Source organism: Solanum lycopersicum, chromosome 4 (genome assembly GCF_036512215.1).
Source record: "Solanum lycopersicum chromosome 4, SLM_r2.1".
Lineage (NCBI taxonomy): Eukaryota > Viridiplantae > Streptophyta > Magnoliopsida > Solanales > Solanaceae > Solanum > Solanum lycopersicum.
The window spans coordinates 60,081,170-60,214,755 of record NC_090803.1 but is presented as its reverse complement, the minus strand read 5'-3'; the positions used below and the strand labels follow the sequence as shown (position 1 = coordinate 60,214,755).

General features: G+C 31.7%; 15 protein-coding genes and 1 non-coding gene across 29 annotated transcripts; 3 read left to right on the top strand and 13 right to left on the bottom strand.

Moving 5' to 3' along the window:
* Positions 1-10,807: 10,807 nt before the first annotated feature.
* On the bottom strand, positions 10,808-11,812 carry Asr4 (Abscicic acid stress ripening protein 4). Its single transcript, NM_001282319.1, has 2 exons — positions 11,102-11,812; positions 10,808-10,990 (listed from the first exon to the last, which is right to left on the bottom strand). Exons 1-2 carry the CDS (start codon positions 11,810-11,812, stop codon positions 10,808-10,810), a joined length of 894 nt encoding a protein of 297 aa, NP_001269248.1.
* Positions 11,813-17,400: 5,588 nt separating this feature from the next.
* ASR1 (abscisic stress-ripening protein 1) lies at positions 17,401-18,779 on the bottom strand. Its single transcript, NM_001247208.2, has 2 exons — positions 18,598-18,779; positions 17,401-17,909 (listed from the first exon to the last, which is right to left on the bottom strand). The coding sequence occupies exons 1-2, from the start codon at positions 18,748-18,750 to the stop codon at positions 17,730-17,732; spliced, it is 333 nt and encodes a 110-aa protein (NP_001234137.1). The 5' UTR covers positions 18,751-18,779; the 3' UTR covers positions 17,401-17,729.
* A 7,156-nt stretch (positions 18,780-25,935) lies between these two features.
* On the bottom strand, positions 25,936-27,310 carry LOC101247814 (abscisic stress-ripening protein 3-like). Its single transcript, XM_004237759.5, has 2 exons — positions 26,873-27,310; positions 25,936-26,285 (listed from the first exon to the last, which is right to left on the bottom strand). The coding sequence occupies exons 1-2, from the start codon at positions 27,023-27,025 to the stop codon at positions 26,112-26,114; spliced, it is 327 nt and encodes a 108-aa protein (XP_004237807.1). The 5' UTR covers positions 27,026-27,310; the 3' UTR covers positions 25,936-26,111.
* A 16,920-nt stretch (positions 27,311-44,230) lies between these two features.
* Positions 44,231-45,410, bottom strand: ASR3 (abscisic stress-ripening protein 3). Its single transcript, NM_001309371.1, has 2 exons — positions 45,204-45,410; positions 44,231-44,727 (listed from the first exon to the last, which is right to left on the bottom strand). Exons 1-2 carry the CDS (start codon positions 45,354-45,356, stop codon positions 44,554-44,556), a joined length of 327 nt encoding a protein of 108 aa, NP_001296300.1. The 5' UTR covers positions 45,357-45,410; the 3' UTR covers positions 44,231-44,553.
* Positions 45,411-48,333: 2,923 nt separating this feature from the next.
* Asr2 (abscicic acid stress ripening 2) lies at positions 48,334-49,139 on the bottom strand. The gene is made up of 2 exons (NM_001320991.1): positions 48,832-49,139; positions 48,334-48,719 (listed from the first exon to the last, which is right to left on the bottom strand). Exons 1-2 carry the CDS (start codon positions 48,988-48,990, stop codon positions 48,534-48,536), a joined length of 345 nt encoding a protein of 114 aa, NP_001307920.1. The 5' UTR covers positions 48,991-49,139; the 3' UTR covers positions 48,334-48,533.
* A 223-nt stretch (positions 49,140-49,362) lies between these two features.
* Positions 49,363-53,506, bottom strand: LOC101252684 (protein SET DOMAIN GROUP 41). The gene is made up of 4 exons (XM_004238441.5): positions 52,545-53,506; positions 52,335-52,438; positions 51,463-51,561; positions 49,363-50,385 (listed from the first exon to the last, which is right to left on the bottom strand). The coding sequence occupies exons 1-4, from the start codon at positions 53,374-53,376 to the stop codon at positions 49,387-49,389; spliced, it is 2,034 nt and encodes a 677-aa protein (XP_004238489.1). The 5' UTR covers positions 53,377-53,506; the 3' UTR covers positions 49,363-49,386.
* Positions 53,507-53,692: 186 nt separating this feature from the next.
* On the bottom strand, positions 53,693-57,392 carry LOC101246132 (thioredoxin Y1, chloroplastic). The gene is made up of 4 exons (XM_004237754.5): positions 56,741-57,392; positions 54,980-55,068; positions 54,624-54,801; positions 53,693-53,930 (listed from the first exon to the last, which is right to left on the bottom strand). Exons 1-4 carry the CDS (start codon positions 56,930-56,932, stop codon positions 53,865-53,867), a joined length of 525 nt encoding a protein of 174 aa, XP_004237802.1. The 5' UTR covers positions 56,933-57,392; the 3' UTR covers positions 53,693-53,864.
* On the bottom strand, positions 57,387-61,809 carry LOC101245839 (protein PHLOEM UNLOADING MODULATOR). 3 transcript variants are annotated; one of them, XM_010321793.4, is made up of 5 exons: positions 61,303-61,809; positions 58,866-59,260; positions 58,434-58,630; positions 57,910-58,345; positions 57,387-57,609 (listed from the first exon to the last, which is right to left on the bottom strand). In XM_010321793.4, the coding sequence occupies exons 1-4, from the start codon at positions 61,608-61,610 to the stop codon at positions 57,950-57,952; spliced, it is 1,296 nt and encodes a 431-aa protein (XP_010320095.1). In that variant the 5' UTR covers positions 61,611-61,809; the 3' UTR covers positions 57,387-57,609; positions 57,910-57,949. The 3 variants fall into 3 exon arrangements, with proteins under 3 accessions (XP_010320095.1, XP_019069147.1, XP_004237801.1); XM_019213602.3 differs by lacking the exon at positions 57,387-57,609 and adding an exon at positions 60,603-60,786 and having other exon boundaries at positions 57,727-58,345; positions 61,303-61,688; XM_004237753.5 differs by lacking the exon at positions 57,387-57,609 and having other exon boundaries at positions 57,727-58,345.
* A 2,362-nt stretch (positions 61,810-64,171) lies between these two features.
* On the bottom strand, positions 64,172-76,098 carry LOC101245355 (sterol 3-beta-glucosyltransferase UGT80B1). 8 transcript variants are annotated; one of them, XM_010321791.4, is made up of 15 exons: positions 75,666-76,098; positions 74,595-75,018; positions 72,632-72,780; positions 71,451-71,693; positions 70,502-70,613; positions 69,303-69,473; positions 68,058-68,121; positions 67,170-67,227; positions 66,902-67,079; positions 66,462-66,592; positions 65,944-66,046; positions 65,240-65,316; positions 64,953-65,000; positions 64,672-64,821; positions 64,172-64,552 (listed from the first exon to the last, which is right to left on the bottom strand). In XM_010321791.4, exons 2-15 carry the CDS (start codon positions 74,827-74,829, stop codon positions 64,340-64,342), a joined length of 1,932 nt encoding a protein of 643 aa, XP_010320093.1. In that variant the 5' UTR covers positions 74,830-75,018; positions 75,666-76,098; the 3' UTR covers positions 64,172-64,339. The 8 variants fall into 8 exon arrangements, with proteins under 8 accessions (XP_010320093.1, XP_004237799.1, XP_004237800.1 ...); XM_004237751.5 differs by having other exon boundaries at positions 74,595-75,015; positions 75,666-76,072; XM_004237752.5 differs by having other exon boundaries at positions 74,595-75,015; positions 75,448-75,680.
* Positions 67,582-67,773, bottom strand: LOC112941396 (U2 spliceosomal RNA). The gene has a single exon (XR_003246678.1). It is a non-coding gene; the product is annotated as a U2 spliceosomal RNA (small nuclear RNA).
* A 9,713-nt stretch (positions 76,099-85,811) lies between the features above and the next one.
* LOC101245054 (uncharacterized) lies at positions 85,812-87,340 on the bottom strand. The gene is made up of 2 exons (XM_004237750.5): positions 87,178-87,340; positions 85,812-87,084 (listed from the first exon to the last, which is right to left on the bottom strand). Exons 1-2 carry the CDS (start codon positions 87,203-87,205, stop codon positions 86,015-86,017), a joined length of 1,098 nt encoding a protein of 365 aa, XP_004237798.1. The 5' UTR covers positions 87,206-87,340; the 3' UTR covers positions 85,812-86,014.
* Positions 87,341-95,540: 8,200 nt separating this feature from the next.
* Positions 95,541-98,856, top strand: LOC101244768 (probable mediator of RNA polymerase II transcription subunit 26c). Of its 4 annotated transcripts, none has more exons than XR_003246592.2 (8): positions 95,541-96,038; positions 96,190-96,258; positions 96,490-96,572; positions 96,692-96,750; positions 96,862-96,908; positions 97,006-97,076; positions 97,503-97,623; positions 98,531-98,856. XR_003246592.2 is itself a non-coding variant. In XM_004237749.5 (8 exons), the coding sequence occupies exons 1-7, from the start codon at positions 95,724-95,726 to the stop codon at positions 97,586-97,588; spliced, it is 735 nt and encodes a 244-aa protein (XP_004237797.1). In that variant the 5' UTR covers positions 95,541-95,723; the 3' UTR covers positions 97,589-97,623; positions 98,531-98,856. The 4 variants fall into 4 exon arrangements, 3 of the variants coding, with proteins under 3 accessions (XP_004237797.1, XP_010320090.1, XP_010320092.1); XM_004237749.5 differs by having other exon boundaries at positions 97,001-97,076; XM_010321788.4 differs by lacking the exon at positions 97,503-97,623 and having other exon boundaries at positions 97,001-97,076.
* Positions 98,857-101,759: 2,903 nt separating this feature from the next.
* On the top strand, positions 101,760-109,284 carry LOC101244482 (G-box-binding factor 4). Of its 2 annotated transcripts, XM_010321787.4 has the most exons (5): positions 101,831-102,911; positions 103,017-103,088; positions 105,681-105,710; positions 106,006-106,068; positions 108,845-109,284. In XM_010321787.4, exons 1-4 carry the CDS (start codon positions 102,168-102,170, stop codon positions 106,018-106,020), a joined length of 861 nt encoding a protein of 286 aa, XP_010320089.1. In that variant the 5' UTR covers positions 101,831-102,167; the 3' UTR covers positions 106,021-106,068; positions 108,845-109,284. The 2 variants fall into 2 exon arrangements, with proteins under 2 accessions (XP_004237796.1, XP_010320089.1); XM_004237748.5 differs by lacking the exon at positions 106,006-106,068 and having other exon boundaries at positions 101,760-102,911.
* A 5,631-nt stretch (positions 109,285-114,915) lies between these two features.
* Positions 114,916-117,740, top strand: LOC101252389 (uncharacterized). Its single transcript, XM_004238440.5, has 4 exons — positions 114,916-115,239; positions 115,326-115,441; positions 115,836-116,231; positions 117,450-117,740. The coding sequence occupies exons 1-4, from the start codon at positions 114,996-114,998 to the stop codon at positions 117,510-117,512; spliced, it is 819 nt and encodes a 272-aa protein (XP_004238488.1). The 5' UTR covers positions 114,916-114,995; the 3' UTR covers positions 117,513-117,740.
* An 876-nt stretch (positions 117,741-118,616) lies between these two features.
* LOC101244182 (uncharacterized) lies at positions 118,617-120,074 on the bottom strand. The gene is made up of 2 exons (XM_004237747.5): positions 119,794-120,074; positions 118,617-119,697 (listed from the first exon to the last, which is right to left on the bottom strand). Exons 1-2 carry the CDS (start codon positions 119,936-119,938, stop codon positions 118,865-118,867), a joined length of 978 nt encoding a protein of 325 aa, XP_004237795.1. The 5' UTR covers positions 119,939-120,074; the 3' UTR covers positions 118,617-118,864.
* A 7,128-nt stretch (positions 120,075-127,202) lies between these two features.
* Positions 127,203-129,201, bottom strand: LOC101243886 (protein BYPASS1-LIKE). The gene has a single exon (XM_004237746.5). The coding sequence runs from the start codon at positions 128,631-128,633 to the stop codon at positions 127,467-127,469; it is 1,167 nt and encodes a 388-aa protein (XP_004237794.1). The 5' UTR covers positions 128,634-129,201; the 3' UTR covers positions 127,203-127,466.
* Positions 129,202-133,586: the final 4,385 nt, after the last annotated feature.

Sequence of the window (133,586 nt, the reverse complement as noted above, 5' to 3'; positions counted from 1 at the left end):
ACTACAATTAAACCCATGTTGGTCCTTTCTCCATGTCAGATCGTCTGATCACAAACTTTACCATCAACGATCTATATAAATATCTGTAACGCTAAATATTTTTGCGACAATACTAAAAGAAAGAATTATTTCCACTAAATGTCTCTTTTATTGTAGCGCGGATAAATGGTAATCAATTTTCTTGACAAGGGCCCGGCCCCCCTCTTTTACCACAGAGATTAGGTGTTAGAAAAATTGAAACAAATTAGGTGGGTGAAGTGGTTCATCTTCTTAATAGCTATTGATGTTGAAAGGACCCTAAGCTAGCTAGTTCCATTTAATGCCGTATTGCCAATTGGAAGAAGGCACTTTGCAATATTGCCTTTGATTGCATATATTTTAAGCTCAAGCATATGTTAGTAGGAAGAACAATTAAACTTCACTGAAAAAGAACTTTGATTTTGACAGCTTTAATTTGGACGTGCATGGTGAGCTAATATTTTGTTCTTCATAGTTCATCATATATAATGCTTTCTCCCTTTCGTTTACTTGTCCGGTATACTAAAAATAATTACTTTGTATTTTTTTGAAAATCTTATTACCCTTTGTTCTCGACCTTATTGGAAATATAGATATGTCTACTTTAAAATAAACACTTGATTAAAGTTTTTTAAGGTGAGTGCCATTGAACAAGTAAAAAAAATCAAAAGAGTATATTATGTAACGTCATAAAGATTTTGCACGCACTTTAAGAGCGATATAAATAGCTTTTACTTATAAGAGACGTATTCGTTGTTGATAAATAAAAGAGAATACTTATTTAAGAAATCATTTTTTAATCTCTTTCATTAAATGTCTTACTACACTATTCATGGAAAAAAAAAAGACTTTCATATATATATTTTTAAAAGATAATAAATTATTTTGTCAAAACAATCAATATTTAGAACAAAAAATATATACTACTCCTAATTAATATTGCTTATTTACTCTTTTATGTTGATATACTTAGGTGTACAACAAACAAAACTGTCACTCATATACAACAAGATATCTAGGTCACAATCATCAAGATTACGATTTTGATATAATGATGTAGAAGACTATAGAACTGAAGTTGGATTTACTTCAAGATATCTGCACACGCTTCAAGAGGTAATCCTGAGTTAATTTTCAACATATTTTGTATGTGATAACTATTTGTGATTGTTATTTATATTCATGCAAGATGTATGATTCTGGAATGCTTCCGCTGTATATGCTATTTTCCAACAATTGGTATCAGAGCCATACTTGCATCTTTATACATAACCTAAAATATGCATATGTGAAATTATATGTATGATTCATGATTGTGAATTTTGTTTTATCACGAAAAGGACAGAACGAATAAAAACTTGATTTGATTTGTTTTTGTTAAATGCATACGGTAATAGTTACTTATGAAAATTGATTTGTAAGATTTGATAATATTTTCATATTGTCATGCACGGTGTTCTTCGATGGATAATTTCAAGAGAAATTTTGATAGCTGCACCGATCAATTTTTTTTGTTGTCTTGTGGCAGCACTTATGTGCAATTGTATATAAGAGATTTGTGTTATGGCAAGGCCAAAGAGAAGCATACCACGCCATGGCAGCAATACATGATTGCATGTGTGATTTATGTCTCGATTATGTGGCTGTTTTTGATATAATAATAATAATAAAAAAAAAAGTTAATTTTTTTTGGCTCACATGTTTTAATATAGAGAGAAACTTTTGATTTTGTACGACTAAAACAAAATAGTATGGCTATAGTTTTCTTGTTCACATTATAGGCAGCCATAATTTTTTTTAATCAAAAGGTGTATTATTGAATATATATGAGATGGTACATGGAATGTACGAAGATTTGGTGTGCGTATATTTTCTTTCTGGAAATTTTTTTTTGTATGAAATTTGGAAGAAAATAAATGGTGATGAGTAAATTTTTTACCAAGATTAAATATTAATGAAGTATTAAGTTTATGTGTTGGCTTAGACCTTCCTCCCCATCGGATGAATTTAATACAAGTCATTACGTATTTAATCGCTAGTTTGACAATTTGTATAACTCTCCTAAACGGAGTAATATATGATTGGATCAATGCAACTAGAGGATTTTCACTTGACTTAAAGTAACAGTAGACTCTCCAACTGAGTTAGGTCTGTATAAGTTTATAAAGTGAATAATCGGTCATTATATATGTATATTGTATGAATAGTTCTCCAATCCCAACGATTGGCTATTTAAGATGCATGAATGTATATGTATATCGTGAGTTTGAATGTAAATATTCAATGTTATATGACTATGTTATTGATCTATTGTAACTATTTCTTTAATCTCAGATTCAACATGTCTCCTTTTAATCCCATTAGTACTATTTTGGGTCAAAACAAACTAGAGGGTTCTAACTATGTTGACTGGAGGAGAAATCTTGACATTGTGTTAACTGCTGAAGAATATAAGTTTGTGCTTCATGAGGAATGTCCACTGAAACCAAATGATCAGTCTAGTGATGAGGATAAGTTAGCTTATCAAAAATGGCGCAAAGCTGATGAGATGGCGCGATGTTACATTATGGCTTCAATGTCAAATGTTTTGCAACATCAACATCAAGCTATGTTGTCTGCTTTTGAAATTCTAGAGAATCTCAAACAAATGTTTGGAGACCAGGGTCGATCAGCTAAGCAGACTGCCATGAGAACTCTCATGAACACTAAGATGGTTGAAGACACTCTTGTAAGAGACCATGTTCTGAAGATGATATGTCTTCTGAATGAACTAGAGGTTTTGGGGGCTGAAATTGACAATGACTCCCAAGTTGAGATGATATTACAGTCTCTGCCTGATAGTTTTCAACAATTTTGCCTAAATTATAATATGAATAAAATGAGTTTATCTCTGGCACAATTGTTGAATGAGCTACAGGCGGCAGAGACCCTTGTCAAAAAACATGCACCATCAATGACACTTAATGTTGAGAAAGGTTCTACTTCTAAACCGCAAGGTGGACAGAAGAAAAAAAAGTCTCACAAAGCTAAGGCAACTGCACCTCCAACTGGGGGAGTGAAAAAGTCTAAGGATAAGTGTTTTCATTGCAAGATGTCAGGTCATTGGAAGACACATTGTCCAGTTTTCGTTGAAACATTTTTAGCGGCCGTTTCTACCACTTCATGGTGTGTAGATTCAGGAGCCACTGATCATATCTGCACTACTATGCAGGGGTTTCAAGAAACGCGCAAGCTGATTAGAGGTGAAGTTAGCGTTTTTCAAGCAGATGACTCTGCAGCTCCAATTTTAGCATTAGGAAATATTATTTTTTCGTTTGATAGTGGTAGAGTTTTAATTTTAAAAGACGTTCTATATGCACCTGCTGTTAGAAGAAATTTGATTTCAGTTTCTAAAGTTTTGAGAGATGGTTATGATGTTAGTTTTTCTGATAACGGTTGTGTTATTAGTTATAATAAACATTTTGTCTCTGTTGGTACATTGATTGATGGTCTTTTTATTATTAATGTCTCACCAGAACTGCAACAATTCGTAGAATTGAATAATGTTAACCTTTCAAGTAAAAGAAAACGTTCTGCTGATTTTAATGAGACTTGTCTATGGCACTTGCGTCTATGTCATATAAATCTAGATAGGATTTCAACGTTGGTTCGAGATGGACCTTTAGGTTCATTAAAAGTGGAGGCACTACCAACATGTGAATCTTATTTAGAAGGAAAAATGACTAAGAGACCTTTTCCCTCAAAAGGAAATAGAGTCAATGATAAACTAGAGTTAATTCATTCTGATTTGTGTGGCCCAATGAACATTTAAGCAAAAGGTGGGTATGAGTACTTCGTGACCTTCATTGATGACTACTCAAAATATGGATATATATATTTGTTGCGCCGTAAGTCTGAATGCTTTGATAAATTCAAAGAGTTTAAGGCTGAAACAGAGAAACGACATGGAATATATATCAAGTCATTGCGATCTGATCGTGGTGGTGAATACCTCTCTAATGATTTTATTAGTTACTTATCAGAATAAGGAATTACATCTCAAATGTCTGCACCTAGAACGCCACAACAAAATGGTGTAGCAGAAAGAAGAAATAGAACTCTTTTAGAAATGGTTAGATCAATGATGAGTTACTCTGATTTGCCGCATTCGTTTTGGGGATATGCCATAGAAACTACAAATTACATTCTGAACTCAGTTCCTTCCAAATCTGTTTCTTTGACACCCATTGAACTGTGGACTGGGCACAAACCTAGTTTGAGACATATTCGGGTTTGGGGATGTCCAGCATATGTATTAAAAGGGAAGGCAGAAAAATTGGAACGTAAAACAGAAGTATGTGTTTTTATTGGATACCCTAAAGGAACGAAAGGTGGTATGTTTTATAATCCTAAAGAAAAGAAGGTCATTGTGTCTACCAATGCCAAGTTTCTGGAAACGGATTTTTTAACAAACCATATTCCTAGAAGTAAACTAGTTTTACAGGAATTGAGCAAAGAGAAAACAAATCAATCTACTGAAAATAATGAAAACCAAATTCAAACCCCACATGTTAGAGTTAACATACCATTGCATTATAATAGTGGGAGAGATGTTAACAAACATAAAATTTTGCAAGTACAAGATCTTGAAAATTCATTGCATCAAGGTAGTGGGAGTGATAGTGAGCAAATTGCATTAGAGGAAGAAGTTGTTGATATCTCTGCACCGCAAGATACTGAAGATAACATGTAAACTCAAGATCCTAAAAATGATGTGGTTCCACCACAAGATCATAATAACGCAAATCTTTCTGAACCTACCCCTGCAACTGTAGTGTCTCGTTGTAGTGGGAGAGTGATAAGAAAACCACTTCGGTATGCACTCTTGGGAGAGTCTTTTGACAGAATCCCTGAAGAGTCAAATACCGAACCTGTGAATTACGACGAAGCACTATAAGATAAAGATGCAGAAAAATGGATTGTTGCTATGAAATCAGAAATGGATTCTATGTACTCTAACAAAGTCTGGGATCTTGTAGAACCACCTGTAGATGGAGTCAAACCCATTGGGTGCAAGTGGATATATAAGAAAAAGAGAGGAGTAGATGGACAAGTGCAAACTTACAAAGCTAGACTTGTTGCAAAAGGGTTTACTTAGAAAGAAGGGATCGACTATGAGGAAACTTTTTCGCCAGTAGTCATGCTTATGTCTATTAGAATTCTCTTATCCATTGCTGCTCATTATGATTATGAGATTTGGCAAATGGATGTCCAGACAACTTTCCTTAATGGAAGTCTTGATGAAAGCATATTTATGCGACAACCAGATGGTTTCATAGAAAAAGGAAAAGAACACATGTTGTGCAAGCTTAAAAGATCTATTTATGGATTAAAGCAAACTTCTAGGGCATGGAACACTTGCTTCGACACTACAGTCAAGTCTTTTGGTTTTGGGCAATGTCTTGATGAGTCTTGTGTGTACAAAAAGAGGAATGAGTGTTAGAGTTGTAGGTGTATGGTTATGAGTCTAAGTGGGAGATTGTTAGGATATACTATTAACCATGCGTTTTGATATAGTATTAATATTGAACAATTGTTTATTTATTTATTCAATTCAATAAAGTGTTACATTAAATAGATCAATTGTCATATATGTGTCCTTAACTTATATAGTAGATGATTTGGTGTATAGAGTTTAAGCTTATACACAGAAGATTAAATCATCAGTTCTTATAAGTTAAAATTTATAGTTCACAATCATAGATGGAAATTTGGACAAAATCATCAGAAAAATTGTAGCACGAGATTTAATGTAATTTATCTTGATTATGAGAATGATATAGTTCTAACTTCTCGTGCTAGTGCATTTGGTATGTATTGAACGGGACCAAGCAGAGATAGTTATTTTAGACTGACTGATAAAAACATATTCTCTAAACTATTAAATGTACTTATATTCTTAATCTTGATATAACGATTATGAACTGTATATATTATTTATCATTTTGATTTATTAAAAGGTGAGATTGTGAGATGGGTCAATATGCCTGGTAAATTGGATGATAATAATATATATTGGTGAAATAATTAGTTAGTTGATGGAATCCATGTCTCAGTATAGAGATTGATGATACACCTTTTATGAGAAGCTTGTAAGTTTTCATGTGTAAACCCGGCCGGTAGATTTATGAATCTGGCACATGAAATAAGTTAAGTATTGCTCTAAAAGAATTTAATCATTGAATTAAATTCGTCAGTAATTTAATTTATTGATTAGTATCGGTAATCTTAACATGGGGAATCAAATAAGTGTTTAGTGGTGAATTTCGAAATAAATAGAGGAGTTCAATTACGAATTTTTAGTGGAATGATTTGTCATTTATTATGGTAAGAATAATTTAAATTAATTATTTAGAATTATTTCCATAATAGGAAGCCTCAGTAATAAATTCTGTGGTCCCTCCAGTGCCCAATTTAACTAGAACTCAGAATCCTATTTTCTAGTAGAAGATGGAAAAGTCGCGTTCTTTTTCTTTGGAGGAAAACGTGTGTTTTCAAGTTCTTCTAAAAGAAAAAAAATTGGTTTTTCCTCTCCTCTTTGGACTAGGAAGACATCTCTTAAAAGGAAAAGAATTGGTTTTTCCTCTCATCTTTGGACTAGGAAGACATCTCCTAAAAGAAAAAGAATTGGTTTTTCCTCTCCTCTTTGGAGTAGGAAGACATCTCTATAAATAGAGATTTTTCTAACCTAGATTTAATGAGAGAATTCTATACAATACTTGCCCACCCAAGTATTGAGAGAGTTCAGTTGTTGATTGGGATCACTGTAGAAGATTACTGTAGAAGAGAACTGGAGTTGGATTTACTTCAAGATATCTGCACACGCTTCAAGAGGTAATCCTGAGTTAATTTTCAGCATACTTTGTATGTGATAACTATTTGTGATTGTTATTTATATTCATGCAAGATGTATGATTCTGGAATGCTTCCGCTGTATATGCTATTTTCCAACAGTTTAAAGTGCCAATAATTCACTTTTAAAAATCTTTATCTCTTATTTGCCGTCTAAAATGAGAAGAACAAACTATAGGTGTTGAATAATTAATGGTGACAAATGTATAAAATTAATCTTAATCAAACACATGACTTGATGTTGACTTTGATTTATCAATTTGCCTCATCGACTAATTAGCCTGTCGGCAAGACTCAAATTTTTGCACCTACGGAACTAACAGAAGAACTACTAAAAAGAAAAAAGGATAAAGTTACGGATCGAATCGATCGTTAAAAATAATTATAATAATTAATTAATGATCAGAGTATATAAGTTGTATAATATGTGTACGAATAAATATATATTCATCGATTATTATTTTAACGAAGCGTGATAAGAATTAATCCCAAAAAAAAATATAGAAGATAAAAACACATTCCTCACACGTAACGTTTAGTGTGATTGTTATATATCAACTTAAGTAACTTCAACATCACTGTATAAATACACGTGTACTCACTAAGAGAAACATCTCAACCAACTAACTCTTAACTAACTAAGCTAATTGATCAATTTACATGAAAAGAACAAAGCTACAAAATAAAACATTGGTAGGACCGAAAATCAGCAGGTGTAAACGCGGAAGCTAGCAAAGCAAACCTTAAAAGACCACGAGTAAGAAGACAATGAAAAATATACCAAAAGACACAAAGATTTAACGTGGTTCGGTCAAGAGGAGATGAGCAATCCACTATAAATATAAGAGTACAAAATACAGAGAGAAACAACCTCAACCAATTCACTCGGAATACATGGGAGGTTCACACAAGTGATAACGTATCAAACTTGTGACCCACAAATTCTCCCCCTACCCAAAATTTTCAAAGCCCTTAAGACTACATTGTGAATGCTGATTAAGTTAGAAGGAACATGCCTCTATTTATAGAGTCCTAAACCTTTTCTTACAAGAAAAGTATTAGTCAATACAAGGAAAACCTATTTATAATAAGAAATTTAGGGCAAATAAAACCCAACAAATATTGCATATTTTTTTTCTCAAAGGAGTAATCTGTTCAAAGAGGGGCTCACGTCTGATTAGCTAGTTAGTGAAACAATAGTTGGATTGTGCTCGTGGGACTTAATTCAACACCTTATTACACGAGCTGACGACAACCATGAATAGATCACCTTTGGCCATGTTTTGGATTTTTGTCTTACCATGCTTGTTTCTTGGTGAATTTTGTGAAATTATTAGTAGCTAATTATAATATTGATACTAAAAAGGCAGGAAATTTAAAAATTAAAGGCTTTTTAAAGGTTTGAAATTAACAATCGACATCAAATGTATATTTGGTTCTTCCATTGAATTGAATTTCTTGCTACATATACTGTTGCTTAGCTGTCGTAGTGTCACAGTGTCAAGGCACTATCAATAACATGTTGCTAAATAGATGGATCTTATGAAAATTTATTATTATAAAAACATATCGAATTAAAAGTTGGACGCTATTATAAAATTATACATCGAGGCTAGACGAAAATCGATACTTCGAGTTTCATGGATTAAGGGAGCTTAATTAATTGTAAGATTCATCTATCGAGCTTCAAACTCAAACAGTACTATAATACTAAAATAAACTCCTTAATTAAGAGAACAAAGAAGAGGTTTAAGTTGTAAGTAATAATATAAACTCGTAATTGTAAATTGCTGATTTCTAAGATTATTTATAAAATATAATTGTACTAGAGCCATCGAATTAATTGTACTAAAACCACATATTGCGATGAATAGACTACTCATGACAATTATCAAGATTTCTTTAAAGTAATTAATTAAGATAAGGTATGCGGTGGTCAGTAGTGCAATAATGTTAAAAGTAGATTTTTAATATGGGGGCACTTGGGATCATTGGTGGCACACACAATTTTCCACTTTACATTAATTGATATGACTTAGTTTTCATGTACATTTAAATTCACTATTTGGAAAGTCATGATAATTTCACAACCACAAAGATTTGGATATTAGAGCATTCATTTATGGTCCAAATCAAGAGATTATTTGATACGATTAGGTTCAGTCGATTTTTTATTTTCTTTTGACATCTCTAAATAAAAAAATGATTCATGAATTTATTCAAACAGTACTAGGGAAGTTGGTGCTTTTCGCAGAGACGGATCCACCCTTTGAGGTAGTGGGACACGTGCACCTATTAGTTTTGGAAACTTATGTATATAAATATAACATGTATATTCATAAATAAGGATCAAATAATTATATGCGTACATTGTAACTCATGAATCAAGTTGGTGTAGTGGTTAAACACTATCTGTTGCGCTTCTTTGCGACTTGTGTGCCCTGAGTGAACACAAAGTATACACTAAGGGTCAAAGTATACACTAAGGGTCAAGACCATCCAACTATAGAGTGAACTATGTTACGTTTCATTTAATTTGTATTTATATATACACTCAATTTTGTATTTATTTGATAATAATTTTCGATCAGTTATCGATACTTTAACTAACCCGTATCTACTTTTAGTAGTTCTCCGTTATCTTTAAATCTTGAGTTTGCTTCTGATTTTGCCCCCACCCCCTCATCCGTCTCCCTCTTATTCCGCGCATGCGTTAATGTGCTTGCTATGTGAACAATATAATAGATAAGAAAACAGAACTAATTCAAGTTCATACTGATATACCCTACCCTTGTGTAGTTCCTAGGCTAGCTCTCCATGGGTACTTATTTTATGTGTGTTTAAGATTCGAATTCAAAATATTTAATTAACAATGAATGGATTCCTTAAATTGCTTATATTTTGATTGTGTAGCAAAATCTTTTATCATTTGATAATTCTGTCCATTTTGTAGTTAAACTCGCAAACATCATCATTTCAAACAATAAGGTTTTCATAATTATGTTAAGCTATTCAAATATCGGTAACAATTGATTAATTTTTTGAAATCTACATTTATTAATCTACTAACTATATTTTAGTAATTATAGATATATACTCCCTCCTTCCGGAAATGTTTGTCATATTGCGCTTATCGAAAGTTGATTTGACTAATTTTCATTAATTAGATCACATTAATTTGATATTTTAAATAAAAAAATTAGATATTCTAAAACTATATGAAAAGTATTATAAATTACAATTTTTTGCATATTAATATGATGAAAAAATGCATCTTAAAATGTTAGTCAAAGTTTTTATAGTTTGACTCTAAAAATAGAAACCATAATAAACAATAACTAACGGATGGAGTATTTCATATTTTCCAGTTGTCGCTTTCATGGTCTTATATTCTGCTGACTGAGACACTGAGTGTTTAGTTAGGGAGGAAAACATTTTCTTCAAATTTTTTCATATTTATTTGATTGGTTAAGATTTTTGAAAAAGAGGAAAATGATTTCGCAATGGAATAGGAAAAATAAGTTTTACTAATGATATTCCATATTAACCGTGTCCTCTCTATCCTTCAACACATCTCATTTTCACCAATGTAGGTTGTATAGCGCCCATTCCTATCCTCTCATAATATTTATCTAGATAATATTTTCGCTTAAATATAGAACACAAAGAAAAAATGTGCTTACGTACGGAAACCATTCATACACGAGAGTCAACTTTAAGAAAAACAATATACGTAATATTATTCACACTCATGCAAATTAAAGTAGGTGCACAACATCAAAGACAAGAGTAGTGTAACACACATACAAATTATTTAGGTGCATGCTGAGTACGTATTAATTAAAGGATAGATTGATCAGCACACAACAAATACTATATGTTATGACAAGAGAATTCATTAGAAGAAATGATGCTTCTTCTTTCCCTCAGCTTCCTCCTCTTCTTCTTTTGCTTCTTTCTTCTGATGATGTTCATGGAATGCAAATCCACCAGCACCAACTGCAGCTACTGCGGCTATCTCTTCCTCTATCTTGTGCTTGTGTGCATGCTCTGGATCTTTCTCTGCCTTGTGCTTCTCATGCTGAAATTTTCATATACCATATCGAAGATTAACGTAGGAAAATGTCATTTAATCTTGTAATCTCATACATATGCATTGTCACGTGGAAAGTTAGAATTAAAGAATATTTACCAAAGCAAAGGCACCAGCAGCAACAGCTCCAAGTCCCCCAAGTTCTTCAAGATGCTTGTGATGTTTCTTCTCTTCCTTGTAATCCTCAGAAGTTTTGGTTCCACTATCATCATTCTCTTCATAATTAGTAGTAGTCTCAGATGAGTAGGCACCAACTCCTCCACCATAGCCACCTTCCTCATTACCATAACTTGTTTTCTCACCATATTTGTTGTCATCTCCTCCACCATAACTAGCTTTCTCTCCATAACTAGTTTTCTCACCATACTTGTTTTCATCTCCCCCACCATAACTTGTTTTCTCACCATATGTATTATCTCCTCCGTAGGAGGTAGGTTTTTCGCCATATGTATCACCACCATAACTAGTTTTCTCACCATATTTGTTGTCATCTCCCTCACTGTAACTAGTTTTCTCACCATATTTGTTTTCATCTCCATATGTGTTAGTTTTTTCGTCATATGTATCATCACCATAACTAGTTTTCTCACTATATTTGTTGTCATCTCCATATGTGGTAGTTTTTTTGCCATATGTATCATCACCATAACTAGTTTTTTCACCATATGTGTTGTCTCCATAAGTGCTAGTTTTTTCACTGTCTTCATAGGTTGTTTCTTCATATGTAGTTTTCTCAATGGGGGTGTCTTCCTCTTTGTTCTTGTGGTGGTTAAAGAGACCACCAAAGTGATGTTTCTTTTCTTCAGCCATGATGTTTTTTGGTGACAATTGTGTATGAAAAAAATGTAGTAGTAGAACAAAATACTTTGGGATGTTTTTTTCTTGTGAATATTGAATGGTATTTATAAGTATTTGGCCTATAGGAGGTGAAGTGGGGACTAACTAATTAGTTTGTCCAATGAACGTGTACAAGTTCTTATCCAATATTCATGATTTATATTTTCCATGATGGAAGATTTTCAATCCAAGTGGCAAAAATAATGGACCTAAGCTTAATTCAATTGTTAAAATCAGCACAGCTGATATGATGTATGACTTGCTTTATTCATTTTGTTTGTTTAATGTGAACTAACTTTACTTTTGTTTCCCCCCCTAATTAACGTTTCTAACTATATATATATATATATATATATATATATATATATATATATATATATATATATATGATATACTTTGATTTTAATTTGTTTGTTTTGTTAATCTTTTTAATTCATTTTTTAAAAAAGAAATTATGTGTTCAAATGTTGCTTGGTGAATAAAAATTATTGACATAACATATTTTTCTTTTTTCATTTCGTCTTAAACTATGTGCCAATGGATCAAATGGTGTCACGTAAGTTAGAATGGAGGGAGTATTTAATTTCAATTTTCATACGACCAAATGTGCTTTTCGATGTTCAACTGAAAAGCCAAAATCCCCTAATTTTAAGTCGAAGAGATATTTTTGGGGATGAAAGATGTGTTAGGATTACTATGGTTTGAAATACAAGTCATTTAAATGAAAATATAGGATAATGTCCCCCACAGTACTCCTACTCTCATGTTGGCCGTAAATTATCACATCAATACGCGTTTACTATATGCTTTGATCAAGTGTGAGTTTTATCAATTATTTTTATTCAAATTTCAGATAGTCTTTGTCATAACGTTAATTAATTGAACATTACTGTTACTAAAAGAAAAAAAGAAAAGAAAGAGAAACATAAGAATTTGTTAATCTTTCAAACAATGTCACGTTATATGAATATTTAAGATCCTATTAAAAGCACCAAGAAAAAGTTGGAAATCACACCTGGACATGTTGAATATTTTGAACCCTAATTAATCCCCAACCACTCCCCACATGAAATGCTTGTTAGATAGTAGTTATTTCTCTTAACCATACAAAGAAATTTGGGATCGTTTGATTGGAAAAATGTTATTTCGAATTGATTATTCTGAGATAAGTTATTTCACCAGGTATATGAGATAATTTATTCCATCACTAAAGTATAAATGGTGAGATAAACAAATCAGAACTCTGTAATATCTCCAATCAAACACAAAATTTACTAATACTCACATTCTATCCCCAAAATTATTTTACCTTATATCTCACCTGACACGATTCGTTAAAATAGTGATAGCGTCGGCATTATGATTATTTTGAGGAGTGTCGGCAAAAGCTTTTTAATGGAATAGTTTATTTGTATGCTAGTCTTTAATTTGTTGGTTTATTGTCTTTGTCCGTCTAACTGCCATTCTAAAGCGAAAAGCCCAATCCTCTTCTCCACCCACAACTTTTTTTTTCCGTCTAATATTTCATATTTATATTAAAATTTAATTAATTTAATTTTATGTATTTTCAAATTTTATTTGAAGGCAACAGTTTCAATTCATAGCTAAAGATTAATTTGAAACCCTTAACTGGAAATAAGAAAATTCCAACAATCTTACCACAATTCATGTCGGTAAACCAAAGCTAAGTCCCTACTCCAAAAAAATATAAATATAAATAAAATAATTTAGTACTTTAATGGTAGGCATATTTTGATGGTTTAATTTGAAGTTTTGAACAATAAATTACTAATTAAAAATAAAACTATTTTAAAAATTTCAGAAATTAAGGGAAAAATGTCAAAGTTTTGATGAAGAAATGTTTGATAAAAATTGTATGAATTATTATATCACACCAAATTGCCCCTTCTGTATATCGCTACCTTTACAATATTTTCCAAATTCAGATACAGGAGAAACCTACCTAATAATCCTTTTACCGTATCAAAAGAGACATTTGATGGCAATAATTTTTTGAGATAATTTTATTTAAAATATTTAATAATAATTGAGTTACTATTATTGTATTCCGAGTCATTATAATTTCTAGTAGTATTTATATAGATTATTGATTATAAATACTCATGTTATATTATCGGCACTAAATATAATATAATATTGATATTTGGTATTTCTGATTTCTATTTTATTTTTATTTTCTGTCATTGGATAAATGTCATTAAAAATGATATATTATATTTAATAAATAATTTATAATTATTTAAATATTTATATTTTATTTAAGATTACGAATTTTTAAAATATTAATTAGGATAAAGAAGTGAAAGAATATCCCGTGTGGAATCCGCATAAAGATTAGTTTAATTGGATGGAGCTAGATATTTATTAATGAGTGTCGACAATTAGTGAGGTGGGGATTTTGATGTGAAATGAATCACAAGAATCTCATATTATATATATTACTCCGTTCATAATTGTTTATTAGAATAAGATCTTGTATTTCCTTCAAGAAAAAATTAATATAAAGTATAATTTAATTAATATAATTTTATATTTTCGTTATAGGAAAGAATATCAAAAGTCTGTATAATTTTTTTAATTGAATAAAATGAAGTAATTATTAAGATTAGGATTATAAAAATTGTTGAGTTGTTGAGGTTATATAGTAATATTCACATTTTATTGCCAAAAAGAAAATTAGAATTGAAAAAATAAATTAATTACTTTTAATGATTTAAATTAAATATTAATCTTCGACATTTATTTTTAACATACGTGTCAAATAATTCGAAGAAGGAAAGAATATAAAAATTTACCTCACTTTAGCAGATGAGTCAAATGATCCTTTGAATTATTAAATTGAGCCTTTTGTCATCATGGCCCTATTAATATTAGGACGTGTCGGCAAGTTTTTTTTTTAATTATTTTTTATAAATATAAAAAAGTTATGATAAAAATTATGGAACAAGGTAACCATTCATTTTATGATAAATCACTATAAGCTTAATATATCTACAAATTATAGTGATATGGGATGGTTAACGGGCTTGGGATCAGGGGATTTATGAGTGGGTGGAAAAGAGATAATGAACTTATAATGTCATTCATGTAGCTTTTTTTTTATTTCTATTAAAGAAATTATTTTCTTTATTTTTACGAAGTTTGTTTTTCTAAAAAAAGTACCAAACATAAAAAAATTAAAAAATATTTTTTTCGATAGCAAACAGATCTGAGGAGGCTAAAATTCATTTCAATTTATAAGTCTTTACTTTTCCTTAAGTTTTTAGTTCATTTAGAAAAACATAAAAATACTTTTATTTTAATAATATTTTAATTTCAATTTCTATGTGACTTGTTTATATCAAGATAATAATAATTAAAAAATATTTTGTTATATGTAACATTTTTTAATTTAAAATTAATCAATCTTCTTTATTTCTTTTAAAACTCTATATCAAATTAACATCATAAAAACAATTGAAAGGAAGGGGGTAATACTTTTTCATTAAGTCGTGTGATTAAGCCACATAATTTACTTCCTCTCATAACACAAGCTAAATAACTCGATGAATTGCAAAATTGACATAATTTATAAAGTTTCTTTGTGTGATCTGCTGAATTTAATTTCCTCCGGCTTTAATTAATTATATGATATAAAATCCATCGAAGAGAGAACTATTTCATATCTTGATTTTTTATATACATTCAATATTCGAATTTAAAATCTTGATATTTGGCACCCCATGCGGTAAGTTGGAACAATAAATGACATACAATAAGTAGTTATTAGTTTTGAGTAGATGCATTATATACATGGCAGTTGGCACCATGCTTCTTAACGTCGAAAAATAACTTGAATTATATGGTATTATCTTAACTCTTAACTAATCTCAACCTTAGTAATCTAGAATAATTAAGACAATTATAATTCACTAGTCATTTTGTTTAATGCCTCACATGACCCTTTGGTCATTATCTAGTCCTGATTTGTTTTCATTTAGTAGATATTTGAATCCGAATGATTTAGATATAATTTAAAAAATAATTAGCTTAATTCATTTGTATCAATTACTTTGAATTCCTCTCTTCTTATCCAAAAATACTAAAGGTGTTGTTTTTAAGAAAAAAGAAGTTAATTAGTTGTTGGATGATTATTTTGAACAAGTCATTATTGGTGATGAATTAAAAATATACTAGCATTTCCGAATTTCAACTATCCCAAATATCTCAATTAGAAGTTCAAAGTTAATTAGCTGTGAATTTTTTCGTTAATTATATATTGTTCAGGGGAAGGGATAAATATACCTCCAATTTAAAGTGGATCACAATCCTCATATAATGAATTGGTGCATATATTAATTCATAATCTAACAAATAATGTATATTTATTCTTTTCGTTGATAAATATTTATGTATTGAAATTATTAAGTGACTTTAAAATAGGAAACTCACATATAGCTACTCAAAAATAGCGTAATTACTCTATTTAGATATAGTTTGATAATTACAATTCGTATCTATATGTTATAGAGAGGAGAGAGGCTAGCGAGACTGGGAGAGAGAGGAGAGAGAGAGAGCAAAAAGTGGGATAGAGGTGAATTGTATATGTATATCGGTTAGATAATTGTATATTATACATATGCATTTGTATATATGGCAAGAGAGATTGGGAGAGAGAGGAGAGAGGAGAAGCGAGATTGGGAGAGGGAGGAGAGGGGCAAGCGAGAGAGGCATAAAGTGGGAGAGAGGTGAATTGTATGTGTATATCGGTTAGATAATTGTATATTATACATATGCATTTGTATATATGACAAGCGAGATTGGGAGAGAGAGGAGAGAGGCGAGCGAGAGAGGGCAGAGAGTGGGAGATAGGTGAATTGTATATGTATATCGATAAGATAATTGTATATTATACATATGTATTTGTATATTCTGGTGAATTATACATATACAAATGTGACTAATTATATAAACTCGAAGTCAGCTCACATAATTAATGTATAATGTTAGTCGTGAGTGGTAATTATAGCAAACTATAGCTATGATGAATAATTAAATAGTATAAATTTGCTTAACCTCATAATTTTTCCTTATCACACCCCTTTTTTACACCTGCAAAATTCGATCCACAAAAATAAGCTCAATTCCTCTTCTACTCAATCATAAAATGAGTTTGGATCGAATCTAAATAGAAAGGGATAATTTTTTAGTTAGATGGATCTAAGTTTGATTCGTAGGGAAAAAATAGGTGAAATAATTTTTTCAAAATCATATGATAACATTGAAATTATAAAAATTATAGTTCTAGAATTATTTTTTAATCAAAGCGAATGATCAAATCGTCATATTTTCGGGATATTTTTTTGGAACCAACTGACACTGGCTCAATCTAACTTTTTTACTATGAGTCAAATAATTTATAAAATAAAATTATAAGTATCTAATTAAATTAATTATCTAAAAAATAAAGTAATCGACTCATTATAGTAAATTAAGTATATAAAAGTTAATAATTTTTCAATATAAAATTGCGAGGAAATTAAAAAAAAAAAACATCATTATTTAGGAAATCAAACAAATCCATTCACTAGAAAACTCATTATTTATTACACCACTTAAAAAAGCAACATTTTACAAGGTAATTCAACAGAAGATTGCGAGGAAAGTCCAAAACACACATGATCATTTTGGAAATCACAATACATCCTTCTTTACATCACACGAGATTGGTAAAATATATTTTGACTTTTGCTCTTTTTTTTTAACTCGATCCATTTATAATATCACACTAAATTTATTGTTATTATGCACGATATATGATAAGATGACACAACACTTATACCAAATATGGAAATTCCACGAATATTAAAAATGTAACTAAAATAACAATTTAGAAGAGATGGTGGTGTCCCCCCTCAGCTTTTTTTTCTTCTTTCTTGGCATCTTTTTTCTCATGATGCTCATGGAATGCAAATCCACCTGCCCCAACTGCAGCAGCTGCTGCTATCTCTTCCTCTATCTTGTGTTTGTGTGCATGTTCTGGATCTTTCTTTGCCTCATGTTTCTCATGCTAATTTTGTTTTATGTTTATTATCACCAACAAAAGAGGGAAAAAGTAATTAATAACAGAGACTCTGTTCTAATTCGTGTGACATATTTTCATCAGTTGTGATCATGTCGTACAAACAACAACACTTATTTTGAAACGAATGAAGTACTGAGTAATTTCAACATCGATATTCTATATGTTGTTTTTTTTTTAATTGAAGAGTTAGAAGTTGTAGAACAATTTTTATTATTACGCTATTTTTGTATAGATGATAGAGAGTTACTATAATTAGGTGAACTTAATGTGAAATTAGTGTAAACGTGTTTAGATAGAAAATAAACTCTTTTACTCGCAAATAAAACCATCCCTTCTCTGTTTATCTTCTTTAAATTTTTCACACCCCTTCCTTACATATATTATGAAATTAAACTAAAAATTTAAAAGGAAAAAAGGAATTAAATTATATTAAATAAATAATTGGCTACTCTTCCGTCCTTAATTATAGATTTTTGGCATGAATCGAGGAAATAAAATCATTTTATTAGGAATCAATATATTCAAACTCTCCGATGAAAATCTTGACTAATCGGATGTTCCCGGTAGAAAAACTCTTAAATGATTTTGATCGTAATTTGAATAAAAGAAAATGATTTGTATAAATAATCGATAATAACGTTTATATATATAAGGTAAGATTATATCAACGTACCAAGGCGTAGGCACCGGCAGCAACAGTGCCAAGTTTACCGATTTGCTCGAGATGTTTATGGTGTTTGATTTCTTTTTCGTAGTCGACGGGGCCCTCCTCCGCCTTGTCCTTGTGGTGGAACAGGTGGTGGTGGTGGTGTTTCTCCTCCTCCATCTGAAACAATAAATCTATCGATAATTTAGAAAGTGTATGGTGTTTGATACAAATATGATCTTGTCAAGTCCTCTATTTATAATTAAAATTCATTCATTCACTAATAGTGAACTTAGTCCAAATTAAATTATTGTGTGATGAGGTGGCACTTTGGTATACAATTTATCAACGAATCGTATAAATTATGTAGTATAATCGTGTAAGATAATTTTTACACTATTATTACCTAAAGATAATGACAAGACAACAATATAAAAAATTGTGTGAAATTAGTAAATTGTTAAGCTAATTTTTACTATTAAATTAGGTTTATTTAGTATGATATTAGAGTCAAATTGAACGCTTGAATAATTTGTTCACGTCATGGATCGGAGTATAGAGTGTTGGGGTTCGGGGATGGGAAGCGTGATGAATGTAGAAAAACTCACATCAAAGGCGGATGAAGTTAATTGAGCTCTTGCATGATTTTAAATAATTTTTTTTATAGACTAATTTTTTCGGATTGCGTCAAATCTAAAATCATTTTAAATGTAAATAATTTTTTTAAACATCTCTTTCACTATTGTTCCATCGACTGAATGCCATTGCGGATGAAAGAGTACTCAACAGATTTTAATTATCTTCCCAATTGCCAATCGCCATCACATTTTTCTTCTTTAAGTAGAAGGAGGTGCATAATTAGATAGATTATATTGTGAATCATCAACCAAAATATGGGATTACTTGGAGATTAAGGATAACAGAACACATGTGGCAAAGGAAAAAAACAAATCATATGTCCCTACTACAAGATGAAAATGTCATGTAGCTGTCATTCAAGTCAATTTTATGTTTTGCTTTTTCTCATTTCAGTTTTCAAAAAGAAAAACTACCTAATTAGACATACTTTATTATTATATATATTATTATTATTTATATTTTTAATATATTATATATTTTATCACTAATTAAAATTTTTTTTATGTATTCTACACTGAGATATATATATTTTTGTTACGTGATACACAAAAAATAGAAAAAAAAACAAGTGAAATTTGTATGTATCCTATACATATATTATGTGAATCAAACTATGTACATATATCAGGAGTGATTCACATGTATCTAGAATATTAGATATACGAGAGAGTGGCAAGCAAGATGGGAAAGAGGTGAAGGAGATTTACTATGTATCCTAAATATATGCTAATACACTTGGTTACAACGATCTTTTTTTTTTCAAATTACACTTAAATTTGACCTCAAGTAACATGTATTTGGACGTCTTTGGGGCACCAAAATTTAATAAAATATTTAATATTACAAACTAAAGTGTAACTAAGTTATTAACTCCTAAAATAATAAAATTCATGTAACTCCCTTTTCAAAAACTTCTTAAATATTTTTTAAATCTGAAAATTAACTTGTATTTTGTTATAAAAAGATATCTTGCAACAAATGGCGCTTACTCGTTCTATATAATAGGCAGAAAGCTTGTACCACTAAGTTAAATGATATAAAAAAAAGATATAGACGCATACAATTCTTAGTACTCCCACTGTTTTAACTTTTCTTTCTATTCATTTTAATTTATTTTGTTTTATCGAAAAAAATGATTTTCGAAAAGAGTTTGTTTTATCTCAGAGGATTTTCGACTTTTTAGGAGTCGCCACTTAATTTTGAGAAAATTAAGAAAACTTATTTTCTAAACAACTTTAAAACAGGAAAATTGTTTGGAAAATGTTAAAGAGTTCGGGATTCCTATTAGTGTCTTAGGAAGGTGACACTCCGTTAAATACGATTTTCCGGCGATTAACTTATTTGACTATTTTTTGTAACTTTTGCAATTTGAAGTTGAACTTTTATTTCATTTAAACAAGTCGACAAGTTTTGCAATCTTTATTGTTTATTTCACAATTTTGCGAATCTATTTCAAAGTTAAACTTTCCTAAGGTTTTATCTAACAAGCTTTGCAAATTTGAAACAAATTATCGTTAAAAAGTTAATTTTAAGTTTGACAAAATTTAAAAGGCGTTCGACGGGGTTTGGAGTTTCTAATCCTAAGCTAACGACATTTAAGCAAAAATACGTAAACAAATAGTAAAGTGAGAGAGAGAGATTTGGGTCCAAACTCAGGTTCTGTTCGCCTTGACCAAGTTTTGGATCCGCCTGTTTTTTGGATTTTCGACCCATTTCTTTCTTTTGTACCTGTCCTAGTCTAGACATACAAGAATAGGTACAAGAAAATAAAACCATAAGGGCTTAGGCCCATTACAAAAGAAACACAAAATATAAAAAAAAAACTAAAGAAGTCTTCTAGTTAGTCTTCTTCAAATTTCTTCAATCTCCTAAACTTTGAAATTTGACTTCATACGCCGATTTTGACGAATTGACTCGATGAATGACATTTAGAGCCTTTATGGCTCCCTCTTGAAATGCAAAGAGAAATGGGAGCCCCACAATGGACTCGAGCGAGGATTTCCCATGCAATTAAAGACAGAAGAGTTAAGAAAAGAACACAAAGTCTTTATATGTTAAGTGTAATAACCAACTTGCAACATAAAATACATACAATGATATACTATTTTTAAATTTAAGTCATATGAAGAAAAGACAGGGGATGTTGGACAGGGTACTTGCACATATACAAAGGCAAGATTTTAACTCATCGTGATTCAAACGAAGTAACGCAACAACCCAAACCAATTGTCGTAACTCTTCAAACCAACAAATTCATTGTCCAAAAATGTTCAAACAAAGACAACTTCACGAATAAACATTCTCGGATTACAAGTATATGAATGAGTAATCCAATAATCCTATTTTAGATAAAATTATACATAACACAATGGTTTCAACCTAGAGATGAGAATTAAGCAACAGTAGAAAGATGACAATAATTTTTTTTCTTTCAAAAATGATACCTCTTTGGATCGACAAACCTTATCGTTATATGAGAACTAGGGAAAACAATAAAATTTGAGGAGAAACAGAAAAGTAAGCAGACAACTCTTCATATTCTCAGCTTAGAATTCTAAAGGAAAATAAATTTTGGAAGCATTCGTTTGAGGCTTTTATCAAACTAATCTCAACAAGAAACAAATAAATAGGAGAAACATCCATGAATAAAACAGGAGCAAACAACAACAACAAAAAAATCATCTCTAAAGACCTAAATGGCAGTCCGCGAAGTTCATTAGATGGAGTAAATTGATCAAGTACAAAATGAGCATACTAAATGAAAGAAACACAAAACTTGAGCAAGATATGGAATCATGACTAACCATGAGCTTCAGAACAAGAGAGGGAGCATGTACAGAACCAAAACCATAACAAACTTATGCAAAACACACACATATATATATAAAGTCCAACTAACATAAATCTAATTTATTTAATGGATAATTAGTCACACAATTGGGCAACTTAGCATTTATGCATTTTGTGGATTTTATAAAATGGACAAAATGCAAACATGCATAAATGCTAAGTTACCCAATTGTGTGACTAATTATCCATTAAATAAATTAGATTTATGTTAGTTGGACTTTCTTAACAACAAATTCACAAAGAGAAAAAGGTAATAATAAGCAAACTTACCAAACTCAAACATTATAATTCACTTAATAATATTCAAACTCAATATATCCACCTCCTAAAAGAAATAAAAGCAAAGAAATTGATCAACAAATAATATTTAAATTGTGGCATCTTTCGAGATCACGATCATCTGCAATATGTGCCAATTATTCTGCTTCTGCTAACACATCATCATCAACTGGAATAGACTGGATAATATGTGATAAGAAACAAAGTCATAGGATAGGCCAACACTAGAAAAACATAATCCATAAGAGGAACCGGTCAGCTGTAGCAACCAATTCCTGCAAACAACTTTGTATCTACAATAATTGATCATATGTATGCCAAGCAAGTAGTAAATAAACAAACAGACAGCTTGTTAGAAGATATCTAAACAATGTTTAGTATCTTCACAGTCTCACTTTTGCTCAACATTTAAAAGATAATTTGTAAAAGTGCCAACAGATATGGGAACATTAATTCTGCTACTTTTTAAAATAATTATGGTGTCCCGACAGTTTGTAGACACCTAGGCTAATAAAACGAGGTACCTGTTACCTCCCACCAACACATATAATGTGTATTCCATCCATCAAGACTTGGACAAATAAAAAAAAACTACCTACTGTTTATTGTTGGATTAGAAATGCGACTTCAGCCACCACTAGGACATTCCCTTATCAAACCATTGTTTCTTCCAACAATGTTAAATGATAGAAAATAGATGGTACCAAAAACACTAATATAGTACTCCCTTTGTTTCAAAAGACCTAGTTTGACTTGAAACGGAGTATAAGAAAAGGAAAAAGACTTTTTAATGTTGTGGTTTCAAATTAAAGTTATGCCAAATGTACCAAAATGCGCTTTAATCTTGTGGTCTTAAACATGGTACGTGAAAAATTAAGGTCAAACTGTTGCCAAAAGGAAAATAGGTCATTCTTATTAAACAAACTAAAACAGAAATAGGGTCATTCTTTCTGAACTCCTTGACACAATCTCTTGCTTCTTTGACTTCCAAGAGACAAGACCTTCTCCAAACTTTATTGCATATCCTGTACCTGATCTTCTCGTTTCCACACATGCTCCCCAGTCAAAATCACACTGTCAGTTTATTGGTGTCATTTGCTGGCATTAACAAGCCTAAACCAGGTGCCTCTTTAATATATCTCACCACTCTTAAAGCTGCCTCCATGTGTGATTTTTTTGGACAATGCATGAATTGATTCAATATTTGTACAGAGAATGCAAGATTAGGTCTAGTCATGGTAATGTACAAAAGTTTCCTTTCCAATCTTTGGTATTTTGTAATGTCGGTAAGAATTGTTCCACCTTCAGGAATTCCATTATTGATGTGTTCATCATACTGTACAAAAATGAGTTTCTGATTCATCTCATGCGGTGTGCAGGCTGGCTTTGCTCCCCCCAGCCTAGATTAAGAAATTAGCTCTAATGCATATTTTCTTTGAGACATGAGTATGCCTTTGTCAGGCCTAGAAAACTCAATTCCCAGAAAAAACTTTAGTTCACCTTGGTCCTTCATCTTGAACTTCTTTTGAATCTCCTGTCTGGTGTCACACAAGAGTTTCTGATTGCTTCCAGTAACTATAAGATCATCCACATACACTAGTACTATCACTGTGTCATAGCCAACCAACTTTGTGAATAAAGAGTAATCATAGTGACTCTGTTTGAACCCTATCTACTAATGCTTCTGTTAGCTTCATGTTCCATTACCTTGGTGCCTGCTTGAGTCCATATAATGACTTGTGGTGTTTGCAGGCCTTCTGAGTCTCCCCCTGTCTAGCAAAACCACTGGGAATACTCATGTATACCTTTTCTAGTATATTACCATTGAGGAAAGCATTATGGACATCCATCTGATAGATGTACCACCCTCTAGAAGATGCAAGAGCAACCACTGACCTGACTGTAACCATCTTAGCCACAGGACTAAAGGTTTCACTAAAATCAATTCCTTCTTTCTGACTGAACCCCTTTGCCACCAACCGTGCTTTATATCTTTCTATTTCCCCCGAGGAGAGATACTTAATTTTATAAATCCATCGACAACCAATGGGTTTTTTACCAGGTGGAAGATCAACTATGCTCCATATCTTATTACTTTCTAAAACTGCTATTTCCAGTTTTATAGCTTTTACCCATGCAGGATCAGAAATAGCTTCATGAAAGGATGCAGGTTCACATACAGCTGAGTAAGCCTTCAACACCTGGTTGTAAGTTTGTGACAAATGAGAGTAAGAGAGCTTATTAGTAATAGGTAGGCACATGCATTGCCTTTAGATGTAGTGACAAAGTCCTGCAACCATATGGGGGGTTTACTCTGCCTAGTTGATCTCCTGGCTGGATCAACTGCAGTAGACACATCTGGAGTCGGCTCTGATTTGGTACAACTGAGTTTGTAGTGGAGGGTAAAGTGACAGACGACTAACCTAGACTTTCAATATCAGGACTGTTTCTAAGACTGGAAATATGGGATTAGAAAATGCTTTGAGATCTTTAAATGGATATAGATGTTCATGAAAAACTACTGTTTCTAAGACGGGAAATATGGGATTAAAAGATGCTTTGAGATATTTAAATGGATATAGATGTTCATGAAAAAAAACCACATGTCTGCTCACAAAAAATGAGTGAACATGAACATCATATAAAATATACCATTTTTGAGTTGAAGAATAGCTCATGAAGACAGCAGGAATTGCTTTAGAGGCAAACCTATCTAAGACTTTGGGACACGCAACATAACACAAATCATGTTAAATTAGGTCTTAGGCCTAACTCATACCCCAAAAGTTAGCTCAAAGGGAGGAGGATTGTCTAAGCCTTATAAGGAGTCCACCCATCTCATTAACCACCAATGTGGGACTTTTGTCATTCTTTAACACCTCACCTCACGCCGAGTGCTTAGCATCTGGTGCGTGGCAATTTTTAATTTTGGAGAGCCCCAACATCGGATGAGACGGGCCCTGCTCTGATACCATGTAAACTCCATTAATGGAGATTCATAAGTTGCTAACTTGTAGAGAAAGAAAAGGATAGAAGAGAGAAGAAAAGAAGAGATTACTTTTACATTGAATTGACTTAGCTAACTATTACATTCATGAAGCTGACTATTTATAATTCAGCTTATACACATTTAGTTATCAACCTAACTATGTACAACTGTACATTCTCTAACAAACTAACCGATTCACACCATATGACTTGTACATTGAACTTCATTGATCAACATCTTGCATTTCTAACTGACCGGTGCATTAGCTAAATACTATCTATATAAAAAGAATATCCTGATCTTTGATCCTAACAATGTGCCCAAGGATGCAACTGGCTCTTACACCCTTGACAAGATTCAGATTCCCTATATAAGACACAAAAAAAGAAATAATGTATTTTGAGTCACTGTGAACTATTATTCTTTAATTTTCATTGACCATAATCATTTTTCATGATTGTATATTAATCCTAAAAAAAATTTCCAGAGATTTAGGCTATAGTCTCCCTCTATTGTTCTCTCTATATATCTTAGATTAAATAAAAGGTTTACACCATCAAAAGCATAACATTTACATTAAAAAAAAGAACACAAGGAAGAAAAAAAGATTAACATTCAAAAACCAAATTAATGAATAGAATTATAGAAAAAGTGTTACAAGGTGAGATTAACATAGAAACATCCACACTACAAAAACACATAATCGTAGTAACTTTTATTTATTTTATAGGCAGTCCATAGATATATATATAGCTGCTAAAATGATAGTAGTAGTTAAATTTAATTAGTGGTGGTGTCCTTTCTCAGCAGCCTTTTTTTCTTTCTTGGCATCTTTTTTCTGATGATGTTCATGGAATGCAAATCCACCAGCACCAACTGCAGCTACTGCTGCTATCTCTTGTTTTATCTTGTGTTTGTGTGCATTCTCTGGATCCTTCTTTGCCTTATGCTTCTCATGCTATATATATTTATGTAACAACAAAACACTAAGATATTGAAGAGATATGTAAGAGAAAAAATACACTTATTATTTTCATTTATCAACCATAAGTATATGGTGCAATGTCATCTAAGGTATTTCTCAAATCATTCGCTTCAAATTATCTGTCATTTCTATTAGTACTTCTCGATATGATATGTGAAAGTCGATTTTCATTTAATAATGCCTTTTTCATTATATCGACACATGAGAATAATCGTAACTTGTAGTAAATTTTGTAATAGTTGTTGAATATCTAAATTTAAATTTTAAAACTAATTTTGTGTTGATCTATTCCAATTAATTTTTTAAAAAATAGTGATCAAATTAGATCTAAAAAAAATAAAACACTTATTTTGAAACGAATGAAGTATGACGTAAAGAAAGTCATAGGATCACTTTAGATTTGGGGCGAACTCATGCGTCATTAGTCCAACTATTTATCTCCACATACAATAGTACCCCGTACATATCCTATTTTAAATAATTGGACGCATGATTTAAGAAATTAAAGAAAACTTATGACATAAATGAAATATAGTATATCGATGAACTTATTTACGTACCAAGGCATAAGCACCGGCAGCAACAGCACCAAGTTCACCAATTTTCTGGAGATGGCTATGGTGCTTTACATTTTTTTCATGATCAACTGGACCACCTTCTTCCTCTTTGTTCTTGTGGTGGAACAAACGGTGATGTTGTTTCTCTTCAGCCATATATGTTATATTATGTTTGCTTCTCTAAATTAATTGTTGATTAAACGTCGATAGACAATTTGTGCTTTGATATTTTGTTTTTCTAGCTAGCTACTCCATTATTTATAGCCCCTATGAATTGTAATATCCAAAAATATTACGTAGTTGACATGAAGGATGAGAAAATTCGTCCATGAATTAGGTGGCACACCTTCAATTTAATTTTTTATATATCACCTTGCTAGAGAAAATTAAACCTGACTTCTTCTGGAAGTATATAATATTATTAATTTGTAATTACTTGTGTGAACGTCAGAAATTTCAATAATTATTTCGAACTAAGTGGATGCTATTATTAGGATAGAAGCTTCTGTGATTTTAGGACCTAATCAAACAATTCAAGTGGATATTATTATCAAAGGAAAATGTTAGTTTGAAAATTTCCTTTTGTTTATTGAACTCACAAAGTAGATAACGCGTACATGGTTTGGTATTTCACTTCTTCTTTTTTAAAGTCTGCGTGTAAGGGCATTGCTCGACGTTTCTTATAAAGAAAGAAATAGTATTTTTATTACTATCTTCGTTTTAATTAATCATGTGATACTGGTCAATTTGGTGTTATATTAAAAAAGGAAATGGATTTTTTAAAATTTGTAATCTAAATCTTAGACGAAGTGTCAGACATTTGTGTGTCTATAGATTATCAAAATAAGAATTTTTATCTAAGTGGAAACATAAGTACCATTGAAAAATAAATGAAGAGAAAGTAAAAGTTCTTCTAAGACTTGTATATTTTAATATATTGTAGTAAAATCTTCACAGACTTGGTAACAATAATTATATTTTTATAAGTGGTTCAATCAAAAAATTACTTTCTTTAATTTTGATTTATTGTGATATCACCAATGGAATTGGTACAATTTAAAATTATTATTATAACAGTAAATTAAGATTTACGAGGGAAAAACAATATTGTGAAATCATATTTGACAAGTGATTTCATTAACTTTAGTTATGTCAAATTTTGTGATAATCTTACAGATTCACTATTCTTAAGAAGATAAAGAGTTTAAACCACATCTAGGGGGATGAATTTAAAACTCAAAAAAATCTGAGTCATACGAAGAAATCCAATCTGAAGGCTAAAGATCCTATAATTGTGTTCAGTGAAAAAAATGACTTATATGATAACTAGTTATGAATGCACTATTATACTTTTCTTCATTATATTTATCATGTAATGATTGTGAAGGTTGAGTTTAAAATTTTTGATGAAATGTATATGTTGTGTAAGTGGAGTGTCGAAATTATAACAGCATCAATCCATCATTGTCAAATTTTAGTTATATGCCTGTAAAAGTTGTTTGCTTTCTACGAGAATGAGCTTGTTTGAATTGAGCTATTATATTTTAAAGGAGATAAGTCAAAAATTATATTATTGGACCGATAAAAATTATTCTATAATGAATAAAATTACTTTACAGTTTAAAGATTGTGAGATATCTGAGACTTAGGAAAAATATTTATGTATTCATTATTTTTAACTATAATTGTAATATATTCACCAACAATTATTATCTCACTTAAAAAGATGATTACAAACATGATATTAACCCGAATTTTGCACAGAAAAATTCTATTTTGGAGGAGTAAAACTAGTATTTTTTAATTAAAGATTAATCTATTGTTAAAATTTAAATTTAAAATCTCTAACTAAAAGAAAATACTTTCACATATAACAAACATAAGATACATATTATAGCTATAGTTTGCATAACTGCACCTTTTGATTTGTATATCTCGCTACAAACAATCAATTTTATACAAATTGATAAGTTTTGTATAAATTCATTTATACATTGTAATTTGTATAATAGAATATGTATTTGTATAATTATAAGTGTGTAGGACGAAAATGTATGTATTTGTATTTGTATATATATATTTTTGTTGCTTTATACAAACACAAATATATTTTATACTCAAATGTATAAAATGACTAATTATATACCAAAAAAGGCTAATTATATACCGAATCAGATGACAAAAAATGAGATATTTGCTACAAATTATAATTAAAATAAACTATGACTATTTAATTTGAATTGATAATTTACTACTTAATACAATTTTTTCTAAAATTTCTCAAAAACAATCACTTACTATCCTACCATAATGGTCTTATTAGTTGAAGTTTTTATCATTACAAAAACCCATTGACAATTAGTTGTGACTTTGGCCTTTGGTTTATGGTTGCTCACCAAATGAATGTTTTTGCTATTTGTTTTCTTCGAATATCACTTTTGAAATTAGATTTATTTAACTAAAAATATGTCATTATTTCGTTATAAATTCGAGCATCATAAAATTTTATAACGAGAATATAAAATCGTCTTTATCACCATCGTAAAGTCTTAATAAATTTGTAATAGATTTGTTATACAACGCGTATATCATCAAATATTAGATGGCAAAGATTGTTAATCATCTACCAAAAATATGGAATTACTTAGCTATTAAGGCTAATAGCACGTGGCAAAAGAGAAAAACAAACATTATGACCCTACTACAACATGAAAATGTCATGTACGTAACTGCCATTCATGTCAAATCTTATGTTTTGTTTTCCACTGCCACCTTCTACCGAGCCCATCTTACGCGGTATGAATTTAAATTAGTCAAAAAGTCAATATAAATATTAAAATTAATTAATAAAAATAATAATAATAATATATTAAATATATTTTATTTGTATCACTTATATTTATAGATAACTACAATTCACTAATTAAACGTATAATCATAGATTTTTTAATATTCTTGGCAAATATTATTTGAGTGAAAATTTAGGTGAAATTTCATCATGGGTTTGACTATGGTATTTGGGAAATATGTTTCACCTTTTTAGAAAAATATGATTTATACCCATTAGTTTTAAAAACTATCAAAATCAACTATAAGTTTATATTACAAGTCAATTGGATGTTCGTTGCAACAATAACAAGTAGTGTCCATGACACTAGAGCAATGTGGTAGTTTGGAGTGAGTGCAACAAGCATCATTCCATAAATCGTGAACCGATTTTTCATCAACAACCATATCATCATTTAATATTCAACTGAATATTTCATCACTACTTTGGTGTTCACGTAAAAAATTATGTAATACAACACAAACAACTACTATAAAGGGTGTTTTTGTAAAAGATAAAAGTTTGGGGTAAGATTTTAATTTTTAAAAAATTTCAAATAATGAGATTTGACCCGAATACTAGAAAAAACTAGTATTTTGAAATTTGGAATATTTGCCAAAAATATTTTCAAATAATGGCAAACTGTATGGACAAACATCATTTGCCAAATTTCCCCCCAAATATTAATTGGGAAATCTATGGCCAAATGGGCCCTTAGAGTATCTCACTTGTACCACTCATTTCTATTACAACTAATCACCTCAATTTCTCACCTACTCTATGTCAAGTCTTCTAGATCAAATCTCCAGACTAACATCATCAACTTTTGTTTTCATTCTTTTGTCAAGATACTCATCTCAATTTCAAGCTTAATGTTTATTACAAAATCTAAATATCAATATGATTGCTCGCTTACTATACTAACTTACAACTATTGGATACAATTTAGAAACACTCGTCCACTAAGACCTTATTGTTAGGATAAAAGATAAGCAGGTGTAACGCGGAAGCTAGCAAAGCAAACCTCAAAAGACTACGAGTAAGAAGACAACGAGAAATATACCAAAAGACACAAAGATTTAACGTGGTTCGGTCAATCGACCTACGTCTACAAAGGAGATGAGCAATCCACTATAAATATGAGAGTACAAAATACAGAGAGAAACAACCTCAACCAATTCACTCGGAATACATGGGAGGTTCACACAAGTGATAACGTATCAAGCTTGTGACCCATAAATTTCCTACAAGAAAAAGATTAGTCAATTCAAAACCTTTTCCTAAAAGGAAAACCTATTTATGGTAAGAAATTTAGGGCAAATAAAACCTAATACTTATGACAAGTAGTCAATCCTTACTGCTTAGTCTCCATACTCACAAATTACCATCATATTCGACCTCGCAACTTAAGTACTACTTACTCATTTACTACACATTATCTCTCAAAATAGTTCTATCATTCTCTAAATACCATGGGGTTTCCCCCTTCAAAATTCATAAGCGTAGTTTGGGTCTACCACCTCATGAATACTCTACTCGATTATGCAACATAAAAGTTAGTCTTCTCTAACACGATGACACATTGACATAATCCGCTCCAACACTATCTCCTTTCCTTAGAGTATTGAAACTTCACATACTTTCCTCTAACCCATGACACTTTCACTACTTATAATCTCGTAATTCATACTATCTTTAAAGCGAAAATACTACCCAAGCTCTAAACATACCATCTTCTTAAAGGTCTCAACTGATTTTAGGAAATAGTGTACTACTCGTTAACTCAAACGCACACTTCATATGAACATAAGTGCATATCTACTTAAGCCGCTAAGGGGCTTCTATCAAGCCCCTCTGGAGTCGCATGATTTCCTCAAGCCTTTTCTAAGAACAACTCATCGATAAAGGACTGAATGTTCAACCACCTCTAGTATGACGAGTAGTCGAATGAATCTGAGAAACACACGATAAAGAATAAATTGGATGAATCTGAGAAACACACGATAATGAATAAATTGGATGAATCTAAGAAACACAGGATTATGAATTAATCTCTATAACATAACTCTATTGCATGATTAAGAGTATGAAAAAATTTATATAGTTCCTAAATGTTGAAGCCTCCTAATTGTAAATATGGTGCACTTCACACTAATAACTAGGTTTCTACATACACAACTTCATAGACTCCCTAGGACTTTTAAACTCTGTGCTCTGATATCAAGTTTGTCATAATCCGAACCTACACCTTGGGCATGACTAACACTCGAGAACCATTGTTGGTCCCCAAGAGAACAATCATCATGACTTACTACAATTGGAAGAATAACTCAAGCATACAACCGCTTAAAACTGAATTCATTAAAATCAATAACAAAACTTTGATTCAAATGATAAACTCTAAATAAAACATTATATTCAACTCGTTAGAAATAGGCAACTCAAGTCTTTAAAGCATTTAACAAAATAAATAAAAAACAGACTTCTTAAACTCTATTGTCTATCTACAAAACCCCTACTATTACAAAAGGATATCGGGACAAGACCCACGACATCTCAAAACTACTAATGGTAAGATAAAGGTGAAGTCCTCCGAAATAAAAAAAAAGGTTCACCAAGAGTTGACTGAAATATCACATGACCTCAACGAAAAGCCTGTTGATGATCCTGAATATCTATATTTGCATCGTGCAATCATACATGCCAAATGGTTCGCTACGTGGAATGTATGAGCATGTAAGGGGAATTCTTAAGCATAAATATAGGCATGAACTTGATAAAAAAGGAAAACTTACCTCTTCACAACTCACTCAATTCAACTTAAAAATAAGATACTCAATTCAGAGATATGATATTCAACTCAAAGATACTCAACTCATGATACTCAACGATTAAAAAAATAGTAAAAGATGCAATATATATGAAAAACTTTTAACACAGTAGATAACAACTAAATGTATTGAAGAATACAATAATAACTCAGTTAGTATATATAAAGAATATAATATAACTCTATGTGAGTTTCTCATCACTATGAGTAAGTGATGATACATCGTCTCGCCCACGCTGTCAGAACTTTACTATACTTTGTCGGGGTATATAACCTCTCAACTAATTGGATCCACTAGTCTATGCTAAAAAACATTAAGGAATAATTTTAAAAGTATGACCCTTTCTTCCTACATTGGATACATAATTTATGGAGACTTGAGTTATGTGAAACTCGTCCCCACGGTGTTCAATACTACTCCTAAAATTATATTCAGTTCATATGTATAAAAACATAACTTTTTTGTAGTTTGAGATTATAATTCAAAATCTTTCCCTTAAAAGAGATGGTACTCAAACTGGTTAAAACTCTATTGGAAATCTCAGTTTCCTCATCTTAAATGTAAAATCATTTACTCTTGGAAATACTTAGTTCGCATATATCATTTTAAAGAAAATGAACTCAACTATACTTTTCCTCAACTCAGTACTCAAGTCTTTTAAAACAAGTTTTTGACATATTTCATTTAACCTGTATACGAGATAATTCATATACATTAAATTAATAAGTATGACACATGCATTACGTTGTTGTTAATATTAGATCAGATACATGTTATACATGTAAGTAATTCTGATACTCTATAGAACATGTGTAATATACATGAATTAATGTTGGATACATCTTTTGTATCTTATGTAACACAAGATTCATAAAGCATATAATCTTAGTTTAATACCAATACTTTCTTATATATACATGTATTTAATACACAACATTGTAATAGATTAATAATAACTACGTCAGACATATCTCATGGTGTCTAATACAACGCAAAATCGAGATTGTAAGATAGATACATACAGTATGTTGTGAATTAAGAACTTTACTTGTGAAACCTGGATTTATAGTTCCTTTGTGCCATACAATCGATGTTTCTGTGTTTGTTGGTTGCAAATATACAAATTAAGTTGTGCGCATTATCAAGAAGTCCTTTTTTATTATATAGATTGAACAATTTATCCTGCTTTAGCTTATGACTATCTTGACTTCTTCGCTTCTATGTGCTTGTTTGTATCGGTTGTTCGACCATCACAAGATGGTTTAGTGAAGAAGATTTATGAGGGAGAAAGAAGAAAGAAATAGAATAGGGAGATGAACTTGGAATACGTCTAAACTATAGGTAAAATATGTATCTATACGATAGTTAAAAATATGTTTAATTATGTTGTTTTTATTTCTATATTTTACGGGCGAGAATAATGAAGATGGGTAAAATAAAAATGAGTTTTATTGAATCTCTTTTTTTTTATTGGATGTCCTTGGAGGGACTATATTAATTGAATAACTCTTGTTGTAACGACCTGTTTAGTCGTTTTGAGCAGCAGATTTTATTTCTGAAAAAACAGGCTGAGACGACGGAACCCACGACGGAACGTCATGGGCACGACGGACCGTCGAGGGTGTCTCGTCCCAAAACACTTAGAAATTCTGAAATTTGGGTGCTGAAATCGACTCTCTGAACTCTGTGACGGACCTGCAGGACGGACCGTCACAGGCACGACGAACCGTCGTGATCCACCGTTTCAAAACACTTCAACTCTTGAGAATTTGGTACAGGGAACGATTCTCTGAACGTCGTGACGGAAGTGCAGAACGGACCGTCGTAGGTACGACGGGCCGTCACAGACTCCTTAAGGAAATCGAGTCTCTGACGAACCTGCATGACGAACCGTCGCGGGCGCGACGGGACGTCACAGGTTGCGTAATCCCAGTCGGAGTCAAATTTCTGGTTAAGTTTTAAAGGGGCATTTTGGACTATTCCTACTATAATTATATATTTCGTGGGTTTATATTAATAATTAAATTTCTTGAGGGTTAAAAGAGGTAACCTTAAATCAATTAGTGGGTTATTATTACCACCTTTTATTCTTAATTATATGCTAATTAGGGTAAAAGAAAGAGAATTTGAAAGCACAAGAGAGGGAGAAAACGAACGAACAGGGAGAGAAGAAGAACAAAGCTTTGGGAATTTGCTTGCTTGATCACTAGTCTTCGGTGGAGGTAGGTTATGGTTTCTCTTACGATATTCATAGTAAACTCTTAATAGCGAATGATATGTATTGATAATATTGTAAATCCTGCTATGTGCTTACTTGTATGCTTGCATGAATGTAATTATATAATTGTGATTATATAAGCATGATGAAGTTATTGAATCCCAAATCTTGAAAAATCCTAATCTCTTTATTAATGATGAGGCCTTAGTATAAAAGAAGGCGTGATGAACTAAAATAATGAGATTGATGATGCCTTGTTAAGAAAGAAGGCTTGATGAATTGATAGAAGGAGATTAGGGGATCGGGTGCCACGTTCCGGTACCAGGATAGTATATGAGAATCGGGTGCCACGTTCCGGTACCAGGATAGTATATGAGGATCGGAGTGTCACGTTCCGACACCAGAATAGAATATGGATTGGGTGCCACGTTCCGGTACCAGGATAGAATGAGGATCGGAGTGTCATGTTCCGACACCAGGATAGAATGAGGATCGGAGTGTCACGTTCCGACACCAGGATAGAATGAGGATCGGAGTGTCACGTTCCGACACCAGGATAGAATATGGATCGAGTGCCACGTTCCGCTACCAGGATAGAATGAGGATCGGAGTGTCACGTTCCGACACCAGGATAGAATGAGGATCGGAGTATCACGTTCCGACACCAGGATAGAATATGGATCGGGTGTCACGTTCCGGTACCAGGATAGAATGAGGATCGGAGTGTCACATTCCGACACCAGGATAGTATATTGAGGAGCGGAGTGTCACGTACCGACACGAGAGGAATAAAGATAATGAATCTTGAAAGATGTTAATATACTCAATCTAATGAACCTAAATCCCAAATGAGTATGATGAGGAGGCGTGAGTCCTCATTGATGAGCTTGGTGTTGTAACCAAGGGTTATGGTAATTGTAAATGCTATATGTTGAGTATCATAGTTGATTTTATGATATTACTTGATATATACTGTTTTCTATTTTGAGTTGGCCGATGATACCTACTCAGTACTTGTGTTTGTACTGACCCCCTACTTTTATGTTTTCTTCTTTGTTATTTGTGGAGTGTAGCAAACGTGCCATCGTCTTCAACTCAACCGCAACTCTAGCCAGTCTTCATTATTCCGGATATTAGGGTGAGCTAATGCTTCTAGCTTGGACTGGATCTTCCTCTTCATGTCTTGATGCCTTGAAGTTTCAGCATGGACTAGATTTTATGTATTTTTAGCTTCTTAGAAACTCTTAGATTTAGTAATTTGAAGTAGATGTTCTTGTGATGATGACTTCCAGATTTTGGGGATAATAATAGTTATTGATTTTATTAATGAGTTTAAGTCTTCCGCATTATTTTCTGTTGATATTATATTGAAATGTTAAGGTTTAGATTGGTTGGTTCGCTCACACAGGAGGGTAAGTGTGGGTGCCAGTCGCGGCCCGATTTGGGTCGTGACAAACTTGGTATCAGAGCATTAGGTTCGTTGGTCTCATCACACAAGAACGAGTCTAGTAGAGTCTTAAGGAACGGTAGAGGGACGCCTTTACTTTTCTTTGAGAGGCTATAAGACTTTAGGAAAATTCCATTCTTTCTTTCTTTCTTTCGTGCTATTACTTGGGTCCAATTGGTATCTAGGTGATACAAATTGGTATCTGACCATCTTCACTCTATTTCGCAGATGGTTAGAACTAGAGCAACAACCGCGCCAACACCAGCACCGATGGAACAGGGTGCGTCTGAGCCAGCCACTGGGGCTGTAGCTAGAGGAAGAGTAGCGGCAAGAGGCCGTGGAAGAGGTCGTGGGAGGACGTCCTCTAGGGGAAGAGGATGAGCACCTAGCCCATCTGATACTAGGGCAGTGACTCCTCTACCGACTGAGGAAGTAATAAGAGAAGGGAAGGATGGGGAGAATGAACAAGTGCAAAATGAGAAATTGCCACCCCAACCTACCCCAGAGATGATCAATCAGGTTCTCGCTTATCTTAGAGGGTTATCTGATCAAGGCCAGACACCTCCAGTGTTTTCTGCACCAGCACCTCAGGCTCTGGAGGTACAACATGCGGCTACTGCGGCTCCCCGCATGGATGTCCCATTGGAAATAGGCACGTTTCCACGTCTGACTACTGGGCCTATAATGACAAATGATCAGCCTGAACTTGTCAGCAAGTTCTTGAAATTGAAACCTCCAGTCTTCAAGGGTGCTGAATCGGAGGATGCTTATGATTTTCTGGTTGACTGTCACGAGCTACTACACAAGATGGGTATAGTAGAACGGTTTGGTGTGGAGTTTGTGACTTATCAGTTTCAAGGGAACGCCAAAATGTGGTGGTGGTCACATGTTGAGTGTCAAACAACAGAGGCACCACCTATGACTTGAGCCTCATTCTCTAGTTTTGGAGAAGTATATCCCCCGGACTTTAAGGGATAGTAAAAGGGATGAGTTCTTGAGCCTAGAGCAAGGTAGGATGTCGGTCAATGCATATGAGGCTAATTTTCATGCACTATCCAGATATGCCACCCAACTTTGTTTCAGTCCACAAGAGCGGATTCGTCATTTTGTGAAGGGGTTGAGGTCAGAGTTGCGGATTTCAGCCTTACAAGTAGCGGCTACGGCAAAATCCTTCCAAGAAGTGGTAGATTTCGTGGTAGAGGTGGAAGGAGTGAAGCCAGATGAATTCACCTTGGCATCGACATCAAAGAGGTTTCGAAAGGGAGGTGAGTTTAATGGTTCTTACTCTAGAGGACAGGGTTCCGGAGGTTACTCAGTTCGACCCATTCAGTCTTCACTACAGACTGTAGTTGGGGGTCCACCTCAGACCGGTCAACACTTCTCTGAGAGACCTATACTTGAACCCAGAGAGTGTTATGGATGTGGGGAGACTGGATACATTAAGAGGTATTGTCTAAAACAGAGTTACAGACCTCCAAATGTTAGAGGTAGGGGTGGTTATGAAAGAGGTCGTCATTCTGGAGGACACGGTGGTCGAGGTAATGGTGGTCACCAAAACGGCCGGGGTGATGGGCAAACTGGAGCCACTACATCACAACATGGTAGGGGCAACGGACAAACAAACGAAAGGGCCCATTGTTATGCTTTCCCTGGGAGATCGGAGGCGGAGACATCTGATGCTGTCATCACAGGTAATCTTCTGGTTTGTGATTGCATGGTTTTTGTATTGTTTGACCCTGGCTCTACATTTTCATATGTATCTTCCGCATTTTCTAATGGTCTTTGATTTACATTGTGAATTGCTTGATATGCCTATTCGTGTTTCTACTCCGGTGGGTGAGTCTGTGGTAGTTGAAAAGGTATATAGGTCTTGTTTGGTGAACTTTATGGGGAGCAACACTTATGTAGATTTGGTTATCTTAGAAATGGGTGATTTTGATGTAATTTTGGGTATGACTTGGCTTTCTCCACAATTTGCGATCTTGGATTGTAATGCTAAAACGGTGATGTTAGCCAAGCCTGGGACAGATCCGTTAGTGTGGGAGGGTGACTACACTTCCAATCCGGTACGTATCATCTCTTTTCTTCGTGCTAAGAAAATGGTTAGTAAAGGGTGTTTAGCTTTCTTGGCACATCTCAAGGATGACACTATCCAAGTACCTTCGATTGAGTCGGTTTCGGTGGTTCGTGAGTTTTTGGATGTGTTCCCTGCAGATCTTCCTGGTATGCAGCCAGATAGGGATATTGACTTCTGTATTGATCTTGGACCGGGTACTCGCCCCATTTCTATACCCCCTTATAGAATGGCTCCCGCGGAGTTAAGAGAGTTAAAAGCCCAACTTCAAGAGTTGTTGAACAAAGGCTTCATTAGACCAAGTGCATCTCCTTGGGGTGCTCCAATTTTGTTTGTGAAGAAGAAGGATGGGAGTTTTCGAATGTGCATAGACTACAGACAACTAAAAAAGGTAACCATAAAGAACAAGTATCCTCTTCCTTGCATTGATGACTTGTTCGATCAGTTACAAGGTGCTTGTGTCTTCTCTAAGATTGACTTAAGATCCGGTTATCATCAATTGAAAATATGGGCAATGAATGTGCCAAAGACTGCTTTTAGAACCAGGTATAGGCATTACGAATTTGTAGTGATGTCTTTTGGCCTTACGAATGCCCCTGCTGCGTTCATGAGCTTGATGAACGGGATTTTTAAGTCATATCTGGATCTCTTTGTGATCGTATTCATTGATGACATATTGGTATACTCAAAGAGCAAGAAGGAACATGAAGAGCATTTGAGAATGGTATTGGAAATGTTGAGGGAGAAAAAGCTTTATGCCAAATTCTCCAAGTGTGAGTTTTTGGCTAGATGCGGTGTCCTTCTTGGGGCACGTGGTTTTTAAGGATGGAGTGATGGTGGATCCTTCTAAGATTGAGACAGTGAAAAATTGGGTAAGACCTACTAATGTGTTAGAAATAAGGAGTTTTGTTGGGTTAGCTAGCTATTACCGTCGATTTGTCAAGGGATTCTCTTCCATTGCTTCCCAATTGACGAACTTGACTAAGCAGAATGTTCCATTTGTATGGTCGGAAGAATGTGAAGAAAGCTTCCAGAAGCTCAAGACTTTGTTGACTACCGCACCAATCCTTACCTTGCCAGTGAAAGGTAAGAATTTCGTTGTCTATTGTGATGCATCCTATTCGGGTTTGGGTGCAGTGCTAATGCAAGAGAAGAATGTGATTGTTTATGCTTCAAGACAATTAAAAGTGCATGAACGTAACTATCCAACTCATGATTTGGAATTGGCCGCGGTAGTGTTTGCATTAAAGCAATGGAGACACCATTTATATGGGGTTAAGTGTGAGGTCTATACGGATCATCGTAGCCTACAGTATGTCTTTACTCAGAAAGATTTGAACTTGAGACAGATGAGATGGATGGAACTACTGAAGGACTACGACATCACTATTTTGTATCATCCGGGGAAGGCGAATGTTGTAGCGGATGCTTTAAGTAGAAAGGCGGGAAGAATGGGAAGTCTAGCTCACTTGCAAGCTTCTAGACGCCCATTGGCTAGAGAAGTTCAGATTCTGGCTAACGACCTTATGAGATTAGAAGTAAATGAGAAGGGAGGATTTTTAGCTTGTGTGGAGGCAAGATCTTCCTTCCTTGACAAGATTAAGGGAAGACAGTTTGATGATGAGAAACTGCGCAGAATCCAAGATAAGGTATTGCGAGGAGAGGCTAAGGAAGCACAAATCGATGAGGAAGGTGTTTTAAGGATTAAGGGAAGGGTATGTGTACCCCGCGTCGATGATTTGATCAACACTATTTTGACAGAGGCTCATAGTTCAAGGTATTTGATACATCCGGGTGCAACCAAGATGTACCGTGACCTAAAGCAACACTTTTGGTGGAGTAGAATGAAGCGTGATATTGTGGATTTTATTGCCAAATGTCCAAACTGTCAACAAGTAAAGTATGAACACCAAAGGCCCGGAGGAACACTTTAGAGAATGCCCATTCCGGAATGGAAATGGGAGAGAATCGCAATGAACTTCGTGGTTGGTCTTCCAAAGACGATGGGTAAGTACGACTCTATTTGGGTGATTGTTGATAGGTTAACTAAGTCTGCTCATTTCATTCCGGTAAAGGTGACTTACAATGCAGAGAAGTTAGCCAAAATCTATATCTCAGAAATCGTTCGGTTGCATGGGGTTCCACTCTCCATCATATCAGATAGAGGTATGCAGTTTACTTCTAAGTTTTGGAGAACATTGCATGCTGAATTAGGTACTAGGTTGGACCTTAGTACCGCGTTCCATCCTCAGACCGATGGCCAGTCTGAGCGAACGATTCAAGTGTTGGAGGATATGCTTCGTGCGTGTGTAATAGAATTTGGTGGCCATTGGGATAACTTCTTACCCTTAGCGGAGTTTTCATACAATAATAGCTATCACTCAAGCATTGATATGGCTCCATTTGAAGCATTGTATGGTAGGAGATGTAGGTCCCCCATTGGTTGGTTTGATGCATTCGAGGTTAGACCTTGGGGTACTGATCTTTTGAGGGATTCGATAGAGAAAGTGAAATCTATTCAAGAAAAGCTTCTAGCGGTGCAAAGTAGGCAAAAGAATATGCAGATCGGAAGGTTAGAGACTTAGAGTTCATGGAGGGTGAACAAGTCTTGTTGAAAGTTTCGCCAATGAAAGGGGTGATGCGGTTTGGTAAAAGAGGCAAGCTAAGCCCAAGGTACATTGGTCCCTTTGAAGTACTTAAGCGAGTAGGGGAGGTGGCTTATGAGTTAGCCTTGCCTCCAGGGCTGTCCGGAGTACATCCGGTATTCCATGTGTCGATGTTGAAAAGATACCATGGGGATGAAAACTACATTATCCGTTGGGATTCAGTTTTGCTTGATGAGAATTTGTCCTATGAGGAGGAGCCTGTTGCTATTCTAGATAGAGAAATTCGCAAGTTGAGATCAAGGGAGATTGCATCCATCAAAGTTCAATGGAAGAATCGACCCGTTGAAGAAGCCACTTGGGAGAAGGAGGTTGATATGCGAGAAAGATATCCACACCTGTTCACAGATTCAGGTACTCCTTTTCGCCCTTATTTTCCTTCTTGTGATCGTTCGGGGACGAACGATGGGTAAATTGGTATCTAATGTAATGACCTGTTTTGTCGTTTTGAGCAGCATATTTTATTTCTGAAAAAACAGGCTGAGACGACGGAACGTCATGGGCACGACGGACCGTCGAGGGTGTCTCATCCCAAAACACTTAGAAATTCTGAAATTTGGGTGCTGAAATCGACTCTCTGAACTCTGTGACGGACCTGCAGGACGGACCATCACAGGCACGATGAACCGTCGTGATCCACCGTTTAAAAACACTTCAACTCTTGAGAATTTGGTACAGGGAACGATTCTCAGAACGTCGTGACAGAAGTGCAGGACGGACCGTCGTAGGTTCGACGGGCCATCACAGACTCCTTAAGGAAATCGAGTCTCTGACGAACCTGCATGACGAACTGTCGCGGGCGCGACGGGCCGTCACAGGTTGTGTAATCCCAGTCGGAGTCGGATTTCTGGTTAAGTTTTAAAGGGGCGTTTTGGACTATTCCTGCTATAATTATATATTTCGTGGGTTTATATTAATAACTAAACTTCTTGGGGGTTAAAAGAGGTAACCTTAAATTAATTAGTGGGTTATTATTACCACCTTTTATTCTTAATTATATGCTAATTAGGGTAAAAGAAAGAGGGTTTGAATAAGAAAATTTGAAAGCACAAGAGAGGGAGAAAACGAACGAACAGGGAGAGAAGAAGAACAAAGCTTTGGGAATTTGCTTGCTTGATCACTAGTCTTCGGTGGAGGTAGGTTATGGTTTCTCTTACGATATTCGTAGTAAACTCTTAATAGCGAATGATATGTATTGATAATATTGTAAATCCTGCTATGTGCTTACTTGTATGCTTGCATGAATGTAATTATATAATTGTGATTATATAAGCATGATGAAGTTATTGAATCCCAAATCTTGAAAAACCCTAATCTCTTTGTTAATGATGAGGTCTTGGTATAAAAGAAGGCGTGATGAACTAAAATAATGAGATTGATGATGCCTTGGTAAGAAAGGAGGCTTGATGAATTGATAGAAGGAGATTAGGGGATCGGGTGCTACGTTCCGGTACCAGGATAGTATATGAGGATCGGGTGCCACGTTCCGGTACCAGGATAGTATATGAGGATCGGAGTGTCACGTTCCGACACCAGAATAGAATATGGATCGGGTGCCACGTTCCGGTACCAGGATAGAATGAGGATCGGAGTGTCACGTTCTGACACCAGGATAGAATGAGGATTGGAGTGTCACGTTTCGACACCAGGATAGAATGAGGATCGGAGTGTCACGTTCCGACACCAGGATAGAATATGGATCGGGTGCCACGTTCTGGTACCAGGATAGAATGAGGATCGGAGTGTCACGTTCCGACACCAGGATAGAATGAGGATCGGAGTGTCACGTTCCGACACCAGGATAGAATATGGATCGGGTGCCACGTTCCGGTACCAGGATAGAATGAGGATCGGAGTGTCACGTTCCGACACCAGGATAGTATATTGAGGAGCGGAGTGTCACGTACCGACACGAGAGGAATAAAGATAATGAATCTTGAAAGATGTTAATATACTCAATCTAATGAACCTAAATCCCAAATGAGTATGATGAGGAGGCGTGAGTCCTCATTGATGAGCTTGGTGTTGTAACCAAGGGTTATGGTAATTGTAAATGCTACATGTTGAGTATCATAGTTGATTTTATGATATTACTTGATATATACTGTTTTCTATTTTGAGTTGGCCGATGATACCTACTCAGTACTTGTGTTTGTACTGACCCCCTACTTTTATGTTTTCTTCTTTGTTATTTGTGGAGTGCAGCAAACGTGCCATCGTCTTCAACTCAACCGCAACTCTAGCCAGTCTTCATTATTCCGGATATCAGGGTGAGCTAATGCTTCTAGCTTGGACTGGATCTTCCTCTTCATGTCTTGATGCCTTGAAGTTCCGGCATGGACTAGCTTTTATGTATTTTTAGCTTCTTAGAAACTCTTAGATTTAGTAATTTGAAGTAGATGTTCTTGTGATGATGACTTCCAGATTTTGGGGATAATAATAGTTATTGATTTTATTAATGAGTTTAAGTCTTTCGCATTATTTTCTGTTGATATTATATTGAAATGTTAAGGTTTAGATTGGTTGGTTCGCTCACACAGGAGGACACGATTTGGGTCGTGACACTTGTATAGTTATATTAGTAAAAAAATTAAAATAACGCTAGGTTATTTAATATTTAATATCATTTTTTGAGTTTCAACCCCCCTCTCTCTTCCCCTGCCTGCTGAAATACTAATTTAAATATTATTTTATTTTTTTAAAAGAATAAATAATATTATCCACTCCATTTAATTTTTTTTTATTTTGTGTTAGATATATACACATATCAAAAATACTTTTTACTTGTCACTGCAAGACATGTTTTAATTTTTTACTTATTAATGTTTTATTCGATACACTAATAGCATATTTTTCTTAAAATATATGTGCGTGCATATCTAACATAAAATAAAATAAAATAAAAATTAGGATTGAAGGGTTAAATGGATGGGGGAAAAAATTATTTTGAAAAAATAAAATAATACGGGGAAGGGGAGGTGAAGTATGAATTTTTTAATTAAAAATTAATTTTTTTATGGATAGTAATATTTTAATCTTTAAGTTTTAATTAATAATGATAGTTTACTATTTATGTCAAGTTGAAATATTTTATTTATGTAAAATGTCATGTATCAATGTTTTTTTCGAATAAAAAAAATATATTACATAGATTATGAACTAATATGGGCTAAGTAATATAGGCTATTAGCAAACTCACCACTTTATATACTATATATAATTACTTACAATTTTGGTAGATTTTAAAAATACTTGCTATACCACTTTTTTTCCAGTCGGATTCATGAATCAAACATGTGTTTACGGTAGTTTAGGCTATCATTTGTTTTCTATGTATAGCTTATTAGATTAAATAAATAAAAGGGTTACACCACCAAAAAGCATGAAAGTTACATTTTAAAAAAAATAAAAAAAAATTACACAAGGAAGAAAAATAAGATTAACATTGAAAAAACAAATTAATGAATAGAATTATAGAAAAAGTGTTACAAGGTGAGAAACACCATTCTAATACACACTGGACATAAATTAAATTTAAACTGAACATAAAACACATAATATATATACATATATAGTAACTTTTATTTATTTTATGCAGTCCATAGATGGGTGACTTAAATTTAATTAGTGGTGTCGTCCTTTCTCAGCTGCCTTTTTCTCTTTCTTGGCTTCTTTCTTCTGATGATGTTCATGGAATGCAAATCCACCAGCACCAACTGCAGCTACTGCTGCTATCTCTTGTTTTATCTTGTGTTTGTGTGCATTCTCTGGGTCTTTCTTTGCCTTGTGCTTCTCATGCTGTATATTTACATGCATTTTTAGTACATACATGTTCGCTTCAAATTATCTATCGTTTTTTTACTACTTTTCGACATAAGCTTGGAAATAAAAAGTAACGATTATATAAGACGAAGGGAGTATTATGACATTAGAAAAGCTATATGATCACTTTAAACTTGGAGCGAAATCACTAGTCCAACTATATATATTCCACATAGAACATAGAGTATAATAGTACCATACATATCCTATTTGAAATAACTAGACACAAAAATTTAGGACATGTATATGAAATATTTTATATCAATGGACATAACATATGTTATTAAATATTCTTCCTATTCCAATTCCAATTTATGTGACTTACTTTACTTTTTAGTCAGTCTAAAAAAGAATGATACACGATTGATGAAATGATTTAAATTTCGATTATTCATTGTTAAACTTCGTGCCTAGTCAAATAAAATGAGATGGAGGAAGTAATGTTTACGTACCAAGGCGTAAGCACCGGCAGCAACAGCACCAAGTTCACCAATTTTCTGGAGATGGCTATGGTGCTTCACTTTTTTTTTATGATCAACTGGACCACCTTCTTCCTCTCTGTTCTTGTGGTGGAACAAACGGTGATGTTGTTTCTCTTCAGCCATATTAATATTATAATATTTTCTTCACTAAATTAATTGTTGATTAAACGTCGATAGACAATTTATGCTTTGATATTTTGTTTTTTCTAGCTACTCCATTATTTATAGGCCGGTGAATTGTAATGTCCAAAAATATTACGTAGTTGTCATGAAGGACGAGAAAATTCGACCAAACATGTTCAATTTAATTTGTATTTTAGATATCATCTTGTCATAGAAAATTAAATTTGACTTCTTCTGGAAGTAAATAATATATATTATTAATTAATTACTAGTGTGAAGGTTAGAAATTTCAAATAATTATTTCGAACTAAGTTGGGATTTAATTTTGACTGGTGGATGATATTACTAAGATGTTTCTTAGCACCTAATAAAACAAGTTGAATTTAAATAATTATCAAATGAAAATGCTTTAGTTTGAAAATTTCCTTTTGCTTACTGAAATCAGAAAACAAATAACGCGTACAATATGGTTCGCATTTCCCTTTTCAAACTTCTTTTTTTTTCGTCTGCGTGTAGGGGCGGAATTATTCATCGATCGATATTTCTTTTAAAGAATATTTATATTATTTTCTTAGTTTTAATTTATTATGTTCAAGTGTTGCTTAACTAGGTGTTTAATTGAAGAAATAATTTTTTTTTTTGGAATTTGTGGTAACATTTGTATGACTATAATTTAAATACAAATACAACTGAAAAATAAAAGTTCTTCTGAAACGTGTTTATTTCGATTTACTATGGTAGTATCTTTATTGAGCTAATAACGATAATCATTTTTCACAAGTGGTGCAATTGAAAATTACTTTCTTTAATTTTGATTTATTGTGATAACATCAACGCTATGGGTATAGTTTAAACCGTTATTATAACAGCAAATTCATATCCACAAGCAAAATAAATGTTTTGAGATCATATTTGACAAGTAATATAGTTAAAATTTGATTATGTCAAATTTTGTGATAATCTTGCAAATTCACTTATAAATAAGATAAAAAGTTTGAAGATGTCGAGGTGATGAAATTAAAGCTCCTGAAATTTTGAGTAACATATGAAAAATTCAATCTGGAACTAGAGATCATATAATTAGGTTCAACAGAAAGAAAGAATTATTTGATAACTAGTTATATATGCACTATTATATTTTTTTTCTATTCTCTTCCTTTGATGTGAATGTATTTATTCTATAATGATTTATGGAGGGTGAGCTTAAAAACTCTTGATAAGATTTGTATACTGTATGAGTGGGATGTCGAAATTATAGGAGCATCATTATTAGATTTCACTTATGACAAAAGTTGATCGCTTTTCATAAGAATGAGCTTGTGCGAATTGAGTTAAACTATTTTAGAGGGGACAAGTCAAAAGTTATATTATTGAATTGATGAAAATTATACTGCAATGAATTTGAATCACCTTAAAAATTGTGAGATAGTTACGACTTAATAAAAATATTTATTTATTTATTTCTGTTCACTTTGTTTTCAACGGTAATTATGATATATTCACCAACAAACTATTATCACTTAAAAAGATAATTACAAACCTGAGATAATTATATCCATTCATAGTAATTAGTAAGTGACATTAGTAAATTAAAGAATATTATTCTCTTTATTACTAATTTATCTTCATGTTTTTCAAAGGTATATAAAATATGTAATTTATCTTCATAATTAGAGGGTGAAGATTGTGAATCATCCACCAAAATATGGAATTACTTAGCTATTAAGACTACTAACAGCACATGAGGCAAAGGAGAAAAACAAATACTTGTCACTATCATTCAAGTAAATCTTATGTTTTGTTTTTCACTGCCACCTCCTACCAAGTTCATACACGGTATAAATTTAAATTAGTCAAAATGTTAAAGATTGAAAAAATTAATAATAATAATATATTTAATATAATCCAACAAAGTAAGATTTGAAGAAAGTAAAATGTTTGCCGATTGTATTTGTATCTACATCTCAAAGGTAAAGATATTGATATAATAGACCTAGATTCAATAAAAAAAACAATAAATAGTAATGGAAGTACATGTAAGAATCAACAAATAATAACAAAATAATGGGAAAAATAATATCGTAATAAAATTATACATCGATCAAAATATAAAAAATAACACTCAAAAAGCAAATTAATCCATAGACAAAGAGCCTGTTTGGCTCAGCTTAAAAGCTGGTCAAACTGACTTAAAAGCTGGTTTTTGACTTATTTAGTTGTTTGACAATACTCAAAATAACTTATTTTAAGTTTAAAAAAACTTATTTTAAGTCAAAAGTTAAAAGCTGGGGTAAAGGTGTTTTTTTTTTTAGCTTATAAGCTGTTTTAAGTTGACCACATTTTTACCTTTTTGCCCTTAATATTTTTATACAATCTCCAAATAACTCACATAACCCTAACTTCTCTTTCTTCCATTTTCCCCTTCACATTTGGCATAGCTGCTGAACTTCTTCCTGTTCTTCCAATTTGAAGTAAAGATAAACCTTGAAGTAAGTTTTTTCGATTATTTTTTATTAGCTTTCTTCCTTTTCTCTCGATTGATGTCGATAATATCTTGAAAAATAAAAATTTATATTCCTCTTATAAATAATTTGTGATAATAAAGAAATATGTGAATGATAAACAATTATTATTACCTATGGATGAAACTAAATTAAATCTTAAATCGTTCTTTGATCTATTCAAATTATATATCTTTAAAATCTATAATAAGTTTATATTCCTTTTATAAATAATTTGTGATGAGAAAGAAATATGTGAATGATAGCAAAATATAATTATTTATGGCTGTAAAATATAAATTAATTAACTTTTATTATGTTAACTGCTTTTGATGGTATTTCAGACATTTTGATTTAAAAAGTTGTTTATCAGCACTTATTTGCCAAATACATCAACAACTTTTTTTTTAACTTCAACACTTTTATCCAAACGCATAACTACTTATTTTAAAAATAAGTTTCAGCACTTTCAAAAGTACTTTTTTAAAGCTGCTTTTATTAAGCCCATCCAAACGGGCTCAAAGTATTACATAGTGAGATTAACATAGAAACACCAAATCATACAATCTAGAGAGAGATTAATATTGGATACAAAACACATATATAGTAGTATCTTTTATTTATTTATATTAGACAAAACATAGAGTCCATAGGTGCCTAAAAAAGTTAAATTTGATTAGTAGTGGTGGTGGTGGTGGTGTCCACCCTCAACTTCCTTTTTTTCTTTCTTGGCATCTTTTTTCTGATGATGTTCATGGAATGCAAATCCACCTGCCCCAACTGCAGCAACAGCTGCAATCTCTTCCTCTATCTTGTGCTTGTGTGCATGCTCTGGGTCCTTCTTTGCCTTGTGTTTCTCATGCTATATATTTAATAATTCAACCACAAACGGCGTAAGAAATTAAAGAAGACTTGTATCAAATGTAACGTATATAAAAACAAAATATCGAATATATGTTATTATATTTACATACTAAGGCCAAAGCACCAGCAGCAACAGCACCAAGTTCACCAATCTTCTCGAGATGGCTGTGGTGCTTCACTTCTTTTTCATAATCAACTGGTCCACCCTCATCCTCCTTGTTCTTGTGGTGGAACAAATGGTGATGGTGTTGGTGTTTCTCTTCAGCCATATTGTATTGCTTCTCTTAAATTAATGTCAATTCACAGATATTTTCTTCTCCAAAATGTCCATTATTTATAGTTGTATAGACAATGTCCAAAAATATTAGCCAGCGTGAGTGATGAGAAAATGTTGTGATGGGGATTTCTATATTAGGTGGAACCTTCAATTATTATGATATTTTTATATAGTATAGTTTGATTTCATCTGGATGTGTATATACTTGTGTGAGCGTTTAGAAATTTCAAACAAATATTTCCAACTAAGTGAGGTTTTGACTGGTGGATGTTATAACTGTGAAATGTTTAGTTTGAAAATTTCCTTGCGTTTACCTAAATCACAAAACAGGTAACATATGGTTTGGCATTTCACACAATAGGGATTTGTAGGCAACCAATGGCTTAAGTTAACCGTTCAGAATACCTTCGACACTAAGAAGACTTTCAACTTTAGACATGAGTGGCGAATTAGGACCAAAACATACAGTTGACAAAAAAGCTCCATAGATTAAGCAGTGAATACCAAGCAGGAACAAGTTTACCCGTATCTCGTTGTGATTATCTTCTGCTTCCAATCCAGAATCTGTTTTGTCTGCACTAGGACTTGTTGCATGAGTTGCAAACTGACTAAAAGATGGCATCCTACTCCCAAGCCATCTAAAGTTAATGGGATCTTCAACTACTTTCAAGTAACCACCTTCCTTTGTGAGGAAATCCCAGATTTTTGATGTTGTATCGGTAACACAACTCAAAAATTGGCTAGTTACATCAGCAAACTCTGCATTTTCATCATGACAATCGGCAAATTTATCTCTAAACCTATCAAGCAGTGTGCATTTGCCACAAATTTGATGCGACGAAAATGAAAATTCCTCAACGTGTCTTTCCATTGAAAGTAAGTTCCAAGTGGAGCTTCTGACAAGACTTAGTAGAGTCTCACCAGCAGTCATCCAAAAATTTGATACAGGCACAATGAGAGAAGACTCGGATTCTAATAAATGCTGGGTGGCACCTGCAAGCAACAAGGAATATGCTGCACTCTTTCTACTAAGACTAAAAGCTTTGGTTTGATGTTCATGGCCTTCGGGGTCTAGGGCCAGCAGTTCACTTACAGAGACTTTGTATGCAGAAGCAAGTGTCAGGATGGCATGCAAAGAGACATGGTGAAGAGGATGTAATCTGAAGAGTTGATGTAATTTTTCTCCGTCAGGCTTTAGAAGAACGTTAACATGATCTTGAGTAAGCAGGATCTCGAGTTTTTCACAACAATTCTTGGGGTTATTAAATGACAGGAAGTCATCTATAGCGTCATCCAAGCAATCAATCAGCTTCTCCATTACATGTTCCTCATAGAAGTTGTCACCAGTAGCCATATTTGAACTATCGAGATTTAAAATTAAGATTTCCTGCACAAGAAAATTCACAAAAGATGTTAATGATCCTAAAGGCTTAGATATGTCATAATTCTTAGGAGAAAAAACAAGAAGAGCAATGATCTTCAACTCTGCTTGACTACGAACTTCAAAGCAGAACTTGGCTTAAAAGGAAAAAAACTCCCAGAGATTTAAAGGAAGAAAACAAACAATATGGAAAATTACAAGAGAAAATATATAAACTAGACTTCTTAGCAGATTGTTAAACACCAGCCTGGATGTTTTTGGGCTATTTTTAATTTCTTATTGCTTTTGATGATAAACATGCTGTTTCATTGACATAGAAAAGACATATGACAAAGTTCCGAGGGAGGTTCTATGAAGATGCTTGGAGGCTAGAGCTGTTCCTGTGGCATACACTAGGTCGGAATCGGATTAAGGACATGTACAATAGAGCCAAGACCCGAGTAAGGACAGTGGGAGGAGATTCGGAGCACTTCTAGTTGTGATGGGGTTGCACCAGAAATCACCTCTTAGTCCTTTTCCTTTTTTATTTTTGCCTTGGTGAGCACTTACCAAGTTTGAACACCTTAGTTTCTTTGAAACAAACATTTATTGTCACATCTCATCTCCATGATCATCAAACCTCCATACGTGTATCAACTGTGGCCTAATTCTTTTACTAAGTGCATTCTGATTGCCACACAATTTGATGTCAGACCAAATTTGAGGAAAATAAAAGACAAATATGCTGAAACAACAATGGCAGCAAAGTACTCATCCCAAAAAAACAAAACAATGGAAGCAAAATCAAAGTAATGAATAAAGGAACCCTCCAAATTACAACTATTTAGTGGTCAATTACACAAAAAATAGATCATAATAAAAGAAAAATGCTCCAATTTCCAGATTACCCTCTACAACTCGAATTAACAGGATATGCTGCAATTACCAAACATAAAATTTATAAGGTACGGAAAATCAAAGAGGTGAAACTGGAATCATTTAAAGAAGGAGCTTACTGTTGGACAAAAATGATGGTATTACAATTACGGTTCGACAGTACATGCATACCCTTCTAACCATTGTTCTCAAACCATATGATTTTACCTGCAGACAATGATCCATATAAGTCATAGGCATTGATCTACATCGTTTACAGCAGCAACTGAACCTGTACTTCGACCACAACTCTGATTGCCTCATCACCTGGAAGACAAGTAAAGTCACTATTAAAACTGTTTCTTTTTTCTTTTGAAAGTTGATATGGTTAACATAGAACATCATTAAAAATAACTTGTAGAACTTAGCTGTCATCATCCCTATATACTGGATTTGAAAAAGAAGAACAATTCTGGTAAACAATCTAAGCAACAACTCAAATAAATCGAATTGATAATGTTACAGTGAAATTATTCGGCATTGGAACCAGCATTTGTTCAGTCATACAAAATGTATCTAACTGGCAATTGATTCATAGTTCATACCTGAGTTCAGAAGGTTCTCCATCAAGAAACATTTGATAAGAAACACAACAACAACAACATACCCAATGAAATTCCACAAAGCGGGGTCAGGGGAGGGTAGAGCGCACTCAAACCTTACCGCTACCTCGTGGAGGTAGAGAGCCTGTTTACGGAAGACCCTCAGCTCAAGTGCATCAAAAACCAAGTAAAAGAAGATGAAAACAATGGACAAAGCATAGTGGTTAATAAAAAAAAGCAGTGTTGAGTATACAAGAGAGAAACAGTAACAACAACTAAAATAATGTGATCATCAAAATACAATAAACATCATACCACAAGAACTACAAGGGTACAACTAGTCCTATGACAGGCACTAAACCTATGCAAGGAAAGGCGACACTCTCTTCTACTAGCCTTCTACCCTAATACACGACATCCACTCTTTCCTAACTATAGTGATGTCCTTGATAATATAAAATTGTGTCATGTCCTTCAAAAGATTGAGAACAACTGTACCTTAGGCTGTAACAAGTCAGTGTATGAAATCAACACTTCTTCACTTCTTTGGATGCCCTTTATACTTCTAAGGATTATCTTCGGACCACATGCTTCACTTCCACCTATCGCCAAACAACGAATGGAAAGCAGAAAGAAAATCACATTTGCTCTCCATCAAGATTATCAAAAAAATCATAACTTTGGAAAGAAATTACAGTAGTTCATTACCAATAACTGACATGGATTTCTGAAGTTCAGTATTACTACTAATTGATTCATGTCCAATGCCAGCAGCACCAGTCTCCGTAGCTGCTGGACATATCCTACTCTCCAATATCCCTCCTGAATCTGATGCTGTACAAAACCTGTAAGAAGCATTAGGAGAGCAGCTATGATTGACCCATGAAAATGGTACATCATAAACACCCACCCCTAAACTTCTCCCATCTTTATCGTACACTTCCACTGCATTCGTCAGCACTAAACAGAGCACTGCAGCTTCCACAGTATACTCTCCGTTGGTCTCCAAACCGACACGCATTCTTCTAGAAGCTGCCAAAGCCTTTGCCCCATCACGAATTCTTCCAGAAAGATCATTATCATTGCAGTGTTCTTCCAAGAACATTACTTTCCTGAAATTCGTCATCAACCCACCAATTCTTTCCAAATTTAATAAAGACCCATTTGATTCTTGGATGAGATGAAGCGTTTGGAAGAGGTGGAGGAGGCGGAGGGAGAGACGAAGGTCGGAGGAAGTAGGGAAATTGGTGTAAAGGGGTTGAGGAAAGAGGTGAAAGAAGTGGAATTCTGAAGAGGAGAAGTGAATAGGGGAGTCGAGAGAAGAGCATTGAAGGGAACAGTAGCGAATGGAGTGATTTGAATTGGGATTTTTAGGGGAGAAGAAGGGAGGATAGTGAAGGGAAGGAGGAGGAGGGAGGGGAGAAAAGCAAGAAGAGCAGTGAGAGAGAAGTGTAGAATGGTGGAGGCAAAGTGAAAGCGGGGGGATTGGAGGAGTGAGGTCTTGGCCTATTGATATGGCTTCTTTTGCTCTCATCTCCATCTTTCACCTGCTATTCCTTTTGCTTTCTGTTGGTATTGGATGGTAAAAGGATACATGAGCACGTATATTAACTAAATTGATTGATTATCTGAACTTTTAAGATTTTATTTAAAGCTCGATTTCTTAAATCACCATTTGTTCTCAGACATTTTCGTATTGGTTTGATTTTCAGAAAGAAAAGTCTCTGCTACTTTATTCAGACAATGCAAATGCTTTTTGTATCTGGTGAATTATTAATACATTGAACATCAGTTGATCAAAGTTTGCCATTCCGTTAAAAAATTAAAGTTTAATCATATTTTAAGGGAGAAAAAAATTAGAGCAGTTAGGGCAAATTGATTAATCATTGTACACCTGTATCTAATCAATTTTCTTTGCAAATACATGGAGCGAGAAACTGAAGGCTTCCACAGAACACGATCATTGAAATTTAAACATGAATAACTTCAAAACGATGATTCGAGCACTAGAAAGGCAGCACGCTAAGACTACTGCTTTACTTCCAGTGCAGATTTTATGCGTTGCATCAATTGAGGAGCATTGAGTGCGCCCTCCTGAAACAAGACATTGAAACAGTTACTTACACAAGATACACTTGAGCTAAATACTAAATCAACTAGAAAATTTGCAACAAAAAAAAATATCCACCAAACCCTCAAGTCCAGGGGCGGAGCTAGGACGAAAAGTTACACTGTTTATATTAGTTTTTTATGTATATTAGTTGATGTTGGACCCCCTTTGATTTTTTCATGTATTCACTTTTTGACTACTCAAGTCTTGTTACTGTTGTGCTTGACTTGCAGTTTTCTTATACTCATATATCCAGTATAGTCCCTCAAAGTGGGATTGGGGAAGACCTTACCTTTACCTCGAGAGTAGAAAGTGAACTGACTAGCATTTTTCTCACTCAAATAAAATCTTAAAAGCTATATACACTTCCAAAGATCCCAACCTCGTGCAGTTTTTTGTTTCATGACCGTTTTCAATCAGCTATTTGGTCATTTCTTTATTCTACTTCTTCTGGCTTTAGGGGTGTACAAATGCAAGACGGAAAGAGGCATAATATGCTCAAAACTCACAAGTAATAGAAGTTTGAATGAGAGAGGAAATTTATCTACTTGGTAACTTTAAAAGCGTCCTACTAGTTACTACCAAAATCATTCAAAAAGATGTTCTGGTAGCTTTGGCATGAACACTATCGAAAAAACAACATGAAAACAAGTAATAACAAGGTCTATTCCACTTACAAAGCGATCACAAACGTCTCCATCCTTGAACAATATGAAGGTTGGCAACGCCTGTATTTTGTACTTGTCTGCGAGAGCTGGGTACTTCTCTGTATCAATTTTCACCACTTGAATTTTATCTTTCATCGATTCACCAACTTCGTTTAGAATAGGAACCATGAACTGGCAAGGACCACACCTGCATGTAATATGAGAATACTCTCATTATTATCTGAATAGAAACAGTAGCGAAGCTTTTGACCCCACATGCGACTTCAAAGAACTTAAGATTGAGACAGATAGCTATATCCACTTAGCAATTCTTCTACTTTTGATGTAAATAAAGGTTGAAGGCTGCCAAGGAGAGTTCAGCGTACCAGGTTGCATAGAAGTCGACCAATAATGGTTTCTCAGAGTTCTCCAACATATCTTCAAAGGAAGAAAATGTTTGCTTCTTTGCTTCAACCTAATTATACAGATACGATTTAATCAATCTAAGCAATGACCATCATTTCTATAAAAGCAAAAACTTAGAATGCGATATTTTCAAAGAGTACATAATGGGCAAATGTCAGCAGATTTGAGATAATGATGTCAGTGAGGGATAAAATCAAAAGTGGATTTAATCAAGATGATGCAATTCAGCAGCTCAAGCTGATTACATTGCTAAACAAATAACATCTAGTTGTAACAGAAAATGAAGCATTCAACAAGAAGGCACTGAATAAATAGAAAAGCAGAAGTCTAAAGTCCCCCAAGAGCATATTGCTAATGAACAACAACGACCTTGCATCACATTATAGCAAATGAAAAAAAAAGTATATTTTGTTCTCTGACAGTTTACATCTACTGTAATTTATTATTTACTTGGTCAGATAGTACTCTCTCAACTCCTGTATGAAACAAAACAGTCGCTCACTTCTCTCACTTTCCACACAAAATAAGTGTACTAATTTGTATCCAAAAAAAATATATAGTTCATTTCACCCTTCCCTGATTTATACAACATCTATTTTTTTGGAGGATCAGAAAATACCTGAAAAACTTCTACAAATATACAGTGAATCTGATTCTACTCTCATTTCTTTTGAAAATTCAAATTTCATCTAACCAAAGTTCACCTTTAGAAAATGGTGTAATTAATATTTTCCCCTTTGCACTAGCTTATCAATGAGTTGTTTCTTCCTAATACTTAACAAAACTTATACTTTGAGGACTAGCCAATAAGCAGAAGTGACGATTATACCCATCGTCTATGCATATCAAGTTGCGAGGATATGCGTCAGACAGCACATTTTCAATGCCCGTGAAGAGAGGGGGGGGGGGGGGGGGGTGTAAGGTTCATTGAGAAGGATGACTTGGTTATCATGTCATTCAGGCTTCTGCATATACAAAACTTCACAAGAGAGAATTTTTTGATTATGCCAGGTTTAGTCTATCTGTTACTCTAAAATAACAAAAGCCTGAGCTGAATACCAAAATAGACGGAGGAATGTCTTGCAATATCTGCCTTTATTTGCTAATGCTGCAGGGATCCTCACGGCTTGTACACAAATTCAAGTAAAACAGAATCTTGATTTCTAATCTAATAGTTTGATACTAAGTGCAAATAACAACTCAAAGAGGAGAATAAACAACAGGTCACATCTTTACTAAAACTATTACAATTTCACCCTCTTCTGCTCTTCACCAACATAAGACTCTTCCACCCCCACCCCAATCAAAAAAAAAAAAAAGAATTCAACCAGAGAAATGGAACAGCAAAAAGACAAACTACAGATATGTTTAGTACCTCAAGGCCTCGACTCCGTATATAAACTGATAGTTACACCTAAAATTACACATTTAACATTTAATAGCCATTCAAAACAGAAATGTAGCATATAAAACCCCCAATACAGATGTCACTGAAGCAATTTTTTGTCAAATGAAAGGGTAATTCACAACAAGCACAAAGTCAATCCATCTTAATACTCCAAATTCTAAGAAATCAAACTCCACAAGCCAAAACTCCAGCAGGAAAATCTCTCCACACGATAAAATCAAAGAAAATTTTACATACAACATTAAACAAAAATAATTTTAGAAGCCAAAAAGAAAACACCCTTTTCGAATTTGAGTTAAAAGAAATGAAATACCAGAGGAACAAGACGTGAAGACCCTTTCTTTGACTTCAACCCATAGTTCCCAATTTGAACACGACGAAGCTCTCTGGGAAATTGCAAAGAAGCCAAGTAAGAAAACTTGGTAGAAGAAGAGCCATTCGCCGATGGAGAAGCCAAAGCTCCGGCTCCGGTAGCGGCTCCGGCAGCAGCTATAGAAAATGCCATTTTTGGAAGGAAGAAAACGCGAGAAAGTTGGAAGATTATGCGTTTGAAGGAGTGCGAAGAAGATTGAAGAAATAAGAAAAAAGTTTGGATTAGATGCGGTGGGTTGTACAATAAGGCAACTAAATCGTGCCTTTGAAGCTTTGTTTACGATTTTTAATTGCAAAAGTCTCTTGCACGGCTTCTTTGCTTTTGTTACACATTACATTAATCCATTATTAGTGAGTCGGAGTTTGAATTGAATTGAATTTAAATGGATTAAAACAGTTATTGTTTCATGATTAAAAGAAGTTGAGTGTTACTCATATTTTCATGAGCAGATCCAACTAATACGAAGAAGACAAAAGTGAGTGGATCTCTCCATTTGTAAATAGTTTTTTTGTATTAACGTACAAACTTGATCTTCGAAAATGTGATTAATAGATTAAGTGCAAAAGCTGAATTGGCAACACGTGAGTCAAATTTAATAGCAATTCTGTAAATGGATTTATTTGTGATGATCAAGTTGTAATATAGAGTACTACACTGAAACTAATTCAACATTTTCGACTAAACACGTTTAAATTGTTTCTACACCCAGTATGAAGATTTTGGGATCCAAAGATAGGGTTGCAAACCTTAAGGGTAGAGAGATTGTTTCTGAAAAATCCTCGGCTCTCTCCGTCAAGACCCCCCGCACCCTGCAGTCACTCAAAAAGGGGTAAAGCGAGTCCATCAAAATTATACTTGAAACTTGAAAGGGAAGTTTTTACTAGATCACAGAGGTAAAAAGCATAAAAGGGCCTTCGAGTAAACAATTTTAGTAAACAAAAGGCATTCAATAAATAGTCATTTTTCTCTTCATATATAACAGTAAATACCACTCCACCAGGAGAGAAAATTGAAGCCAAAGCATTACATACAAACAACAAAAACTCCAGTTGAATGCCTATTCTGGCCTAGCCTAATGTTACAAATTCTGCGTCTCGTAATCATCTTACCTGTTGTAGAGCATTTTGTTGGAGTTGAAAATTGGCTGTCTCACCCGTCGCTGGTCAATGTGAAGGCAAGAAGAACCATACAAAGAGTAAAGATAATGGTTCCACCTGAAAAGAGCCACATTGCTTTGCTACTGGAGTTTTCCCTAACATGGCTGCTCACTTCTACCTCCTTAAGAAGTTCACGTATTCGCTCTATATCATCGTCCTTTGCTGCTCGCATTAGCCTACCCTGAATCTTCTCGAGCCTACGAAGCCTCGTAGCCTTTGACCGATCCTTCATTGGCCAAAAAAGACCTGTCATTTTCCAGAGCATTATTCCCACATAGATGGCCACAACGACATCTACACTGTAATGATGGCGTTCTCGTATTTCTCTTTGAGCGCTATGAATCACAAAAATCCAGATGAGTGCTGAGCTATAGCCACCATAGGCTTCCTACATATGTTTATCAAGTTTTAAGCCAGATGAGATTGGTTGGACACAGGAATTTAGACTTCAAATTTAGGGAATGATAGACGCATACCGTCCATGCCATAGCTGTCAGCACGGCAACAAGCATGTGGCCACTATATATAAGGTCATTGCAACCCCCTGACGCTTTCTTTAGCAGATGATACCAAGCAGATGATCCCTCAGGAGCTGTAGGCCGAAGGAAATCAATCAGAAAGCTCATTGAACCCCAATCTGGTCGAAACTCCGGATCGTATTCCCCAGGATCAGCTGAAAGCGAAAGTAGAGACAGAAATGAAAGATCAATACTATGTACAGAATTCAACCAACAGCATCAAAGACCTAAAAGAAACTGGCTTTATGAGATTTCCTGATCGCAGGCAGCATTTCTTATTGAACAAATGTATAGAGCTTTTTCAATTTTGGATCATTCTGACTGGCAGTTCATAAAGAAGAACCAAGTAAGAATTTCAGGACAGAAGAGAAGATCAGAAGGGAGAAATACCATATGCTGTGTCCCAGTTTATGACGTTCCGTATGGCATTTGAATCTGTGGCATATGGTACATAATATTTCTGAGCCCAAGGATGAGGGTGCTGAGGAACAAGGAATCTAGCAGATGCACACCATGGTCGAGCAGATGGTAGAATTGTGGAGATAAAAGTTATGGCCCGAAGTAGCCTTCCGATTCCCATTGTGAACATGAATCTTGCACCAAGCCCAAGACCAGGAGCTTCAACCGATTCAAAGAGTACAGAGAAAGCAAGCATGATAAACAGCATCAGAAAATGATGTAATCCAATTATACGAGCTCTCAATATATTAACCACTGTTTGAGGTAGTTTCTCATTCAATGACAGCACCAACCACTGACCAACATCAGGAAGAGGTGATGCATCACTGTCAATAAATTGCAAAGAGAAGAACTTGTAAAGACTATAGATGGTCATTTAAGAAAGAAGAGAGATCAAACATAATGAAGCAAAGTTATAATTGCTATTTTTGCTTACAAAAGGAAAAAGACTCAATTGTTAATTTATTTTTCTGGACACAAGCCAAACATTGTAAATTGGGACCAAGTATGCGTCTAAACTTTCAATCTTCTAGGAGGCAAAACAAGGTTGCGTGCCATGATTGATAACATAACCACTTTAGGGCATTCTGATCGTGTCTACAGATATCCGTAAGACTTTTTTTTTAAAAAAAATGAAATTTATCCATGCTTCAAGAAGCCTTTCACCACTTCACATTGTGCTTCAACGATAGACATATTTCTCAAAAACAAGAACAGGAAAGGAAATCAATGTCAAACTGTTTAACTTCTAATAGTGGTGATACTGGAGGCAAAGTTTGTTAATTGTGATGATGCAAGCCAGATTTTCCTTTATATTACTCGCCTTAGACAGCATTTTAGAACTATCAATTCAGCATCTTTGTGAAATTCTGCTATTAAAAGACATTGTTGTATTGTATCTCACTAGAATCTAGACCATGTATCCTTACACATCTAGATGACGTTAGCATATCTAGAATCCCAAGACAGATCACACCTAACCAATCCAAGCTAACCAAGACATGCAACACAGGTTAATATATGATTTCAAATACAGCACAATTAGTTCTCTCTTTTAGTTATGACTTTACTAGCTATCTGTTTTTATTTTGCTTGAAAGTGTCTCAGTACAGAAGCTTTGGAAAAAGCTCAAAAAGATCCCTTTTTTTATCACCTGACATCTTCATCCTTACACAGTTGTCTCTTTGCCTCCTCGGTTTCCAAACTCCCTCTTCTTTATCAAAATTCTCAAAGAAGTTCCCATCCTCGATTTCCTAAGCCTTATACCTTCCCGGTTTTCCTCCACTTCCTCTATTAGTTTCCAAGCTCTGTCTACTCATCTTGAATTCAGTCAGAGAAGTCCCCAATTTAAAAAATCCAAAAAGTCGCCCATTCCCCAATTCTAACAATCTGGTGACATGGTAAAAACTTAAACAACGTATGCTTTGTCATTTCCAAAAGATGTATCTAAAAAGCAACAGTGCCATGATCCCAGTCTTATTTGGATCACTTGGCAGAAGAATGTGAGGATTTAATTTATGATGAGCATCACGTACAGAATTTAATTAATCACAAGAAAGAATTATACGCAAAATACCATTATTCACAGACACAAGACATACCAAGAGCACAAACTAATCCACTTAAGATTTTCATTACTTTTGAAATCTAACAAAGGATTACCCATACCAATGTACTGCACAAAATTGTTGTCGAGATGCATGTTGGATCCTCCAAACGTAGTGCATTTATGGAAGATCAGTCATGGGTGCGGCAGCATTTTGGAGAGTCGGAGCAACATAACTTAAGCAAACCGAAGCATATAGAAAAATGCATCCCTCTTAATTCTGTCTCCAGGATAAGTGAGATTGACCTATACCAATTTTTTTGGTCTGATCTATCAGCTTTAATTAATCCCAGTATAGAAATCCAAACCTTGTGTTTTTCCCATAAATGGATATATGCAATCTTCAATGAAAAAATTCAAAAGTATGTATGTGTGATTTTGAAGGTAACTCAATAACAATTTCTGATCATTCAGAGTAAAAATGATGTAGCTCCAAATTCTCTCTAATAGTTCATCCAATTTCTGCATCTAACTCTGCTTAGATTTTACAATGTAACAAAATCTATAGAGCAATTGAGAAAACCACAAATTAGATCAGATTTGGGATGCAAACAAGAAATTATCATTTCCATTCTTCACAATACAAACTCAAACTTATCATTAACAAGCTCAAAAATGCACTCAACCCCAAGTCAGTTTTCCCATCCAAATCTGAAACCCATATTTCCCAATATACACAAATTTGCCAAAACTTCAAAAAATTGAAACAAATCAATAAAATTATGAATTAAAAAAGAGCACTACTTTAAAGCATATACATACCTGTTCCATTCAAGACCAAGAACGGCAGTGACAGAGCGGACAGAAATGGCTTCAAAAAGAAGAGCAGAGAGCAAAAAAAGCATAGCGAAAATAAATGGTATAGCTGAACGGAGCTCTGATGACCAGTGTTTGTAAAATGGAACCCGAATAATAGCAGCGATCGCCAATATGGTCCATAGCGTCGGCTGTAACCGGTCATGCCATGCCGGAGAAATAAACCGGAGATAGTCTACTCCGATGTAAGCAATTGCAGCAAATCCCAAACCACCTCCTCGCCGGTTTTTCAAGATCGCCGGCGACCGCTTCATTTTATCTTTTTGGTCGGTCGGTGCTAGTGAAGTACTAGGATTCTCGACTTGACCGTAACAAGTTTGATTAGCTTTCTCAATTTCCTTTTCCTTTTCCTTGCATTATTAAATTAAAGATTTCAAAAAAAAAAAAAAAAGATTTTCAGAGTATATTTATGGTGGAGTATATGTATTAACATGAAAACCAAAATAGGTGAGTAATTATATCCGTTTCTTATTAGTTGTCATATAGTTTTAGAGTCTAATAAAATAAATTTTAATTGTTTAAAATTCATTTGATATATTAAAAAAAAAAGTACTGTAGGATAATTTTTAGCATAATTTTAAATATTTAAATATTATTTTAAATATCAAATTAATATAATCTAATTAAATTTCAAAAATTGATCAAGTTGATTTTCAGTTTGATGTATGAAAGAAGTATATTGTGGATGTAAATGAGAGCTATAAAACGAAACACTCTTTTTTCTATTATTAAAAAGATAAAAAATAAAAAGATGAAAGAAAGAAATTAATTGGGAGTATGGGGTGTTCACAAGTTTGATTTGATTCAAACCAATTTAATCGGTTTTAAAATTATTAAAATTAAATTAAATTAAATATAATATATATGTATTGGTTTGGTTGTTATTTATTTCACTTTGGTTTTGATTTGATTATTAACTATACACAAAAAGTTCAAAATGTGAAAAAATAACTATAATCCATTTAAAATGAAAAACAGATAGAATAACTGGCATTACAGAACTTTCGATTTGTGAATTTACTAAGTATAAGACCTCTCATAATATTTGCCTATTAGATTATAAATTTCTATTTATTTTTTTAAATATGTGTACTTTATTTATGACACTTATCCAATATTTCAAGAATAATGGATACCAATATATCGTACTACATATATAGTTTTATTGAATATAACATTTGGACCAACAAGGGTTATGATGGAGTCTTTCATTCTTAACTAGATACATATATAGTCACTTGTTTGAGAGCTCTTTATCTCTCAATATGAGACTTTTCGATATAAATTTAAAATAAGTCGAACTCTAATACGAATATCAGACACCTAGTAAAAACCCAATATCATATGATATTCCACTTGAAAAATGTTATAGTATCGATAATGGAACTCATTGACTGTGGGCTGAATTTATGCGGATGACAAGCCTCATGATCCTAATACCCTTACTCAGCATCGCACCAAAATTCGAATTCACATATTTATATTTATAGTACATTATTATTTTTAAAATATTTATATATAATCTTGATAAAAAAAAATCTATCCAAATCTACTTGATTAGGAAATTTGAGGGTTGTGCCAAATGGGACATCAGGAGCAACAATTGTACAAATTCATTGAGCCTTACAACAATAATATTGAGAATTTATGATGAGTTATTTATTATTATAATGGACATATTTTTGCTACTGCTCTATACGACAATGTTAGTTTAATTCATGACGTAGACGATGGAGGCAAAGTTACAGTTTTTATTGATGGAAAACAAGTATTTGAGACCAAAGATAAAGGCCCTCGAGACTAATGTTTCAAATGTGGAGTTAATGCTGCACCTCACAATATTAGTTTACATAGAATCAAAATTGGAAAAAGGGTCAAAAATACCTCTCAACTTTAGTTTATTAATTAAATATAATTTATTAGGATATGAAATGTTTTCTAAAATAATGACACTTTTACTAAATTTTATAAAGTATAAAGGTTTTTACTAATTATGTTAGATTTTTTGACTAATTTGCTAATTTTTCCTAATTTTTATAAAATCGGATCAATTTTGATTGATTTGGAAATTTCCGTCAATTGAGAGGTATAAATGGTGAAAAATTGGTAACGGCGAGGGTTTGTTTTAACGGCAGGGATATATTCAACTAATAAATTAAAATTGAGGTTTTAACCCTTTTCTCATCAAAATATTATAAGATTATCATCAGAGTTAGTAAATAAATGATATTTTGCTGAATAATCGAAAAAAGATGTCTCTAAACTCTAATGCTATGTTTGGATGGTGGTTACAATGAATATAATGTTTGTAGTGATTACATATTTCAAATCTACCTAATTTGATATAGTTTCAAGTTTATTTTATTTTTGAAGTTTTATATAGTTGAAGTTCATTTATTTTTATGTAATATTAAGTACATATTAATTTAAGTTATTTTGCCTGAACCACAATCATATATAACTGAATTCAGTCAGTTTTATCTATACTTCAACCATTTCACCTTAAATTCAAGCATTTTCTGCTTGAAGTTTATTTCTTTACTAATAAACATATTTATTAATTTCTATGTGATTTTATGTAATTAAGGAGAGTAACTAGACGTCTCGCAGAGCGACTCTCAACGAGGACGTTGAGACTGTTTGAAAAAAAAAAGATTTTTTGGCTTAATGGCTGGATGGAAAGTAATTCTTAAAATAAGCAATTACGTATTTAGATAAAAGTACAGATAATTACGTAAATTTACGCAAGTACAAAATAATCACCTCTGTCTCTGCAAAGCGATCATTGAACACTAAAATGAACAAGAGCTTGGTGTTGTTACAAAATCACTATGAAAATAATAGCAATAAATATGTCTATAAAGTTTTGCCATGTAACTTATTTTACAAGCCAAGAAGAAAGAATGATGTGATGAACCAATACAACCAATTAATCAAAAAAAAATATGAAATAACACAACTATGCAACTCTATAAATGCAGTTTCAGAGCCAAGAACCACAAGGCAGGCAACAGATTCTTCCAATCCTTGTGAAAAGCCATTGTAACGGATTTGGACCATCGATATCCTCATAAGCCGGGGTTGGGGTTGGCAATGGCATTTCTGAAGGCAAATGCCGATGGAAAGCATCAACTGCACCTGCAACACCATCTTCGTTCTCTAATAATACAGCTAGTTCCATTACTCGGGATTTCACCTGTATAAGTTAAGTTTCCATCAGCAAGCAAAGTCTATAACGAGCATTTCCAAAACACGTTTGTGTTCTGCAGTGACAGATTGGTATGTCATTAGGTAGGGAGATGCATAGACACTTACATCAGGCTGAAGCATAAATGTTATAGCATCAGAGAGTCCTTCTACACTAAGCTTGTCAATAGGAATTGGAGCAGGTCCCAGTCCCTTTTCATGAATTCTATCGCCCCAGAAGAATTGATCACCGAAGAATGGTACTATAGTTGTTGGACACTGGATTAAAAAATTGCAGACATTGCATAAGACCATCTGATCTTTCTATATGACTCAAAGGGCAAAAGATCCAGCAAAAGATGATTGCTTTAGAATAATACTACTGATATGAGATTGAGAAAGAACATTACCCCAGCACGCAGTCCCGCAGCTGTGGTTCCAGCACCACCGTGATGAACCTGCAAGCAGGTATTTCCCACGAGCACATCAGAAAATAAATATTTTTCAATATCCAGATATCGAGAAGATTGGAGTTTAGAAGGTCAGTTATACTAGAGTTTGTAAAATCCCTAATAACCAACCATTGACCATCAGTTTATCAGAACCGATCCCATCTCCCAGTTTGCTATCCAGAAAAGCATTCAAAAGATATATAACATGAGTAGGTAGGAGTAATTTGTAAAGCAATAGTACTCACAACAGCTGCGCATTGAGGAAAAAGCCAATCATGAGGGTACTCCGCAACAAGAAAAACATCTTCAGGAATCTCTTGAACTGGTACAGAATAAGAGGTAAAAAAACAAGAAAAGATGTTTCTTGGTGTTAGAATATTCTCACATGCAATCCAATCACAAATGAACGGAAATATCCACATTATTTACCAATACTACATAAGTGCACTTGTGTATGTGGCGTCCATCCAGTAATATAATGACAAACAAACTGTTCTCTTGATCTATCCACTTAATGTTTATGTTGTTGTAACCCCAACTCCATACCACCATCATAGGCCTCATATTTTGTCAAGCAAGTAATTGGCCTTGGAAACTGGTTTTTCGGTTGTATGTTCGGGGTTAGAGGAAGGTCAAAGGGGGAGACTTATTATGTCAGCTAAATAACTTAAAAGAGAATTTTATTTAATAAACCATCCCCTCCAAGGTTCTTCTTGTGGTGTTTTTGAGGTTCATCCAGGTCTTAACCCTTCCAGTGAACGCACAGTAGAGCACTAGAGCTTCAATATGCTATATGCAATAAATTACGAGAGTTGTGCCTATATCTTTTTGTTTCTTCAAAAAAATTAGCTTTATTTTGCAACCTATATATGATCAATTTTATGGTCAGTCAGAAACATGCAGAATGTAATAAGTTGAAAAAAGAAATGCAAATCATGAGAGAACTTACAAGTACCAAGATCTCCCCAACCTCGGTCAAGAATTCCCCTCTGCCCAGTATTCCTTAGTGCCTCCAAAATTATATCTGTAGTTTTAATGGTATCTTCAAGAGGCTAAAAAAAAGAACAAAAGGAATGAACAAGTTGGATATCTTCAAAAACAAAAGTGAAGTAGGAGACCAAAGTGATTATTCTAGATCAGACTGCTAAGATCTTGAGCACAGGCACCTTAGAGATCTATTTAACAATTAAAATTGTGTGAGACGAAAATGCAGTTAGATTGATTGAAGCTGGTTTACATCCACTATTGCAAGTTTATCAAGTACGAATTAAATCATTCAGAAACGGATACTGTCACTAGACTGTCGGTAGTAAACTAAGAATTCCACCTACAGTAGTAAACCTAGTCATAAGTTGCTTTTAAATTATAAGACATCAGACTCGATATATCTTGCAAGAGTGGCTGAGTGGGATAAAGGATCATCTGATACTTCTAAGACTTCTGGGAGTTTATATTAGAAAACCTTACCATGCTCCCAAACCCAATATATACAGGTTTAGGCCCATTTTGGATCCACTTGATAAATTCTTCAGGAGGTTGGTAGTTTCTCCCAAGGTTTAAGAAACAATAGCCAACAATATCAACCAAAGAGCCCCAATCTGCAAAAAACGAATGCTTCAATATTTTTATGATAGATCAAGTGGACTGATTGTATGAGCACACATCATTACTAAGCCAATGGGTGAAGTAGAGCTAGAAAAAGAAGAAAAGATCTTTACATGAATTCAGGGATGGGGAAGGGGATTAATGGGAATGAAGAAAGAGAGACTAGCACAGAAATACTCCACAAGAAACTGATCCGTTCATTTTGAGATTTACAAATCATTAGTTTTGCTTCAACAAAAGAAGTGGAATGACCAATACGACGAAAACAAGCATCCAGATACCATTGAGGAGCTGACATATACCTTTAGGCTTTGGCACAACATGTGGACTCCACATGTAGCCAGTTGGGAAGTGAGAAATTGATCCGTGGTATGTACTGAAGTAGGCGATAGGAGGAAGGTTTAACTTCTTTTTCCTAAAATCGTTGATGTAGCCTCTTATGCCCCACCAGACAAGTAAATCCACGAGTATGTAGGAAAGCTGAAATGTGCAGAAGACAAATAGAGTTTTAACAGGAATCAGAAGAATTACTGGAAAAATATTTTTCAAAAGAAGAAACTGATAACATACCCAATACGCAGCAGGTTGAGGTACACGAGCCATCGGGTGAGGAAATTCAGAAGTTGGCCTGTCTATTAACAAAGTCTATGAGAAGGTACCTTGTTGAAAATATTAAATGGGAGAATTTAATGAAGAATGACACTGAACTCAGCAACTGACTCGCATAATATCCTATGTGCATAATAGTTCTTCCAATTGATCTATAAAACTTCCTAATTCAGAAGAACCAACTACTCCAGAAATTGGGCACTTGCATCTAATCTTTGTATGTCACAGACTAAGGCGTTCAATTGAAATATTAAATAGCAGTTTCTGCAAAAAGTTTTTCAAGTTTCAGCAAAAATTGTGTCCGATGCAGCTCCACCTAAGAAAAGTTTGAGGAATTTCAAAAATTGTGTTTCAACCAAAACTCCATCTAAATAAAGTAGCAAAACTCATACGTTTCTTTCGTATGGTTGTTGTAACTAGAAGAATTTTGCAAAAACTGTTTCTCAATTTTTTAAATGAAACGCCAATGGTTGATATAATGTGGGCCAGTGTCCATGTATCAGATGTTAAAGCTGGTGAGAACAGAAACTACACTTGATCTTAACCACAAGGCCGAGTAAGGTATCAAATGCCACCTTATAATGGTCTAGTCAATATCAAATCTAAAAAACATTCACATAGTGAAGAACAACCACCTATTACAAATTGGCTTTTCTCAAAGAGGAAACTTTTGTAGAAAAGAAAATAGAAATCAGATAGCAGTATTTTGTTTCATCAATGTTTTATAAGAGGAATGGACTTTACAAGGTCGCATATTGACAAAGACAGCAATTGCAGGTGCATCCACTTGTCATATTGTTAATACGAAATATCCAATAAAATAAAGTTAAAGTGTCAATCAGAGCTTACGTCCAGGGCATTGTGAAGAAGATGTGGAGGGGTACCCCAAGAGCTTCAGCAACGTGTGCATGTCCTGTCCAAAAAAATAAAACAATGCTTATAAGTTGACTTGGACTAAATCGCATCCTGTTGTGTTGACTAATCCTGATAAATGTTGTTAACAAAAATAGCAGCAAGAGGTTGCTGATATCTGTACAATTGATGGACTAGAATTATCTATGATACAAGGAGTCTATAAAGTCCCGGAAAGCATAAAAATGAATATTGTTTTGGGGACCATTGAGGAAAACCATATAAAGCAGTTTATATTTTATTCGACATTTATTTACAGAGCACAAGCTCAAGATTAAGTCTTCTTCCTTCTAAGCTCTTTGTTTAGTAAACCCAAACCGGTTTGCAACTTGCCAAAGCTGTGCAGAATACACACCTCCATAGATTCAGCTAATGACCTCCCAAAATAAGTTTTTCAGTTTGGAAGGGCTTGTACTTATTCGAAGCAGATTAACACTGCTCGTGAATTTGATACAGAAAATACAATCAGGTGGATTTCTTTATAGGCTAATAACTCAACTTCTTGACATAGGTCTACTCTAATTGAAAAGAAGCAGAGGAGCACTGTGAAGATAGTGTGAGATTAAATATGTAACATATGAACAGTCAAACCCAGCTAAGGCGGTGGAGTAACTTTTCAGACTTAACTCCTCCCAAGGTCAAAACTAGATAGCTTCTGGTCTCCACATTAGAAGAGTCAAATGAGATTAAACTCATAGTAAATAAACAGAGTTATTTGGCCAAAGACATTTCAAACGATTCTAACCTGAGTATGATTTCAAGGTTATCTTTGAGATTCTTGTGTCCGGAGGTCATAGTGACCCATCCTCACTTCATACACACTAATATGTTCATTTAATTCATATTTGTTGACTTCATGTTAATCCTTTCTAAGATAAATTCCACAATGCGACTAAGAGACCATCTCAGAATATAGTAGCTCCTCTACTTATAGTATCTCACATATATCTTTCTAATTTAGTCAAACATATGTTCTCTATGATGGCAAAATATGACCACCACCACCCGCCACCCCCACCCCAAAAAGAAAAACAAGAGAAGACAGAAATGTATCTTTTGGAGAACTAGCAGTGATGTACAACTCCATGTGATATTATAAATCATGGACCAAACATGAATTAGATGTCCAGATATCAAAAAGGTGAAATGAGTGGTGAGTATAGAGATTATTTTCGAACTCACCATAAGCAGGAGGATTTGCAATAATCGCTTGTGCTCTGAAAGGTTCACCAGTTTCAATATCTGGCTCAGTGCAAGCCGGAAGAAGAGATTCAATTATAGCCTTTAGCTGCTTTCGTTGTACAGATATCTCTCCTGGTCCAGAAGGAATGAGACCTTTGTTCCTGGCCATATCTGCAATTCCACAGAACATACGAACTTAATCCATATTAAATGATATCAGCAAACAGGAATTCCATATTACTACTTGAACAGGTATGTGATGAGCCACTTATTTCATACTAGATTCCAGTACAAATTTGACTGTTAAGTATGTTGAAAACTTCCCAAAAATTTAAGAAAAATTTTCAAACTGTGCGTAAGTTAACTAAAAGGAAAAAAGTAGAAGCTTGATATTACCACGATTGCTCATAGGATTATGTTAGTGTTCACCATTGGTTGAAAGTGTGGCTATAGTCTCCTAGTGATTTGGGCAACCCTTACCGCATGAACCAACTTTTGAGATTGACTTAGGCCTAAACCCATCTTCTTAGCTTGGTATTAGCGCCAGAGTTGTCAAAGGCGCCCTGATGCGAGGCTCAAAAAGTGTTTCGACTTATTTAAGGTGCGATTTTGTTTCCTCGTCAAGGTTATATGACATACATTTTCTTGCCAATGAGCCTCTTTAGAAGAGGCGGCACTAAAAAATTGATATTTTACTTTATCATATTATTTTTTTCAGTTTCTTTCTTCATATATTTGTCATTCCTTCGTGCTTATAATTATTAATCTTGGACTAAACATAGCTTTGCATTTTTTCTCCCTTTGCTCTTTTTTTCATTAAAGCCCACACGTTAGTTGCGCTTAAATGCCCAACAGATCTTAGAGATTTTTTGCGCTTTTTGCTTTTGATAACACTAATTAGAGCCACTCCCATCATCATTATTGTGTTACCTAATGTAGGGCACTATGTTATGATATCCATGCTTCGTCTAGTCTTGGGCGTGCAAGGGATGTGGGGGGAGGGCGTGTGTGGAACACATGTGAGAACTTTATGTGGATTCTTTGAAGCACACCCCAAAATTGCAGAAAACTATGTTTACTCATACCAGATACTTACCCACCCAGAAAGAAAGGGCTAATACATACCCATAGCAGAGTACTCATAACATAGACAAAAACAAGAACGAGAAAAACGAAGAAGCATGCCAAAGACCTCTTACATCCTGCCAATACCCGAGGATCACCACCCAATGGGTAGTAGTCTATGCCTCCTGATTTGACAAAATCACGGAAGTTAGAATGAGTTGCCAGCCTGACATGATGACCAAACGCCTGTCAATGCATAAAACTGATTAGAAAAGGAACGAACGATTTACTCTACAAATGAACAATTTTCTCAACCAAAATACAAAGATATTAAGGTGCACAAACATCAACAAAATTCTACTACACGAAATATGGAAACACAAAATCTATAGTTGAAATATAATCAATTATTTCACATGAATGTCCAATATTGGCCACAAAAATGATGAGAAAATTAAATAATAGGCAAATAAATAATCGTGCTCCAGAAGAGGCAACAGCAAGAAATAAAGCTAAACCAACCTTAGACAGGAAAAGAAATTAAATCCAATGGTACCCACACTGTAAAGAGCATATTAAGAATGTTTTGCCAGTCAAGCAGCAAAAGACCTCAGCTCTGAAGCAGACAAAATTTTCCTTGCGCAAAGTAATTGCAAGGTCCAAGTGACCTTTGTTTTTGATACTTGCTTCAACCATATAGGTCCAAATTCACCTCTAAAAATTCTCTCCGTCAATATATTCTCAAATGAAATCTCAATTGGTTTACCCAGGTCCAAGGGACACAATCTAATCCTTTTACCTTACAGCATCTCAACAATCAATTTTAAAAGTTGGTGACTAAGAAGACTTGAAAAGTGGAGAAACTAAGTCTAGTAAAATAGAACTTAGAAGTCCATCTAACAGACCTCTCCAACGAATTGTCATTCAAAGCCGAAATTTGGGTTATTCTGTAAAGGATGCTGAAAAACATAGAATGCAATGATATAATAATAAAGGCAAGCACAGATGGTTAAGAAGAAAACGATATAGAACATGTATGACCAGTACAGCTATAAACATGGTGATTTAGAACTCCCAACATGCCTGAAGTCTCTTGGCCATAGCCAAAAATGGTTGAACATCTCCCCTGGTTCCAACAATAAGCACCACGATTTTCAACTTTGGAACTGACTTATTAAAATCTGTGATAATCCTGTCTACAGTAAGAGTGGGTTCTTCAACAGATCGCAGCTCCAACAATTCAGAAGTTTCAGGCGTACTCTTAGTAAGGTCAACCTCTACTGTTCCATCCCCTTGGATCTTTACCAGCTCTGCGATGAGCTTTTGCTGGTGACATTAAGAACAGAAGGAAATATGAGGAAATGGTAAGTGAATAAGAAGGATTCAGCAACTTAATGGCAAGAAAATGAAAAGGTATATCATTTTCCAGATGGATAAAGTAAAAAAACACATGTAAGTAATTTGTGGTGGTTCTTTCAGACGCTGCAGAGGGGCAGTCCTGGGTCTCCATAATCCATACTTACATAGGCAAATAGCAAGAATTCTTAACCTGTTTGATTAGCTGCTATTTTTACATATACAGGCATGGACAACCTAATGTATGAAGCGGTGATTCAGGCCGGATACATGTGATTATGTGCAGAAAAAATTGACTTTGTTAAAGAGGGTGGTTTTGTTTCAGCCACTTATTAAATAGCAACTTGACTCAGCGGAGCCCTACAACATACATATCAACTCCATCAGTTAAAAGCAAAAAAATAGCTCAAAAACCAAATGGTCAAAGTAAATTTTGTATCAGTAAGTCTAAATAAGTACTTGGTCAATACAAATTGCCAGCTTCACATGGTCTAAGCATCATTTGAAAAAATAATGCTCAGCATTCTAGGATTCTTTTAAGTTTTATTGGTTCAGGTAAATCATATTTATTCAGATAACAAGCAGTCTCGTTATTCATGCACTTAGCACTTCCCATATCAGCTTTTCTACTCCTTATCACTCTCCAACATTAAAGGATCTTTCCATGCTTCAAGTTTACAATCAAATCAAACAAATTCAAGCCAAAACTAGTGTCAAGGACAAAATATTAAACTCTAACAAATTGCAACAACTTTTGACACATTTACATGCATATCGTAACCAAGACTAGTAAATCTATTCAACTCCTACGCCATGTTGACTATTATAGAATCTCACAGCAAAGCACTACACAATTGGTTGTCGGATAATAGGCATCTCAAAGCTGGAGACGTCAATAACAAAATTACCTTTCCACGTTCAGAAAGTCTATCCAATATTACATTATGTCTTGGACTAACCCTCCTCTCAGTCAAAGATCTTGAAAATGCCATATCCTGGCCTTCAGGGAAAAGACCTCCGCCAATAGTCACAGGTGCAGTAATGCAGTGCTCCAAACCTACAAGTTAAACAAAAAAAAAAAAAAATGCAAAAGTCCTGTATGAGAAAGAAATACATCTAATCCAGTAAACCACAATAGTCAGCTTTATCCAATCAACATAGATATAAATGTCTAAGCCCTTCTGAAGCAAGTACGCAAAAGAGAAGAGAAAAAGCAAAGAAAAGAAAAAACAAAGAATCATATGCAGCAACGATTTGCTTCAATTGCTTATAGAAGACCAAATCAATATTTTCTTACTACTAAATTTTCAGAAAGACAATGCTAAGAGGTTCCCAAGTTTAATTCATGAGTATTTTGCCACTCTATACATGAAATCATTGTCAGCAATACGGCATACTGGCAGAATATCCTAAATGTGATACAGGAGATAGCTTTTGCTTTGGAGGGAGGAAAGTGGAGCTGATGTGAGAAGTGACAAAGGAGGAAGTCTATAATGTACCTTAGCTTTGAGGGAAGCATAGAAGAAACCGTGAGCAAAAGCATTTTTCTCTCTTGTAAGGAGACGGAGCAGTTAAAGTTAGTTCTCTGGAGACTTTTGGGTATTTGATATTTTTCATGTTTGGTTTTAAATCAAGGTTCCATCTTTTAGTAACTTGGTTTGACATCGTTGTCTGTCAAACCCTGTCCTCCACAAATGATGTTAGTTTTGCTTGTCATTAATTTCGTTGATGCATTGGTTTTCCTTTGTAGGGGTAGCGGTGAAACTTGGAATATAGAGCACTGGAAAGAATTCTTCACATTTGGACCAAACAAGCAGGTGAATATAATTTAGCTCATGAAACTCGAGCAAGACACTGCAGCCCCAAAAAAAGTTCAGTCTCTTCATAGAATATGTGACCCTTAAAGTAACTTGAACCAAAATCAACAACCAGATGGTCAATTATAAGGAAGCAAGACTTTCGACAGATAGCTGTACAGAGGTGTATTAGCTCAAGGAATTCCAGAGACAGAAAAGGATGACAAGGGCATAATTTGACCTTGAGATGAAAAATGTCAATGAACCCTCCTTTTAGAACAGAGTTGTAAGATGAGGCACAGTTATATACTTAAAACTTAGAGCCAGAACACTTTTATTTATTTATACAGGTCTATGACAGGAAAAGTTACTCTCATCTTTTCTATAATGCTTGCTGAGTAATATAGGACAAGCCTTAATAGTCTGAAATTCACAACTAAGCTTACATGTCGATCTAGATAGGATTATTTGAACTCCTTCTAGATTGATTTCATAGATGACAAGTAGTAATGAGAGAGAATAATAAAGGAAAAGGAACCAGCCCGTTTGGTGGGACAGAAAATAATAGTTCCATTCATCAAACTGTTAGCCAGAGGACAACAATGATGCTTAACATCATAAATAAGATAGTTTCCTAGACCATTTTGTCATCCAACATAGAACAAAAACACATACATGATTCACTTTATATTAAATAGAATAAAGATACAACACAAGAAATAGTTTTACTATCAATCAAAGAAGAATTATACTTATTAGTATACTCGTCCCACAAAGACAAATTACACCCTAGTGAACAGCATTATGAAACAAAAAGCAAAAAAGTTTTTTTTTAGAAAAAACCACAGGATCATTCTGAAGTCCTACTATCCCAGTAACTTGGCACTCGCTCATACTTCTCCCCTCTAACTATCATTTACATCCTTGTCAATATAACATTTTGCCAAGATCATGACTCTTATTCTAAATTTATTGAGAGAAGACTAAACTAAATGCACAAGGAAGAATCTGTAGCAGGTTTTCTCAAATTCATTATTTATCAACAGAGAAAAGCTTAGGAAGATGAAGCACTAACCTCTCCGAGCTTGAGGCGGAGGACTAGAACTCCGATGTGTGCTCTCGTATTTCATTTCTGGAGTCAAACACTCATCAGTATGCTCATCTGAAGACCTAATGTCCTTAAGTGATGAAGAACTTGTTCTCCAGCCATCTAATTCATCGGAAAAGGTAGCATCACACCGTTCATCAGCATTGTTCGGTACTTCTGAATCCCTTGTACTCTGATTTCCATTAAGCCCACTACTATCCATTTCAAATGATGAACTCCAAAACCACTTAAATTCACCAAACTGAACACCTACTCTTCTAAAATTTCAAGCTTCGCAAACAACTGTAAGAGAACTCAAATTCAACTAAACTCCAGATTCAGCAACTAACATAAAAAACTTGCAAATTCAGCAACCAAAGAATTCATAAACAATCCTGTGCATCAAAACCTGCTAAGAAATGAGAAAATATCAGCAACCCCAAAATGCAGAACACTTCCATTCACCAAAATTCAGCAACCCCACAATGAAAAAACAAATCTTGATTTAAAGCTAAAACTTTCCAAACTACACCACAAGCAATGTTAAAAGCTAATCTACCCTCTGCAACAACCAATTAGAAAGAAGAAAGAAACACAACCAAACAGTCAACAGCATCGCATTGTATAAAATCAGCACAAACTTCAAAAAGAATAGTAATTATAACAACATCTACAGGAAACTCACAAAATACATCATATTATCAAATAGAGCACACCAGGAACACTACAAACAACAAATATGTTTAAGAAGTTGCATAAAAGGAAAACCCCACATAACAGAAGATACCAAAAAGACTAATCCTTTTGGCGATTCAATCATTAAAGAAAGTGAATACTCAACTACCAGGTGTCCAACATGTAATTACCAAGAAAGCAACTTTATCATTTTCGTCTTATAGATTGAAAAAACTCATTCAAAGTTGGAGATTATTATCATCAATAATTGGTTTTCTTATGGATGAAAATGGAGGGAAGCTAGAAAAAAAAAACACCAAGATAGTGTGCAGTTTTTGATAAAAGAAGCTTCATTCCTTTGTTGGGTTGTAGAGGAACACTTACTCATTAAGATTATCAAAGAGAATGCTAATCACTTCACACTAAATATTCTTGAAAAACTGATGAAAAAAGTCTTCTTTTCTGCTCAATCCAAGACTTAAAAAGGGTGTATTCTTTTGCATAATATTTCTTACAAAATAGTCTCTCTCTCCCTTTTATATTAGTTTTTAAATTATTTCATTGTTCAGTTATAGAAATGTTTATAGTTGAAGTCTTCGAAGATGGATGTTTCAAATTATTTATCCTTTTGCTATAATCAAATTATTTAGGACATAAATTAAATTTTATAACCAAAAATATGATTTAAATTATGTTTTTGAATGATTTTTATTTTAATAAGAGTATATTGCCCACAAATTCGATTAATATGAAATAGAGAGAATAAGTTTACTTGAAAGTCAGGAAAATATTGTTATGGCAACATAAAACATAAGTTATATAAATGACATTCCAAGTTTATTACTTAGTATCTTGTTCCTTCCTACTCACATCCAGTTAGGCGTGCACATGGTCAGTTTGATTTGGGTTTTTAAATATCAAATCAAATTATTTATGTCGGATTTTAAAATTTATAAACTAAATCAATGAAACTTGAGTTTTTCAACCTCAAGTTTTTTCGAAATTTTTTAGGTTTTTCAGATATTTGAGTTTTTTCGCTAAAGTTTTCATATAAACATATTATTAACTTGTACTTTAAATACTTTTTTAGTACTACCAAAATACAACTATTTAAGCTGTTTCTTAAGAAAAATAACACAAAATATGAAATGATTAACGACACTAAAATATCCAACAACAAAAAATAATAATGAATTCGCGTTAAACAAATATTGCAAATTAGTAAGTCATAATGAAAATGATCATAATTCGAAAGTATTAAATCACGCTAAAATAAGTTTAGTAAGTATTAGTTATATAACTAAATATTAAAAGAAATTAAAATTGGATTATGTATTTTAATCGTCTAAACCAATGTAAAACTAAATAATAAATATTAAATACTATTGTCATTTTTTTAAAATAAATTTTCTTTTTTGCACTAATATTAATTTGATTTTGATTTAAGCTTTATTATAATTACTAACATCTATGGACTATATCTTTGTTGAATCATTATTTTAAGTTTCAAACTTAAAATAATATATTAAAAGATAAAAACTGTGAAAATTATAAGAAATATTTAAAAATTATATTAAAGTAAATATTTCTATGTATAAAATAAATTTTTAAAATTATCAATATAATCTCAAGTTGTTTTTTAGTTAAAACCAAATCAACCCAAATATAGTAGAATTTTTTTTCAATATCAAATCAAGTCACACCAAAATTCAAGCTAATAGTCAAAATTTTTCTTAATTTACGATTCAATTCGATTTTGTATTCCCCTATATATGCAGCTCAACCTATGAGCTTGAACTCTCACTCCTGGTCCATTTCATCCTCGTAAAGTTTACTAGATTATATATTTAAAATAAATTAAAAATATTTATTTTTCTTCGTGCCTAGCATCCTTGTTAGTTAATTCTTATTTAATTTATTAAGAAGGCAATAAAGATGGAAATGAAACATTTTTATTAGTAGTAAAAAAAAACAATTGTTTGCTGGTGAAAAATAATGAAATCATTGATTCTATTGTTTTAATTCAATCAAAACTGAATTTTTTTAATTAAAAAAAATATAGGAAAAGAAAATAATTTTTTTAATTTTAATATAGTAACCAATGACCAATTATAATGCACATGTTTGACAGCAATTTAATAGAATTATGTTCCAGTTGGCACTTGTCAGAATCCTGACATGCCATCGTGAAATCGAAATATAATTATACTCTATTATATCTCTAGCTCAATTTATATTATTCATTTTTTAATTTATTCAAAAAAAATTAATATTTAATTTATTTTATTTTTAATAAAACAATTTACAATAAAATAACTATTTTTAAATTATTTTAAAATTATAATTATATTAAATTATATCGCATAATAGGAATATGATTAGTTCGTTAGTTGATGGGTAGTAGAATATTCAAAGTGATGATTCTGTTTTGAGTCAATGGCTATAAGGTTACAGAGTAGATTTTGAGTTTTTTTTTTATAAAAAAAAAATATACATATTTTGGCAAAGAACTTTATATTTGTAATATTCCCAGAAGAAACTTTTTAAAATGTATTTTTTTTTTTTTTTATGTTTTCTGAAGAAGTGGACACAAATTGACAAAGAGCAATTTTTGGAAAAAACATGTAGCCATTATTGAGCAGTGGATGATCTGTTATCTAGACTTTAATGTGTTTTTTTAATTTGATTTGATGTGACTGTGCACGTGGTAGAGAGTACATTATTAATTATCCCCAATGAATTATAGATCTAGAGTTTTCGTTAAAATATTTAAAAAAATATTACTTCGTTTGTTTTAAAAAGGATGTCTTTATTTTTTTTAATTTGTTTAAAAAAGAATGATTTTTTAAAAAAAAGCTTTTCACGTCACTTGTTTAAAACCATTAGATTAAAGAGAATTTTGGTACATTTTATATAACTTTATTTAAAATCACAAAATTAAAAACATTATTTTTCTTTTCTTATACTTCGTTCCAAATCAAATTAGATAATCATTTTTAAACAAATGAAGCACTGGAGTATCATATATAAAGTTTGAATTTGAAGGTAAAGTTTTGTTCCGAAATCAGTAAGTCAATATATAATCTTATACGTACAAAACTCTAAATTTATATTATATATATAAATATGAGAGAAATTAAAATAAAAACTGTCTTATATGTTTTGTTGTGTAATGTGTATTTTTTTCACAAAATATTCGATTAAACACCCTAACAATCTTCCGGATCCTTTTTTGTAATTACATCTTCGATTATTGTTGTGTTTCTCTCTCTTTGGAAGATTAATTATTAATTTTTTTTGATTATTTTACTCTATACAGTGTTGCTATTTGGCAGTGACACCTTTTTGTCTTGTATTGGCACGATTAGGATTAAAGACTACAATGCTCTTTTGGTTCTAATCTATCTAAACTTTTCTCTAAAAATAAATTTATATTAGACTTTTTCTTTCTTATTTTCTACAAATATTTTTACTTTATTCATTTAACTTTTCATTTTAGAAAATATTTAATTGAATTAAATATTTTAAAAAATATTTCCTATTAATTTATTTTTTAAATTATAATTTTTTTTCTAACCTCTCTTCGTGCCCCGACCCTCCCCATTCAAAAAAAAAATTATTTTATTCCTACTTCTGTCCCTTCACCCAAAGTAGCCCTCTCCCCAACAAAAAAAAAAATAACAACTTATAATTTTATTTTTGAAAACAATTTAATTTTAAATATTTTCAATTCTTTTACCCCGCTCAACACTGACTACCCCTACCCCGCTTCCCACAAAAAATTAAAAATTTATTTTTGAACAAAAATAATTAAATTTTCATCTTCTTTAGCCCACACCTATTCCAACTACCACTCCTCCCAATAAATAAATAATTAATTTTTTTAAAAATAAAATATTTTATCCTTCTACCCTGCCCTACCTCACCTCTACCCCTACCACCCCACCCCCCTTGAAAACTATGATTTAAAAGTTTATTTTTAAAAATATTTTCAAGTTTTAAATTTTTGTTTTTTCCTATTATTCCCCCACCCCAAGAAAAAATTAAAGTTTATTTTCTGAAAATATTTTCAGTTGTCTCACACATAAAGAAATTTAAGATTATTTAAAAAGAAAATAAAATAAATTTCAATATGAAAGTTAGGTTTCGAGTGTTGTGTGGTTGGCCCTGTTCAAAAGTTGGGGTCGAAATTATGATTTGAAAGTTGAATCTTTAGTCTCGCATCTATTGTTGGTTGTAGGGGTTCGATCCTGATTCGTAAATTAGGTCTTGATTCAAGTATCGAAGTCGAAATTATATTGATGGATCATGTTCAAATACGGGTGTTGGGATCAGGTCCTAGATCGGATATTTAGTCTCAATTTGTATGTCGGGTCTCGAATAGAAAGTCATGATTTTGTCCTGGGTTGAATTTCAGATGTGTCGTCGGGATTATGTCCTAGTTCACTTATCGAGGTCATGTCCTAAATTGATTGTTGAGATAGTTTATCAGATCAAAAATTATTTTCTACTCTCTAGTAAAAAAATATTCGATTAAAAATGTTTTTAATTCACAAATGAAATACTAAAAGGAATTCTGAAAAAAAAATTTATTCACAAACTAAAATAAAAAAAATCCAGTTAAATGCTTTTCGAGAAAACATTCTTCCTTCATACCAGTATTTAATGATTTTATCAAATTTGAAGATAGAGTCCACATGTATCTACGCACTTAACCCCCCGCCCCAATATTTGAATAAAAATCAGAGCGTTACAAAAAAAAAAAAAATTATTCAAAAAATTAACATAAACAATCAAGAAAGCTTAAAATAACGTCTTTTACTAAGTTACGTAATCTGGGAAATGTATCTGGTATATTTTGTGGTGTATCCACTTTGTATATGAGTTGTAACAATGATGTATTTGAGAATGTATTAGAGATATACACGTTATAACTTATATATATTTGTGTTCGTGTATTTGCTGATTTTACTATGCATATGTCATGTATCTGAGCATGTACATAACCTATACTTATAGTTGAGTTGTTTATTTATATATCTGATGTGTACACGTATCTGTTGATCAAAATGAGCTATTTTTAAAACCAATTCACCAAAATAAACGTTTTTAACTTTTTTCACAAAACTAGTATAAACGTATTTTATGGTAACGTTTTAGAATATTTTCATTATAAAAATTCAACGGACAAAGAGTTAACGGGTTGGCGACGTTAAATGCATAAACGTAACTGTGAGTAACGTTTTAGGTGTAAAACGTTACTCAAGAGTACGTTTTTGGAGAATCCAATCACGGGCCACTGACTCCAATCCTGCAAAGGCGGAGTCAAATCATTCAACTGTAAAACGTTACTTTGAGTAACGTTTTACACTTAAAATGTTACTTTGAGTCCCGTTTCTTATCCAATCACGGGCCTTCTACTTCTGCAAATTTAGAATATATTTAGCTATAAAACGTTACTCATAGTGACGTTTTACCTTAAAAACGTTGCTATCAATTACAACACTCTGTTAAAGTCATATTCCTCCATTTTTCAAACTGACCAAAGTGACTATAAATAAATGTTGTTGTAATATTTTGCATGTTCAAATATAATTCAGCAAAATTTTTCCTTGTGTGGTCCATTTTAAAAATAATATTTAGAAAATTTCATTAGGTATGAATTAAATAAGTGAAGTTTATCCTTTGTTATGTTCTTATTATAGCTTTAAAATTATCTTTCTAATTTAATAATATTGTTTTAAAAAATATTTTATCTTTATGTGTAGGATTAAGATGACGAGTTTTGAACATAATGTGATGGTTGCTTTGTATTGGGGTGGAGAAATAATTACGGATATGAACGGATTTAGGTATACTGAATGTGCTAGAACGATTATTAGCATGTCGACTTCAACTACCTATGTTGAATTGGTTGGATTGTTGCATGAGAAAATGGGAACATATAGTGAAAATATTCATATGGATATTTCTGGAAAATATCCATGTTCAATTCAAGGTAACAATACAAGGTTCATTGAGTTTAAAATTGAGAATGACCAATCTTTGTTACAATTTCTTTTCTTACCTCAAAAATTTGTGGATAAGATTGATATAAATGTTTTGGAGATGTATGTAAAGACTGTATCGACAGACCAAAATGTTGCATTTCAAGTTAGTGGTCATCATGGTTATCACATGAATTTGTTGGCTCAAAATTATGGCCTTACAACTATCAATCAACCTCATTTTGTAGAATCGATTGTTCAACCATCATTTCAACAATTGTGTTGTCAAGTCAGGTAACTGTAGTTGCTCGAGCATATGTGCATTAAGTGCAGTTACCTTGAGGCTACTACGGTTGAAGTCTTGAGGACGTGGAATAAAACATAACAATCTTTGACAAATATTTTGCCAATCCCCTATGGTCCTTATCGACTCATCACCAAGTACTGGATCACCATTCACAGGTAAGCCATACAACACTTCTACATCTTGCAAGGTGATTGTCGCCTCACCCGTTCTAAAGTGAAATGTATGAGTCTCGGGACGCCATCTCTCTACTAGTGAAGTGATCAAGCTACGATCAATAGAAGGTCGATTTGATCTATAAACACCATATAGTCCTGATAATTCAATCATTTTTAAGACTCGTGGATGAATGGGATATTTCTTTACGAGGTCCCAAAATTTTCCATCACACCTCCTCGTATTTAAAATCATATTAACACTTCCATTCCATATATCCCGTGACCTATGGGTAAGTTGTTGAGTTAGTACCGATGGTTCAAGTGGACCGGGATCCAATCGATATGCACTATAACCAGTCATATACGTATCTATTAAACTGAAAAATCCATATGAAAGTAAATTAAATATAATTGTTAGTCCAAAATATAACAACCAAATCAAAGTAATGTACTGTCACCAAATGTTTTATTAAAATATTGAAAAATAAACTCAATTTTAGTAGAAGCGCGTTGCAGGTCAACCTATTATAGTCTTCCTTCCATTTTCACGTGAACATTTTTTTTCTTTATTTTTCTTTTCATTGTTTCTCTTTGCATCAACAAGATACATGAATTCAAAATAAAAACAGAACATGCATATTAGAATTTCTTGAATGATTATTCTATATAACCAAAATGATATAAATACGAGAAGATAGAAATTCTAAAATTCAAGCATTCCATCTACTAGTTTGTAAGGAAAAAAAACATACCTCAAGGCTCTAACACAGGAAAGTAACTTGATTCCAAGCTTTCCAGAAGATTGATAGCCGCAATTTATCGTGAAACTCGATATAACAAGAAATCCCCAAAATTGATTTGGAAAACTACCACTACCGTTTATCCACGAAATGAAATTTTAATCCATTCATTGTCTTCCTGTGTTTTTGTTCTTTCACGCCTCCTCTTCGTCCACAAATTACCGATCGAAAATGGAATTATGGAGCTTAGAAAGTGACAATGGCGGCTGACAATTTTTTTTTACAGTGAAAGGGTGAAAGGGGTGAAAGGGTTTAGCCTTTTAGATATCTTAGGAAATTAGAATTGCTTAGCAGATTTAGCCTTTCAGTTTTAAGTTAATAACAAAGTGACGTCGTTTAGTGAAAGGGATGGGTCATGTCACGTTTTAACATAAAATCGTTACCGCCAGTAACGTTTATTAAGTTAACGACGTTAATTTTTTTTAAATCAAATAAAGCCTAAAACGTTACCATAAAGTACGTTTATACTATTTTTGTAAAAAAATTAAAACGTTTATACTCTATATATATGAAATTAAAATAAAAACTATCTTATATGTTGTGCTTGTGCTGTGTAATTTTTCACAAAAAAATTTGATTAAAAACCCTAACATCCTAGCTATATATATATATATATATATATATATATATATATATATATATATATATATATATATATATATATGAAATTAAAATAAGAACCATCTTATATGTTGTGCTGTGTAATTTTTCACAAAAGATTCGATTAAACACCCTAACATCCTACCAAATCCTTTCATGTTCTTACATCTTCAATTATTATTTTGTTTTTCTCTTTGGAAAATTGGTTATTTTATTAGGAAACTTTGACATATAGCCATTAAAAATAGATTAATTATTCACCATAAATATAGTTTGATAATTACAATTCGTAGCCACATGTTATAGGGAGGAGAGAGGCGAGTGAGACTAGGAAAGAGAGGAGAGAAAGAGGACAAAAAGTGGGAGAGAAGTGAATTGTAAATATATGTTGGTTAGATAATTGTATATTATACATATTTATTTGTACATATGGAAAGCGAAATTGAGAGAGAGAGGAGAGAGGCGAGTGAAATTGAGAGAGAGAGGAGAGAGGCGAGCGAGACTGAGAGAGGGAGGAGAGAGGGCAGAGAGTGGAGAGAGGTGAATTGTATATGTATATTGGTTAGATAATTGTATATTATACATATGCATTTGTATAAAAAGCAAGCAAGATTGGGAGAGAAAAGAGCGGGGAGCGAGATTGGAAGAGGGAGGAGAGAAGACTGAGAGTGGGAGAGAGGTGAATTTTATATATATTGGTTAAATAATTGTATATTATACATATGTATTTGTATATTCTAGCGAATTATACATATACAAATGTGACTAATTATACAAATCTGAAATCAGCCACATAATTAATGTTTAATATTAGTCGCGAATGGTAATTATAGCAAACTATAGTATACATTAGTCGCGAGTGATAATTATAGCAAACTATAGCTATGATGAATAACTAAGTAGTTTAAGTTTATCTAAAAGTTTCTTTTAAAAAAGTCACTTTAGTTTGTCCAACCCTCAACCCCCCCCCCCTCCCGCCACACACAACCCAAACCACCACCCCACACCCAAACCACCCCCCTCCCCCAAACAAAAAAATTAAATACTTGAAAATTTTATTTTTGAAAAATAGTTCAAATTAGATGATTTTTTTACCCTGTTCAACCCTACCCTTTATCCCCCTTCCCATGAAAAAATTATAGAGTTATTTTTTTATAAAAATAATTAATTTTTTTATTTTCTTTGGTCCACGCCTATCCTTACAACCTATCATCTCCCCTCCCAAAAAATAAATAATTAAAGTTTGTTTTTTAATGTGTATATTTATTATTATTTTTTTATCTTACACTACTCCATCCCCTGTCAACCCCCCCCCCCCTCTAAAAATAATGATTTAAAAGTGTTATTTTTGCAAATATTTCCAAATTTCAAAACTTTAATTTTTTTATTTTACCCTATTCCGGCCCCCCATTTAGCCCCCGGTTAGGCCCCGAGTTGCCTTTGCTGTTTTGATTCGAAATTTAGGGTTGAAATTCTGATTTGAAAGTCAAATATTCGGTTTATTGGTTGTGGGAGGCAACTTTTGATTTGTAAGTCGCGTTTTGATTAGAATATCGAAGTTAAAATTCGAATTGATGGATCATGTTCAAGTTTAGACGTCGAGTTCCAGTCCTGAGTCGGATATCTAGTGTCAATTCAAATGTCGAGTCAAAAATCGGGGGCAGGTCCTGGGTCGAATTTCAGATGTGTCGTTGGGATTGTGTTCTAATTCTTGGAATATCTTCTTTTACTAACTCAGATAATCTGATATTTTGTGGTGTATCCACTTTGTGTATGAATTGTACCAATGATGTATCTGAGAATGTATTAGAGATATGAACGTTATAACTTTTTTTATGTATGTGTGTTCGTGTATTTATTGTTTTACTATGTATATGTCATGTATCTGAGTATATATTTAACATGTACTTGTGGTGTATTTGACATGTATTTGAATATTTATTTGAGTTGCATATTCATATATCTAATGTGTATTTGATTCACGTATATGTTAATTCTATCAAGTAACTATTATGCATTTGTAAAGTTTTGAATGTCTCAATAACACAATGATAGTTGTTGTGACTCTCAAATGCAACAAATTTCAATTAACAGACACACACAATTAGTAATTAGTGAAGAATTATAAGGAAGAAACCATGGAAACCTACCTAATACTCGAAATGATGGAAAAATTATTGGAAAAAATTGAAGTGTTTTTGGACTAGGGAAATGACATATATCGTTAGACGTGTGATTTACTCCTAGATTTGTGCATTCCACTTATATTCTAATTTTGAATATGATAAATCATTTGGTTCGAGACGTGATTTACTCCCAGATTAGTGTGTTTCGGTTACATTTCAATTTTTAAATAGATATATAATACATGCATCTTTATGTGCTAGATACAAAATGTAACTTTAAAAATATAAACGTGTAAATAAGTTTTTCGAAATGAGCCCTTTGAACTTTTTTGGATTTAAAATCACACTTTTGACACGTTTTTAAAATAAAAAATGCTTGAAAAACAAAATTGATTTTTTAAAACAAAAATAAACTGAAACTATAATGGAAAATAAATAGATGTTGTTGAGGGATTCAAACATTGGGCATGCATCTTAATATTCACGTGTCTTAACATTGAGTCATCTATTTTTATTTGTTATTGAGGAGGTTCAAAATATATGTATCTACAAAAATATAGAAAATTTACCTTATATATATAGTGTATTTTTTTTTTTTTGCCGAGCGAACACCCTGGACTCAACGTGGATCCGCCCATGAGTGTAACTTGTATTATTTGTTTCTTTCTCTTTTCTTTTTTTCATTGAAGAAGCTATTTACATGAATAACTCATATTTACAAATTTAATCAAAGAATAATATCATCATATACAAGCCTTTCATTGGGCACTACATTGACTTTTATCCCCACATGATTTTGCAACTTCCTTAATTACCAAAGCTCTTGCACGATTAATCGTTAAAAGACATAAATAAACATGTTCTTCAAGTTCCTCCACTTGTTTCTTGAATCCAATATTACTCTTCTTCAACTCCTTCAACACTTCCAATGAAAATCTATCTTCCCTTTTATCCAAACACAATTGCATCATTTCCTTATTATGATCAATTTCATCATGAAGCCTATCCACAAGCCTAGATATCATGTCAAAATCTCTATTCAAAATATATGCACCTTTCGTCGCAACGTCAAGTTGATCTCCAACTTTTCTTAAAAATCCACATTTCAAGTATCGAAAACTCATAATTTTTTTCTTAAATGGCTTTAAAGGTAGCGTTAAAATCACCGGTCCCATAACTATTGCTGCAAATGTATGTGCTGCTAGCACCAATGCTGCCACAACAACTACTCCACAAGCCATTGTCACACATACCCCTGAAGTCTTGTGAACACATTTGATCAATTTGATTTTCCTAACCACACTTTTTTTCTTAGACTTCAAACATTGTAACACCGATGAATATTCATCGTTAATTCGCGTAAAATCTTGTTTTTTAAGGTCAGAAAAGGGATTGTTGTGAATGATAAAAGTGCGTAGCTCAAGTACTAGGTAACCAAGTTGGTCAAAATTGGAAAAATTATCCATCGAGTCAAGGACTTGATCGATAAAACCATAGTGAGATTGAATTTGGCTAATGCTTTTAAGGATTCGACCGCAGAACTTTGATGCGTCCGCGCTTATGTTAAAGTAATTTGTAAGAAGGGATTTGAGATTGTATTTTTTGGTTGGAAAAATAGTTGTTTCAAGAATTGATGTAATTATTTCTTGGCTTGGATCAAGGAGGATTTTTGAGAAAGTACATAATTGAGAATTAGGAGATGATGCTTCATTTACAAGTAATTGAGCTTTTGTAAAGAAATCATCATATGATTTTGTTCTTAATGCTCCAAGATATTCATCATTTACATTTAGGCTTATTTGTGTGTCTCTTGTCATTTTCTTCTTATCTGGCAAAATAAAATAAATTCACTTTATTGAAGATCAAGATATATAATTAATTAAATCTTATACAAAATTAACTCATAAATATTCGTAATTACCTTTGATAGTTATATCTCCTTCCATCATCTTCAATCCTTCAAGCTAGTTAGAAATTAATCAAGAAATTTTAAGAGTCATGTTTCTTATCTAAAACCTTAAAATAGATAAGAGAATTATTAAGGGTACTAAAAAAATTGGCAAGTCCAATTGTTAATTGTAATGAGCAGTACCCTTTTTAAAGCCCCACTTGCAATAAAGATATACAGTTTTAAAATTTAATTAAGGGTGATATCTTACGTTATCCCTTTTTTATGACATGCATTCATTTAATCTGAATGAAATCAAAAACTTGTGATAACTTTAAGGCTAATAAGTGACATCTTTAATTTCTTATAGATGATGATATATATGATATGATATATTTGGTGGTTGTTATATGCCTTTTCCTAATTTATTATCTAACAAAAGTATTACTTTTTTCGATCCGTAGATATTAAAATTTTATGAGATTTATGCAATTTGAATTAAGATTCTTGAAAATGTGTTCAATTTCAATTAGAATTCTTAGAGGCTACTCAACACTAAATCTACTTCATGCCTATATGAAGAATATTAAATTCCCTTAAAAGATATTTCAAATATTCCACAAAACGTATGGAATATTCATATAGAGGTCAAATCTAAATCATTCTAATTTAAGAAATACGCCACTAACGGCTCTCGATGGATAAATCTTAGGAGAGTAGAATCAAGAAAGGAATAAAATTGTATCCGCAATATTTATCAAAAAAGTTAATTTTTCTTATTTTATTGTGATTGCAATTTATTTTTCTGTCACTTTAAAATTTGTCACAAAGACCGTCTTTTTTTATTCCTTCTAAACAAAAATGATACGTTTTTTATATTTTATAATAATTTAACTGTAAAATGTTCATTTATCCTTTATATAATTATTTATTTATAATCATTCAAACATTTATATATGAGTTGTTATATATCAGAAGTTTCAAAAGTTTTTCTTACATTATTAAATGTTATGTCAAGTTAACATTACATAAATTGAGACGGAGACGTTAAAACTATTTACTTGGTCGATGATATATATGCGTAACAAAATTAAGTTTATTAAGCAACGTATGTAATTATATACATACAATCATATAAAGGTTCGTTTATTGCGTCTTCCTTTTCTCTTTACTTTATATTTCTCTTCTTTTTTTTTTTTAATTTATGTCTAATCGCTCTTATATCTTATCTTATCTTTGTTTTTTCAATGTCTTATTGATATTTATTTCTCGTGTTTAATCGTGCAAAATCACTAAGTCATATACATGTAGAATAATTTTAAAAGTAGAATAAATTCCACTTATTATTATAATACATAAAAATCTCTCTTGAATTCGACAAGAAAATTTACTTTAGCAATTTAACTCAACGAGCAATTATTTACCCCCCTTCCTTCCACTAATCTCTTTTTAAATTCTGTTAATCGAAAGGCACAATATATAATTTAAATCTTTTTTTAAATAAAGGTAGTAGAAAATGCATGGTTAATAGGCACGTATGAATAAAGAAAGTTGCAAGCAAAGTAAGAGAAGGATGAAACATATGACATAATATTATGTTTAGCCAAATTTAAGGAAATATTGCTATGGTTACGATATTAGTTATGTTGCTTCAAGGATATTACTCTCCTAACGTAACTTTACATTCCATGCATTATGATATGTCTACGTATATATAAATGTCTTCCTCTACGCAAAGAGTATATAATAATACACGTGGCTTCCTCATATAAAGACAAATAGGATTTTAGAAAATATTAGTAATTAATTCATTGTAGGAGTTGAGTGGAGGGTTCAATGTGATTGTCATAACTGATGAAGTTATTAGTGCTTATCACAAAGATTGGATTCAAAATTTTAATTTTATAATGTTATTTTTTAAAACTTGTTATTATATAGGGCAACTTTCACATATAGCAAACAAAAAATTTATATTTGTATGTTATAACAAACTTTGCATAGTTGCGCTCCATAGCAAACATAAAACTGTATAATTTGCTATACATATATAATTGTATAATTCGCTGGCCTAAATTGTATAATTTGCTGGCCTATTTCACTGCAATTGTATAATTTGTTTTGCATACCGTTGAATCAAATTAAAATGTATGTATATTGCATAATTATAAGTGTATAGCAAGAAGATATATGTTTTCTCGCTTTATACAAAAATAGAAACACAATATATACACTTCTGTTGTATAAAGCTAGAGAAAATTGTATTTCACTGCAATTGTATAATTCGCAACTGTATAATTCGTTGGCCTTTTTCTCTGCAATATTTGAAGTAAAATGTTTGTAAATTATATAATTAAGTGTATAACATGAAGATACATTTTTGCATGTGTATATTACAATTTTCTCTCGCTTTATACAAAACAGAAATATAATTATACACTTCTGTGTATAAAGCGAGAGAGGCGAGCGAGATTTTTGGGAGAGAGACGCTGGCAAATTTTAGCTAATGTTTGCTATGGAGCACAATTAAATCAAACCCTAGCTATTACATTTAATTTAGGTTATTAATTTGCTATTATATACAATTTTCCCTATTATATATATGTTAAATTTCACACGTCTTCTTTCTTTAATTAGGATTTGTGCTTACATATTCCACTTTTTTCCTACTTGGCATCCATGTTAGCGTCCTAATCTCCTCCCTTTTTTTCTCTCTTTTCTTTAGATATATCTAATAATCAATATTATGAATTAAAATATTCATAAAGCAAAACGTACGTACAATGGTAGAAAGGGTAATTAGTTTATGAAAAAATTATCTAAATGCATAACTTATTTTACCATATTTTTTTAAAAAATATTATCATTTGAAAAAATTATAAAAATCTCTACTCTCTCATATTCTTAGATATATTACTTTACATGATGTATAGGGACGTTGAGTGATGTATCTAAAATTGAGACGTGATATATCAGGATCATTTTGGAATGTATCCAAAATCGAAACGCGATGTATAGGGACCATTTTGGAATGTAATGTATCTAGATTTCATCAAATTTAAGATTTTTTTTGTAATTTAGAAAAAATTAAGATAAAATTTAATTAACTCTTAATACTATGAAATTTGTGTAAATTTTCTATTCAATGGACATAAAGGTAAAGAATGGTCAAGTATAATTAATTGGGGAAATTACAGAAATACACTCCTTTTGTTTCACTTATTTTCATTATCCCCACTTATTTTTAAAAATCTTCAAAATTAGTTATTTCTTTAAATGTATTAGAGTTATATATTAATGTATCCGAGCCAATATTTAATGTATCTGAGTCAATGTTTAATGTATCCGAGCTAGTTTTTAATGTATCTGAGCTACATATTAATGTATTTGAGCTACATATTAATGTATTTGAGCTTCAATTATTGTATCCGAATTTTTTAATTTTTGAGGAATTAATGTATTAAAAACTTATTAAGGATAGATTATAATTTCATATTAAAAGTATGGGATTTATGTAATGGAAAAATTACATAAATTGGTACATTTTAATAAATAATTACAGATTTTAGCTATACTTTTTATTTATTATTATTTATAGCAATAATATGTTAAATCTGCAATATGTATTAAAATTGAATTATGTATGTAATTTATATGAATTATAATTGTTTTTTAAAATATATTATGTTTGTTTGGTAAAAATTAGACACATTGTATTAAGTGTATTAAAATGTGTGATAAATGCATTAACTATCATTAAAACTTGTATTATATGTAAATGATAAATTGTTCTTTGTAATATATATTAAACTTGTATTATAAATAAATAAAAATGATTAAATAGAAAAAAATATTATTTGCTATAAATGATAAAAAAAATTATTAGTAGTATATTTATGTAAATTTCCCTTGTGTAATTTACCTTTATTAATTTGATTTTTGCGGGTATTTATGCCAATTTACACCCAAAAGTTGAGCTAATTTTGAGCCACGAGTTGAACCCAATTTTGGCTGAGCCCATAAAATCACCAATTGACCCATTCGATACCCAATAATCCAATCCAATTCTTCTCTTCACCAATTGACCATTTCGTTTCAATACATAATTTTACAAAAGTTGTATTGCAAATTTTAGAGTATGAACAATCCTATAAATATTTTTTGTCACTAAAAGATTATATTTCGTTTTGAAGAAACTTTTATGACCAAAAATATTTCGTAAGCCTATCGTCACCAAAAGTGGGTCAGTAAAAGTTATAAAGACAATTCAGTGTTTCGTCACTAAAAAGATTCTATTAACTACAAGAATAAAATTCATCTCCAAATACAACACATTTATGACAAACTTGTTTGTATTTAAAAATGTAAGTATTTTATAGCTAAAAAATCATATCGTCACTAAAAATACGTTTAATACTGACAAATTTAATTTGTCACCAATTACAAAGTTAATTAATGACGATATAGATTGTCTTTAAATCTATACATAATTTGTAGTTAAAAGAGTTTTATCATGCACTAAAAGATAATAATTTCGTAGTTGAAAATTAGTTCTAACACAATATACATGGTATTAGTGGCGAATAATTTGTCTCTATATGCTGTCTTTATTGGATGATTCAAGTTAATTTTTTGCGAAAAATATAATTATGCTATCAATATGAAGGCAATTTTGATTTTTGAGACTATTTTTATCACTAAATAAAATTAATTTGTGACAGCTAAAATTTTAGTAATATGATTTACTTTTTGTGGATAAAGAAGACAGTTTTCGTGACATAAATATAGATAAATATTGAAGGATAACTTATTCATTTATGAAAAATTGTATGTAATTAGTGTGTTATAATAGTATTATTTAAATCTGTACTTCAAATTGTTTGCCATTAATTACATGTATACTTCAAATTTTAAAAGTACATAGCTTTTATATATATATACATATATATATATATATCACAAATACATACCAAACTGTCTACTAATTACATTTCTAATTATTCAGGGTGACATTCGAGTACAAATTTATGTGAAATCCCTCAAATAAAAAAAAGTCTAATAAGGTACGAGAATAATGATAAATTTATAGATTATAAAAATATATAGTTTCCTCGTCTATTCGTGGTCTTTTGCATAATTTTTGCACTTTTATGTACCTGTGTAAAAAAACCCCTATGATTTTAGTATTTTTTAATATCATGATTAAAACAAAACATAATTCTAAACATAACATTAATTAGTGAAACAAATAATAGAGTTTAAGAAATAGTTAATTTAATATAAAATCATTAACTATTATACTATAAGAATCTATAAAGACTTATCTACTTATTAAAATAATATCAAGAATTCTTCCATTAAGATAATATTTGTGAGGAGTTGAATAAGAACTTTGTAAAATAATTGTTCATTATGCTAACCAAAGAGAGTGGGTAGATTTTAATTATTTTGTTTCAAAAAAATAGTGAGTGGGCAGTTTCTTGTACGTGGTTTACTTTACTGGGTGAAAAATGGAAAATTGGTGAGGAGGGAAAAATTAAATGAAAATAAAGTTTTGTTTTTTTTCTTTTCCCTCTAACAATTCGTATAAAATATAGTCTAAAAGCTACAATTACTTTCACTCAATGAATCTCTATTGAATATTAAAATTATATTTCATCTTCTTTTTTTTTTTTTAATTATGAATATTAAAATTATATCTAATTAATAAGGTAGGTTTCCCTTTTAAAACTATAACTTAGTTGAGTAGATATACTAGCTATTTTTGTTTAGATATGCAGCTTTGCCTATATTTTTCGTAGTCCATAATTACAATTTTCAACTACGAAATTAAAGTTGTAGTCGATTGAAAATTTTACTTTTGTTTTAACAAAAATATATTGTGACTAAATTGTAGGTTAAATAGAGACAATGATATAACTGTCACTAACTATTCAAGTTATTAGTGACAAAAAATAAGATTATAATTATGCAATATATATTTTGTGGTTAAAGTTTACAATGATTAACTACAATTTGTGATTTGTCGTTATTTTATAACAATTTTTTGTGACGAAAACACTTTGTGTTCAAAATTTAATTAATTTACGAAAGAAAATGATTTGTCACAAATTAGAATTAGGTACTTCAATTAGTGACAAAATAATGTGTCACTAATAAATTTGGATTTGTAGCTAATAGTACTCAATAAATGGCGCCAACTTATCTATTGATGGGAAAGCCAACTTATCTATTGATGGGAAATTTTAGTTGACAAAATTTAGCTACACATTTTTGTGTTTCGTCACTAAAAACGTGTTCCTTATGTATTTAAACGTGAAATGCAAAATTCGTAACGAAAAGTAAACAATTAGTGATAAATTTTATGTCATAGTTAATAATTTCGTAGCAATATATTACATTTATTATAGTGTATAAAGGCAAAATGATCATGGAGATCCTTGTATTTGTATCTGTTTGTATTTTGAACCTTCTTACTTACCCTTTTGTCACGTAGACCCTTGAACTCATCCAAACACATATATTTTAAATACAATTTTTGATGTGACATCCTATGTGGAAAGACTTCATATGGAGCGTGATACACATAAAACTAGAGCATGAGGCACCTTAAATAGTCAGATTTTTATCTTTAAAGACATCTTTTCTTTTTTATTTTTACTCAACATCATTGTTGGACAAATTTGAACTTCTCTCTTGTCTTTTTTTTTTTAAAAAAATAATTTCTTCAAATTTCTTCTCTTTTATTTTTTTCCTTCAATTTACTCATCTCTTTTTTGTGTTGATTGTATTGTATCTTTGCTGGTTTGATTTTGTTGGTCTTCACCATGACGGCTCAATATAGTCATAAATTCACAAAAATCCATTTGTTATTCTTGATGATTCATCAAGCTTATTAATGAAAATTTTCATTTTTCAATATCTTATACCCGCAATCACAAAAAAGTACACTTAGAATCGAGATTTTGAAAAAATGAATATGACAAAATGAAAAAAGCTATGAGCAAAATTGATTTGTAGCAAAAAAAATAAACTCTTGAAAATATATTTAGGGGTGGGACAATATGTGGAGTGTTGAGAAGAAGAACAAGGAAAATGGTGGATGAATCCAAAAAAAGAAGGAAATCAGAGGAATAGGTATAATTCGGTAGGGGTGGAGGCATCAATCTGGGTGGAGGGGGGGGGGTAGGGATGGATTTGAAGAAGATGACTCCTCTTCCCCCCCCCCCCTCCTTTTATTCTTTTCATTTATTTATCTTTTAAATTTTAATGTTCTTTTCATATTAATATTTATATGTGAATTATTTTTTAATTTTTTTATTAACGTGTTTATGTTTGTGCAACACGCATTATATCACATAAAAAATTGTGTTTAGATGAATTTAGGGGTATAGATGACAAAACGATAAGTACAGGGTCTATAATACAAACAAATACAAGTATAAAAATTCACTAGACCATTTTGCCTATTATAAAAGAAAAAAACTATTCCGCTACTGTAGACAAGTCACTAAAAAATTCACTGCGAAAAGATACTAAAGAATATTGCTGAAACAACTGAAATGAGATGATTAACTTGTAGTGATTATTCAGAAGAATAAAGTTATCGGTGCATTACAAAAATTAAAATTTGCAATGAACTTTGTCATTAATTCATTATAATATATCATTGATCCATCTCTCTATAGAATTAACAATGAACATTCCAATTTAGCTACATAATTTGTTTATAGCTATTTTTTAATAGTAGTGTACTAATATAAGTATAGATTGAAGTTATACAAACATTTTATAACTAACTTTTGATAAAAAGGAGAAGTTTTTAATATTGAAAATAAGACATTGCATATTAGAATAAGTAAATATTACCTTATATTTATAGAATTACTAAGTCCCATCGAACATTCACATCAAATTATGTTCAATTTATCATAATTAAGCGTTCGTGAAAATGCAAGTTAATTAATTATAAATAAGTTTTTAAAAATTATATATATATATATATAAACGGATCATGATTTATTGATTTGATATAGATATAGAAATATATATATGAAACACGAATAATGCATTTATCGATTTGATACAGATACAGACACATAATACAAATAATTATTCTTTTCGTTTAAAAAAGAATGACCTCTTTTCTTTTTTGGTAATACTTTAACTTTAACTTTTCACATGACATATTTAAGACCACAAGATTAAAGGACATTTTGATATATTTGACATAATTTTAATTTAGAATCACAAGATTAAAAAATCTTATTTCTTTTCTTAAACTTCGTACCAAGTTAAACTAAACTATCCCTTTTGAAACGAAGACACTATTTATTATTTATTATAGTGTAGACCTCTTAGTATAGTAGTAGAAACTAAGCAAAGAAAACACTGTAGTAGTTGATTCATGACATAACAAAAACATAGAATGTGTTCCAAAGCTACAAAAAGCCTTTTAAACTTATTCACATTAATATGTCCCCATTTCACTCTGTCCCTAACTCCTCCTTCTCTCTTTTCCTTATGCTCTGTTTCTTAGTGAACACATCTTTTTTTCTTATAATTTAAGAAACAACAACAACATGGAATTGGATGAATTACGTCTAATCTTAAAGAATTCAAGTGTGGACTTGTGGGGTTTAATTGACACAGCAATTTCTGTAGCCATTCTTGATCATGGAAACGAGCTTCGCAGTCGAAGAGACGCCATTGTTGAGAAACTCTATGTTCCTCTGCTTTCTAACAATTCTAATTCTGATGGAAATTATGAAATCATGAAAAGAATTGAGAGAAATATCGATGATGACAAGTTAAAAACAGAGGAAAATAGTAATGAAGAAGATTTAGAGATCAGCAAAATCCTCAGAATCAAGAACCATTTTGAAATCCCAAATCAGGTTTCTTTATACTACTTTGGGTTTTGTTGAACCATTTTGTTGAATATAATAAAATCATGACTAATTTTTAAGAATGAATTAGGCCTAATATCTAATTTCACGAATTTTATTTACTTTTTGCTAAGATTAAAAATTCTTTTGGAAATTTCAGTCTGAGAAATGCTTGGTTGATCAGCTTCAAAGTCTTGCTGAAATGGACATTAATTTCAAGGTTCTTGAGGTAATTTAATTAACAATCATGATTTTATTATAGAATAATTATTTGGCCAGAATGATATTTAAAATTATGTTTGTTAACTTTAATACTTTTTAATTAAAAATGAAAAAATAAATTAAATTAATTTATTTTAAAATAAAAGGATATTAACTTTTTAGAAAATTTAGGACAATTTAGCATTATCCTTTTAAATTTATTTTCTGTTATGATTTTATATTTTTATTGCTTTTGAAGAAAACAAATATTGGAAGGCATGTAAACAAGCTGCGAAAGCATTCATCAAATGATGTAAGAAGACTTGTTAAACTACTCATCAGGTTTTCCTTAACCTTCTTCTTAACACTAATAATTTTATTTTCTTCTGTATAATTAGTTACTTTATTTATATATATTCATTTAAGTTAAATATAGAATCATTTTTTGGGTAATTTTATAGGAGATGGAAAGATATTGTTGATGAATGGGTGAGATTAAATACACTAATGGAAGACACAGGTACATAATCATAATATTAAACAACATCTTAATTTTCCATCACTTGGTGATGAATTTTTTATTTTGTATGATCTCAAAAATCACCATTAACTTTTATTTGAACTTTTAAAGATGAAGCGAATATTTCAAATGATTCATCATCTTATTGCGATCATAAGGTATTTATAATTTGAAACATAATATTTATTTTTAATTCTAATTTATTATATACTTTTAAGTTTCGTAAATATTAATCGTTAAATGAAAATAGCATAGCGTCGAGAAGAGGAACAACATTAGTCCATCGTCAAAGCGGCTACGTGAGGATTACCTAGAAGAACATTATGGTATATTTTTATTTATTATTTTTTAATAAACGACAATTGTGATTAATTATTTATTTCCTTTGTTCGATATTGTTTGTCATAATTTCTATTTTTAGAGTCAAACTATAAAAACTTTGATTAACATTTTAAGATGTATTTTTTCATCATCAATATGCAAAATATTGTAATTTTTCATATAATTTTAAAATATCTATCTTTTTGTTTAAAATATCGAATTAATGTGATTCAATTTACATTTGAAAATTAGTCAAAAATGACTTTAATAAACGTAATATGACAAACAATTCCGAATGGAAGAAGTATTTATTATTGTTGCATTTAGTTTATCTTTTTCTAGAATAGCCAAAAAAAAAAAGTGAAGAAATAAAGTTTCTAAATATGGCATATTTGGTCTAAAATAGTGGTTACCTTTTATGATGTTAAAAGCCAAAATAGGAAGGAGTAGAGAGGTGGACCTTGAAGACGTAGGCAAACCCAAAAACTCAGTGGTTGTTAACAGCAAATACTGGTAGACAATTAATACCCCCTACTATATAGACTGCAAGTGGTAAGTAGTGCCATTTATTTCATAAAAAGCATAATTATTGCATTTTGACTCTTTTAATTTAGTTCATCGTATCCTTTCAATAAATCTCTTTTATTTTTCACAAATATGATTGTGATGTAATGGTAAAATTGTTCCACTCATAACTAGAGGTTTTAAATTCAAATCTTAATATGAAGAAAATATTATTGAAAGCTTCACTTCTGAATAGGTCCTACAGTGCATTAGATTTAATTTAGTCTATACTTCAGTATGAGCTATGGACACCAACAAAGAAACCAAAGAAAAACTCATCATTTTTCGAAAGATTTTTTTTTTTTTAATAAAGTTAGTTTAGTATTTAAGTTTAGTGTTCTAAAGTATCGTTAATAAAATTAGTTTAGTAAAATATTTATCTAATTTGAATTTTCTAAAGGGGTGTATTGGATCAACAAGGGCCAAGAAAATATGTAATGAGGGAGTCGTATAGATAATTTCTTGATTACATAAAAATCCACTCATTTAAAAAGGGTGATGCACCAAAGGGTCGATTTGAGCCATAATGATTAGTGGGTGAGAACGCGAGGAGTTAGGTTTAAATTCCAGTAACACTAGGTGATTTCTCTTTAATTTTGATGGACAAAGTAATTTATTGTTGATAAAAGGTAAAATGTTTCTTATAAAATTAATTAAAGTGAGCGTAAATTTGTTCGAACATTACAATTGTATATATAATATGAATAAATTTGGAAAAGAACAATATAAATAGTATTTTCTTGATGTGAAATACCATTCATTTAGAATTAAAATAAGAAGGTAAAAACATCACTTATTAGTATATACTTTGACTGATGATGTGAGTTCTAGAGCAAAAATAGTACTACTCCATATAGTTCATGAACTTATGGGAGTATATTTATCAACTTTGCAGGTACAAACACTAGATGCAATTGGGAGTTGCAAAGAGTAAAGCTACCAAATGAGACAGTACATGCCAAGTTCTTATGAGGATACATATAATTGGTGTTATGTTGTCACTAGTCATGTATACATGCAATGGACTGAGCTTAAGTCACATAACATTAACCGACTCTTAACAAAGAAATAAAAAAGTTTGAAGACTTGTGGAGAATGGGGATAGAGTAAGAATTAGTACAATTATATCGTCAATTGTGTAGGGCTAGCTAGAATATACAGTACTCTCTCGTAACACATTTCAGATTTCAAGATTTAAATAAATTTATTTTTGACGGTAAATTTTTTAAATATTTTGAGTTGTGATAAATTATTGTGACTTATAATACTTTTTTTACGTAGTTTATAAATATATAAATTTTATTTTTAAAAAAATTAAAAATTTTATGTGCAAATTTTCGATCAATTCTAGACGGTACTGTTTGACTCTGAAAAACAAAATGTTTCACTAAATTATTTAATTTGGACTCCAGCCATGTGATGCATTAGTTGATTAATGAAGTTATTGTTGTGTTTTCATGACTAGATGCATTGCTCTTCTTCATGTGGACTACTAGCTACAAGATACTTATATAATATTTACTTTGTAGCTATACCTATAGGGAATGGGACATAATATGGAAGCCACTTCACTATATGCAAGTGTACATATTTTATGGAAACCCTACCTTGTTCATGATGAGGAATAGTTGTTTCTATTTGACTAGTTGGTGTTCTTTCTTTAATATCTACTCTATGAAGTATGAAGAGTATATGTTCTTAATAAATAAGTTCTCACAATTTCAATTTTGTTAGGAGCTTGTGATAGCTAGGGTTATTAAACTTGCACGAAAGTGAGATATTATGCTACAAAATCACGATTTGAACTTTAAAATAAAAATGAAATATAATATTAAAATATTAAATTTGATTGAACCTCATAGCATCGTAACAAACAACTTGGAAAAGAAGCACTTGAAGAAAAGCTATATATAAAGTGGGTGGAAATGGTTTTGACCTCTAAGGATAAAAAGAAATGCGGTCAAAACAAAGTTGGATTCCAATTACTATCAAAAAGATAATTCTACTACTGTATGGCCTGTATATATATTTATTATAATATTAATTAGTGGAATCCTACTGTTTTTCTTTCGGGACCATAAAAATAATAATAATAATAATAAGAGATAATGCCCAAGTACCCCCTCAACCTATGCTCGAAATTTCAGACATACACTTATACTATACTAAGGTCCTATTACCCCTGAACTTATTTATTAATAATTTTTTACCCCTTTTTAGCCTACGTGACACTATCTTGTGGGCTCAACAATGGTTGACTTTTTTTTCAAATTAGTGGCACGTAGGCTAAAAAGGGTAGAAAATTACATATAAAATAAGTTCAGGGGGTAATAGGACCTTAGTATAGCATAAGTGTCTCTGGAATTTCGGGCATAGGTTGAGGGGGTACTTGTGCATTTTCCCTAATAATAATAATAATATCAATTTGCTAGCTTGAGCGTGACCGAATATAAAAACTTAGAAAGAAAACAACATGACTTTGTAATAACTTGAAAATAACGATAACAAATGGAATTCAGAGTAACGACTGATTAGTTCAACCAGTTCATCAATAATAAAGATGCAAAATATCTTAACCATTGCATGTTTGCTTAGCTACGAAATTTTTGGCAGCCTATCGTTTGTATAAATCGTTGATAGACTGTCAATTCAATTTTATGTATTTATATATATGTATAAAATTTGAATTTGTATACAATTGAATTAAAATAAAACGTTTGTATATCAAATATCACTCTTTCTCTCTTCGTTTTATATAAACAAAAATTATACTTTATATTTTATATAATCTGTGTTTGTATAAAGCGAGAAGAATAGAAAGAAAAAAGAGAACTGGCAGTGGAATATTTGTATTGTGTGATTATAAGTGTATCGGACGAAGATATATGTATTTACATGTGTTTATACGATTTTTTCTCGCTTTATACAAACAGAAACACAATTTATACATTTATGATTGTATAAAGTGAGGGAGGCGAGCGATAATGGGGGACGAACGAAAGATAAAGAGTTGCGAGCGAAAGTTTGAGGGAGAGAGCCGATTGACAAACAGTTTGCTACAGGACACAATTAAATCAAAGTGTGATTATAACATTTGATTTGAATTAATAATTTGTCACTATATACAATTTTTCCTCTTTTAAACTGCACTATAAAATTGTGACATATTTTTAGATGCGATAAGTACTTCCTTACGCGTAATTGATTCCTAAGACATTGTATCAACTTCAACTATATCATCACTATTATTTTTTTTCAATGATATTCACAATTTCTTCTAAGATTTGGACCTATTAACATGTATCATTTCACCCATCCAATATGCTATTAACGTTCGTTTTGTTGTGGTAACTAAGATAATTAATCATGGATCATGATCTCAAGTTCATAAACGATATTTTCATAAGTGAATGCATTCAACTTTTCTGAATTTTACGATATCAAAACACTCTTTAAATTAATAAATATTAATTTGTGTCTTAAATAATAGCTTTACAACATTATAATATTTCATTGCCAAACCTATATTAATTTAATGAGGTTTTATCTAATAAATTATCAAAAATTAAGACCGCTACAATTGATTATGGAGATTCTTCTCCTTATTTCTAATCATGTTCTTTTAAAATAACCTTATTGTTGTTTTGATTTTTTATTAAAAATACATTAGTATATGCATTTCTTGCACTTCTTTTTCATCTTTCAAAATCTAACCTTCAACGAAAAAGTATATGACATAACGTGTCAAACTTATGAAAATATTTAATACTTTTTTTATTCGTGGTCCATATTGGACCATTTAGTACCATTAGGTTATCTTTTTTCTTTAATTAAAAATTAATAACCATACAAAAATATAGAAAATCTATTCAATATATATCATTAAAGTTTTTTATCGAGATGGTTCGTATGAGCCCCATGAGGCCATGATAATTTTGTAGATACACTCCTAAATATAAGTGTTAGAATTAAGATCACGTGAAAACATTCACCAATAATAAGAAAAGAATGAGAGTTATCATTTTCAAGTCATGTACTCAACTTTCATCAACTTCAAACTCCAAAATCATATGTGAAAATCACTCAATTTATTTAAATACTAAAATTTTAAAATAAAATTTTTTGATATATAGTTTTAGAAAATAAAAAAAATATTTCATTTAAATAGTTAATGTGAATTTTATTTTGAGAATTTGATTTAACAAGACGACATGAATGTACATTCAAAACGACGTTTGAGAATGAAAAAAAACTGTTGCCTCGTTTTTCTAATTTAGGCAAAAAAAAAGGGACAACAGAACCCTCTTCTTCTCTAGTATCTCTCTTTGCCAATTCTGGAACTCCATTTTTGAAAATCCCACTTTTCTCCCTCAAATCCCCAAAACCCCCAAATTATTCGAAACCCTAGGCATTTCTCTTCTCCCCATCGCACATTACACAACACAATCATCACTTACACAAACCTCTATGTATATACACACTTGAGGATTTGATCTAAGAAGAAGAGTTTTACGATTTTGCCCCGCCGGAAAATGGCGTCAACTAAGCTGATGGCTTCATCGGCCTCGCGGAATTCCGATCGAAGGAAATCGTCGGCGGCTTCGTCGTCTTCATCCTCTACGATGCCGAATGATTTGCTGAATCAGCAGTATTCTAATAACGGGAGTAATAATAGTAGTAATTTGGAGGCGACTTCCATGACGGTTGATGGATTTTTACGGAATGTGTATGGGGAAGGTCAGGGGACGGAGGCTAATACTTTGTTGAATGCGAATATTACGTTACTTGATGCTGCTGGAGCGATAACGCCGATCAGTGATTCCGAGACAGCGACGGTTAGTGGGATACCTTTGGTTAGGAGGACGGTGGATGATGTGTGGAGGGAAATTGTGGAGGGGAAGAGGGAGCAGAGAAGGGCCGCAGTTGCGGGATGTAAGGAGGAGGCAGTGGATGAAATCATGACGTTGGAGGATTTTTTGGTGAAAGCTGGAGCAGTTGAGGAGGAGGCACTGGCTGGGGAGGGGCCAGTGCAAGGTGAGGTGAAGGTTGAACTAGGAACTGAGAGGTTGAGTGGTGGAATTTTTGCATTCGATTCCCCATACATGGCCATGCCGCAGCAGAGCGTGCAAGGATATGGAAATGGAATAGATGTGATTGGAGGTGGAAGAGGGAAGAGGAAAGCCATTTTGGAACCTTTAGATAAGGCGGCTCTGCAGAGGCAACGTAGGATGATTAAAAACAGAGAATCAGCTGCCCGGTCTAGAGAACGGAAACAGGTAAAAAGTATTCTTTGCTGATAGTAGTGATCACTATTAGCCTTTCAATCTATTTTAGCTTTTTGATTGTGTGAACTGAATTTAGATTTTTGTTTATGGGCATAGGCTTATCAAGTGGAACTTGAGTCAATAGCAGTTAGATTAGAGGAGGAGAATGAACAGCTGTTGAAAGAGAAGGTAATGTATTTTAATACTTTCCGGCAGTTAGACCTGTGTTTTAAATTAAGATTGACAATTGAATTATTTGAATAAAAGGTATATGACAAAATAGCTGTTTGCATTGCTTGTACTGAGACTTTGAATTGATTCAGAGAATGAAGGTTCAATGCTAATTCAATTGGTTAAGTATATCATATATCAGCTTCTTAGCATAGCGAATAAGAGATTGTCTTTTGTCTACTGCCACATCTCTTACCATTTTAAAGACAACACACCAATAATCTAATTTTGCAGCTGCAAGTTTCGATTTTTTCTATAATTTTTCAAATTTGTATGTGTTGTTTCGATAGGCTCGCTGAAGAACTTTGTTTTAGAACTAATAAAAGTGCACTAACAAAGAAATATGTGAACAAGGAGAATGATTGAGGAGGGGAAAGTCTTCCTTATGTGAACTTGATGAAAATTAATCTTCGTGACTTTTGGTAAATAAAGATGAGCACTTTATTATAAACACATCGTAAGTAAAAAGGAAAATTGAGAGTGGGGTTCTCCAGTAGTGCTGCAGGTGCACTACACACTGTTATTCCACTTTCTATTCACATATGTAAGTTATGGCAATATTAATATACAATTTTTGATGCTGGAAACCAATATATGCTGTGTAAGGTTTACCATAAATTAAACCTTGTATTAGACTATACTTGTTTGGATGGTTGTTAAGTATTGTTTCATCATGTATCATATTGTATTTTACTATATTGTTTTAATGAATACAACATTTGGATAGATTTTGTATTGTTTTCCATCATTACATAATGTCACACATCAACATTAACCTACTAGAAAAGCAGGGGATACAGTAGAGCTACTATAGTAAGGTATGGTTAAAGGATAAAATAGGTTTTATCAAATAATAAGTAAAGACAAAATGAGAGAAAAAACAGTAGTGACATGCTCACATCAAATCTGACGTTTCACAAAAGAAGACTTTTCATGGTTACCTAATTGATGGATTTAATGATACGATAAAATTTAACTCAAGTAACAAACAAAACAAACATTGTATTTAAACTAAGAAACATGTAACAACCATTTTAAAACAAGCTGTGAGATATTCAGAGATTACCTTAGTGATGCAAACTTTTATCTTGCAAATGGAACATTGCACTATAAATCATAAGTAATTTTCTACGAGCTTTATTTTTCCTTTTGCATCCCATTAAAAATCCCTTACTTGATTATGAGCGACTCCAAAGACACAGGAAAGGACCCGTATATGCAAGTGGAATATTAGTATGACTGTAAAAATACCTTGGAAATATCTTGAAGTGGAAGTTCGATGATTATTTTTTATTCTTCTTTGACTGTCTAAAAACTATTTACTTACTATTTTTGGGATAGCTAGCCTTCCATAAAATGGCATGAGTATCAAATAGTAAATCCTATTCTGTTGTTAGTTGGATAGTAGCTGAAAGCATATAATTTTGTACTGTTTGTTTTCATATTGTAAGCTGTCCCATGAAAATCAAAGTTGCTTTGTTTGGATTTTTTTCTCTCTAAAATCATTTTTTGACTAGATAGAAGTAATTGGTGATTTCCTTGTAAACATGGGTGGGTTTACCTTAGGTCAAGGCATCAAGTAGTTTCACGTGACACCACTTTGTCGGAATTTTTTTTACTAAATATCTATATATAATTAAAAGCCAAGACAAAAATAGAGGATTAATTGAGTAAAATGACACTTTTTGACACAAAGAGCCACACAACTCATTTGGTCAGTGCGTTTTCAACATAGGTTCAGGAGTTTTAATCTCGGTGTTCTCGTTTAGTGTTTAAAGTTTTTGCTCTTTAATCTACAAAGTGATACACGTCCAGGTTCGAACCTTCGACCTCTTAGTAGTTAACAAAACGTTGAACCAATTACTCCAGTGTCACATCAGTAGACTTTACCGTATATGACGTATTGAGAAGGATGTTGCTTCTTCCCTGATTAGTTGAGGTGCTGCATGTTTTCTCTTTTCTTCTTTCGTTTCATCTTGCTCGCCAATGATATGATTTGTAGAATTCAATGAATTATTTTGGGATCATTTGATGCCCTATATAAAAGTGTTCAGTAATATTTTTGATGAGGTTATTTTAATTTTTAATACTGTTAAAAAAATGAAAACTCATCAAGAAGAGTTGGTAGTAATATATGAGTTGTCTTTTATTTATAATTTTGTTCCTTTTTAATATGATGTTACATTATTTTATTTACTTCTCATTTTAAAATGTGACACTGTTTACGAAAAATCTTGCGAATGCCATTGCTTATAAAGGGTAATTGTTTACTGATGCATTAAGTAACCGTTGCTTCTTCATGGTCCTTCACTAGGCATTTTGATTAGTAGTAAAGGGGGTTCTTGGTGGGGTGGGCATGTGCTTGGTGATGAGGTGGGAACTTAGCTTCGCTAGAAAAGGTTTACTGTAGCATTTGATAATCAAGTTAAGCAATGCTGTAACATTTTGTAAGCACCTAAATAATTCCAATATGTGTTCGTCTGCATTTCTATATGTAATTGTTTTGTTGATTTAATTCTTTGAGTAACACAAGTACTTTGTAATTTTCAGGAAGAGCGAACCAGAGCACATTATAAACAGGTAACTTCTTTTGCTATTTTATTCCCTATATGTTGTGTCTGAGTGGTTCATTTTTTCCTCATGTCAAGCACTTTAATTAGAGAGTTTTTGCAAAGATTTACCCGAACGATCCCTTTGTTTCTAGCTATATATCACGTAATTCACATTTATGCCAGCAAAAATATCTGAATGGTTGAAGAACCGCTAGGTTGATACTTGAAATAATGAGGTAGTCAAGCGTTCAATTCTTCAGTTATTTATCAGTGCATACAGTATACTGAACCAATGTTCATTTGTTTCCAATTTTGTTCTTCAGTATGGGCCTGATTAATGCGCTATTAATGCATAACTAGCTGGTTCTGGCAAGTTACACTGAAAGGTGCGACTCATCCAAAAGCTGCAATAAATTAACTGTAGCTAAAGATTAGGTCCCTCCTACCAATTCATCAATTTATGCATCATTTTATTAATATGTACTACAATTTTTTTTAATATTACAAAATAGTGGTGGCAAATGAGCGGGATTAGATCAGATTTGGGCAGATTGAGCTATAAAATGGTTTGGATAGCAATTCACCCATATTAATATGGGTTAAAAGTGGATTGCGTAAAATGGCTCTTAGTGCTAACCCACTTTAATCTCCTAAAGCCAAAATTCTTAAAATCTTTGTTTCTTTTTTTGTAGTTACTACTTGACACCGGTGATATTTCTTTTTGTAATTATTCTTTTTACTTTGTCTTTCTTAATGTTACATTATTCCAGTTTGAGCCAAGATGGATTAGATTGCAATCCTCCCATATTAATATGGTGGATTGGGTAAAATGGTTCAAACCCACTATAATCTCCTAAAGCCAAAATACTGTAAATTTATAGATACCCATATTATTTTCATGATTTAAAAGTAGATTGAAATCCATATTTACCCATTTGAAATATAAATGATCCATCTCATTATAATTAGTTTAATGGACTGATTTTATAAATATGAGCTGAAATTGTCGGTTCTTATAATCTTCTCATACTATAAACTAAACAAACTACTCACTGTACCCCATGTGTTCTCTAATCTTCTCATATACAAAGGATATAAAAATTGCACAATGAATCAGCTTTTGATAAACGGATGTGGACTTCCCCTTATTTTTTTCATTATATGGAGAGGTCAAGAAGGCTTAGTTCTCATTTCCTTTAGTGTAATATCTATTTGATGTTTTGGAATTGCTTTCATCTTCCAATACCTGAATGTCGTATGAACTATTAAAATCTCTATATTCATCTAATCAATCAAGTTAATTATCTTAATGAATACCAACATTTCATCCCTTCTCTCAAATAGTGGGGAGTCGTAATTTTAGTAGTTATTTGCTAGAAATAAAATTGTGCTCTTTATGATGTGGTGATCAAGCAGCAAGAAGATGTACTCTTGCTATGCAGATCACTTTTGAACTAATCTGAAATCATATATTACTTTCTTATTAAATGATCAATTTTTCTCAAGACAATTTGTTGGACGGTCCAACTTGGACCTGTCAATTAAGATGCTATATTTATTATGTTTACTTTGTATGTGGAATACCATTAGATCCTATTTAATGCTTCGACAATTAAAAGTTTGGTGGTACCATATAACTGAGAACCGAATACCGAAGTTTAGAAAAAAAATAGATCTGAAACTGAATCATAGAACCAAATTAGTTCGGTTCTGTTTTGGTTTTTCGATATTTAAAAAACTTATGTCCACCCCTGGTCATTCATCTTGCATTACCGTACAACAATATCCTATGCGGTAAAAGGACGTCAAATATGTTTTTAAGTGATAATATAGCTCTAATCATATAAGAGAATGAAAAAAAGAAGTTAGAATATAGGAATGATAAATAATGAATGCCAGTTCAAAATTCTCAGTAACAAGCAGGTAAACACGCCTAAAAGAGAATAGGAAACAGAAAGAGGTCATCGACAGATTTCTCAATTATAATGGTACTGTTTCAACTTGTACATCCATTCACATCAAGATCTCCTTAATGCTCATACATTCCAATCCAACTGGATCTGGTATAACTTTGATATACTGACTAGCCATTATAAGATTATGATTATCCAAGAACCCAAGTGTGTGATCCACCTTCTCTTCCTGCTTGCTCATTCAACCTTTTAACTGAAAAATTATCTGTTGACATTGGTGTCATTTGCTTTTCTGAAAGATCATTTGAAGTGTCAGGAAATGCGCTTTAAGGCCTAATGATGTTCAGATAAATTGTTTTCCGAAGAATCCTATAATATTACATATTTCTGAAATTCACAAGCTCCGTTTGAATTGGTTTACATCTTAACAAAATATGTAGGTATTTTTCTAAAAGAGAGAAGTAACAATTTCTTTAGGAAAACATGTTCATTGAGTTGTGATGATAGACTCTTTCCACTTTTTAGGTGTGCAATATAGTTACGGTCTGCCTTTCTTTCTCCTAGTATTGAAGGCCCGGTAGTAAAAAGAAGTTATAATCATGTCATTCGCAGAATTGCATCTTCTATTCGGCTTGAGGAAATACATATAGCAACGAGCCATAATTTCTTTCCTTTTCATTTTTTGTAATTAGAAGTCTAAATTCCGATGTTTGCTAATAACAAACAACAAAAAATGGTCATGCTAGATGTGTGACGAACATCAAAAAGAGCGATAGTTCCATAGTGGAAGCGTATCTTGGTTTTCTTCTAGTTTTCATGCATAAAGCAGTTCTACTTTGTGCTATGGTCCTATATTTCACCCCTAGTTATTTATTGTATTGTGATGGGTAAAAGCAACTGCATGGAATTATATAGCAATTGTTACCTGTATTATGGTGGTTGTTTTTCCTTATTAATAGATCCATTGCGTAATTTGTCAGTTGTGACTGTAAGGTAAAGTTAAGTTAATATTGTGTGACACTGCTTCCCTGTTTGAGTATGCATGAGAATCTATGGCTTGCTTAAGCAGCTAATTTTTGACATTGTCATTAAGCTTATTAGTGCTTCGAAAAATAACATTAGCAATATACTTGTATAAAAAAATATACATTAGCAACATGGCCTACAAAGTGAAATTCTCCTCTGCTTTGGTAGACTAGCAGTGTAATGGTAGTACATTTAACATTTCTTGATGTTGTTTTTCCTTCAGATAATAGAGAAGGTAATTCCAGTTGTGGAGAAGCGAAAACCGCCTCGTGTCCTGCGAAGAGTGTGCTCCATGCAGTGGTAATATATCGTTTTGCCACAGGCATAGTTTAAAATTAATGCCTTCTGATATAGATACAGAATAAAGGAGCCTAGCCATGCTGGGGTTAAGTGATATAACATCAGGATGGATAATTTAGCAGATGGTGATTTTTTGAGTGATAGTGCTTCCTTTGTAAAGAGCAGTATCATATAGTATCGTGACCTGGAAATCTATGACAGAATCTAATATTTATGTAGTGGGGAGGGAGTTCGTTGAAATCCGAACAATTATTTAGTTAGTTGTAGTTATAGTGTAAATGCTGCCTGCCTCACTTGTTAGATTGGATACAAGCTAGCTTGGGAACGAGTGACTAATATTTAGTATTTTTTTTTTTTGGTCAATAGCTCGTTTATAGCATTTGCTCGCAAGAATGACAGTGATATCATCTCATGCTTTTCTCCCGTGCTTGACATACACTATGAACTCATCGTATGCATCGCTGTGCCTATGTTGGGCTCTTTCATCATAAAGAAGGTGTCATGTTAGTTGGGGCTAACAATTTTAAAGAGGACAAGGATATTAGTGATTTTTGTGTGCCATAATTTGGAGGAAAAGGAGAAAAGTATAAAGAAAGTGAGTTGTTTGTAGTCCCTGGTACTTGGGACTGCACTCATGATTGAGCCCTTGGGATTAAAGGAAAAGTAAATACTTTAGTCCCCTCAATCTGTCACTTGTCTTGTCATCATTTTATTTTATGGTTTTTGGTATTTAGTTGTATTAAGATTCGGGCTGTGGTAGTCTCATTTTACGGTTGTTGCTTCTTATACTCCATTTCCCGACATGAATAGATCTAATTAAGCTTCGAAAAGATCCAGTAAAAATGCGATAACTACGCTAAGATGTACGTGCTAGAATGGATACAATCCAAAATTCAGATCACAAGCCGAGCGAAATGGTAGTTCAAACATTTATGTGAAACATGCAATATTTAAACATAATTCACAGATAGCTTCATCATTTACTTGTATTTCTCTTCTTTTTCTTTTTTAAGTTTTGACTTTTACATGGATTGAATGTTTTTGTGATAATTATCTACATGTATCTGAAAAATAATGTTATCTTTGAATCTTGTTTTGTATCAAAACAATGGTATGTATCTAAATTTGAAAATCGCTGTCCAGGGTTGTAAGAATTTCAGTTCTTTAAAGAGTTGTGATATAATAGATCTTCCAACTTTGTTATACACGTAATTTCCTCCCTGATTTATATATCTTTCTGTTGCATTTCATATTTAGATACACTTAATCAAGTGTATCTAGTTAAAGATATATGAATTTGGACGCACCAAATATATTTATTTGAGGTGCGAATTATGGTAGGATTGATAATATTGCAAACTCACGAAAAGAGACGTAATTAGATTCTAAACTAGTGAGATTTGTGTTATTTACCCTTTCATAAATAAGTTTCAAATCAGGCCATAAAATCATAATACATTCAAATTCTTTATGTTCGGGCGGGTTAAGAACTTGTTTATTTTATTTTAAAAAAGACTATTTAAGTTGACAAACATCTCCGTCATATATACTTACTTATGAATTCCTTTATACTATAAAATGATTGCACAATTTCTCGCTCCTTCCCCTCTCCTTTCTCAAACTTACGATTGTTATTTATTAGTTGCAGTTTTTCATATTTTATTCACACAATAACTCTCTCCCTCTTTTTCTACTTCTCTTCTTGTTCTGCTACCGAACTACATCAAATATACATATATATTATATATTAAAAAATGTATCTGGATAACTATATCTCTATATTCATCTTTTTTTACTTATGCATAAATATATTAAATACATCCTAAATTTGATATCAAATATATAAATTTATTCATAAAATATATTAAATATATCAATAACCTCTTAGAACCCATATGTACTAGCACATATACACTTGATTTAATGCATCACGCCCTCAAGACAAGGACTTTATTATAACCAAAAACCAAAAACATATACACCAAAGAATATAGGACAAGTCATGTGTGCAGTGTGACAAATCTTAAATTGCATGCGTAATCTCTTACTTCCCTGTTCCTGTCTTTAATTTGTTCCCTATATTTATCTGAAACCCCTAATTTGTGTGATAAATTTTATTTAAATATTTAAATTAGAAGATATTCTAATGAAACATTTTAATTTTAGCTCATATCTTGAAAAGTTTTTGGTTTTCTTAATTGACATTACGTAAATAAGTTTAAAAATATGAAAAATGTTATTGTACACATCAACAATCCATTTGAACATGTGTCTTTGAGGTTTTACACTTGTTCTGCAAAATATGTATAACCTAAAAAAGATAACATATTTTAAGAGAGGCTAACTTATTAACGTAATGAGTGTTTGAGAATACATGGAGAAACTTTTAAAATATTATGTTGGAAATACTAATTGAAACATTTATCATGTATTCAAATACATAATTTAAACGTCTAAATGAACTTTATCGTTAAATTATTTAAGGAGCTGTCAATCCATTTATAAAGCCTAATATCTATGTTCCCTTTAATAAATTACAACAAAATTTAATTAAAAAAAAGATGAAGCCCATATCGTGCCTCACTTATCTTCCTCCATTAAACCAAACAGCTTCTGTTTCTGCAAAAAAGAAATTGTAGAGTTCAAAAGGTGTACATGTTTTTGTCTTGTAGTTATTTGTCTTGGTATACACTTAATTGACTTTTTATACTTTTAATGTTTTAGGTCCACAAAAATCACACCCCCTTTGTTTCTTTGTTAATATCTAAAAGCTTTTTAGTGATTATATACTAGTAAAAAACAAAGTTAAAAATATAATATATGATTAGTGGACATTACTAGAAACTAGCTAAGTGTTTTAGAAGCAGTACTAGTGTCTCATGCCTGTGGCAGATAGAGCCTTGGATTTCTTTTCTGGACCCTTATAATAAAATCCAGTCATATACATATCTTTATACTACTTTTTCACTGTGCTCTAGAGTTACGTACGTTTGACCTATTTTTTTTTTTTGACCTAGCTAATTCAATATTGAAATAATTTTGGTTTAATTATCTTTGTATACAATTTCCTTCGTTTCATTTTATATAATACAGTTTGACCTGATATGAAGTTTAAGAAAGAATTTTTTTTTTTTTGAAACTTATGGTTGTGAAACTGTAAGTTTATTCATTAAGGATAAATTGGTTGTGTCATTTTCTTTTAGATTGATTAACAAGAAAAGTACGTCATATAAATTGGGATAAAAAAAGTATAACTTAGACGAGAGGAAGTTACTCAAACGATAGACATCCTTTATTTACAATTTTAAAATGAAGATTACGAATTCAAATTATAAAAGAAGCAAAACTGTTTTACAATAAGATAATCAAGTAATACGAAACAAAACGAAACTTAACAAATAAATGAAGAAGAATTTTTAAAACTTCTAGTTGTGTAAATATAAAATTTATTCATCAAGGATAAAATAGTTGTGTCGTTCTTTTTTGAATTGATTAACAAGAAAAATAAGTTATATAAATTGAGACAAAGAAAGTATAAATTACACGAGAGGAAATTACTCAAACGATGAACATTCTTTGTTTACAATTTTAAAATAAGATTACAAATTCAAATTATAAAGAAGCAAAATACTTTTATAATCAGATAATCAAGTAATACGAAACGAAGAAAATACTACACAAAAGTTGTAATAAGCAATTGCTTCAAAGCATTAACATGTGACAACCCATAACCTTGTAAAAGATAAAATAAACCTAGAATTGTACGAGCAAAGACTCAAATAATTATCATAAATTTAAAAGATTGTACTCAAAAGTCTTAAACAAATGAAAATTGGGTTCCCCAAGAGCCCTATAATAGTGTAATAAATTCATGATCACAAAAAACTAATCATTTTGAAATAATAAAGCCCATCATCACTTATCACTCATCACCAATCTAACCCAAAATCATCATAATCCCATGTTACACTTTTTTACTTAAAATAAAGAATCTTTCCGTTTGTTAAATTATTTATTTTCCGCAGACAAAATCATTACAACTTTTACTGTAAAAACATTAAAAGAAAAAAATATACTATTTGTTAGTCTAATAACAGTAGAGATAATGGTAAAAAATATATATATAAAAATTTGAACAATTACTCTTCTTTTCTTCAGTCATTAATTGTTTTTCTTGTGCACTTTGAATTATCACAAGTTATTTTTCAATTTCAACTATTATAATTTATATATTTAAAATCAGTATTTTAAAAGGTCGGGGTATGAGCCGAGGCGTTTTATAGGCGAAGGTAAGTTTCGAGATACGAGGCATAAGTCCCATAGATATACACGGTGTAGTCTCATGTATATTCAAATTTATAGTTTAATTACTCATAAAATAAGCAAAAGCAAACCTTTTAAAGATTTATGATTTTTATTTGAGATAAGTATTAATAATCAATAATGAAGAAAAAAGTATTGTAATTATTTTTTGAGAAATATCATTAAACCAATAATAAAAATATGATTTAAAGAAAAAAAAATTAAAAAATAAAAATGTCCGCGCGTATGTTTTTACATCTTGACTTACGTTTTTATGTTCAGGGCTTACGCCTCAAATTTTAGGACTTACGCCTTATGGATCTACGTTTTCAATTTACTGCCCAGAGCGTTTTTGTGCGCCTCAACCCGAGACTCGCCCCAAAGACGTTTTTTAAAACACTGTTTAAAACGTACTCGGTTGAGTAGATGACGATAGTTTGAATAAAAAAAAAATAATTGATAGTTTGATCTAATCCACTTCAATTGGTGTTTTTACGTCGATGGTGATAATTTAAAAAGAAAATAAAAATAATTAATAGTTAAAGTGTGAAATTCATGAAAAAATTATAATTCAAATGTGTTTTGAACTCTTAGTAGTAGTACTAGAAACAGTAATCAATATTATTTATTCCATTTTATTTGTCTACCTTTTCTTTTATTGGTATTATCCTAATATTTAAGAATTTGTTGAAAGGAGGATCCTCTGATTTATCAAAGTAAAGATCTACATGTGTGATGTGATAAAGGAATTCTATTTCATTCTCTGATTTGAGGCTCTAAAACACGACCATTAAGTTACTTACGAAATTTAAAATCTCTCGATATAGAGAACTTTTTGAATGTCATTTCCAATGATTACAATTTCATCAACACATACTAAAAGAAATAACATAATAGTTTTCACGTCAACGATTAAAAATGGACTGCCTGAGATTGAAGAAAATCAACATCAACATAGCAAATTCGACAAATCCACCCCCGGATGCTTGTTTAAGTCCAGAAAGGATTGTTCAAGCAACAAATCGAGTTTTCCCCTTGGGAGAATATTCGCGAGGAAGAGACATGTATACTTCCTTTTTATTTTAAACATGTTATGACTTTATGCTTTAACTTATTTTCACATCTCTAGGTATCATCGCCGTCTAGCTTAGAAACCATTGAACTAGCTGTCGTCGGAGAAGGTAAACTTTAACAGAAGTTTTTTTTAAAAAATAATTTTATAATACTTTAAAAAGAATTAATTTTAGGAGTACAATGCAAGAAATTCAATTCATTTTATTGTTAACCTTGTAAAGTAATAAATAATTTAGGATAAATATTTTCAAGGGAAATTGCATAAGTATACCCACAATCTATGCCCGAATTCCAAGAGACACACTTATACTATACTAATGTCCTATTACTCTTCAACTTATTCTATAAATAATTTTATATTTCTTTTCGTCCTACGTGACACTAACTTGAAAAAAAAATGTCAACATACATTGAACTCACAAGATAATGCCACGTAAGTCGAAAAGGAATAGAAAATTATATATAAAATAAATTCTGAGAATAGTAAATCCTGAATATAGTATAAATATTTCTAAAATTTTGGACATAGGTTAAGGAGCTACTCGTATATTTTTCCAATTTTTAATAATGTAAACCAAGTATAATATGAAATTGTTGTGGCAACACATTTTCATTAGGAGTACACAAATTCAAAACAATTCCCGTGAAAAGCTTAACACACTGACACCTCTCTATTTTCTCCTCTTTCTTTGTGTTGTATGTACTCTCTTTTTTCATCCATTAAAAAGCTACTAAAGCTTACATTATTTGTTACTTTTTTTCTTTATTTGCTCTCCCCTTTGAATTTAGCACCAATTTTCAGTATGGGAAATGTCTCTATGTTTTGTGTGTTTTTCTTCATTCTTGGAAGTCTAATCTTTCAACTTTCTCAAAGTACAACTGTAGTAGTTGATGGAGTTTCACTATGGAAAAATCCAATTGTCCACATTGATGATTCCATTAGTAAGCGTAGTACTAGTTTTCTTTGTATTATGAACCATTTCCTGTTTTTGTTACTTTTTTTATTTGACCAAATATTTTTTCTTCAGTTTTTCAGCATAAGTATGAGTATAATGTGTACATTTTCAAGAATCAGAATGCCTTCAATGCCTGCAATTTCACTCAAGCTACACTTCTTACTAAATCTGATTCCAAGTCTTATACTGTAAGTTCCTCTTTTAACTTTCTATTGCTCCTTTTTGGCTCGAAATTTGAAAATTCGAGTTTTTGAAGTTTTAAGTTTGAAATTTGAAGTTGTGTTTGAACATGCGACAGAAGTAAATTTTTTAGAACTTTGAAAATATTTTTATAAACAAAGCTTATTTAAAATGCCACTAACTTGTTGAACATATCCAACTTAAAATTTGAAATTGAAAATGATGTTAGGGAGTTCTTTCAATTTCTTCATAATTTCAAGATTCAAGGGCTAGTTTTTACCCAAAGTTTCAAATACATGCTTTCAATTTCTTCAAATATTTGCAAGATTCAGGGATAGAATTCAAAAGGGTGTTCAAAAATCTGCCTTTTTAATTTTTTTTTCCTGATGAATTGATTTGCAGTGGCATCCATCAAGGCAGGGTATTTTTTACTTCTCATTCAACAATGGGTCAAATGCAGCATGTTTACAAGGCCAAAAACTAGCAATTAAGGTATCTCTTCCAACTCCGGCAGCAAGTCCTGCCTACTCGCCGGAAAAGCCACCGGTGGGAGCTCCACCGGTGATATCCGGCGGCGTTGTGTCATCTTCTCCGGCATACCCATGGCCGTTTCAGCCCCGAGAAGCCACTTCCCCTAGCCCTTCACCGATTGCTCTGTTACCGGCAAATGGGCCAACGGTGCCGGAAAAAGGAGATGAAATTCCGTTTATTAACAGTAATCCGGCGGTTCCTTTGCCAACTGGTGAAGTTGACTCTGCCACTATCCGCCCTTTGCCAACTTCCGGTTCTAATCACCAGGTAATTCGTCAAATTTATATCACTTTTCCGTATTTGATTCGGTACACTATTATAAAAAAAATTTAAATTAAAATATTTTTAATTATAAAAATATGATTTTTTTGGGCACATAATAAAAAAGTGTAAAGAAATTTAATTTATCCTGAATAATTTGATACATCAAGAATTTAGTTAAAGGTATATATATGCATATAATAGTGAGTGATAATGTCTAAAAAGAAAAAGGTTATTAGAAAGCAAACGGAATAGTGGTAAAAGTTGGTTTAGGATTTTCTTTTTAGGGACGAAAGTGCTTATTTTGATTTTTGCGGTCCATATAATATACTTTTTAAAGGGGAAATTTTAGACTTTTTTCAGTCTTTTTTTTAAAAAAATATTAAAAGAAAAAATACCTCATACATTTAAACGATTTTCTTCGGTCAGTAATTCAATATTTTGTTTATAGAAAAAAAAGCCTTCGGAGATTGGCATATCCAAAAAAAGAAGAAGCTAGAAATAAAAATGAAATTACTCGATCAAGAGGAGAAGAACGGAGAATGAAATTTTAGAAATAACATATTAACGTATAAATAATTCTCTTTAAAAAAGAGAGAAATAATTCCAGTAATTGCTACTGGTTGACTGCTAACTACTGTTTTTTCATATATTACTTTTTTTAAGTTTTATTTATAAGGATTATTGTTAAGTAACACTACTACTGATTCCTTTTTATGTTTTTTTTCCTTTTTTTTGGTTAGTCTATATTCTTTTTTTATTTTTCTATTTTTATCTTTTTGTTCTTTTATTTAAATTATAATAAATTTTAGTAGGTACTAAATTGTTATTAAAAATATATATTTAGTGATAATTAAGTTGATGGGTCTAAATGTAGGTTTTGGTGTAGTGTAAAATGTAAACCACACACAAAAAAGAGTTTCAAACTAATCTAACTTAAAGATTTTTTAATTTTTTTTAGGATTTCTGAAATTTCAAGAACTAACCCAAAAAAAGAAAATAGAAAAAGATGACAAAAAAGAAGAAAAAGGAAGAGGGGAATTTAATTTAAAATGACCTAAAAAGTGAATGAAAAAAGAAAAGAACAAAAGGGACAAAAGGAGACTGATGGTGGTGGTACTGATTAGATTCATTATTAGTTCTAATTATATTCCTCATTGATGTTTTCAAGTTTAATTAATTAATTAATTAATTTAATTGTTATTTTGAAATTTGGAAATGCAGGTTGTGGGGTTTTCAGCAATTCAAAGAAGTGTGTGCTTTGCAATTTTCTTAATGATGCTTTAGACAATGCAAAAAGGAGAAAGAGAAAAGTTTGGAATGTAAAAAAGAGAGATTCCACTGTTTGGGATGTAGTTTTGAATCTTAAGTAGCATTAAAAGGGGCTGATTATCATCTCTAATGTTGCTATCCTTTGATCCTACTTTGACATTAGTTTAGTTTTGGCACCTTCCTTCGTCTTAAATTATTTATCGTAATTATTAAAATCAATTATATTCAAATTATTTGCCATTTTGGATGGGACTCGTGTACTAATACCTCTTGGTGCGTTTCCGTTGTGCCTAGCCTTGAAGCTCATCTCAAAACTCGCATAGTGCAAAAAAAAAAATAGATTTTGAGTCTCTAACTTAATTTTAAAAGTTAGCTCATGAGAAGGCACTTGTCGAAGTCTAATCTTGAACATAATTTAACTCGAAAAACTAACTCATTCATCTCTTTTAATTTTCATCTGATGTGTAACTCTTCGACACTTAAAAGAACGCCTTTAAAACATTGGTATTAGTAAGGCCTAATAAGAACATGTTTGAAGATTCAGGGTTGCTAGCATCCTTGTAGTGAGCTAAAAGCCCAAGACCAGATGTTCCAACAATTCAGGTTTTAATGTATAAAGCCCAAAACTAAAAGCTATGATGGCATCTGTTCACCTTCATTTAATAAGCACATTGTAGGGAGCTAAGGAGATATGTAAATAGAATTGCAATTTGCAAGGCAGGCTAGAAAAGGTTGTTAGGTAGCTGATTTGAGTTATACAAAAATCAATTAGTTATGAGTGAATCTATGTATTATTATTCTATGCAGATATTAGTTATTCCATCTGCTATCTCATATAAAATAACACATAGATTTTCTCATAATTTACACATATATTAGTTATGCGGGTTTTAAAATTGTCAACCGAACATCATATTAGTTTTATATATGAATAACTCATTTTCTATCTACCTATCAAACGACGTAGAAGTTATACGAAAATTAACATATAAATAACTTATTTCATATCTAGCTACCAAACAACCATAATCAAACCACCAACCGAACAACATATTAGTTTTATATATAAATAACTCATTTTCTATCTACCTATCAAACGACGTAGAAGTTATACGAAAATTAACATATAAATAACTTATTTCTTATCTAGCGACCAAACAACCATAATCACACCACCACCGCACCTTAAAGAAAAGTGATACAAAGTGCCCATAACAATGTTATGCTTTTATAGGCTCAATTACAAACTCACAACACAACAAATTGAACCTAGTAATCACCAAACTCTCTTTTTTTACGATCAAATGAAAGAAGTAAAAGAAAAAGGTTTTAGAAAATAACAACATTCATACTATGTTGTTAGCCTTTTAACCTTTTCTTTTCACAGATTGATTCTTAGTTCTTATGAGATGAATTACAAACACAAAAAGAGATAATATTAAGGCTGATCCTGCAACAATAGGCACACAAATTTTTGAGCTCTTCTTAGGCACATTGTCATCTTCCCTTTTCCTTGATGTTACACTAGCTTGATCATCTTTATGTTCATCCCTCGAATTCGATGATTCAGGTTTATCATGACCTACAAAATCCCCTCGAGCCTCTCTTGTTTCATCAATCGTATCGTTGTTCTGGATGTTTGAGTCTACATTTGGCATTGTTTCATCCTTAATAACATGTTTTGAGTCTTCATTTGACATCATTTCATCCTTAACAACATGTTTTGAGTCTTCATTTGGCATTATTTCATCCTTAACAACATGTTTTGAGTCTTCATTTGGCATCATTTCATCCTTAACAACATGTTTTTGGACTACTTCACGTGGTTTTCCTTGATTTTCCTCTGCTTTTGGCTTATCCATATCTTCTTTAAATGTGACTTTTTTAGAAATTTTGTTAGCTACAATTGGCAATTCCTCATGTTCCTTCACTTCAACAAATTCAATTCCAAGAATCCCTTTTACTTTCTTTGGCATTTTAATTGTCAATATGGATATTTCATCATCAAATCTAGCCTTAATTTCATCCAAGATAACCCCATCTGGAATCTTGAAAGCCTTACTAAATTTTCTAACTTCTACATCTTTTTTGATCAATTTCCACCCTACCATCACCGTTTCTTGAACCGATTTTTCACCCCTTATCGCAATAATAGTCCCTTCTTCATTAATATCAACCTTAATATTTTCTTGTATATAACCTATATACAGAGTTTATACATATTAGAAGTAAGTACAAATGAACATGAAAATGAAAAAAATTACTGTGTGTATGATGATGAAGAGAAAAATTTTACCTTTCAAATGGACAGTAAGGATGAACATTGTGTCTGTTTCTGTAGACTGGAAAAGAGGGCCAGCTCTGTCTTTTGCAAATTGAAATTCAGTAGAAGAGGATTCATTAGCAACTCTTGTTAGTTTGAGACCCATTTCCATTTCCATTTTTCGCGGTTTTTCGCTACAAGAACTTTGATTATGCTAGATGAAATAAAGTTTGTTTTTTTTCAAGTCCAGAACAATGCAAATGCATATGCCTAACATAAACATGAGAGTAAAAGAACATATACTTTGCTTCATTACAAATTATACTTTGATTCAAGGATTATAACTTGTTATACATGAAAGTTTGTTTTCGAAGTTTTGTCAAAGTTTGACTACAATAATAACATTATCGGTGTAATTTCATGAGTGGGGTTTGTATGGCGTGTCTTGTGGGATAGGCAAGCAAAAAAGGAAAAGGCCTTGTTAAATATGTGCACATTGCCTTCCATTGGACTTCATTTGTACTCCACAATGTAACACTTTTTAAGTTTAGTATTGCATTAGGTTGATTCTAAATTCTTCTTCTATCAATGTTTTACAACGCACACTTTTTCAAATTATTTATACTATAGGTCTACTGACACTAGTCAGTAACTTAAAAAGGTCCATCAAATATGAATAGGTCCTAGCCCATTAATATCTTCCAATAATATTATTCTACTTTTGTTGTACTAACAAGTGTTGAATCCAGAATTTTATGTGAATCTATATATTATATAAAATCTATTTTCTTGTTTCCAACTAGAGAAATTGCGTGAAGATATCACAACTGACGCTAACTCAATCCCAAAAGCTAGCTCATGAGGGGAGGCTTGCTCAAGTCCATATAACGAGACCACCAGTCCATCCCTCAACCAATGAGAAACTTTTACCCACTCTAACACTCCCTTCACACCAAGGCCCATGGATCAGGAGTCCAAAATTTGATTATATTTTCAACAGAAATAGGAGCGCTTGGACAATAAAGATGAAAGCGATTAAATAATATATTCTAGATACTCTTAACATAATAGATTGCAGTAGCCCATTAGTTTTAGAACCCTTTGATGTGTTCCAGATGCCTAGAATGAGTCGTGTTTAAATTTCACAAGCAAAAGTTTTTTCCCTTTTTTATGAACACCATTCGTAAAATTTCTAGCTGATTGTACTCTTGGTGGTTGGAGTGATTAATTTTAGATTTCATAGTCATATGATTTCAATGCTTTTAAGAGTGAGTGGGTGGGTGGGAGTGGGGAGATGAGTTTGACATTATGTCGATAAATGGTAAAGGCATAATATGATGCCTAATCTCTTATAAAGACACACTAATAATGCTCTTGGCCTTGCACATTTATCCTAAATTGGACATGTAATATAATGTTTCATACATTTTCAAACACCAACTTTTTAATAAAACTTGTGGATACAATAAATTGAAGAACGAAGTGATAGGTCTCCAACTTAAAAAGTTACATAAAAAATCAATGATAAGACTATAGAGTCAGTTATGATCCATTATAAGTTGGCTCAGACTTGGACATTTGGTTTCCAAATCCATGTGATGTGTTTGTGGTGGATTTAACTGAGTCTTAATATGCTCTTGTTCCATCAATATGGATGTAGATTAACAACAAAGTCTGTTCGATTAAGCTTTTAAAAATTTAAAATATTTATCTATTTCTTGCTTCGCTATTAAATTTTTAATTATGTTATTAATTCTGAATTGTGATCACTCACTTGTTCTATGTTTAAATTGTGTGTATAAAATAGAATAATTCCAAGGATTAGTTTCAATCAACTTAAAGTTAAAAAATAATCAATTCATTCCACAATAATTTATTTTCAAAAATCAACACACACTCAATTCATTGATCTATCTTGTGTTTTTATTATCACTATAATAAATAATGAGTGAACAAAGTGAAAAGATTGTGATTTTGGAATTGTGAATAATAATAAAGTATTTATACAAGAATATTTTCTATAATAGAAAAAAACTGTCATCATTTATTATTTATATTTTATATATATAGTACTAATTAAAAAGAGAGAGAAAACCAACTTTTGGTAATTAAAGCATAATAAAAACTGGTTACATACTGGAAGAGGAGGGACCTTTTCTCATTTTGGCCTCTCATATACTTTTGGTAGGTATAGAAAATGACAATTCAAATTTATTATAAGTTTGGTATATATATACTTCTATTAATCTTATCTCATTTGAGTGAATTATCATATCATTGCCCATATTATTGATTATTATTTTTATACAAATAATATTGACAAAATGGCGTGTTAATCCTATTTTGATACACCATATTCATTTTAAAACAAACGTAACAAACCAAGCAATTAATAAAAATAATATTTGGGGTAACTCTATAATTTATCCCAGTTAATCCTGATTAGAATTGTTTTTGTTTTCCATCACATCCGGTGTATCCAAAAAGAATTTTAAAATAATATATTATACTAACATGTTTTAATAGTACTTAGTATATGTGAAGTTCACTAAAATAATAATTACAAAAACACTTCAATATTAATGGTTCAAACAGAAAATCACTACATAAAAAATATCATTAGCGTCAATTAATTTTTAATTACCGCTAAATATGTATTTTTAGCGACAATTAACATTCTTTATATATGTCCCTGGAATCTTTAGCGGCGTTGATTTTAATATCACTTAACTAATGTTGTTAAAATTTTAACACTCTTTATTATTGATAATATTTAATACCGCGAAAAATTATTTTTATTGCCGTGAATATCCATTCAAATAATAATGACACAAATTATTTCTTATTAAAAGAGGAAAATATTCAGATAGCCTCTTTGCTTTAAAAAGGAAGTTAATGGATAAGAAACTTATGTACAATTTTAATGGTAATTAATGAAATGGTTATCGAATTAGCTGTCCTCGCAAAATAATAAAGATGAATCGTGCTGTTACAATCTTTACATTCTACCAATTAGGTGCAAAGTCAAACCATAAAATTAAAAAATTAAAAAAAAAAAACTTCTTCTATATATATAATCTATACTCAACTCCAAAAAAAAAATTGTAAAAAAACATTAAATAATTACTAAAATAGAATTTTTCTAAAAAACTTATAGCTACATTAATGCTTTTAGGCAACCCTCAAAAAATGAGAAAATATTACCTACTTGTTGAATTTTATAAGAAATAATTTGGCCAATATCAAAGGCAACATTAATTTATACTCTAAATAATAGGGGTTTCTATAGAGGATGTGCCAACGAATTGAAGACCTTTTGGAATTTAATAAAGGATTCAATGATGTCACGTGAAGCTAAATAATAATATAATATAATGTCAATGGCATGGTTCAATCTTATTCCAAATTTTGCAACTTGTTAGTAAGTAGCAGTTGAGATGTCCACATGACATTTTCATGCATCTAATTATTTGGCTGCTTCGTTAGTAGTTATTTTCTATAATGTTTCTATCTAATTATATAATTCAATAAATAAAAATTATTCACCGTTCAGATAAAATAGTTGAAATTTTTTCATTTTTTGAAAATTAAGAGGACTCGTAGGATCTTATCTAATATTGCCTTGGCAAACATACAACTTTTACTCAACTTTTCGAATATGGCTGGAAGCCTCACTCTCTTTCTCGATTAGCTTAAACTTAGTTTGATAGAGATTTGAGTTTTGAAAAATGACAAAAAAAAGTACTTTCTTAATTGGTTTATCAGAATAGTCGAGTCAGTGAGTTTTGAAAAACAAATATCTAAAGCAAAACATTAAAAAAAATACTCTTAATGTTTTTTAAAATATACCAACAAATTCTCACAAAATGTTTTAATGATGACTACCACATACATATGTTATCAATTAATCCCACAATGAGCTAGGATGCATGCACTAGTTCGTTGGTATTTCGTGCAAGGTTAGGTTTCCAATTATTTTCTTATACACATACTAACTTTTGTATTCCACTCATTCTTTATTAAATTAAGAAAATAAAAGAGAATGAAAAATCATTCAAATAAGCGTTATAAAACAATAAACATCAAATAACAATAATATATTTAGTATAATTTTACAAAATTAAATCTGAAAAAGATAGAACATGCATAAATCTTATTCCTACTAGTGATTTAAAGAGACTGCTTCTGAAATATCGATTGAAAAAAGAGAAACATAATCTGGCATTGAGGTCAATATGGTTAAAACTTTAATAATGTCAAAAAGCAATAATTTGGCAGTTACTTCATTTTTGTCCTATAGATAGAAGCCATTAATATAGAACTTGTCCTAGATATTGGAAAAAATGTTGAGGTCCACTTTCTTTGTTGCCTGCCATAATATTATATATATTCAGCCAGCTAATATGCAACATATATTTATTATATATGGCAATTAAAGCACACCCTTCAAAAGACTTGTAGATTCATTCAAAGAATGCCTCAAATATCTCTTACCACTTAGTGGCCTCTCATTATCCAATTGGTAGTAGCTACTACTATATTGCATAATGTCAAATCTTGATTTTTGAACTTATTGATGATGTTAACAAACATGCCAGCTATGATCCAGTTCTCAAAATGAGCAATTAGCTGGCCATAAAAATATCAAAATCTAGAAGGGGTTTAGGGTGTGGGGTAGGGGGTAGGAGGGGTTGAGTTCAATTTTTTTTACCATGTTCTCAATGCTTTGACAAATTAATCAAACATGTGAGATTGATTAAGTTTTTTTTTTAAGATGCCCCTTTTGTTTGTTTCTGGTGTTTGGATCATATTAACAAACTAACAAGATTTGTTGGAAAAAGTTTCAGTTTTATACATTATAGTGTAGGAAGGTGTGGAGAATACGAATTAGAACAAAAGGTTACTAAAAAAAGATCGTTTATATAGTAGTCAATATTGCTCATGTAGTTTCTTGTTCTTCACACTTTGTTACTTGTACCTCAATTATCATATCATGTTGTTGAAGTTTTTGTTCTATTACTAGCTGTTTTTTTTTTTGTTATTATTTGTTGTTTTTTATACTTCCATACTTCCTCTTTTCAAGAATATTATATCTTGAGCTGAGAATCAATTAAAAAAAAATTTCTTTCTACCTCAGAAATAGAAGTAAGATATGTGTACACTTAACGCAGACATAAACATTTTACGGTAATGTATACAGTTTGTTTTATAATTAAAAGGTGATTTACTAGAACAAGTAAGTTTGTATATCAAGTCTGATATTGTTATCTTGACAATAGAATAATAACCTATTTGAAGCCCCCATTGTCCTTGACCCAAATTACACTATTTTTATATTAGAAAGTAGTATATAACACATAAATATATAGACTTAACATCACAATTTTTGAATCTTAGAAACTAATAACTCCATATTAAGTTAGCGTTTGGTCATAAATTTTTGAATATTTTTTACAAATATTATTTAACTAAAAATTTAGGTGAAATTTCACTATGTGTTTGGCCATAAGATTTGGAAAATATATTTCATCTTTTTTTAAAAAATATGATTTATACTCGTAAGTTTTAAAAACTATCAAAACTAACTATAAGTTTGTATTACAAGTCAATTGAATGTTTGTTACAACAATAACAAATAGTGTTCATGACACTAGAGCAATGTGGTAATTTGGAGTGAGTGCAACAAACATCATTACATACATCGTGAAGTAGACGAAACACATGATTTTGTTAGCTTGAGCTAATTTTTCATCATTTTCATCAACAATCATATCATTATTTAATATTCACTATATATTTCATCACCCATTTTGGTGTTCACGTAAAAAATTATGTAATACAACGCAAACAACTACTATAGAGAATGTTTTTGTAAAAGATAAAAGTTTGGGATAAAATTTTAATTTTTAAAAGATCCGAGATTTGACCCAAATACTAAAAAAAACTAGTATTTGAAAATTTGGGATATTTGTCAAAATAATGACAAATTGGATGAACAAACATTATTTGCCAAATTTTTTCCCAAATATTATTTGATAAATCTATGGCCAAACGGCCTAAAGGTTGTTGAACGACCAAGAACTGAAATGCCTGAATTTGACTGCATTGATAGTGTAAATTCTTTACCTTGTCAATGTATATAACTTCGGAAATTGTCCCAATACATTTTCTTTTGGTTTTCCATCTGATGTTTAAAATCTATATTGAAATCCAACTAAATTTAAATTGGAAAATTTTTATATAATGATAAACTAATAAATCAAATTAAATGTTATAACCACACTTTGATTTAGTTGTGACCTATAGCAAATTGTTTGTCAATCACCTCTCTCCCTCAAACTCTCGCTCGCCACTCTCCCTCTCTCGCTTGCTCCCTCTCACTTTTATACAAACACAAGTGTATAAAATGTGTTTCTGTTTGTATAAAGCGAGAAAAAAAATATATATATACATATATTTTTTCGTTCCCCTCTCCCAGATCTCTCTCGCCACTCTCTCAGATCTTGTTCGCTTCCATAGCTTATACAAATAGAAACAAAATGTATAAATTGTGTTTCTGTTTGTATAAAGCGAGAGAAAATAGTATATACATTTCCAAATACATATATGTTCGTCCTATACATTTATAATTATACAATACAAATATTCTCCTGCTCAATATTTTTTTGTCTTTCTCTATTTCTCGTTTAATACATATACAAATTATACAATTGATTTGTATACAATTGCTTTCTTTCGTATATATATAACAAATTATACAATTGATTTTTTTATATATGTATAACGAATTATATATAATTATATTTATTAGTATTTACTATATGAAAAAATTGCTCGTTTAAATTCAAATAAAAAACTCTCGCATTGAGCTAAAGCATTCCCTACCGGGGTTCATTTGACAAAAAAAAAAAAGAATAAGAAAAGAAAGTCATGCTAGTCTTACCTGACTCATTTATTCACATAGGAGAATTAACAAACGTGGGTTCCATAAATAAAAACAATGTCCAAGTCAACAAGAAACCAGAATTTTGACCAAAATCACATGCTGAAGAATTGTTTAAAATTTTTCATGGAAGATACTTGAGAAAATGTAGAAAACAGCAAGCCAGCTCTAATGTCAGAACAAAAAAGGACCAACAAAGCCAACTCCAAAAGTATCAATGTTTTTTGGGATAAAATGAATCTCAATATAAAAATGACCATTCCAGAGGCTGAATGGTCAAGTGATGAACAGAGACAGAAAATCACTACAATGTTAACTGAACAGTCAATGACATTCCTTTATACTGTAAAACTCATTTTCTAAGCTTCATAATAATTAAATTCTAATTCAATAACGACAAACAATGTAATCTCGTAAGTGAAGCATACAGAGTCTCTTACACCAAGATTGCAAGCAACAACAACTAAAAGAAACTGAAAAAGGAAACCCAGCTAAAGAGTTAGAAAAGCAAACTTAAGTCATAAGTGATTATACAATCCCAAACAAGATGATTATCACCAAAAATGAATCAAAGATCCATTTTTTCCCTAAATTTCTTTACAAATATGAAGTGAGAATACATTATTTTCACCTCTTTAAACTACTTATTTTTCTGGCACCATTAACCATTCTCCCTCATCTAAAAAAGGTCCAAAAAAGAAAAGAACTGAAAAGGGAAAATCTATATATCATATTCTAAATTGATGGGTTCCCAACAATTGTTTCACTCATGATTCCCTCGTCCGATTGAGTCGAGGCCTTCAGTCCTGCTCCGAACAATTCGATGGAATACTTCCCTAACCTGGCGCTCTAAAGGGTCTAATCCATTCTTTAAACCATCATAAACAAGCCCAAGTTCATGAACTCTTAGCTTCACTTCTCCATCTTTTTCCTCTGTGATTGGAAAATGAACCGTATCGATCAATTCATTCATATGATGAGCGCATTTCTCCATCTCATGAATCTCCTTCAACAATCCACAAGCATTTCTACGATCCCTCTTCTTCGATTCCTCCAAAATCCTTTCATGGAGTGATAGGATTGGGACGGCCCAAACGAATTGCCTAGTCACATAAAAATGGGTCTGCAACCCACGGTCCTGGCATGGTATTGCTGCCACAAGTGCCCACATTACAAAGTATAACACATAACTCATTGTGAAAACAGCCAACGCTAATCCATTGGTAGCAGCAATTTCGTTATTTTTTGGAGCAACTAAGTTGTTACCAATTGCTTGAAGCTGCCTAGCAGCAGACCAATTTCTAGAAACACTCCATGACAATGATCTAAAATGGCCTAAAGATTTATGATCATTCTGAGTATTGTTTCGGCCAAATGACCTGTTTCTATGAGCCACAGATGTATTAGACTCCTTCTCATCAAGCATACCAATTGCAAAATCAATCAAAGCCTTCTTAGCACGACGAAATTGACCTTCACCAACACACCTCTGATTTTCCAATGCACACAGAACAATCTCCAACTGCTTCTGCCACTGCTTTATCTGCTCAATTCCATCCCTTATCGCGTTACAAACATCCAATCCCTTCACACTCCTATCGAAATATTCAGTGACGTATCTGTCCATAGGAGGTTTGTTCAAATTAGCAGTGTTGTTGAACAAAATAGACCTGAATTGCTCCTGGCAACAGAGGAACACATCCAACAGCTTACGGATCCAGGGAACCGAAAGCAATTGATCAGAATCAACAGAAGATAATTCATTAAAACGCTCAGCCACTTGCTTCTGGAAAGCTTCGAGTTCAATCTCTTGACTAGTCGCCTCATGAGCAGCTTCCATGGAATGCACCTGATCTCGACGCATACTCAAAAGAGATCTCCCAAAATTTGTGAAAGATGCAGATGCTCCTTGATAATCTGTAACTGGCATTTCTAGATTACTCTTTTTTTCACATGAAACACTCAAAAAAAAAACCAAAATTGAAAATTTGAAATCTCAAAACGCGAAATTGAGATCAAACCCAGAAAAGCAATGAAAAACTTAAATTGGCTTTTAAAATCTCCAAATTATCAACAATCAAATGCAAACGAAAAGATTGATTAAGAAAAAATCAATGAATTATGAAGAAAGAAGACAAAGTCTACAAAGGCAAAGAGAGAGGATTTTTTTGGGAACCCTAACAGCAGGAAAACGCCCTTATATTCTGCTCAATTTCCACCGCGTATATGGGTTTGTTGGAATTTTATTTTATTTTTTTATATATAAAAAAAAAAAAAAGGATGAAAGAGAAATTTCAATAATTGTAAAAATTGTAAATTCTCAAAAAGGTACCCACCAACTTAAATGGAAATTCAATGAATTATTTTTGCTAAAGCTTTTGTAATTTTACATAAAAAAAAAATTATATCTTTGTTAAAAAAGAAAAAATGAGATACGATGGATATATCAAATTAAAAAAAAAGATAAATAATAAATTAAAAGTTCTCGAAAGTTGAAATGCACCAGTTGAGCTGATTTGGTTAATAAGCATTTATGGTACTTTTCATACGCATAGATAAATTTTTTAAAAATATTTATAATCCAAACTTGATTGATTTATAAACTTAAATAAATATTCTTTAAATTAGTGGCTGATTATAACTTATAAACTTTAAATAAAATATTGGAAAATTCATCTTTCAACATCTATTTAATTATAAAATATAGTTAAAATTTTAAATATTTTCAAATTTTTAAAAATTGATTGAGACAAATTTTTGAATATTAGAAATTTTTTACTCACGAATTTTTTTTTTTTCAAATAACATGCATATCCAGAAACAACTTTAGAATCTCAAAATTATTTACTCCCTCTGTTCCTATTTAGTTGTCCACTTTATAAAAGTCATACATATTAAGATAACAATAATTAACATAGGAAAGTTACAATCTTACCCTTATTCAATATGGTTTCAATAAGGATGATGAATTAAAACTATGAAATTTTCAAGAAATTTAAATAAGTGTATAATAGAAAAAAAAATTGTCCTTTCTTAATTTATCAAAATGGACAAGTAAATAAGGACATTTAAAAGAAGAAATATGAACAAATAAACAGAAACAGAGGGAATATATCCAAATTGAGGGCTAAGTATCATTAATTAGGACGTAAATAAATATTTTGATTTAAATTTTCAAGTAAACACGTACTATCACACGCAAGGAACGCGTATGAAGTTCAATTTAGATGGGCCAATGTAAGAACGTGTAACATAAATTTTTCAAAAAGAATAATCTACAATATTGACTTTTATCCATTGGATTTACTTTATTTGTTTGATTTAAGGGCCGAGATTAAATTAAATGTCTAATATGTCCTATTTGGGTGAACGTTTTTGGTCACCTCAGCTGACAGAGTCTTGTGAAACATATTATATAATCTAAGATAATAGATATTAGAAATGTAGTTAGGCATACATTTCATAATTATTTTCTAAAAATATGTTGAAAGATGCGGTATCAAAAAAAATTATTTTTAATTTTTAAATTAAATATCATTTTCTTAAAATGAGAAGAGTATTCTTTCGATCCATCTTAATCGTCATGCTTATTGATATAAAAAAATTGTGACATACTCATGTGTTATTTTCATTATCATTTTATTCCAAAATAGTTAGTTTAAGGATTCAGGAGTATCATTGAGAATTATTTTCAAATTATATTCTTTATATTATAGAAGTATTCGATTCCTCTTATTCGATTTTTTAGATTAAAAGTGACATTTTTACTATTTTATTTTGATTTAAATAAGCGATATTTTACATAATAAAAGAATCATATAAATAATTGTTTTCTTTTGAATGTATTGCTATTTAGTTAAGTTTTCGTGTAACCTAGGAACTATATTTTAATCTGTACTTTTGCCTTGATCCTAACTTATACAGTCGCATATTTCATTTTAATTTGTCCCAAAAATTATCAAATTTCACTTTAGAATCAAATAAATATCTAAAGCTATTTTTAAATTATAAATTTTAAAAGCCTTTTATTTTTTTATAAAATAATTATCAAGTCAAACATTGTCATTAAATTTGAAACAAAGAAAGTATCTATAAAGGTAAAATTAGTAAGAATATGAATAACTTGGTAAATTACACCTTTTTTCTATAGTAATTTTTTTTTAATAAACATGAAAGACCTAAAATAACAATTTAAATAAAAAGTAATAATTAATTGTATATTAGTTTTGACCTTACCCTTACCAAATAAATATTTAAAAAGATTAATATGATGAAAATAATTAGTAGCATTAAATTGAAACTAAAAAATGCATAACATAATTTAAGAATTTAACAAAATTAATTATTTTTTAAGAGTAACATGTACCATTACAACTTACGACTAAACTGAACAGGAGAGGTAATATTGAATAAACATGATTAAGAAATATATATATATTTCTAGAGAATTACAGGTGTTAATATTTCTAATTATTCCACTCAACGTTATCATCTTATTTTACCTTAATTAAGAAATTACATAACTAAATATATTCTAATAGTGACATGTTTGGCTTCTAATTGAAAAAAAAAATAGAAACCTAATTGATTATCTTACGTCTCAAACGAGAGAGAGTCTTACATGTTAGTCATCATGTAATTGAGATAAAAATCAAATTCATTTTTTTAATCAAGAAATGAGATTATTTAATTTACCATTAACAAAATTGAATCTAATACCTTAAAATAGTATTAATCTCAGAGAGAATAGCATATTCTTCCCTTCAAATTAAATTAGTTACGTTATTCTGCCTCAAACTTGATAAATTCTAAATTTGTAATAGCAAGTAAATCGATTAGTTTATGTGTAAAACTTATCTGAAATGACAAATGTATCAAAAAGTAAAATATTTAAAATGTTGATTGGATAATTTTTCTTCAAATTTAATTGTATAAATAATATAACCATATTATAATCTAAATCAGTAATTTTTTTTAAAAAAAAATTCAGCATTACCTCAAAACGTAATTTACATAAAACGAAAATTATTCTTCACTCTTTAACATGACATATTCTTCCTGTCTTAGCGCGGCGCTCGTTCTTATTATCATCATCTACCCGTTTCTTTTCTCAAGTGTACGTCACTACTATATGTAGCACTCAAATTAAAAGTACATTTTGTACTAAAAATAATATATAAAATAGGAAATTAATTAATCCATTTCTTTTAAATCCCCAAAAAAAAAAAGAAGAAGAGGTCTTCGTGGATGAACAAGCAGAAGACCAAGTATTCATCACTATAATACAACGATAGTGAAAATACTTACGTCACATGTTTTGTCAAATCAAATAAATGCATAAAACTTGTATTTTACTTCCTCTGTCCTAACTCAACTTAATATTTTAAATTTTTCAGAAATTATATATTTTAAAAAATATAAAATAATGCAAGTTACAAATATTATAAAAAAATGTATATTTATTATCATAATATCTTTATATTAATTTTAAACAATATTAATTAATTTGGACCCAAAAAGTATGGTGAAAGCGTGAGTGTTGTCAGTTGTCAAAGAAGTATAGAGATATGTCTTTATTGGGGCGTAAGACGGACTGGGTCCGCTAGACTTCTCTAGAATTCTACCATTTTCTTGAGTTTGATAATGTCAAATGCAATTGAGTCAGTTACGAATTTGTTAAAATTTAATAATTTTAATTTAAATGATATATTTATTTAATAAATGTAATGTATTAGATGAATGAGTTATAAATTTTAGAAAGTTATTATTAAAAAAATAAAATAAGTATTTGGATTGAAACAATTTTTTTAAAAAAATATTTAAATTTATTATAATATAATATTTATCAATCGAGTAGACAGTAATATTATTTTGACTTATCCACTTAAGAATATAATAGTGTATATGCATAACTCAAATAACTTTAGATTAGTCGAAAATTTAAAGCTCCATCAAAACAACACTTTCATTCGATATATAATTTCTTTCTTATCTCGCTTTAATCTTCATCACTATACTTGCTAACCTCTAATATAAACACAATATAATTCTCAGCATCCTTTTTTTTATTCAACTCAAGGAGAAAACACCACATATATATGTGTGTGTGTGTAGAATTTCTTCCACAAAAAAATTGTCAAGAATATGAATAATCATTTTGAAAATTGGTAAGGTAATTAGGAGATGAATAGAATACGTTTAGTTATATAAGTCACCAAGAATTATGATACCACTTTCTGTACTTTCTGCCTATTAATTATCATCCACCTGATGTTTTAAGTTCTAAATTTGCAAGTACCAACATAATTAATATGTATAGACTATTCATTAAAATTACTAACTTAAACGAAGTTTAAACTTTTCAAAAACTATTTCTTTGAGTAGCGATATTTTATTTTAAACAATCACCCCCATAATAATAATAATAATATAATTAACTTTTTTTTATTTTCCTTTAGAAGTTCTAATTTAAAAATAAGGTAACAATGGACATTTCAAATTATAACAACTAAATTAAAGTGACTACATTTAAAAATCACAAAAATTATAAAAGTTTTTTTTAAAAAAAAAACACAACATGAATACACAGAATAATATGATATCAAAATAAATTTGTGAAACTAATATACAACTACAATAACAACAATATATCCTTTATAAGACTATAATTCCACAAACTAATATAATATTAATAATGATTAAAAAAAAGTAGCAAATACACATAATTTTTCTTGCATTTTTTATATTTTTTCAACTCAATTTATGTGTAAGTATATTCTCTTTCTTGTTAAATGTAAAAAGTTTTTGCAGTACATAAATGACCCACTTATTCATGTGTCAAAAAATAAATAGAGCTTCACACAGGTAATATACTTATCCTTCT

Coding starts and splice junctions, on each gene's coding strand:
- Asr4 (NM_001282319.1), bottom strand. CDS start 11,812: ATGGCTGAAGAAAAGAAACATCACTTTGGTGGTCTCTTTAACCACCAC. Junction 10,991..11,101: donor CTGCTGGTGCCTTTGCTTTG/GTAAATATTCTT, acceptor TGAAAATTTCAG/CATGAGAAGCACAAGGCAGA.
- ASR1 (NM_001247208.2), bottom strand. CDS start 18,750: ATGGAGGAGGAGAAACACCACCACCACCACCTGTTCCACCACAAGGAC. Junction 17,910..18,597: donor CTGCCGGTGCCTACGCCTTG/GTACGTTGATAT, acceptor AAACAAAATTAG/CATGAGAAACATGAGGCAAA.
- LOC101247814 (XM_004237759.5), bottom strand. CDS start 27,025: ATGGCTGAAGAGAAACAACATCACCGTTTGTTCCACCACAAGAACAAA. Junction 26,286..26,872: donor CTGCCGGTGCTTATGCCTTG/GTACGTAAATAA, acceptor AAATATATATAG/CATGAGAAGCATAAGGCAAA.
- ASR3 (NM_001309371.1), bottom strand. CDS start 45,356: ATGGCTGAAGAGAAACAACATCACCGTTTGTTCCACCACAAGAACAGA. Junction 44,728..45,203: donor CTGCCGGTGCTTACGCCTTG/GTACGTAAACAT, acceptor GTAAATATACAG/CATGAGAAGCACAAGGCAAA.
- Asr2 (NM_001320991.1), bottom strand. CDS start 48,990: ATGGCTGAAGAGAAACACCAACACCATCACCATTTGTTCCACCACAAG. Junction 48,720..48,831: donor CTGCTGGTGCTTTGGCCTTA/GTATGTAAATAT, acceptor TTAAATATATAG/CATGAGAAACACAAGGCAAA.
- LOC101252684 (XM_004238441.5), bottom strand. CDS start 53,376: ATGGAGATGAGAGCAAAAGAAGCCATATCAATAGGCCAAGACCTCACT. Junction 52,439..52,544: donor GAAATCCATGTCAGTTATTG/GTAATGAACTAC, acceptor GTTTGGCGATAG/GTGGAAGTGAAGCATGTGGT. Junction 51,562..52,334: donor CTGACTTGTTACAGCCTAAG/GTACAGTTGTTC, acceptor CTTGTCTTCCAG/GTGATGAGGCAATCAGAGTT.
- LOC101246132 (XM_004237754.5), bottom strand. CDS start 56,932: ATGGCATTTTCTATAGCTGCTGCCGGAGCCGCTACCGGAGCCGGAGCT. Junction 55,069..56,740: donor CTTCACGTCTTGTTCCTCTG/GTATTTCATTTC, acceptor CTGTATAATTAG/GTTGAAGCAAAGAAGCAAAC. Junction 53,931..54,623: donor GAGACGTTTGTGATCGCTTT/GTAAGTGGAATA, acceptor GTCTTGTTTCAG/GAGGGCGCACTCAATGCTCC.
- LOC101245839 (XM_010321793.4), bottom strand. CDS start 61,610: ATGAAGCGGTCGCCGGCGATCTTGAAAAACCGGCGAGGAGGTGGTTTG. Junction 59,261..61,302: donor CTTGGTCTTGAATGGAACAG/GTATGTATATGC, acceptor ATTTATTGACAG/TGATGCATCACCTCTTCCTG. Junction 58,346..58,433: donor TGACAGCTATGGCATGGACG/GTATGCGTCTAT, acceptor AAACATATGTAG/GAAGCCTATGGTGGCTATAG.
- LOC101245355 (XM_010321791.4), bottom strand. CDS start 74,829: ATGGATAGTAGTGGGCTTAATGGAAATCAGAGTACAAGGGATTCAGAA. Junction 70,614..71,450: donor CTATGGCCAAGAGACTTCAG/GCATGTTGGGAG, acceptor ATGCATTGACAG/GCGTTTGGTCATCATGTCAG. Junction 64,822..64,952: donor CTGCGGGACTGCGTGCTGGG/GTAATGTTCTTT, acceptor TTTTTAATCCAG/TGTCCAACAACTATAGTACC.
- LOC101245054 (XM_004237750.5), bottom strand. CDS start 87,205: ATGATGGAAGGAGATATAACTATCAAAG. Junction 87,085..87,177: donor AGGAGATATAACTATCAAAG/GTAATTACGAAT, acceptor TTATTTTGCCAG/ATAAGAAGAAAATGACAAGA.
- LOC101244768 (XM_004237749.5), top strand. CDS start 95,724: ATGGAATTGGATGAATTACGTCTAATCTTAAAGAATTCAAGTGTGGAC. Junction 96,573..96,691: donor CTTGTTAAACTACTCATCAG/GTTTTCCTTAAC, acceptor GTAATTTTATAG/GAGATGGAAAGATATTGTTG. Junction 97,077..97,502: donor TTACCTAGAAGAACATTATG/GTATATTTTTAT, acceptor TGATGTTAAAAG/CCAAAATAGGAAGGAGTAGA.
- LOC101244482 (XM_004237748.5), top strand. CDS start 102,168: ATGGCGTCAACTAAGCTGATGGCTTCATCGGCCTCGCGGAATTCCGAT. Junction 103,089..105,680: donor AACAGCTGTTGAAAGAGAAG/GTAATGTATTTT, acceptor TGTAATTTTCAG/GAAGAGCGAACCAGAGCACA. Junction 105,711..108,844: donor CCAGAGCACATTATAAACAG/GTAACTTCTTTT, acceptor TTTTTCCTTCAG/ATAATAGAGAAGGTAATTCC.
- LOC101252389 (XM_004238440.5), top strand. CDS start 114,996: ATGTACTCTCTTTTTTCATCCATTAAAAAGCTACTAAAGCTTACATTA. Junction 115,240..115,325: donor CCACATTGATGATTCCATTA/GTAAGCGTAGTA, acceptor TTTTTTCTTCAG/TTTTTCAGCATAAGTATGAG. Junction 116,232..117,449: donor CTTCCGGTTCTAATCACCAG/GTAATTCGTCAA, acceptor TTGGAAATGCAG/GTTGTGGGGTTTTCAGCAAT.
- LOC101244182 (XM_004237747.5), bottom strand. CDS start 119,938: ATGGAAATGGAAATGGGTCTCAAACTAACAAGAGTTGCTAATGAATCC. Junction 119,698..119,793: donor CCTTACTGTCCATTTGAAAG/GTAAAATTTTTC, acceptor CTCTGTATATAG/GTTATATACAAGAAAATATT.
- LOC101243886 (XM_004237746.5), bottom strand. CDS start 128,633: ATGCCAGTTACAGATTATCAAGGAGCATCTGCATCTTTCACAAATTTT.